This window comes from Engystomops pustulosus, chromosome 9, assembly GCF_040894005.1.
Source record: "Engystomops pustulosus chromosome 9, aEngPut4.maternal, whole genome shotgun sequence".
In the NCBI taxonomy this organism is placed as follows: Eukaryota; Metazoa; Chordata; class Amphibia; order Anura; family Leptodactylidae; genus Engystomops; species Engystomops pustulosus.
In genome coordinates, this window is record NC_092419.1 from 88,620,022 (window position 1) to 88,764,200 (window position 144,179).

Genomic DNA, 144,179 nt, shown 5'->3' on the forward strand with positions numbered 1-144,179 from the left:
CTGCTGTCGTCAAGAACCCGCCTCTCCTTACAAAACCTACACCCTAACCTACTATTACCCCATCCTCACAAGGAACTAACGTACTACTTGTATCCCTACTCCCTGAGATCACAAAAGTGGCCCTAATACATAAACAAGTAAGGTAGGGTGGGCGGGACAACTTTTTCTGGCCAAAAGATGGCCTCCCTTCCTGACACTGGCATATGAACCCCTCACAACTCCTCCCCTCTTAAAACCCCCCTATCACCTCACACTACTATCACCTCACATGGACGCCCTACACCTAGCTCCACTGGCTACGTGCTAACAGGCTGGAGGCATGAGTGTAGCATCCGGAGTGAATGATAAGTCTGGAGTAATCTCATAGACAGTGAATGAAGCAGCCGTCCATACGCTCACCTCATTTATTTCAATGATCACAAGTTCAACAATTTTGTAACATTTAGGTGAAAAGATGCCCAACAAGTTTGGATAATGCCATTTATAACTCTGAATTGTCCTATTTCCCTGTAAATGTTTATTGAAAAGTAGTGAATACACCGACAAATACATGATAAGTGATATTTTTTTCCCCTCTGGCATTTATAGCAACTCACCCAAAGTAGATGTCAATTTCTTTACAATTTTCCAGTAATAATAATTGAGAATGGAAAATGTAGCATTTCATAATTGTTTCTGTATTTCTGGGAATTCCAGGCATTCACCAAAATAGACATGCTAGGATCTGGTAGGAGACATGCTAGGAGTCTGGTCTGGTAGATGACATGGTAGGACACTGATCTGCTAGGAAACATGATAGGAGTCTGGTCTGGTAGGAGACATGATAGGAGTCTGATCAGGTAGGAGACATGATAGGAGTCTGATCAGGTAGGAGACATGATAGGACCCTGGTCTGGTAGATGGCACAATAAGAACCTGATCTAGTAGGAGACATGATAGGAGTCTGCTCTAGTAGGAGGGATGCTAGGACTCTGATCTTGTAGGAGGGATGCTAGGACCCTGATCTAGTAAGAGACATGCTAGGACCCTGATCTAGTAGGAGACATGCTAGGACCCTGATCTGGTAGGAGGCATGCTAGGACCCTGATCTAGTAGGAGGGGTGCTAGGACCCTGATCTGGTAGGAGGCATGCTAGGACCCTGATCTAGTAGGAGGGGTACTAGGACCCTGATCTGGTAGGATGGATGCTAGGACCCTGATCTGGTAGGAGGCATGCTAGGACTCTGATCTAGTAGGAGGGATGCTAGGACCCTGATCTGGTAGGAGACATGCTAGGACCCGGATCTGGTAGGAGACATGCTAGGACCCTGATCTAGTAGGAGGGGTGCTAGGACCCTGATCTAGTAGCATGGATGCTAGGACCCTGATCTGGTAGGAGACATGCTAGGACCCTGATCTAGTAGGAGGGATGCTAGGACCCTGATATAGTAGGAGGGATGCTAGGACCCTGATATAGTAGGAGGGATGCTAGGACCCTGATCTAGTAGGAGGGATGTTAGGACCCTGATCTAGTAGCAGGGATGCTAGGACCATGATCTGGTAGGAGACTTGAAATGAGTCTGATCTGGTAGAAGAACTGCTAGGAGTCTGGCCTGCTAGGTGACATGCTAAGAACCTGCTCTGCTAGGAGACATGATAGGAGTGTGATCAGGTAGGAGACATGCTAGGAGTCTGATCTGTTATGAGGGATGTACAGACCCTGATCTGGTAGGAGACATGAAAGGAGTCTGGTCTGGTAGGAGAAATGCTAGGAGATCAATCATGATAACAATTTCTCCTCTGTGGCTCTTAATCTTGTGATTCATTAGGATCCCAGTTATTAGATCCTAAACAATCTACAACTTATCCTCTAAACTATTGTCACTAGTAAATATCTCTTCATCGGGTACGGTACAGCATATAATATTATAATCTAATATGTTACTTAAAGCAGTAAATTATTCACGGTTTATTTGTGAAGTGTTAAAGTTTGGTTATCCTCTGACTGAGGAGATCTATGGTTGTGATACCCCCACCAGGTCTGTAAGGAATGGAAAAAGACCTAAATCCCTAAAACATCAGTCATTCCTGTTATCAGGGTGTCAAAGGTTGTCATTATTTTTTACCCAGACTCTCCTGACTTTTTGGCACTGAAATTTTCTTTCAATAGCAAAACTGTCATGTTATGGTTCATGTTTCAGATAAAGATATCCTTTAGGTAAGGCTAGTGTCAATGATAGCATGTTTAAGATACCTTTAACTGCTTTCCATCAAATGTTATAAAAGGCATTTGTCTTGAAGGGTCCATGGGGCACATTTACAAAGGGTCCGAATTGCATTTTTTCCCAACAGATTCGGAAAAATCAAGATATTAAAAAAAAAAAGTGTCGCGTGACACACACTTACATGCACCCGGAATGGGATGGTGAACTCCGGCGGACAACGGGCGCATGACCTTATTGAATCGCCGGAAGACCTGAATCCTCGTCGGAGAACGTGCCGCTGGATTGCGACAGGACCGGGTAAGTAAATGTGCCCCCAGTACAATTTTTTATATATGGCTGGGGATGGGTTTGAAAAATAATAAAGAGCTTATACTTATCTCTTTCCTCACTGTGGCACACTGTGGCACCGACCATTACTGCCCGTTTGCATACAGAGGTCGAAAGTGCCCTCCCGATACTAGTTTGGATAGGAATGTTGGCCTCTGTTTACAAATCGAGGTTATGGGCAGAGACGGGTAGAGCCACAGCTTAATCGGAGGTTGGAGGGAACCTTCTCAGCCTTATATAAACCCTTGGATAACCCCATTAAAGCTCCTGAGCAACAGTAGAAAATGTGGTACAGGTGTCGCCACGTAAAATTAAAATACCAGCCCCCTCTTATTTGACCCCCTCCAACTACTTCTACCTCTGCACCTCCATTACTCACCCCGTCGTCTACTAATATCCATGTATTAGCTAAGGGTTGTAAAGTGTCATGATGGTGTTGCTGTTAGGGGGGGTCTCTATATAGGTATAAATATGGAAGACATTTCATATCACACAACAGCTGGCAAATCTTCATGCAGCAAAGCATTGTAGTAGCCTACAGCACAACCGGCCATGACAATATGGGTATTGAAAGGAAAGTTAAAGTTCAAGAGAGACAGAAGGTCTGGAAGTACAACCCCAGGACAACCTTTGACACCCTCCAAAACTGGAATGACAGCATCTCATAGATTTATGTCATTTTCCATTACTTAAGGAATGTGCCTCCTAGACCTCATGGGGGCATCACAGCCCCGGACCAGACCTCAAGTAGGGGATAATAAAACACTGACACTTCTAATCCACAAACCTATGAAACTCCTTATAGACCCATTATTCTTCTTATCTACTTGCTATACCTCAATTAACCTCTTAACTCAAACCATCTCAGATATTTGTGACCTGTCCTCACTTGTGTAAGATTTTAGCTAAACACTAAGGCAACATTCACACGGACGTATGATTTCTCCAGTCCCGTATTTGCGGGCCGTATATATGTGACGTTTTTCATCCGTATGCAGCACATATGTAACCCATATTTTATACGTCCCCATAGACTTTTAGGGCATACGGAACTGAAATACGGGAGAAAATAGGACATGCTCTATATTTTTATACGGCCAGTATACGGTATGGTACGGAACAGAGTTAACAACGGCAATATAAATGGTCAGACGTATTGTCCATTGAAATGAATGTGGCCGTATGTAATCCGTAAAAAAACGGTAAGCTACTGATACAACCGTTTTCATACGTCCGTGTGAATGTAGCCTAAATGTTATCGTTTGGTGAGGATTTTTTTAAAATAATTTATTAGAGAAAAGCTTATACACAACCACAACTGCCAACAAACCACAACTGCCACGACTTTGAGTTAGTAGGATCTCTCGTATTACTCTGCATTATGTGAATATATATTATATATATATATATATATATATATATATACAAACATATATTAACAAATGGGTGGGGTCGAGTGTCTATAAAGTTTGACACTGTCCAATGAGGTTGCAGTTAGTTAGTAAAATCAACATGTTGGGAAAGTTGATGGGTTTCTTTTATATGAGATGTTGTTCCATGGACAATGGTGGGTGTATTACTAGGTATCCCGCTAGTGTTGACTCACACAGATCAGTCCAACCAGAAAAAAACATTTTTTTTGAACAAAACTGAGTGAGCTTTCTTTACAGACATGATAAGTGCAGCGTATGTTGTGAATGAGGAAGGGACATGACCCTTGACCAAATACCTCTGGTGGACCTTTGGTTCTCTCCAAAGGACAAAAAGATCCGGCTTTGGAATTTATTCACCTGATCACTTACACTGATATGTGTATCTGTTTAGCTCCAGAATGATCCCGTTTAATACCTTGGATCCTGTTTTTGTAAAAAGAGGCTTTTAAAAATATTCAAATGAGCCTCAGGGGCTCTGGGGGGTCCACCACTAAATTATGCATGCCCTCACTCTGTTCCCACCTTCCCCTGCCCCAAACCCAGGTAGGGAGCTAGTGCAGTAAGGTGGCTTTCTGCAAATCTCGCGCATGAGTGGCAGGATGTCCCCACACAGCCGGCTGTGCAGCAGCTTGCACAAGATTTTCCGAAAGCCAGTTATGTCACCGGCTCTCTGCCTGGGGTAGGGGCAGGGATAGGCTGCAAGGTCGGCTCCTGGTTTTAGTAGGCCCCTGAGCGACAGAGCATCAGTGGGCCCCTTTGCAGTGAACTCACTGGCGGCATTAAAAATTCAGAAACTAAAACAGTCTCCTGTTCCCTGGAATATTCCCTAGTTTATCATACCAAATTACCCCCTCGTTAATTTATATACAGCCTCCTCATGGTTATTTTACATACAGACCCCTCATGGTTATTTTATATACAGACCCATCATCGTTATTTTATATAAACCCTCCTGGATTCCTTACGTACAGCCTTATGTGGGCCCCCTCCAGTAGCTCTGGGCCCCCGGCACTTGCCCAGGTATGCCAAGTGCTGGCGCCAGCCCTGATAGGCTGGCACGAAGTGGAGTGGGGTTGTACATAATGTAGGCACAGCAGAGCCCAGAAGGCTTGGATGACGCCCCCAGATCCCCTCGGGCTCATCATAATATAATATATTCCATAATAAATTATTTTACAATATTGTGTAACAAATATTACATAATGGGGCACATTTACTTAACTGGTCCTGGGGCATTCCCCGATCCGGAGTGTCCAACGAGAATGCACTGTGCTGCGATTCACTTGCATCGTGCGCCCGATATCCTGCATGTGTCGCTGCCTGCTCAGGTCCCCCGGAGTTCACCTTCTTTTTCCCGGTGCATGTTAGTGCCTGGCTTGTGACACATTTTAAAGTTAAATCCCATGCTCTGTCCGAATCAGTTGGATCGTCCGATGGCCCGCCCCCTGATTTCTGTCGCATGAAAGCCGATGCCAATGCGCCAAAATCCAATTGCGACGCAACCCATTCTAAGTCCCTGTCCCAGCGGCACAATCCCCGTAAACTTTGGAAAACCCGATGGAAATGCGCCCACAGGACCTTTACTAAATAAGTCCCAATATTTTAAAAGCTTTATTTTACAAAAACAGGGGGATCCAATGCTATAAGAAAAAAACAGTTCCATTTTGGAGAGGAGCTAAAGTGATGTACATGTCAGTGTAAGTGGTCTACCATGGGTAAATCTGATGGTCCATTTCCTTTAAACTATTAGTCGTAGTCAGGATTTTTAATATTGTAGAACTTTCTCTTTTGAGTGTCTGATGAACTTGTTATGATGTCTGCTAGCCTGTACTCTTCACATCATCAAAAATACTTTGACTATGACAGGAGTAGTCATTCCTTCATTCAAGCTATTTGTGATAAATGTGCCTTTTAGTCATGTGTCTACTTATATGTCCTCATTGGAATATGTTTCACTTGTTTTTTATCTTTTAGCACCAGTGTTCTGGAATTGCCTTTTAGTCTATATATCCTCTATACAATGAATATCCCATACACCAGTGGTGGCGAACCTATGGCACGGGTGCCAGAGACGGCACTCAGAGCCCTTTCTGTGGGCACCCGGGCCATCGCCCCAGCACACCAGACAGGACCCAAAGAATCTTCCTGCAGTTCCAAGCAACATAAAAGATTCTTCTTTCAGTCTTATATTGTAGTGATACTTACTTCACTACTTGGGACTGTAGGAAGAGGGAGAATGTAGACAGGGCCAAATTATCTTTGGAGGACCCTCTGCTGGCCTCACGATTCTCTGAGTACAGAGGGACAATGGAAAAAGCTAAAATGATGCAGATGTTCCATCTTGTCCGCAGGAGGACAATATGATTGAAAGTTGTTGAGGAACAGGGAGCAATAGGTTACTGCTTTAATTTTTGGTTGGCACCTCGCAATAAATAAGGGGGGTTTTGGGTTGCAGTTTGGGCACTCGGCCTCTAAAAGGTTCGCCATCACTGCCATACACTATTCTCACCCAAATTGAAATTTTGGGTTGGACTACCAACCAACAATCTACGTAGTCAGAAGTTGATGACCAATTTACAAAAATGGACTAGGAAATAGAGAAAAGATGAAAAAGGAACATCCATTAGCCGTAGAATTTAATATCATAAGGTCATGGTGTATCAGCAAATGGTCCCAGGACAAAGACCGATTTGGCAAACTCTTTCAGCGCTGCAGTATCTGTGTGCGCTATATAAATAAAGAATTATTATTATTATTATTATTATTATTATTAGATCAGTGGTAGAGATAGTATAGCTTTATGTTGGTCTAGAAGTTTTGCTTCTGTACCATTGAGCCTGTCTATCCGTGAGCTATATTCTTTACCTGTAAAGTGTTTCTTTCTCATGTAACTTTCTTCCATGTCTAGTTGAAATACAATATGTTTATGTAACGATTAGAAAACCCTAAAGCAACTTCATGAATCCCCGATGAAACACGCGCAAGCTACCATATCTGTAAATCCTCTCTTAGTACTCAGAGAGTTACTTCTCTGTCTTACTCATCATCGTCTCATTCTCATCTCATACTTCCATCATGAAATGACATGTCGAGAATCCTTTGTTTTCAAAAACGGCTTCTACTCGACATCTCCAATACAGACTGACTCTGACAGGTTCAATCAGTCCTGTATATTTAACCGCTTGGTCCCAGACGTCCTGACAAGATTCCATTGTCTGGATGTTCCGTGAAATCCACATTTTTCTTACCTTCTAATCAGTTTTAAGGAGATGCTGACAGTCCTGCTTAGAGATACTTCTCCGCAGACCAGCCAGCTATAAAGAAAATTCCTGGATTTCCTGACGGCATGTGGTTTCGAGTGGAAACCAGACACATGTTATGTACTTTATCATATCCCTATAGAGCAGACACAAGTTTTTTTCTTTTTTTCCCCCCAGTTTAAAGAAAATCATTATGTTCTTAACAGGTGGGGACAAATTTAGTACATGAAAAAATACATGCTCTATGTCTCTGTCATGTGGTTGCGTTACTATCAATATTAGTTTGATTTTGGGGGGGTTTGGTGGAATATTCTAAAAGCAGAATCTCCACATTTTGACTATTTTGTATCTTATACATGAGCCACATCATATACCAGAACATGACACATTGATATAAATCCTCATCCACAAGAAGCCCCTAAGGCTGACCACACAGATATCCAGATTTTGTGACTGTGGCTCCAGACGTCTGACGCTCACACATCAAATAGTAGAATATCTGCTGATACAGGTAAAAGCTGAAGGAGCTTTCTGTGAGTTATAGACATAAGTATAGACCAAGAACATGTCACAAAGGGTGTATATTAGGTGCAAGAGATCTTGGGTGGTGAAGATACACTGAGCAAAATGTGAGAGGTAACTTGAAAGTTTAAGGTGCAACCACTTTAGAAGCACCAATTACAACCGCATAAACTTATCAGGGATTATGATTTCTTTGAGGTTTATATTGGTATTTCTCAAAATGAGTTCTAAAAATAAAGAATTTTGTAAATTCAGCAAGATAAAAATGAATAGGAATCTACTGATGACTGGGATCTATGATAACCACCAGCACAGTCATTTACAAACACTAGAGATGGGTCCTTCCTCAGGAATTCATGTCCAGATATGTTTATGATGTGATTCTGAACTTTTTCAGACAACGTTGTCTCGTCATAGTGTATTATGAAGTAATATACCCAATCTTTCCATGTGCAACATGTCAAAGGTTATGTTTTCCGATGTGAATCATAGAATCGTGTTGCAAACAACAAAATGTATTGTTAACCACATTGACAGTGGTCTCCGTAAGGAGAACTCTAACTTGCCGACCCTAGTCAAAAGCCTCTCACTCAGCCAAACCAGTCCCCTTGTCGAGACAGTGTTGTCAGACAATGAACTTTTGGGGAACGCACAGGACTGGTAAGTAAATGTGCCCTTATGTAGAATCTGCTCAGTACCCTACTGCTCTATAACACGCTGCCTGCAGATTGGACAGTATGTAGAATCTGCTCAGTACCCTACTGCTCTATAACATGCTGCCTGCAGATTGGACAGTATGTAGAATCTGCTCAGTACCCTACTGCTCTATAACACGCTGCCTGCAGATTGGACAGTTTGTAGAATCTGCTCAGTACCCTACTGCTCTATAACATGCTGCCTGCAGATTGGACAGTATGTAGAATCTGCTCAGTACCCTACTGCTCTATAACATGCTGCGTGCAGATTGGGTCTATGTAGAATCTGCTCAGTACCCTACTGCTCTATAACACGCTGCCTGCAGATTGGACAGTATGTAGAATCTGCTCAGTACCCTACTGCTCTATAACATGCTGCCTGCAGATTGGACAGTATGTAGAATCTGCTCAGTACCCTACTGCTCTATAACACGCTGCCTGCAGATTGGACAGTATGTAGAATATGCTCAGTACCCTACTGCTCTATAACATGCTGCGTGCAGATTGGGTCTATGTAGAATCTGCTCAGTACCCTTCTGCTCTATAACATGCTGCGTGCAGATTGGGTCTATGTAGAATCTGCTCAGTACCCTACTGCTCTATAACATGCTGCATGCAGATTGGGTCTATGTAGAATCTGCTCAGTACCCTACTGCGCTATAACATGCTGTCGACAGAGACACTTGTATAACATTCTCAGCCATTCTATATCTGCCTGCAGATAACACTGCATTTTAATGGTTAAATATCAGCTTTATCTGTTACTCTTCTCCATGGGTTTTGGAATAGAATTACAGCTCAGGACTTTTCTCCTGGATAAGTCTGAGCAAGAATAGGAGACACAGGCCGCGGATAAGATTGGAGCGCACCTAACATTTTTACTCAAATTGCTTTGTCTTCTTGCCGCTCACACTCTTTCTGACCTGTAATGTTGTGTGTATGTCCTTTTTTAAGTAATGGTGATAGTCAGATGGACGGAATAACAGCGGGAGCTGAGAAAGCAGATCTGAGCACAAGATATTTTGGGATTTCAATTGTCACAATCGTGGCCAAGTCTTGCTGATATAATACATTGTCAGGTCTTGTGAAGTAAATCCGTGCAGTGTAAATACTGAGCTGAGCGCCGGCACGCCTGCTCCAGAGAAAAACACGTCCTGCAGGGGGAACGCCGGAGCCAAAAGCGAATCATTACCTGGAGGACAATGCCAACAGCAGCAGGATTCACGGATTCAGTGGCTACGTCTTCTAACAGTCTGGTTACAATGTACTACTCACTGGTACCCAATAATTTGTGCAATACTTTGTCTGCCACATAAAAAGTTTACTTCTTAGTAAATTATAATAATTATTAATGTTTAGAAACTTTCCTTTACTGCTTTGCTGAAAATGATGGTTAGGTGGCAGCGATCTGGTTAATTACATTTTACGTCTGTAGTTCTTCTGAGATATATTTTTTTTTTACACACTGTTTTTACTAACCGTAAGTATCTCAGTCTGAGGGCTCTGTCACATCGCCGTTGGTGCTCAGCTTCATCCGCTGCGTTTTGTCTCTGTTGTGTCTCCGGTTTTCTTCTGTTTTGTCTCCTTTTAAAGTTCGCAAATCTACGGCTGCCCCTGACCAGGCATAGAAGATACCTGGGGAACTGTTTACGACTCTCGGAGACTTTTTGCGACTTTTAGTTTAAAAAGTCGCAAATTCACTACAGACCAAACGTCACATGTATCAATGAAGATAAAACCGTTAAGATCCATCTGACCAGCAGAAAAGCCAAGAAAAGTTTCAGAAAACAGACAGAAAAAGACAGAATTATGATGCATGTGCCCCATTCTATTGCCTTCTGGTAATCCACATCCGTGAAAAAATAGGAAATGTTTCATAATTGTGTCCACAGACAACAGATCAGTGAAAATACAAGCCAATGTGAAAACACCCATAGTAATCAATGGCTTTGTGAGGCATACGTGGAAAACACTGAACCACGGACGTGAAACCCAATGCCAATGTATCCTTGCACATGGCTTTGTGCTAGCACAGATCGGAAATAATGAAATAATAATAATCAAATAATAATATGTGACCCTATTAAAAGTAAAAATCTGACTGTATGTGACATCACTAGCTATGTGGACTGTACATCTGTATCCAAAAGCGGCACCAAATCTGGGCAACTTATACATGTTCAGTCCCATTTTAGGAGGGTTATTTTAAAGAGAGTAATTTTAAAGAGAGCCTGTTATTTCTCCTGGTGTGTCTGCTTTAGCACATACTTATATTCTTTTTTAAGGAACTAAAGAATCTTTTTATTGAATGTTGCTCCTCTTGAAAACCAGGGGCACTTACTCATAGTTTCGGGCACCTTCACTGTGGTAGTCTTCTTATATTTGTTATGTATTGCCCCCTTGTCTTGAAAGTCATCTTTTAAAATTATGCTAATGACCAAGAAAGACTAATTACCTGAGCCCCTCCCACCTTTGCTGTTATAATCTGAAGGAGCACTTCCTTCCCACTCAGCGGAGGGTGAGACAGAAATATGTTGCTGCAGTGTAACACAACCTGTGATGCCAGAGCACGGAGGGCTTCTGTAACACACACATAGCTTTTCAGGCTTTTTAGTATAATTTTAAAATTTTATGGATGCCATGTACAAAAAAATATAAGAAGATTACCACAGTTGCAGTGCTTGGATCTATGAGTATGTGTGCAGGGTCCATCATGATGGTGTGTCCCTTAATACTATGTACAATAAGAGAATAGAGCAGCACAGTGAAAATCGGATTCAAATCCGTGTGGGTGCAGGCCTCTAGGGGTCCAACTCACGATCCCAAGGTCCACAATCCAAAATCCAAAACAGGGAAGCAGCACTCCGTGAAAACTAGTGTTTATTTCACCAGTGGGAAAATACAACGTTTCAGCTATCTCAATGTAGCCATTTTCAACTATGATACTTGAAAATGGCTACATTGAGATAGCAAATGGCTACATTGAGATAACAAATGGCTACATTGAGATAACAAATGGCTACATTGAGATAACAAATGGCTACATTGAGATAGCTGAAACGTTGTATTTTCCCACTGGTGAAATAAACACTAGTTTTCACATAGTGCTGTTTCCCTGTTTTGGATTTTGGATTGTGTCCCTTAATACTGATACTGTCCAAAACACCTCATAGGCAAGGGCATTGGTAACACCCATTTGACAGTTTATTCATATATCTTCACGGAGGAAAGCAGAGAAACAGCACTTTCAGTTTAAAAGAAACCTACCACTTTAAAATTAGACTTATAACCCACAAATATCTTGCAACAGCTTAGGGTGAGCTGTTGTATTCCGGGAAAAAGTGTTTTTAGCGGTATATTCAAATCCCCCTTCGGTGCACCACGATATTGCTGTGCGCTCCATGCATGCGAACGTTCGTGCTCATTATTATGAGGTGCCGGAGAGCCGAGCTCTCAAGCACACTTGCGCATGCGCACCAACAATTTTTTGACGAGGACGGCTTCCATTGCGGCTGCGCAAACGACCGGGGCCTTGGACGGTCTCGCGCATAACGATATTGTGGTGTGCCAAAGGGAGATTTGAATATACCGCTAAAAACTATTTTTCTCGTAATACAGTGGTTTCTGCTACTATATGGTCCGGCAAGGTATTTGTGGGTTATAAGTCTGATTTTAAAGTGGTAGTTTTCCTTTAAAGTTAGGTTCACGTTTTGTTTCTAGCCCTCCTTTGTAAGGATACACAAAGAATAGGGCATGTTCTTCAGTTTGGCTCCCACCCTGAAAGCAGGAGGAGGAGTGAACATTGGCAACAGCCAGTGATTTGCCGCTACTTATTTTCTGGATGTCTCCCGAGTGGCCCTTGTATGGATGGTTACATCACTGGGGAAACACCCAGAGAGTACGCTCTGTGAAGGCCAGGGATGGATGGCATACATTTGCATCTTTTCCATATACTATTATAGCCTCTGTTTCTATCCTGTCTCTATCAGTCCTGTCCTACAAAAGTCTAGGGTCAGGCAGGACAGATTGTTCTCCTGCCTGACACTGCACTGTATCGTTCTCGAACAAACTAGTTCTAAGAGCCGGCTCTTGTTCGTGAACGACGGGAGCCAGCTTCAATCCGTGAGCCGACGGCTCACTAAACCCCGCCCCTGACCGGCTCACCACGCCCCCTTTAACCCGATATAATCAGGTTAAAAGTGGAGGGGTTATTGACTTGCCTACGGCGCCCTATTAAATATATATATATATATATATATATATATATATATATATATATATATAATAGGGAGCCGTTCAGGAGCCAGAAGAGCCAGTTCTTATAGTGAGCGGAGCCTAATGAGCCAGCTCATTAAAAAGAGCCATAATTCCCATCACTACTGCACTGAGCTCCTTTCTGCATCAGCCCCTCACCTTGCATTCCAAGCTCACACACTGACACACAGACTGATGAGCTCACACATAGACACAGACTTCCTGCCGGCAAGCAGCAGCCTGAGGAGAGTAAATCTACAAGCTACAGACAGATAAGATCTTTATCCAGGGGAGGGAGGCACCGCAGGGCTGACAGTGTATGTTATAGCTCAGATGTAGCAGAGCTGAGAATATCATGTGTTATATGCATCTCAAGGATCTCATAATCTCTGATCTGTCTTATCTCTCATTCTATGGGGGTCATTTACTAAGGGCCGATTCGCGTTTTCCCTACGTGTTACCCGAATATTTGTGGCGCATCGGCACTGGCATGCACGTGACGGAAATGGGGGGGCGTGGCCGAACAAAAACCCAACGGATTTGGAAAAACTGCCGCATTTAAAAAAAAAAAAAAAGTGTTGCGGGGCTCGCGCTTACCTTCACTGGGAATAGGCCGGTGTACTTCAGTGCATTCCGGGGAACTTCAGCGCAGCAGCGCCACCAGGTGGAAGTCGGAGGAACTGCCTTAATGAATCCCGGCCGGACCCGAATCCACCGCAGAGAACGCGCCGCTGGATCGCGAATGGACCGAGTAAGTAAAACTGCCCCAATATGTGTCAGAAACTAGTGAATGTTCAGAAGCTAAATGAAAGTGTATATAAACCTGTAAATTTACACTAATAATCTAACTACATTGTCAGCACACAGCACCTCACACAGCACTAGAGGGATCATGAAGTGTCTGCTTATAGAGGCTCCACCCACAATCTGAAATTTTACACTGACCGCCACTGAGTTATAGGAGCTAAAACAGCAATAAAACTTGTAAAGTAAGGGGTTAAAACATTATCTTTCTTGTGTAAACATCACTAGGGGATTGAAATTTGAGAATTTTTGTTGTGGGTTAACTCCTTTAAAGGTTTTGTGTGCCATTAGAATTTTTTATTCCCTAGAAACAGCTGCACATGGGTTGTATCTGGTATTGCAGTTTAACTCCATTGCAGTAAATGTGACTAAGTTGCAGTACCAGACCCAACCTGTGGTCAATTATGGCAGCATTAGTTTTTATCATTCCGCCTTTGAAAATTATAGCATCTCCATAGTTTCTCATTTATCAGACATCATGAAGTGAAGTCTTTCCTCGACAATTAATAAGTGAACTAATCCCAGCTCATAATTCACAGAACCCTTATCAGAAATCCTTAATCCGCAGGAATGCGTGCCATATTATATACTAATTTATAAAAGTTAGGAGCCCATGATATCGGTCAGTGATGAATGACTCAGGACTGGTATGTGATCATAGAGGTGAATAGGAAATATCATCTGTGTGGGACTATGTGTCTCAGCCTGTCCTGCTGTTAGTTCTATGGAAGCCAGATGGTAGCAATTTGCCTTGGCTATAGCCTAATCCTAATGAGTAGCCACATAAAACATTTTACACCAGAGATACCCACTCTGTAAACTGAGACACACTCTAATAGTCCAGCTTAAACTACTCCAAAGAAAACAATGTAACCTTATTCTACTGTACTCTAGATATTCCCAACGTGCGACAAAGGGATGAATAGTAGCTCCGACACTCCCCCAGCTCCTAAAAACCATCCATCTACAACAGATTGTAAGACAATGACATGAGTAAAAGAGGTAACAGACAGACAGACATGACATGAGCGGCAGTAAGAGCCCATCTGTCCTTGTGTTACAGTAGGAAGCCTACTGTATGGATTGTACATATGTAATAGCAATTAGGAGCTTAGGATACAATTCCTTTGCCAGTTCTATCCAAGAAACAGGCTGATGTGTTTAAAGGAGCCCGGAATATTAGAACTGTACATATTTATATCGTTTTTTTGTTTGTTTATTATGTTGTACATATTATTAGATCCTTACATTGTGTATTGTAGCTTTGAGTGATTGCTTGTGACGCAGTTTAGTGTTCTATCCAAGAAACAGGCTGATGTGTTTAAAGGAGCCCGGAATATTAGAACTGTACATATTTATATTGTTTTTTGTTTGTTTATTATGTTGTGCTTAATATTAGATCCTTACATTGTATATTGTAACTTTGAGTGGTTGTTTGTGACGCAGTGTAGTGTTCATGGTCTAAGTTTTTCATAGTAAAATTATGGCATCTAGAATATCACAATCATAGGAACAAAGGAATAAGAAAAGGAAGGGGGGGGGGGTCATTTATGAAAAAACACATGACAAACTTTCACAGATGCAAAATGCCTAAGAGATTTGATAAAATAAAATGTATTCCCGTTCCCCAGCTGAGTCATTTACATTTCTTAAATGAAACTTCATTTACCGTATCCTTACATGGTCAACGGCAAATACCTTTGGCATGTCTGTCCCACACTGGAAAGCTTAAGCAGCACCAAGTGGAAGCTGTTCCTTTAATAAAGAGAGGAAAGCCTGCCTTAAGGCATCCCATTACAAAGCAATGAGCGACGCACTAGGACTGGCAGCCTAACTATATAAAGCTGGAGCTGACTGCATGTGCTCAGCACTCAAGCCTCTTCCTACCAAGCATCTCACTCATTCAAGCACCTTACTCCTGTACCAAACTTTTAGCACCGCAGTAGGAGATACCCTGGGCTTCCTCCTGACTTCATCTAATGGCTAAGCTCTGCAGGACCTAATTTATCCCAATTTTCAAGGTAAGTCTTCCAGTTCATTCACATTATTGCATGTTTTTGAATGAAAATATTAATCATTTTAAATTTGAGTCGGAAACTGTTGAATTTTTTTTGGCAATATTTTCATTTTTTTCATTCATTTTCGCTCATGTTGTATGAACGATTCCCCATTCTTACGTGTCAATTATGGCAAATCATTTCTAATGAAAGAAACAAAGAATTCGGGAAAATTTAACCTGAAAGTTGCGCAGCTTGCTTTTTTTTTTGTTTTATACTGTTTTCTATTGTGATGTTGTATAATATCTACCTAGGACGTGTCTAAAGTTATCGTAGAAATAAGTTTAATTAAAACAGCTTGACTTAAAGATCCGGATGAGGAACATTATTCCGGAGTTGTATACTCAGTAGAAAGCCTTTTACTGAAACAGGAGGGTGGCACTAATGCCTGGCATTTAGATAAAAAGATCAGGCTCACTAGGGAGTGGAGGTTCTCAATGGCTTTGGCATAATTGGGTGTACATGAATGACATTTTCCAAATGAAATCCCTTTGCTCAGCGTCTCCGTCGCAGAACTTTTCATCCAGGTTTATGGGCTAGTCAGTACAAATATGGCTAATATGTTTTCCGCTTTAGATCATCTAAGTCAAGTCTTTAGAAGTTCATTGATGCTTTGTGCGGCTTTTCGAGCTGTCGGCTTGATATCGTCGAGCTCCATTCACTGACATGACACTTCAGAATGTGGTTTTGATGCTTTGTTCTGTGGGAATTATTATCTCGCCTCGGGGCACGTGGAGGAACCTCAGCGTTCTCAGGTAGATTTGGGAGGAAAACATTTCAGCTACTGTATATTAAGTAGTTTCAAACATGGAAACTCTGAAGTCAGAGAACTTGGAAGCAAGAATAACACTCCTGCTGAAATCAACTTTTCCCAGTAGGACAAAGTTTGATATTTTCTATGTTCAGAGTAGGGGAACTAGTCTTTGATGTCACGTGGAAGCTACAAAGCACAATGAAAACGTGTAGTAATAAGCTTCTACTAGTAGTAAGCAGTCACACTGAACATCACCGCAAGTTCTCTCATTCAAACTTATTTTTGGAATCCTCCCCTTGTGGTCCAGGACTCTGAGTGATTTGGGGTCACTGTTGCTTTTACTGTTAATAGCCGGCTGGTCACTGACCTGCATTCCCAATGTAGCACAATAACCTTCACCATTCCAAGTCAAGCATCTCGTCTAGTCATGACATCTGGGGCTTCATTGATACATTCTTCTTGCTAAGTTGTTATCTCTTAAAAAAAGTTTACCAATTTTTTTTTTTTGTGATTTAATGCCTACTGTCCCCTATTATTCTGAATGACAAACCTAATTTTGGTGTCCCTGTTCGATTTCTTTCCCAATTCAACTAATTCTGTCACTACTAGAAGTTTTTATTTAGCTCATAATAGTCAAGGAGGTGGTTACTTTTTATGTCTCAGTGTCCTGTATGAAGTAAAAGGTTACCGCCCCCTTGACTAATTCACATATGCTCTTCTCAGGTCATTTCTTTTGAACGGATTGATAGAATCAGTGTTTTCTACATTTTGAAGCTACATTTGACTATTGACTAATCTATTGCTGTGGGTATCATGTTGACTGGGTTAAGGCTGCAAATCCACCAAGAGCTACATCTGCATAGAGTTTGTATGTTTTCCCAGTGTTTTCTTTGGTTTTTCTTCTCATACCCCAAGGAGGTATGAAGTGTATAGTTATCACTGGGATAGTAAGTAATGACAATGTTGATAAAGTGCTGCAGTATATATGGGTGCTAAATAAGCAAAATTAAAGGAAATCTACCACCAGGATGAAGGATTGTAAACCATAGTAGTGTGTGTGTCCTGTGGTGGGATCTGCTCTTCTTTTATCTTCTTATGCCCTTGTTTTCACAGAAAAAGCTTTAAAAGGTAAGCATATGAGCCTGAGGGGCTCTGGGCTTCATAGCTGTTAATTGAGCCCTGAGCCCCTCAGGCAACTTTGCACAATTTTTAAAAGCCTTTTTTTGTAAAAACAAGGGCATAAGAAGCTAAAAGAAGATCAGATCCTGGCATAGGACACACACGCCAGCATGTAATTGAACTTTGCTTAAAATCCTTGATGCTGGTGGTAGATGTCCTTCATACTATATTTGGGGCAGTAAAGAATGGAGGCTGATGGTGTTATGAGTGGTGGTGAGCTGATGGTGTTATGAATGGTGTTATGAGTCAAAGTTAAGCCATTGTGGCTCAGAAAAGAAGAAATAGGCTTTAAAAATTAAGCATATGAGCCTGAGGGGCTCTGGGCTTCATAGCTGTTAATTGAGCACTGAGCCCCTCAGGCAACTTTGCATAATTTTTAAAAGCCTTTTTTTGTAAAAACAAGGGCATAAGAAGCTAAAAGAGAAGCAGATACTGCCACAGGACACACACACCAGTATGTCAGTGTGCTTGGTTCACAATCCTTCATCCTGGTGGTAGACTTCCTTTAATTTAACTTATTTAGCACCCATATAAACTGCAGCACTTTATCAACATTATAACTGAGCTTAGCTGTAAATCCTTGATCTGGGTGGTAGATGTCTTTCATAATATATTTGCGGCAGTCAAGAATGGAGGCTTATGGTGATATGAGTGGTGGTGAGCTGATGATGTTATGAATGGTGTTATGAGTCAAAAGTTAAGCCATGTTGGTTTAACAAAGAGTATGTAGATGGAGGGCTAAAGGAGCCTTCTAAATCTTGGACTCTGGAGTAGAAACTGGAAAAATAAACTTCCATCAAGTGTTAGGAACTTCAGAATAGTTTTCTTAATATAAAATGCTGAAATATTACATAAGGGTGTGGCTACTGAGCCATGGGCCTCAGGCGTGAAGTAAAAGAAGGAGGCAACAAAAAGTTACTCTACTTTGCTCAACGTGAATAAATCAAAGCTTCCCCTTCTCTGCAATCAGTTTGAAGTCTTAAGATGAAATGATCCAATTGTGTTGCAAGACTGACTCGTTGCGAAGGATATGCCAGGGAAGAGTAGCTTTAATAAGAGAAGGTAAGTGACCTCTACAAAAGTGTTAGTGGGTAGGTTTAGATAGAGATTGTTTCATGGGACCCCCATTCTATTGTAATATTGAGCATGGATCCAAAATCTGTGGTCCATTGTTGCAAAACTACAACTTTGTGCATGTTAGAGGTTGTAGTTTTGTAAGAGCCGGAGACTAGTGGTCTATAGTCTGGATCCTATTCACATATGGTGGTTTACAACTTGCTGATAGGAAATCAAGGCAGCCACAATTCTTTTACAATCTTCTGGGCTCTTTAAGCAATAACTTCATATTTTCTGTGATGAGTCTAATTACCAGATGTTCTCTTCAGATATACAATGAATTTATGAAATGTTGATGAAAGTGTTCTGAAAGTTTTGGGGACTTTTTGTGTAATGGGTTACAAGAAACATGTCCAGGGAACACTTACAGGAATCGGACATGAATGAGAAAAAAACTAGGACAACTTGTGACTCTGAAGTGATATAATACTTGTGTGTCATACTCACCACTGCTCTGTAGGACATTCATGTCCTGTCCATATTTCCATAGACAATACACAAACCCAACCATTTCTATATGACTTCTCTGCCTTTTCTTTGATCCATTGTTCCAAAACAAAGTGGAAACTGAAACATGTCCTATTGTGTCTATTTTTGTGACCAAATAAGTCAATGGACCCATAAAAAATGTTTTTTCCGTATTTTTTTTAAATATGGACAGACAAGTATACGAACATGATGAATGGTCAAAGTCAATTTTTCAAGAATCGACATGTAATGCAGACAATACAAGGACTGGTTGTGGGTGGGATTGCTGATGAGTGATTGACAGCTCTAGCCTTGGGTCTTTGCTTCAAAGCCTTAGATAGACAAGTCATGTCCAACGGTCACATGACTTTACTGGTTCTACCTGAAAGGTTGTATATGGCCACTGGAATTGGGCAATAAGACAGAGTATAGTAAATAGCTGGTCATTTGTACTTGCCTTTTTAGGAGTTTTCTAATTGTCTGAATAATACTAGAAGGGAAAGGGGTTGTTAAAGAAAGGGGAAAAGTCATACTTACCTCTCCAGGGAGCACGCCTTACCTCCACCGCTGGTTTAGTGACATTCCTTTGCTGAGCACATCCCAGGACACCGCGGTCACATGATGTTTATCCATATGGTACATGACCGCTGAGGCCAAAGATTGACATACAAGTAGAATATATGTGACATCAGCATTGTAGGAGCCCGGAGGCACTTCCATTAGAGGTGAGTATGTATTTTTTCCTTTTCTTCAAAAATTCTTGTCTCTCATTTAGTTTTTCCAAAAATGAATAACTTTCATAAACTATTAATAATTTACATTTGTCCTGACAGAATCCAACAATTCTTAGTTAAATATGAGCATGCAACACTATCATGATGTGCAATGCCACACATGATATATCTCTGATTTACAACGTGATATTCTTAAAGGAGTTGGACACTATTACAAAACTTTACCAGGGAAATGTATTTGCATATTTGCCAGATTCCCCTAGTGGAGTATTAATGGCTATACGTTTCCACACCTGCAAAGAGATTTAATTGGCAAAATCTCCACAAGGAGGACTCTTACTTCCCGGCCCTAGTTATTACCTTATGCACATCCCTTCGGTCATAACCACTCCCATGGGACATGCCAACTACATCCAAACACCCCACCAACCACTGATATGGGAGTGGCTATGACAGAAATGACCGCATCCATTGCTCCATCCACCAGAAGGCAGCATTTCCAGGTGCTTTTACACAAAATTTTCAAGGCTAAGTACTATATTGCTGACCCTGTTATGGTCTTGTATTTACCCTGGAAAAACTTAATGATACTGGCCAAGCCTTTTAGGACTTCACAAAAATCTGTGCTGTATAATTCCATTCATTAGTGGATTATAATACAGGTGGCTTGGGCAGTAGCCCATGACCCAAGCCTTCTAGGTGGCCCATGGCCACCCAAACTAACATCCCAATTTTATACTAAAGAGGACCTTCACCCATGAAATCCTTGTACATCCGTTACTGCTCTCAATACGCATGTACACAAGAGCCATTTCCACCACAGGTCCTGAAACCGCAGATTGAAAGTAGGTAGAAGGGACATACCCACCAGTCCCCAAGAAGCTTGATTCTATAATATTTGTACAGGGTCCTTGGCAGTCTCAACAATCCACCACTGAGTCCATTACAAACCTTATTAACAAAAATACTCATTTAAACTGCAAACTATACATACAGTAGATACTTCAAAGACCTGTCAGGCTGTCATCCTGTCCTTGAGGAGGCCCCATCACTGTAGACCTACCGATAGCGGCAGGGGCAGCAGAATAGCAGCGAGCGGTGGGGGGGTCCTCTTCTTTTGTTACATTATTTACCTTTATTATTTTCTGACATTCTAAGCTGTTCCAAAGAAATTTTAATCACTGAACAATCAAGACATTATCAAGATATTTCTTTTTCCCATGACATAGTACATTTGCTTTGTCATCGTACAACTACAGGGTGCGATTACTACAGGGCGTAACTTACTTGGGAGGTTTAGACACTACTATTAAAAAAAAAATGCTTTACAACATATTAACATTTTAAACTCCCCTTTCATTAATCTCCTAACACTCTCATCCACTTTACTACTGCCGGAGAGAACATTGCATAAGAATTAGGTTAGTCCCGCAAGTGTCTGCAAGTCGTGTCCCTAAGGCATGTAAAGCAGAATAGTAATGTTTGAACAGCTGATCCACCTTCCTTTTAAGAGCTTGTTTTGTAAGAGCAGTGAATACAGTAGCGCGGAGCTTTAGACGCTTAATCTTCCCTTATATATCCAATTTCTCTTTACTAAATTTGTCAGAAATCCCTTTGACACGGAAGACAAGTGTATATATGTTCTGCTCTGATGCCGAGTGACATTAAACGTGTTTGTACAGCCATTTACAGCTATAACGTCTGCCTGTATAGCCTGAAATAACCATTTCTGACATCCACTTGAAAGAAGAATGAACTTCTGGAAAAAAAGGGAATAAGCGGTGAATGGGAATTCTATTAAAATGAATCTGCCACTGGAAGCGAAGCAGCGAGCAAAAAATGGAAAGAGTCATCTGACAGACGAAGCTTAAATGCTTGGAAGGGAACACGATTTTCTGGGTGTGTGATGTCTTTGGCCTGGTAGCACCTTCCAGGAATGCTTCGTATTTCCCATGCCGTAAGCAGAAAGGATGCCCGTTATACCGATGCCCACATTGTTACAATTTCACACTTGGCCAGACGGACAGAACTACTGTACCTGATTCAACAGATTTTTTTCTCTTTGTAAGGGGAAGTCTGCTGTGTCCAAAAGCGTGTGTCTGATTCTACTTCAAATACTATTCTCTACATTTAGGACTGAAACAGGTTACACAAAGTAGGATTGTCCAGTTGGCCCTGATGGAGATGGTCCTGCTGAGCAGAGAGCGTTCACATTGGCAGAAGAATCGTAACTTTTCCTTGAATTTGAGTTCTTTCAGCTTCGTGTAGAAAAATGCTAAATCCACGGAAGAGCAGAAACGGGCAACAATAATGTAGTTTCTGGATAGTAATTAGCTGGTAGTATGTGGTAAACGGCTGGGAAGCACGGAGGGGCCTCTGCTGTGGCTAAGAAATGGAGCCCATGTTGGGGCTAGATGATGGAGGACAGAAATGTATCCAAAGTGTTGCAAAAAGTAAGGGCTCAGGCACCCAACAAGGTTTTGAGGATGTGTGAATGTATTTTATACACTTACCACATGTCCCCATTTACTTTTTATTGACTCACACAGAAGGCCATGGATTTAAAGGGAGCTGACTGTCCATACTGCTGTCAGGTCCTATTCCTTCTTGTATTGCGGGCCTGGGCTGTCCTTTACAAATGACAAAGGTGATGACACTAAGGACACAATCAATGGGTCCACAGGAATCCTTGATAAATGTGAATAGAATTTTGCTGTAAGATTGGTAAAATGTCCCCATTCTATAAGAAGACGGATTAAGCTACTTTAGTGCTTAGATTGTGGCTTTACCTTACCACTTAGAGATATGACCTAAGGAGCCAAAAAATGCTTCTACTTCACATTGATATCTACAAATTTAAACTGCAAAAAGTAGCAAAATAAAACATTCTATAGGTTTTTAAGTTGTTGTGTAATTGAATTGTGCATGGCCCCACTAATGTCAGTAGGTCCTTATGCAATCCCAATCTTGTTCTTGTTATACAAGGCAAGATCCTTTTTCTCAAGGTTAGTTCCTCTCCCGCTCTTTGAGGCACTCTTAGGTCCCTTGAAGACGGATGTATGCATAGATCTGCATACAGGAGAGAGGAGGGGTGAGCATTTCTCACCCTTCCTCTCTCCATTGAAAGGCAAGCACCGCCATGATGCCATGAGACAACATGTGCTCACCGCAACCGGGTGCCATAGATGTCAACGGGACCGTGAAACGGCCAAAATTTGTGTGCAAGGTGTCTTATAGTGATCCTGAGTCGGTATTATAATCATGAGCTGAATTCTGCTGACGTTAGAATAAGAGCTGAACAAATAAAGCAATGTAATAAAACAAAGTTTCCGATTATTGATAGAAACATTAGTTCTCGTACATGGCAGCACTCTTTAAAAAGAAGCTCCAATAACTTTATATATAAAGGGCAGTCAACATACCATAATGCTATTTCTTAACACTTTACATTCTGGAGTGATTAAGTTGAGTCCCATTTATCTGTAAATAGAACATTTATTTTAGATTGAAACCTGATTATGAAAATCTTCCTATACATAATCTACAGACAGGGCCCTGTGGAATGGTCTATCTGTCGGAGACATTCATTGGTATGCAGCCGTATCACTGACTATCACTCACATTTGACTTTGAAGTTGCAGAACTCCCAGAATAAAAATGCCTCACATAACCAGAATAGTGCAGAGTAAATTGACGAATGAAAAAGAGGTTTTAGACACCTACCTAAAACTCAGAATACTATGATAATGTCTCAAGAATATCAAATTCCAAGTGTAATATTTATCTGTGGTCCTACTTAGAAACATCCTGAGCCAGGAGATTAAAACTTAAGACAACTGTGAGGAGCATGTTCACACTGATGCTATCTACAGTACATGTGTGACATCTCACTGGGTGGTCTAAAAGAACAAATAAAGTGACAGAGTTTGTCTTTCTTCACTCTGGCCATAGATGGTGGGAAGTCCACCTGTGGCTAGTTAGACATCCTACCATTCCAAGACCTCCCTTTTCTCCATGACACAAATGTTACTGAAGCATAGAATTGTCTCCAGAAGAAAAATGGGTATTTTCCATCATCCGTGGAAACTTCCTCAGGCTATATTGAGCGCTTGATATCCCCCTGTATACATCCTGAATGCTCAGTATGTCTGCAGATGCAGGTGTGTGGGAATGAAGGGAATAAGCACTCATGCTTCATGTAAGAGGGACCTACATAGCAAACTAAAAGTTAAAGTGTTTTTTGGGGAATAAAATTTTAAATAAGGTTTCCGGGCTGAAAAAAACATAGAACACTGTAGGTTCTCAAAATGAAGTTGTTGAGTCCAGCACACAGTCTGCACACAATAAACCCGAAAATATAATGGGGAGCAGACCACTGGGTGTCTCGATTCTTTTCTTAGTGGACCGATCAGGTTACTAATTCTAGGTTGATTGCACTAACTTTCCAGCCACTTCTCCGAGAACTGAGATTTTCTATTATATGTTTCTCCGCAGACTTTATTATTTGTCTGCACTACACATTCTATACATACAGACAAGTACTATATAGGGAGACAGAGAAGATGCTGATGAGGTCTAAATAAACTTAAAGGAACATTCCTAAGATATCTTGAGACACAGGTTGAGTGGTCACTTATAATTAGTGAAATTACTTTGAGTGTTCCCATACTTACCTCCACTTGACTCTCCTATTATTACCAACATACTAAACAGCCCAATGATGGATGTATGACAACGTGTGTAGCTCCTATAGTTTTTCAAAAAGAAAAAATAGGTAGATGTACCTTGCCGTCTACTTCAGTTTTATGTAAATTTCATAAAAGATTTCTTTATCCCTGCTAGTTTGAAGCGTTATCCGTCCGCACCCCCCTTTGAATGTGCCATGGATGGTGGGGTGTTGTGGTGGTAGAATGATGTCGTGTGGGTCGGGGTTTGACAGGGCATTTAGTATAGTCTCCACCAGACTGTAGATAGAATCTCCACCAAGTCAGACCTGAAGGAGATCTCTTATGCCGGAGCCTCTTAGTAAATCTGGGTAATATCTGAAACACCGATCTTAATCAATTACTCCCAATCAGTGTTTATCAGGCTATGTTCCCATCTGCAGATTTCATTTACATTGTTTTTCTCCACTATGGTGAGGGCGGCAACGAAAAGTTAAGTTACCGGAACCATTATGTTAAATTCCGTCAGTGTCTATCGATACAAAGGGTGTTTCATTCTAAAATAATGATTATAAGTTTTCTTGGGTAAAAAAAATTTTTTGGGACTTAAAGGGACACCTCAGGCAAATCAGTTTTATGATCTGTGTATGAAATGTGAGTCTTGATAAATTTTCTAAAAGTTTTTTTTATAAAAGAGAAGTGTCCTCTAGGCAGCTCCCTTTACCCACCCAAATTGAATTGATTGACAGCTCTTACCTATTATCTTTCATTTTCTATTTGGTAAAGGGAGACACTTGTCAATCAGGTAAATACCAGACATGGAGAGGCCAGCGGGGAACCAACTTTATTCTCTACATTGACACCTGACACTGCAGACAGATTCCCTGTAAAGTGATTTTAGGTGTCTGTAAAAACACATTTCAGTGTCTGTATTTTATAGTCACTAACTAATCTAAGTTTAGTTTAACATTGGAACCACTAGTTGTAGCAGTATACCAGGAACCTTGAACACGACCGTATACAACCCATGTAAATGGTTGTAATGGTGGTAAATGCTTGTAAATGTAAATGGTTGTAATTGGTGACACAATCTCATGGGCTGTAGGAAGTAAAGTGAACAGGATTCCCGTACCGGAACTGTGTTAACTTCATATGGCGCATTTACATGGGCTGAACACGTTTATGTGCAAGAGCCCTCACACTAAGGCTAGATTCACACTGCCATTGCCCGCTGTACCGTAGCACGGCGGGCATACGGCAGCGCACGGGTAAAGGAGGTGAGCTCTGCTCACCCCTTCCCCTTTCCATAGGAACATATGGCGCACGGCGCCGTATGCCGTGAAAAAATAGTACATGTCCTGTAGGGCGCCATGTGCCCATTGCTGTCTAGGGGGGACGTATATCGGCCTTTATGTACGTCGGCCGTATATATGTCCGGCAGTGTGAATGTAGCCGAATACAGTAACTTGTTTTATTATGGTCAGATAAATCTAACCCTAACCTGATTATTTAAGATATGGCTTCTTTTTATTTAAAGGGGTTGGCCACTTTACCTCATGTTTTTGTAATGTGTGTGTGGTGGCAGGATATTAGGTAATTTACCAATATACATCTATTAGAAGTTCTGCTCTTCTTTCTTGATATGTAAAGTGAAGCCTCCTGTATTTTACCTCATCAGCCACAGATTCTTGTCCATAAAATGGCCGCAGATGGAGGGTCATGTGACTTCTATCTGTCTATGAGACAGGACCATGGCAATTCATCATGGACATTTAGAGATCACATGACCCTCCATCTGCGGCCATTTTATGAACAGGAATCTCTGGCTGATGAGGTAAATGACAGGAGGCTTCACTTCACTCACTTCAAGAAAGTGGAGCAGAACTTTTAATAGATGTATATTGGTAAATTACTCAATATCCATCCCCCGAAACTTACACAGAGCTTTAAGTGGGAGTTCTTTGATTTAACACGGAGGTTTAGACTATTAAAGCACATAGTAAAGTCTCATCTACTTCATTATGAGCCCAGTATTAGTAGAAACACGTTTTTTGCTGCCTACGGTGAATAAATTGTCACTGCGCAGTAAAGTGAAATTGAAATTCATATAAATTCAATAAATTATCATTGCATTCCAAACTAGAGCATCATTTCTTGAGATAAGTTTTTAGAACCATTTCAAATGAAAAGGATGCCAAATCGCAATTACTTAGAAATATGGATAATCAAATAGTGTGGGAGGGATACATCTGCCACATGAGCAAGTACAAATTTGCATACATATCTGTTAAGCTACATATGGTAGAAGAACAGCTAAATATATATTTATTGCTAATTCCAAGCTTAATATATCAAATTATACCCGGCTGTGTCTAGAATACTGGATTCCAAGTGCCCATTCTGTCATTTCAAAGCCAATACATCAGTCAAGATCCACTATGAAGAATTATTATAATTTTGCAAGGAACATGAAGAAAACATCTACACTCACTCTTCCACTCACATACTGCGGCATCCATTACCACCCAGCAATCTCTGGTTAGATCTCGCAGTCATAACTTCATGTAAATCATTAGGGTCATGGCTGCTACAGCCAATGTTCAGTTGTCATGTACCATATATTATGGCTTCACCACTAAAACCAATGATTGGCTGAAAGAGTCCCATGGATGTATGGCTTGTCACTGCTGAGGAAGGACATGTTTTGAAGAATTGTGCACACTCAAAAACATTGGTTTCATAAAATAGTTTCATAGTGGATAAGGATGGAAAAAGTTCCATCTATAAATCTTACAGCATTGATCCAGAGGAAAGCAAAATAAACTCCAACACGGCTGATGACATCTCTCCTCTAGGTGTAGAGGATGCCCCCTGTCTATGGCGACGGTAGAACCCCCTCTCCTCTAGGTGTAGAGGATGTCCGCTGTCTATGGTGATGGTAGAACCTCCTCTCCTCTAGGTGTAGAGGATGCCCCCTGTCTATGGCGATGGTAGAACCCCCTCTCCTCTAGGTGTAGAGGATGTCCGCTGTCTATGGTGATGGTAGAACCACCTCTCCTCTAGGTGTAGAGGATGCCCCCTGTCTATGGTGATGGTAGATCCTCCTCTCCTCTAGGTGTAGAGGAGGACCCCTGTCTATGGTGTTGGTAGAACCTCCTCCCTTCTAGGTGTAGAGGATGCCCCTTGTTTATGGTGATGGTAGAACCTTCTCTCCTCTAGGTGTAGAGGATGTCCCCTGCCTTTGGTGATGGTAGAACCTCCTCCCTTCTAGGTGTAGAGGATGCCCCCTGTCTATGGTGATGGTAGATCCTCCTATCCTCTTGGTGTAGAGAATGCCCCCTGTCTATGATGATGGTAGAATTGCATCCCCTCTAGGTGTAGATGATGCCCCCTGTCTATGGTGATGATAGAACCCCCTCTCCTCTAGGTGTAGAGGATGCCCCTTGTCTATGGTGATGATAGAACCTCTTCTCCTCTTGATGTAGAGGATGCTCTCTGTCTATGGTGATGGTATAGCTGCCTCTCCTCTTGGTGTAGAGGATGCCCCCTGTCTATGGTGATGGTAGAACCTCCTCTTCTCTAGGTGTAGAGGATGCCCCCTGTCTATGGTGATGGTAGAACCGCCTCTCCTCTAGGTGTAGGGGATGCCCCTTGTCTATGGTGATGGTAGAACCTCCTCTAGGTGTAGAGGATGCCCCCTGTCTATAATGATGGTAGAACCTCCTCTCCTCTAGGTGTAGAGGATGCCCCCTGTCTATGGTGATGGTAGAACCACCTCTCCTCTAGGGTGATATCTACCTCAGATTTACATCAAATCCACATGTGAAATGCAATTTTTTCTGTGTATTTTGATGCAGATTTTTACACTGAATATACATGCCATGTGGACATTCCTAAGGTTCAGTAGTGGATTATAATACAGGCGGTTTGGGCGATAGCCCAGGGCCCAAGCCTTCAAGGAGGCCCATGGCCACCCAAACCCCCCACCTCATTTTATACAGTGAAATCCTCCTACATCTGTTCCTGCTCTCAGTACACAAGAGCCTTTTTAGGACTTTTGAACGTCCTCCAAAGGTCCTAAAACCACAGATTGCAGACAGAAGGAATGCATCCTCCATTCTTCAAGAAGCTTGATTCTTGATTCTATAGGAAGCGAATTCCAGACTTGTAGGGGCTATAAAATTCATACAGCCAGGCCCCATGGCAGTCTTAATCCGGTTAGTCTCAGGTTTTTTAACAAAATGAATGAATGCTTACTGTATGTAGTTAGAAAAAAATCAGGGACGAGTATTTCATTTAAGTTGATTATTCCAGGGTTAAGGGTTATCACGGCTGCATATAACTGGACTGTCAACACATCATTTGAGATCCAGCATTGCAATGTAAATCACACCGAGCATATATATCATTAAAAAGAAGAAGTGGTAATCCCATTCAAGACATTCAATAAGACAGAAGCAAGGATCCGGGGATTGGTATTCCCAGCACATGCTCAAGTTTCTAAGAATAACAACTTATTTAGTCTGGTTCTTCCAAGAGGTTCTGCACAATACACACACCGCAAAGCAATAAAGACCACGCTCTTGTTAGAGAGTGTACTGCCTGAGGGTAGGGAGGTAATACACAAGGTTACCAACCTCTGGCGGTGAACCAGTCTGGCTGACTGTACTGGACATTGTATATATACTGTGCCCCCTCCCTTCTTATTACACTGGATGTAATGGCTAACAGATGTATTATATTGCTACTATTGACATAATAGTCACATTTATCTAAGCCATAGAAACCTTCACAAAGCCGTGGAAAACGACAAATCCTAATGTTTTTCTATGAATTTCTGGACTTTATAAAATTCTTCTGAAGAAATGGACCAACCTTCTACCTCAAAATGTGACTATACAAAATAGGTTAAAAGTATGGGGCTCATAAAGATAATGAATAGTACCCCAAAATTGAAGTAAAGTAGAAAACCCCAGTGGTTCCATGACTGTTGACACTTTTTTTAGCCTTTCTTTTCCTGTTGTGAGCAGTGTTTCTAAAGCTATTTTAAGCCTAGTATTTTTAAAACAGCTTACTTTCCACCCTCAATCACACCACATGTGACAACATACCCTAAGATTGGCTGTACAAAAATTATTCCAAAAATGTGTCTGTATTTTATCCTGATGATTTTCCATGCAACTTTTACTCATTGAAGATGTTTATTAGCACATCATTCAGTCCGAGCACTACCCAATGAAGACATTGACATTACTCAGGGTAGGATAAGAAGCTACTTATGTGCAAAGGGCACTGGGATACAGCTTGATTTAGATTTTATACTTTTCAATGTTTTAGAAGAAAATACATCCAGATTTTGCCACCTTAAGATGAATTTGCCAATAAATATTTTTCAGTATGTGTAGATGTTCTTAAAGGAAATCTAACATCAATATTAGGCATGATAAACCCCTATGACTGTGGTTATCTTTTTATATTTGTTATCCGTGGCCTCCTTCCTTCTCAAAAATCAACTTTTAAAATTATTTTAATGAGCCACCTAAAGGGGTGATACCAAAGCCCCTCTCTGCTGTGTTTTCACAGGCTGTTAAACTTTTTTCCTCGGCCTGAAGTAATCTCACTACAGCAGAGGAAGCTTCAGCACACAGTGGGGTGGGGAATTGTGATTCCAAGTATGTGAATCTGCAGCACAGAGGGGCTCTGGTAACGCCTCCCTCATCCCTTTTGGGCCATTAGCATCATTTTAAAAGTTGATTTCAGAAGGAAGGAGGCCATGGATAACAAATATAAGAAGATTACCATAGCCACAGTGCCGGGATCTATGGGTAAGTGTCCCTTTATCATGCTTGATTTTGATGGTAGATTTCCTTTAACACATGGAATGGATAATACAGACTCCAATCATGACTTTCACATCTTTATCAAATTATGTTTCCCTTCACTACATTAATACATAAAATAATGAATACTCTATGCATGCGGAGCTTGTACGGCTTCTGAGGTTATAACTATGACACTACAATTACTTTTTATGAAGCTCCAGAGGTCTGGTCGTAAAATTGTATTTACGACCTTTCCCATTACGCTGTGACAGTTCTGTACACATAGAGTAGTTAATGCTTATCATTAAACATCAAAGTGTCTACATCCAGGTCTTTAACTGATTAGGACCGAAACATTTTTGCTAATTTGTCCTACATAATCTAAAAGATGAAAAAAAAAAAAAGTAAAATAAAAACTAGAAAGAAAAGTAATATTCCTCTTTTACTGCTGATGTGGTGACTTCTCATCCAATTCCTTTCTGCTGTAGACGGCAGATTTCTTGGTAAACCACAGCGAGTAGTAACGGACTGCACAGATGGAAAACGGCTCGGAAAAAAGGAAATGATGCTTCCTTAGCCGTCGGTTTTGGGAGCCGGCACAAATTCTTCAATAACTTTTTACACATCATTCTCACCTCCTCTGAAACGAGTTATTAGGAATAGGTGGACATTGCGCCGGTCAGGAAATCCAAGGCCGATTATTAAGATTTGATGAATTCTTAGAGGTCAATGTCAGGCGGCTGCTGTCTGATGTGTAAGGCAGTATATTTAGTATTTCTGTCACTTGCTTACTATCTTTGGCACTCCGTCCTGGTGGTTGGTGAAATAAAACTCCGGCGTGTTGTGTAGGTGGATATTAAGTAATAAGGCTCGCTATGTCTGTGCCACAAAGATATTTATATAGAGTTTTACTCATGGAAAAAGCTTACTGTTTTCCCTACCATATACACCCACATAATTTAGTAGTATATCTTTGAACTTGGGAGGAAACTTGAGCGCCTGGCTGCGAACACACAGATATTATATAAATGATGTGTAACTAGTACCCTGTTAGGGGTATAAGCCACTGTCATACATCAGTAGTATAAAGACAGCAATATCAGGTTTATTGGGTCAAATTGCCCATTTCTAGAAGAAACTTAAAGGGGTTGGCCTCATATTTTTTGTAAGTGTAGGGGGTATTAGGTAATTTATCAATATACATGTGCTAAAAGTTCTGCACAGTTTTATTGATATGTAAAGTGAAGCCTCCTGTCTGTTACCTCATCAGCCAGACACTCCTGTCCATAACATGGCTGCAGATGGAGGGTCATGTGATCTCTTATCTGTCTATGAACAACCACTCTGCCATGTCTTTAATCTTATATTCATGAATACAATCATAAGGTCCTGACAGGGCAGTTGTTCATGGCCAGATAGAGATCACATGACCCTCCATCTGCAGCCATTTTATGGTCAGGAATGTCTGACAGATGAGGTAAAAGAAACGGGAGGCTTCACTTTACATATCAAGAAAGCAGCAGAACTATTAATAGTATATTGGTAAATCTGAGGTAAATTAGCCAGCCTACTGTTATGGCTTTTTAATAGAGTGTGTGACAAAAGCTTCTGACAAAATCTGCATGGCAAATGTCAACCTGTCTTTAAATGGCTTCACGTTTACAAAGGCACAATGATTCACGAGTTTCTGTCCTGTGAGCCCTGTCAGTGGGCTGCTGACTGGCTTGTTCATTGAACTTGGTTCTCTTACCTCTGTGAGTAAGCATTACATGTACACACTTCACTTTAGGCAACAACAAATTATTGTGGCCACCACAGAATAGTTTAGGTTGCAGGGCCTAAAGAGAGAATATACATGCCCTACAGTCTACAGAAAGATAGATAGATAGATAGATATGAGATAGATAGGATATAGATAGATAGTTAGGAGATAGATAGATAGATAGATAGATATGACATAGATGGTAGATAGATAGATAGATAGATAGATAGATAGATAGATAGATAGATGATAGATACCTTATATACTAGAGTATAAGCCTAGTTTTTCAGCACAAAAAATGTGCTGAAAAGCCCAAACTCGGCTTATACTCGAGTCAAAAAAATAAATATATCTAAACTCACCTTTCCGGTGACCCCTGTATATCTTCTGTGCGATCTGTCCGGCAGCGGCGGCAGGCTATATACACTGGGGCAGGGGCTGGCTGGCTATATACACTGGGGCAGGGGCTGGCTATATACACTGGGGCAGGGGCTGGCTGGCTATATACACTGGGGCAGGGGCTGGCTGGCTATATACACTGGGGCAGGGGCTGGCTAGCTATATACACTGGGGCAGGGGCTGGCTGGCTATATACACTGGGGCAGGGGCTGACTGGCTATATACACTGGGGCAGGGGCTGGCTGGCTATATACACTGGGGCAGGGGCTGGCTGGCTATATACACTGGGGCAGGGGTTGGCTGGCTATATACACTGGGGCAGGGGCTGGCTAGCTATATACACTGGGGCAGGGGCTGGCTGGCTATATACACTGGGGCAGGGGCTGACTGGCTATATACACTGGGGCAGGGGCTGGCTGGCTATATACACTGGGGCAGGGGCTGGCTGGCTATATACACTGGGGCAGAGCCTGGCTGGCTTTATACTGGGGAGGCTGTGACCAATGCATTTCCCACCCTCGGCTTATACTCGAGTCAATAGGTTTTCCTGGTATTTTGTGGTAAAATTAGGGGCCTCGGCTTATACTCGGGTCGGCTTATACTCGAGTATATACGGTAGATAGATAGATAGATAGATAGGAGATAGATGATAGATAGATAGATAGATAGATGCTGAAGGTGGAATGAACACCAAGTTTGTTTTTCACTATCTTGGAGTGCTGCCGTTTTCTTTATTGGATATTTATTGGGCTCTGACTGGTGAGAGTTAAGGATAGCACCCGTTACTATCGTTTATTAGGACTGTGCTGCTTTTTTTCTACTTTTAGATAGATATATAGATAGATATAGATATAAGAGAGATAGATAGATAGATAGATAGATAGATAGATAGATAGATAGATAGATAGATAGATATGAGATAGATAGATAGAGTAAACGAAAGGTAAGCAGATGTTGTACTCCTAAACATGGAATAAAATCACCTTTTTTGCCTTTTGACATCTGACATCTTGGAGTGCTGCTTACCTTTCGTGTAGTTTACCTGGAGGATCTGGAGCCGATCTTAGTGAGCCTGCACCCACCTCTCCCTTATTGCCGTGTGCTGTTTCTACTAGTAGATAGATAGATACATAGATATGGGATACATAGATAGATAAAATGCATATAACCCACTGGGTAGAACAAAGGTGAGCTGTCAGCCATCGTTATCCGTTTCAGCTTTTACTATGGAAGCCAGATGGTCAGATGTTTGTTAGGAAATCTATCTTCCTTGTTGGAAAAGACAGCAGCTTGAAATGTCATTACTCTGGAGGGGAAGTCCAGCAGGAGGTTAGGTAAATTGGGAACATACTTTGTTTTTACCTCCTCGGTCTTTATTTCATGCAAATGTCGATGGCTTGTATAAATCTATTCTGTGATATTAAAAGCAATTAGCATGTACTGAAACATCTCAGTGCCCCCAGGCCATTACAGGAAGTGATAGATCCTAATTTAATCAACCCCCTACTGCATCAATTATTGCCTCAGCTGATTGTTTTCTGAAATATCATTCTATTGCCGGGGCGTGCAGCTCATCATTTATGTAAAGCTGCGGAAAAAATCCCGGAACGGTTTTAACAAACAGAGATGTCTTCTGTAGCGTCTGATTATTAGATCTGGAAAGAATTATATTCGGAGACATCGGAAGGGGTGACTGGGTGCAGTATAATATGACTCCGGCCAAAGACCTTCTTAGCATAGTGGTCATGTATCAAACTCTGTCCTCTCCAAGTCATCCTGTCCTTGACAACATTGGGGCAGATTTATCAAGCTGTCTGAAAGTCAGAATATTTCTAGTTGCCCATGGCAACCAATCACAGCTCAGCTTTCATTTTACCAGTGCTCATGAATATTTTAAAGGGGAGCTGTGATTGGTTGCCATGGGCAACTAGAAATATTCTGATATTCAGACAGCTTGATAAATCTGCCCCATTGTGTGACATAAAATTCTATGGATTTCTTCATTCTTTTCCTGTTACCCACAAGTTCACCGTAACAATGGAAGTTATTATGTAGAAGGTTGTATGGAGATGGTGAACTTGAGAGACTTATTATTCCCAGTTTACCATAAGTGTCATTGTGTGCATCCTACAAGTATTGTAATACACGTTCATTGACAAGTGACTACACCACACTCTATGTGGCCTACGTAGACGATGGGGCAGATTCTCCATCGTGTTCTCCGTCGAGGGTTCGGGTCTTCCGGCGATTCACTAAGGTAGTGCGCCTGATGTCCACCAGGTGTCGCTGCTGCGCTGAAGTCCGCCAGAGTTCGCTGGAGTTCTATGGACGGGACACAAAGGGAGGAGGTGGAAAGTAAACCTGTGAAGAGAAGTGAATTATTAATCGATGAGAGTGATGCTCCCCAGAGCCTCTCAGATTAATTTGCATAACTTTAAAAGTCTTGTTTTAGTCAAAGCCATAAAAATGAAATAGAAGACCAGAGCTAGACCAAGTGGGTAATGAGCAACATGGAAGTGTCCTGCTCGTAGATTTACTTTAACTAAAAGGGTAGTCATGATCCAAGACAATCACTTTTATAAAGTATCCTGGGCTGGAGTGCACCATCCATGAGGCAAGTTGAGCCTCTTGCAACAGTCGGCACCACCCTTAGAAACATGATGGGCAGCCTGAAAGGTGCAGGCACCTGCTATGAAGCTGGACCTGACACCATGGTTGTGACAAGCTGAATGGAAAACTTACTAAAAAAAATAACCTGATATATTACTTTTGATGAGGCGGAAGTTGCGCAATTCTTTATTACTCGCCCCAGGCAGCAGAGCGTTTAGGTACCTCCCTAACCTTGGGACTATAAGCCAATCACCCCAAGTCCTACTCTTCTTATCCATGCCAAACATGGCCTCTAAGCACTTCTCTGCTGTGTAAATGTGATATTTCATTACATTCCAATAAATATGATACATTGTTGGCCCCAGTCTTCTGCAAACGGTGAAGCTCCGCAGAGCCAGTCTCTGTTCTGGCTCGTAAAGCAGCGAACTTTCCTCTATGAGGTCCATATATCCTAGTAGGGCTTATAAAGAAGGTATGTCTTCTTAGGGTCCTGAGGCCGACAAAGAATCAAATACTGAAAATTAAGTTGCATAGAAAGAGGCTACATTGTTCCATATATGTAGATGTTCCAGGGCTGAAGCTTTCTTTTAGCAAACTTATTAGTGATATCACAATTTCCATAGGATAGAATGGAAACCTTCTGCATTAACTTACTGCTTGTATGTAGAGAATCACCTTGTAAAAGGAAGATTTAGCTCTACTAAACGTCTATTAAGTAGTTAAAATCAATCAGTTTCATACGTTCTGGCTTTACTGATGTCGGGGGAGGTAAGACAAAAATGCAGCAAATCGGCTGCTAACCAGCTCCCTGGGGGAAATTGGATTTTTTGATTCTGTTCATCGCAATTCAGTTAATTCCCTGGATCAAGCACCTCAGTTATGGTATTTACTGATTATAACCACAGACGCAATTTCCTGGAAGAATAGATTTTCATCCTTTTTGTCTTTTAATCCATTCTCTGAATTTGCACACACCACATCCCATGCTTAGGGAATGCCAGCACATGAAACTGAAATGTATTCAGTAGAAAATTATAGCTCATCTTACTCTGCATTACTTCCATTATTACATAAATAATATCTTTTTTATCATACAATAAGCTTACTGTAGGCAAAAAGTTATTGGCTGTGTTTTTCATTTAGTGAATTTACACAATTATTCACTAAATTGCTAAATATTATGTACATAACGAGCTGAGTAACTTTGTAAATACATTACATTACTTATCTTTCACTAAACCTCCAGAGCTGAACTCCTAATTCTGCGGTCAATAAGCTTATCATCTAATGCTCCTCAAGCAGTTTAGTTAAGCTCCAAGAAGTTAGGCTTAAAGCTAGATAGTCATGGACCTAATGATCGAGCAGTATGTTTATTATACTTCCCAGAATGCACATCTCCAGAGAGAGGTCTGTGTATTTATCATTCAATATTAACTGAGATTATTGGGAGATTTCAGCCCTGATGCTATGAATTCAGTTCCGGATTTTGGCAGTGACTGATTCAAACGAATGTCCCCTGGTAATAATCTCTGTTACTTAAAAGTGAATAGGAATAATCCTGCATGACATGAGAGGACCCTACTTGTTGGATACGGTTTGACGTCGTTAGCCGTTCCTTTACGACGACCAAGAATTTAGATCACTGCCTAAAGTTGATCACAAATTTTTGGCAAAACACTTTCTTGCCCTCAGTTCTTTGCCCATGACATTCCTCATATGCATGGGAGGTTCAATAGGAAGAGGAGAATAAAAAACCTGCCAACCTCATCAATACCTTTATCACTAATATCTGCTGTCAAGAAAGAGTTGAGTTCTAGTGTCAAACCAGAATATTATAGGCTCTCCCTCTGTTGACCACAAAGAAATACATAATACATAGCTTCTAAGTTAAATTGTTTCCAGCTGGACCCCTGGGACCCATTACTGTGGGACCTCTAGAGGATCTTCTAGAACTCTGATGGGCCATGTCAACCTTGCGTCAACCCAATACATACACCAGATTATTGATCGAGTCTGCAGAAAATGGCACAATCGTCCAATATTCATACAATGTTTATGGTCATCTATAAAACTCTAAGACGAAAATTAAGACCCTGGCCACTTGCCCTGTCAGCCTTTCTATAGTTTTGTACCCGGTAATACCTGGCCGTTATTTATGTTCCGTTTACTGACCACAAAATGTAATCTATCACAATTCTGTGGAACTGATCTTAGATTCACATAGAACGTAGGGGGACATTAATCATAGTCAGTTAGACTGTTTTGAGCGTCTTTTAACGCTAAAATCTGGCGCATCTCGTTAATTAGGCGCATTTATGCGCCATTTCTGGCGCACGGCAAAGTTCGGCACGTAGTGGTTTTGAGTCCCTGCGCCTTATCTGACATAGTGAGTGCGTCCTAAACAGATGTTTGCACGGGATCTATCACAAAAGTGCGCCTAAAAAGGCACAAAATAGGCGCAGAAAATGCACCTGCTCTGAGCAGGTGTACTTTAAAAAAACTTCCCTTTTCATTACTAAAAACATACATTTTAGGTTCCCAAATGAAGAATAACCTCTATGCAACATGGAAAATACTTCGGAGCAGTTTTAAAATGTAAAATTTCTCCAGTAACGACTTCATCATTGTCTATGGGATCATCTCTGGGAGTGATTATTGTCTTATTGTACAGATCTGAGAATATTATCAGTCTCTATTTCATGTAAATTACAATAAAAAGGGAAAAGACTCATTTCAGCAAGAATTTTTTTTTTTTTTTTTTTACATCTCTGTCACATTTAGTCCCTGCATTTGCATCATAATGATATTTTTTTGGTGCAGAGATGAAGCCCTGAACGTTCTGTCACATTTTCTCAGTCTCCTTTCATTATTGCTCACAAATGAGATCTAACAATTGCGCCAAATTTGGCGCTAATTTAGGCGCAAATAAATGGGACATGCGACAAATCCAAAGTGCATTTACTAAGCCAGAACCAGATCCATCATAGATCAGGAGCCAAAAAGAAGAGCAAACCAGGCGCAAAAACAGGCGAACCTGAGACCCACTATGATTAATGTCCCCCTATATGTTTATTTCATGAGCTTTTAAAATTAGGTTTAAACACACTACAACAACCCGGTTATTTACTAAGTCTTAGGAAATCTACCATCAAAATCCATCATGATAAACCGGGGACACTTACTCATCGATTCAGGCACCGGAACTGTGGTAATCTTCATATATTTGTCATCCATGGCCTCTTTCATAAAACAATTCCTACCAAACTATAATCGAGAAAAGTTTTTGGTACAAAAAAATTCCAAAAACAGAAAAGAATCCCTCGCTCCGAACGCCATATGTTTCCAATGATAGGAGTACAAAGGATACAAACAATAAATTCCTAAAATTTCAGCTAATCAATCCCGGTCAGAAGGTTTCATTATTGAGTAAACGCCAGGGCGAGTTAAAGAGTTTACTGATCATTAGGGCAAAATCCCTTTCACCTGCCTGAATTGTCTTGTTATTTATTATGTATACAAAGAGTTCAAGGATCCATCTCATGTTACATTATTACCCTTATTGAAAAGAAATACCAGGCAGGAATACCGGCGCTTTGTGTATGGTGAAGATTGCTGTGATAACAGATGGAATTCAGTATGCTCAGGTGTAAAATGAAAGGATGAGCTTTTATCAATGTATTGGTGGGATAGAGGCTCATACCCATCATGGAGGTCATTGACCTTGAAGTACATTGCATGACGAAGGAGAAACCCATCAAGAACTCTTGATGTTTTTAATCAGGTCAGTTCTGTGGCATAAAAAAAATCACAAAAATTTCCAATGGCCTGACCGATTTACTACAATTTAAGCCACAAAAAATTGGAAGGTGCCTTATTTAAACGTACCCAACTATACCTCTTCTAAAGGCCCCTTTGGTTCCAGACATGGTAATCTATACTCTGTTGTGCTTTTAGTTCCTTCAGTCTGAAGGTGATGACCTCACTCACACATGACAGCTAGGTCAATCCCTAGCCTCAGACATGACCCCTAAGACTGAAGGTTAGCTCAGATATCACTCTACATCTGTGAGGACATAGTATCAGAGGACAGAGACCTGTCACTAGAGCCAAGTATAGTGTCTCCAAAGAAGTAATTCTACATATATCTTTTAAACAAGTGCACCCTCAGAAAACTGAAAAAAAAAACCCTTGTGGAAAACTGGCAGCCAAAAATGCACTGAATTTAATCAGAAGTCCACATCTTTATAAGTTTGATGTAAACAAAAGAAGTACCTCCATCCCAACAAGACCATAACAAGTTCAATGATTTATTCCAAAATAATAAAAAAATGTACAAGCAATACAAAAATAGGCCGCCATTGATGTGTTTCAAATACATTATTCATCCTTAGTTATATTTGAGAATTTTTGAACATTTTTTATCGTTTTGGAATAAGGCATCAGACTTTTTGTGGTCTCGCTGGAGGAATTTCTTTTATTTGCTTTACCTTTGTGGATTGCCACCGTTGTTTTTCCTCCCTTCTGTAGATCAAGGTTCCAGCCACCTCATTTAGTCTGTGGATAGCAGTGTCCGGGATTCGACACCTGTGTTTTGTTTTTCTTCAATTTGATATATCTTACTTTAAAACAAAGTGTCCCAATGCTCTGACCCCCAAGGATGAGGTAGAATGTGCAGGAGAACCTTTTAGAAACTTCCCAATAGCAGCACAAGAGGGGAAATAAAGTATACATAGTAACTGGTAATAACTACCAAGGGCGTGGACTAGCCAAGACCTCCAGCCATAGGCATCTTTTTTTGTCTCTTAGTGTCCTTATTGGGTAAGAAGGAAAGACTCATTACTCAACTCCATAAAACCCTTTACCTTTGTGGCCACCACCCAGGGTTTTCTGTTGCTCTCAATTTTTGCATCATTATCAACTGCACAGCCAATCACATTTTGTAGCAGTGACTAGTATCAGCCAGGTTTTATGGGTGTTCAGATGGTACCAGAAAGTGCAGACCAGTGGAAGTCCAGAAAGTGTCTAAGTTTAAAACTGGTAAGATTTTAAAGTTATAAATAAAGATGAGCAGATTCAAACTTTCTGTTTAGGTTCAGGCTCGGGTGCATCCTGCGCGACTTGGACATATTGCCGGATTGGTGGTCAATTATCCAATCCGGTAAATTGATGCCCTTGGCCAACTAGCCGTGGCAGTAATTGGTCACACAGATACCTCTGGACAATCATAGCCATGGCTAGTTGGCCAGGGGTGTCAATTTGCCAGATTGGCTGTTTGGCGGCCAATCCGGGAATATGTCTGGGTCAAGCAAAACACACCCAAACCCTGAACCTGAATGGAAAGTTCAGATCTGTTGATCTCTAGTTAGAAAGATTTCATTTTCTTAAAGATTTCTTTATATATTATTCCCATAAAAAAATCCCTTTTAATCTTAACTAAGGTAAAGCTTTTTAGTCCAGACTGCATCCCGCTAATGCTTACTCTCTGCAGGTTATATTAGAATCACAGACCGAAGATTGAAAGAGTGAGAAAATAGTGTTATGATGACTGTTTCCTGGCTCCTATGTGTATTAGATGAAATAAATTTGCCTAAAGCAGACATAAATACAAAGGTGTTCCAAACAATGGAGACAGTAAGATCTGGAGACCGGAATAGAAAATAGAGCCATGTTCTCCATATACAGGTGTTTATATAAAATGCTTTCAGTAGATTCCCTTCCATGTAAATGTATGCATGGTATGTGGGAGCCAAGAATAACCTCATTGAAGTATATGAACTATTAGAAATATGAGCCAGGCGTATTATTGTCATTAATTCTCAATGAATGTAGCCATTGTCGAGGCATGAAGCCCAACGGGATCTCCCAGGTTCACTGAAACATAACAGAATCCAACCTTTTATCTACAAGTCACTGTTTTTTCTTTGTAAATGTTTTAGAACGTTTTTGGAATTTTCATCTATTATTTCCTCTCTTTATATATCCTTATTTTTCATTGTTTTTTTTTTCTTTAGAATTTCGTGGGAGAGAAAACAGACAAAGAAGGATACAACTGCTACTTCAAAGGAAAATCACAAAAATTAACATTGAATAAGGACGCAACCATGGGGTATCCCATACAGGTGTTTGCCTGTCTCCTGTTAATGCTGAGTTCTGAAGTGAACTGTGGACTTATAAGAAAAGTTATCCGACACAAAAGAGACGCTGGCTTAAACGTCACCTTGCCTGAGGACAACCAGCCAGTAGTGTTTAACCATGTATACAATATCAAAGTGCCAATGGGTTCCCTATGCTCTGTTGACCTTGACCCTATAGGAACGGCAGAAAACGAAGTGAAGCCACAGACGGAACTTCAGAAAAATTATCAAGAAACCACTTTAACAGGAGAAAACCAGATAGTTTTTACACATCGCATCAATATTCCCAGACGTGCTTGTGGATGTGCGGCAGCTCCAGATATTAAGGATCTTCTAAGCAGACTGGAGGAGCTGGAAGGCCTTGTGTCATCTCTGCGAGAGCAATGTACCACCGGGGCTGGGTGCTGCTCTAATACACAGACTGCTGAAGGTGAGAATTCATACGTTCATAGAAATTACAACCTATAACTCATAAAGAAGTAATCCAGAGGAAAGCCAAAATTGAAAAAAAAATGTAGAAGGCTGGTGCCTATTGCTCCATACAGGAAAAAATTCTCACCAAATCCTTCACTCTTTATTTCAATGATTGAATGGCAGCCATATGAGCATCAACAGATTGTCTTATAATAAGTTAAGGGTGAACACGTCTGTAATTAATAATCAAACACAGTAAGCCAATTACATAGATTACGCATTTTAGCATGCATATGTTCCCAACGTTTATTTTGAACACAGGTTTTTATAAGCCAGAAAAGTCCAAAAGTGTGTCTATGAGCCTCAATGCAGTCAGTTCTTTACTTTAAAATGTAATATCACTGCGAAACAAGTGAGTGTCCAGTAAGTGTCCATAAAGTTTATCGAGTGCAGTCACAACCAGGAGTGCAGAGGCAGCAGTCACAACCAGGGGTCCAGAGGCAGCAGTCACAACCAGGGGTCCAGAGGCAGCAGTCACAACTAGAGGTTCAGAGGCAGCAGTCACAACCAGATGGGCAGAGGAAGCCGTCTCAACCGGAAGTACAGAGATAGTATTCACAACCATATGTGCAGAGGTAACAATCACAACTATAGGTGCAAAGGTCACAGTCACAACCAAAAGTGCAGAGATAGTAGTCAAAACCAGATGGTCAGAAGTAGCAGTCACAACCAGAGGTAAAAAAATATCAGTCACAACCAGATGTGCAGAGGTAGCAATCACAACCAAAGGTGCAGAGATAGCATTCACAACCAGAGGTGTAGAGTTAGCAGTCACAGAGGTGTAGAGTTAGAAGTCACAAACAGGATTACAGAGGTAGCATTGAAAACCAGAGGGGAAGAGATAGCAGTCACCAGATGTGCAGAGGTTTCCGTCACCACCAAAACATGGGCAGCATGGTGGCTTAGTGGTTACGGCATTGCAGCGCTGGGGACTTGGGTTTAAGTCAACATCTGCAAAGAGTTTGTATGTTTTCTCCGTGTTTGTGTGGGTTTCCTCCGGTTTCCTCCAACACTCAAAAACATACTGCTAGGTTGATTAGATTGTGAGCCTCATGGGGACAGGGACCGATTTGGCAAACTCTGTGCAGTGCTGCGTAATCTGTGTGCACTATAAAGGAATAATATAATATAGGAATTAATTATTAAACCCTCCATTCAAAGATGTTCAATGGTCACATTTCACCTCGGTATGAAGGCTAAGATTTCTTTACTACTTTGGCTACCATAGCTTTTATTTTTTATGATTTTTATGCTACCACATAGGGCTGCCTCATCTCTGGTGGCTTCTCTTTTAAGTGGTGAAACTCTTATAACAGTTGTCCCATTACTTTATTGCATGTTTCCCTATAGACTTGTCTGTAATTAAAATCCTGCTGAACATCCCGGATTCCTCACACGCACGTGGTTGTTTTGTAATAAGGACAGAGGGGCTTAGCCCTTCTTGTAAAGTCTTATAATTACATGTCTACTATTGACTTTTCTTTATACTTCTCACTAAACTTGAGCCATTAGAAGCAACCGCAAAGAATGGAAAAAATCTATCAGCTAATAACATTGTTCCTTAAAGTAAAGAGAATTGAAACAATAATTGGGAATGAGGTTTTCACGAGGTGGCACACTTCTACAGTCCAACTATTTCAAAATGTGACACTGCTTGGATATGAAGAATAATTTCCATTTTTCCAAAAGTTTTTCTGTAAACATTATTTTATATTGGCTACATCAATTGTAAAATAGTATAAAAATAAAAATATGCAAAACATTGGGACATAAGAGCAAGTAAAATAACATGGACCAATGAATACCGGTAATTCCCTGGCATAAGTTTAAAGGGAACCTGCCACTGTGATAAGGCCAAAAAGCTGAGCAGATTGTACATAGTGGGGCAAATTTACTTACCTGGTCCTGTCACAATCCCCAATTCTGAAGCTTGTGCGCCCAAGTTCCTGCATCCGTCGCTTCCCCACCGAGGTCCGCCGGAGTTCGCCTTCTTCTTCCCGGTGCTTGTAAGTGCATGTCTTGCGACACAATTCGAAATGTTAAATCCCGCGTGTAGTCAGAATCCATCGTTGTCCGACTGCCCGCCCCTGATTTGTGTCGCGTGCAAGCCACCGGCTATGCACCAAAATCAGATCGCGTGCGCCAAAATTCCCTTGTTAAATGCGGCACAAAACGGAAATCGTCGGGAAACTCAACGAAAATGTACTCTGCGGACCCTTAGTAAATGAGCCCCAATGTCCTATCTGCAGGCAGCATATTATAGAGCCGGATGAGCTGAGCAGATTGCATATAGTATCCTTTCTGCGGGCAGCATGTTATGGAGCAGGAGGTGCTGAGCAGATTGTGCATAGTGTCCTATCCGCATGTGGCATTTTATAGAGCAGGAAGAGATGAACAGATTATAAATAGCATGGTATGTTTTTCAGACTTTACAGTATACCAATACATAAATATACATCCTGATACTGTATAGCCTTTGCAGCCTGTACTTAGACACTAGGAAAATGTTGACTCAGTCTATACTATATCTTACTGAAGAATAATATTAATATTTTAATAATTGTAATATATTTATCTTTACAGGTAAAGTGGAAACCAAGCCTTACTGCAATGGACATGGAAACTACAGCACTGAGACCTGTGGCTGTATCTGTGAACCTGGGTGGAAGGGACCCAATTGTACCGAGGCTGAGTGTCCAGGAAACTGCAACAACAGGGGGACATGTGTGGATGGGAAATGTGTTTGCTTCCCTGAATACACCGGAGAGGACTGTGGTGAACTAGCCTGCCTGAATGACTGTAATGACCAAGGAAAATGTGTCAACGGAGTCTGTGTTTGCTTTGAAGGCTTTGCTGGAGACGACTGTAGTGAAGAGGTTTGCCCCATTCCTTGCAGTGAACATGGCAAGTGTGTCAATGGCCGATGTGTGTGTGAGGAGAACTTTATTGGCGAGGACTGTAGCGAACCCCTCTGCCCAAACAATTGCAACAACCGTGGCCGCTGCGTGGATAATGAGTGTGTATGTGATGAGCCTTACACCGGAGAGGACTGCAGCGAGCTCATCTGTCCCAACGACTGCTTTGACCGTGGTCGTTGTATAAATGGAGTCTGTTACTGTGATGAAGGGTTCACCGGTGAGGACTGTGGTGAATTAGCCTGTCCAAACAACTGCAATGATAAAGGCAAATGTGTCAACGGACTATGCGTTTGCGATGAAGGATTCACCGGCGATGACTGCAGTGAACTGAGCTGTCCAAACAATTGCAACAATCAGGGACGTTGCGTAAATGGAGTGTGCGTGTGCAAAGAAGAGTTCATGGGAGAGGATTGCGGAGAACTGAGGTGTCCAAATGACTGCAACAACAGAGGTCGTTGTGTAAATGGACAGTGTGTCTGTGATGACGGATTTATGGGCCTGGACTGCGGTGAACTGAGGTGCCCCAATGATTGTAACAACAAAGGGCGTTGCGTAAATGGGCAATGCATCTGTGATGAAGGATTCATGGGCCTGGACTGTGGTGAACTGAGGTGCCCCAATGATTGTAACAACAAAGGTCGTTGCGTAAATGGGCAATGCGTCTGCGATGAAGGATTCATGGGCCACGACTGCGGTGAATTGAGGTGCCCCAATGACTGTAACAACCAAGGGCGCTGCGTTAATGGGCAATGTGTGTGTGATGAGGGATTCATGGGATTCGACTGCAATGAACTAAGATGCCCCAACGACTGTAACAACAAGGGCCGCTGTGTTGACGGTCAGTGCATATGCGATGATGGGTTTATGGGAGAAGATTGCTCAGAACTAAGATGTCCTAATGACTGCAACCACCGAGGACGCTGCGTAAATGGACAGTGTATTTGCGACAATTTATTTATGGGCGATGATTGTGGTGAACTTCGCTGCCCTGATGATTGTAACGACAGAGGACAATGTATTGATGGGCAGTGTGTGTGCAATGAAGGATTCACCGGCGACAACTGTGGTGAGCTGACCTGCTTCAACGACTGCCACAACCAAGGCCGTTGTGTCAATGGACAGTGCGTTTGTGATGAAGGTTTTCTCGGAGAGTTCTGCTCTGAAGGTAAAGTATATCCTACTATATATCAATTTCTGTACAATAATCCTCATCTTTTTACCCACTTTTTCCCCTTCAAAGGTTTTGTAAATTAGCTTTTTTAGTTAATATGCACACACTTCACGCTAAACTGGAAAGCAGAAATTTCACACTAAGCTGTTAGCGCTTGTTGAGTGGATCATATTATGCTTTTGCCTCATTTCCATTTAAACAGTGATGATAAAAATCTCTGAACCATGGCGTGCACACCTGGATCTAGCCTTGCTGGGGTCTAACCAATTTACACATTTCATATTGAATTGCAGTGTGACACATCTGTTTTCATTTTCCTCAAGCCTGTGGAGCTTTATATGATTTTACAGTTGTAGTTGAATCGGGGATAAATTTACAGGATAAATGCAGCATGTCACATGAAACAAATATATATCCCCCCACTGCTGGATATATAATAAGTGATATATGGCTTGTATAGAGAAACCCAGAGTCCCATCAAGAAGCTTGAAAGCTCCTTTTCCATCCACCTCCTTAGTACAGAGTCTACAGGACAGCACAAAAGTCCTCATGCACACAGCCATAAATTGGGGCCTTGAGCTAACAGCAAAAAACGGCAGCTTATTTATGGCCCCCACAGATCTCTATTGTGCATAATTAAGATTGGGAAAGCACTGTGCATGTACAGTGTCTCGGCACACCGTAAACATGCCGAGCAACCCACCACAAATTGTAGATAAGGTCCTTACCCTGTTCTGATTTGCGGAGCGGTCACTCATATCCACATGCGCTAAACGGGCCACAAACAGGAGATCACCTTCTTCTGTGTACGACCCATAAACTGTAAGACCATAGTCCAAGAATGGACCTCTCACCTTTCATGTCTCTTTTTGTAATTTTTGTATTGCCCATGCTATAAAAATTCTGGATAACTCATATCTTTAGTGTTCCTCTGTTAGAAATGTATATGAAAATTTATACCTGGAAGTTACCAATTAGGGGTTTGTCCATATAAAGGCCAATCAGTGATGACTAGTGTTGAGCGGAATTTTGGTGCCCCAATTTTGGGGAAGATCATGGGAAGACATTAGAGTCATAACAGGATTGTCGAAGGATATGCCGTTGGTGGCGGCACATACAGACGCAGTAGTGAATGCAACTGTCAACTTTTCCAGTGGCACTTAAAGAGTTAATTGGTTAAGGTCCGAGTTCGGTACCCAAACATGATTTTTAAAATTCAGATTCAGGTCAATTTTAATGGCTCTGCTCATCAATAGTGATGCCAGTATCAGGCTAGTAAGAAATTTGCCCCTTTTATAGGCAAATTGTAATGCCCAGTTGTCCATTTATTGAAATATTTTTGGGAGAATAATAGAAGAAGGCAAAACACAGAGATAAAAGTTCCAAGATCAATAATTTGGAGGAAATACAACAATCTGCTAAAAAAAAAAAACAGAACTGATGGAATAATTGGAAGAAATAAATATAATTTTTGCCTCGCAGCGTAGTCTGGGTTTGGGTTTTGGAAGTAATCTGTTTGGAGACTGCATATTCAGGCAGGGATCCTTTGGGCATGTTGGTTTCCTGTTTATGTGTTTTTGCAGTGTTAGGAAATCAGATGTAAATGTCTCTGGGTCGGAGATCGCTGGGAACGAATCAATTGGCCACACAATGTTTTGAGAAATTTGTCAACAGTGTATATGTAAAAAATAAAAAATGGAGAAAAGCACATATTTTAGTGCAGAAACAAATATTTGAAACCTTTTTGACTGCCTCAAGTTATGCTATGGACTACACTAAAATGTATTTTGGATTTCAGTAAATTCTGCCAATTATTATTGAACTTTTATGTTGTCTTCAGATATTATTTTTAGAGAAACCTGGTAAATTTTAAAAGATTTTCAACTAAAGTGTAACTCTTATTTTTTTATAATCCAACAGTTTCACCCCCAGAAGATTTAGTTGTGACAGATGTAACCACTAAAACCATGAACCTTGAATGGGCCAACAAAATCAAAGTCACTCAATACCTCATTACTTATGTTCCCACAAGCCCTGGTGGCTTAGAGTTTGACTTCCGAGTCCCCGGTGACCAAACAACAGCTACTATTAGAGAACTTGAGCCTGGAGTAGAATACTTTGTCCGTGTATATGCCATCTTAAGGGACCAGAAGAGTATCCCAGTGAGCGCTAGAGTTGCTACACGTAAGTACAATTTCAGTGGCAGTATATTTTGGCAACCCCTCAATAAATAAAGAACAGGTTTAACATTTGTATTCTCGCTTTAGACCTGCCTTCCACCGACGATCTCAGATTTAAAACTGTGAAGGAAACTTCTGTTGACGTGGAGTGGGACCCTCTAGATATTTCCTTTGATACATGGAGACTTATCTTCCAAAACATTGTAAGAGATTTACCTGTTTACAATATTTCTACTTTATAATAATTAATATAACAGCAGTTAATTAATCTTGATATATGTCAACTGAAAAATGGTGCATTAACTAAGACAGGTGTACAGAAGACATGCACATAAGTCCTTTTCTAATCAACAGTTTGCTCCGGGATATTTTCTTAATACAGGTTTGTTCTTAAGTTGAATTTGTATGTAAGTCGAAACTGTGTATTTTATAATTGATGCTCCAGACAAAAATGTTTTTGCCCCAGTGACAATTGGAGTTTCAAAATTTTTTGCTGTAATGGGACCAAGGATTATCAATAAATCTTCATTACAGACACCTTACAAGTGATCATTGCAGCCTGGGACTATAGTAACATCCAGAGAGCTTCACCGTCTTTAACTAGGGGTCATCTGTAAGTCGGGTGTCCTTAAGTAAGATACCGCCTGTACTGCCGTTCTAGCTTCATTTCAAAATTAAAGGAAATCAATCATCAAATTTGGACGAAATATACCAGCATCACTTACGTATCCATTTGAGCACCATGATTAGGGATTTATCGTTATATCTTTTAATAAGGTCTTCCTTTATAATAAACCAAATAAACAAGTTAAAAAATCATGTAAATGTGCCAGAAGTGCTTCAGCAGGCATCACCAGAGCCCCTCCATGCTCCAGCTTCACAGGCTAATACACACCCCCAGAGCACTTCTTTCTCCTATGTAGCTTCACAATTAGCCGAAGATGGTTCAAAATCTTGGGCATGCGCTGTAGATCGAGAGGTACCCGAGACTTGTATAGGAAAAAGAGGGATGTAAGAAGTCCTCCGGAAGGTGGCATTAGCCTGGGAAGCTGAAACCTGAAGGAGCTATGATGACAAGCCACAAAGCACTTCGGGCTCATTTACATATTTTTAGAACTTGAGTTTTTTTTTTTTTTTTTTTTATGAAAGAGGTCATAAATAAAGAAGATAAAGACAGAACCCAGAAGACAGAATATAATCACGGTGGACACACAAAAATAATACCAAAGTGTTTTTTTCATTGAGAGCTTCTTCATTTACCTGTTATAAGTATCAGAAAAATAACCCCTTTATTCCAAATGTTTCAAATTGCTGATTGGGATCTAATTGTTTTGTAGACTGAGATCTTTAACAAATTTACTTGATATGTTTTACAACATTATTTTTTACAGAAGAAACAAAATGGAGAGATCAGCACCAGCCTGGAAAGTTCTGTCACATCTTTTGAGCAGCAAGGACTTGCCCCAGGAGAGACTTACGAAGTCTCCATACAGGTGGTGAAGAACAATACGCTAGGACCTGCGTTGACCAAGCTCACTACTACAAGTAATGTAGACATAGCTTACCATTTGTCTTTGAATTTTCTTTGACTTGGAATGATTTGGAGAGCTAAAAAATCAGTTTTTAATTGAGGATTAGAAATTTTGGAAATAGAATGAAAGGCACCGATGTACGGGAATATCATCTTCTGACTCCTTTTTCAACTTCAATATTTAATTACCGTAACTAAGTTGCTTCTGCCGATTACTTGGTTAGGCATTTAGATGTTCTAATATGTCTCTAGGCCTCTACTATACCTCCATATCTGTTTTCCATTATACAAAGGCATTCCATATGAACTGTCCATGACTTTGGAACCATTAATCAAGAGGTGGAGCATCATGCAACAGTCTTGATTTCTCACCAGCTGGCTCACGTCACACATAATCAATAATTTCAGGTTAACATCAAATGGTTGTTTGGTAAGGTCCACCAATGCAATTTAGCTGGTCACTAGATATAGCAGATACCATAGTAGAACAGTCAGACTGGACTGCAGAAACCCCTAATGAACATAAAAGGGTGAGGGGGTCTCTTGTCCCACATCTAAATGGCGTGTTGCCGTTTCTTTCAGTGCTTTGGGCCTGCTGTAGATAACAGAGCAACAACATACTAGACTGTTGCAGTTAATCCTATTGTAAGGAGGGGAATTGTTGTGACTGTTAAAGCTTTGCTACACTGAGACTGAGACAGATATTCTTTTTCTCCTGATTCTGGGAACCTGTCATCACAAAAGGCATTTTTCATGACAGGTTCCAATACTGCATTTATTCCTTAAAAGGCTTGTCCAAGAGTTCAAAAAAATTAGGAGCTGGGCTGGGGCAGGCTTTAAAAAAAAAAAACGTGTACTCACCTCCTCCATCACTCCTGTAAACAAACTATACTGTAATAGGGGGCTTCTGATACTTGGCCAGTCGGATCAGACGGACCATTGGCGGGACATCAGGAGTGACAGAGAAGGTGAGTACACATTTATTTTTTTTAAATGCCTGCCCCAGCCTGGCTTCTAATTTTTTCAAGCTCTCAGACAACCCCTTTAATAGTGATCTTCTTTTTGTTAGTTCATGAAGCTTTTTAATTCCCCAGAATCCATATTTTTATTTTACCTGACTCCTTGTCAGATTCTTCAGCTAAGTCCCAAGGGAAGGGGCATTTCAGAGCCTTACTTTCCTCTGTCCCCTCATATCCTACCTCCCATTAGCGTTGGACCTTTGTAAGCCTGCCCCTCTCACCCCCTCCTACATCCTCTGTTTCCTACTGCCTCCACTGGATGAAGTTGTCTCATCATGGCAAGCAGGGAGTGAGTCTCCATTCTACAGTGAGCAAACATCATCAGAGGGATGGAGGAGCGATACGATGTGGGAGGAGTTGAAAAGAGAGGAGCAATGCTGATGGGGGTATGTAATGGAGCAGAGGAACGTTGGGATTTGAAATTCTCCCTGGGACTTAAATGAAGAATCTGGCAAGGAGTCAGGTAAGAATGGATTCTGAGGCAGAATAAGCAGAATACTATTAAGGAATAAATGTACTATTTGGAACCTGTCATCACTGAAAAATGCCTTTCGTGATGACAGGTTCGCTATAAGATTTTTGTAATAAAATATAATGTATCAGGACCAACTTATACAGATACATTCTACCACTTTCATTTTCTTGAGAGCATTTATACCAAAACTACCTGAGTATCAGCAGTATAGTAGTATGCCATCCAATCACCGTACAACAATCCATACAGTCGTAGAGATCTTAACAACTATGCATGGGAAAATGTATCTGTGAATGTGACTAGATGACTTTTCTCACTGAATCAGCATTAGGTCATAAAAAGACAAGAATGAATAGAAAATCTATGATGCCACCCAAGAAATCTTTCTTCCCACATCTTGTCTGACCAGTGGTCTCAGTGACAAAGACCTCAGTGTTAGGACCATAGGCCAGAATGGAAGCAAAAACACATGACTATAAGCACTAACAGAGAGAGTGCTGAATACTTAAGTCAAGCCAGCTGCTTCGTCACACAATGTAAAAATATCAATCATACCCGGTTTCTCCTGGTGTAGGACACATTCCATATAATCAGACTAAACACGAACATGTCTGTTCCCCCACAGTTACAGAGGCTTGTGAATGAAAATGAAGACCATAAATCAATAACTGTTTAGGACGAGTAAGAGCAGAGGTGGGGGAAAACACATAAATGGTGCCTGGAAAATCCATCAAATTTTATGGGACAATTTTCGAAACTCTTTGCCTTCACTTCGTGTGCACAGTCCATAGAATCACCATAGGGCTGTGGTACATAAACAAATGCAGGTTTACTATAAAGGCTTTCCATCAAAATCCTCTTTTTATGGGACAGAGACCAATCGTTTCACTAATACATGTTCAAATTCTCCCATATTGACATTGTAAAAGCTCAGTTTAAGTTATTTATATGTTTAACTTCTTTTTATATTATTATCATTATTATCACTTTACTATAATGATTACTTTCTAAATGTTATTTTATAAGCCTCTTTAAATTATCCATTGCCCTACAAGCATCCCAGAACTTATTTTTTGATCCATAGCAGTCATAGGTGAACCCATTCCGGTTCAGGTTCGCCGAGTTTGGCCAAACCTTGAACAAAATTTCGGTTCAGGTACCCGAACTCCAAAACCGACTGTTAAAACACACAATTGGTGCCGGCTTAGCTGGGAATGGGTCCACACATCATTAGTTAACACCTGCAATCAGTGCTGGTAGGTGGCAGTTGTTAACCCTTTAAATGCCACCAGATTGTCGCTCCCCATGACGCCTCCAGGAAAATGCCTGTGGGGTCAACAACCACAAGCAAGCACCGATCGTGGGTGTTACTGGTGGGGCTGACCACAATTACCAAACTAGAACATCTAGCTGAAGTCCTCTCAACCCAAATCTTTAGGATAGGTTATTAATATCTGAAATGGGGTGGACTCCAATTCATTTTCCCAGTCATCTAGCATCCATTCTATCCATGGCCTGTTTTTAGTTCTACACCGTTCAACAAAAATAGGCTCAACTTCAAGCACAAGCACCAAGCACGGTGCCAACCAATGTACGGTGCTTGAAAACCTACAGCAATTTTCTACAAACAACAGTCTCTTATAACAGCAAATCATGGCAATCTGATATTAATCACTATGTTTTATTGATCACTAAGGACACATGATCAATAAGAAATCCTGGAATGTCCCTTTGACAACATTTTGATTTGCTGCTTGAATCATGGTTCCTGCTTTTCACATTAATAAAGAAGATGAATGAGAGATGTAGCTTTTCTCCCCCAATGTTCCTGAAATACACATTCATGAAGTCGAAATGTGAGCACTAGGCATTCAAGTGACAAATCAGATTTGCAAAACAAACAATTCAAGCCAATGGCATCACATCAAAATCCGATTTCATTCAAAAAGTGGCAATTGCTAAATCAACTTATTCATGGGCTTATGTTACATACATGTAAACCTCTGGATGATTAAACATAGACCACATTTGGTCAGACCTTATTATTTTTGTGAATTTCACCACATTTAATAAAAATTTCATTGTTTGTTGTAGGACTTGATGCCCCAAGTGAAGTTGATGTAAAGGACGTCACAGATACATCTGCCTTGATAACATGGGCTAAACCTTTGGCTGAGATCGATGGCGTTTCTCTGACTTACGGAACAGGAAATGAGCCCAGGACTACGGTGGAGCTTTCTGAAGATGAAACCCAGTATGCCATGAATGACCTAAGACCAGATACAGAGTATGAGGTTATCTTAATATCTCGAAGAGGAGAAATGACCAGTTCTCCAATATCAGAAACCTTCACAACAGGTAATAAAATCCATACTTATTCAACGGGTCACTTGACAAGTGATACAAAGTGTCCTCCAGCATTGACCCCCAACTATGCGTTATTATTGGCGGGGACTTGGAAGCAAACCATATTCATGTAAACACTGGATGAGGGTCAATTGAACCGCACTTCAGCTAGACATGCCTGCCATCTAATGTGCCAAGTGTTGTGAATATGGAAATGATTCCAATAAAGCAAATATCAACGCTTGATCTTCTTATTTTCAGGAGAGACAAGTGACCACTAAGGGTGTCTCTTAAGTCCCTTACAAATGCATGCTGTGGAAGGTGTGGGAAATAAGTTTCCAGAAAGGGAAAACATTTACTCTTAGCTACATTGTAAGGCAGCCCACTTAACATCAAGAATGACTTTCAAGAAGCCTAATGACATGATGCAGGACTAAAGCCAAACCAGTATATCTATTCCAAAAGAAGTCTTTGCATCTCTTCAGTACAGTGTAGGGAACTGGTTTACCTGAGTGTGAGGCTGAGTGGGTTGGGAAGCAAAAGCTCTCCTTACAGAGACTTTGCCAATTATGGTGCCTTGTAAGCATGAGGAGACTTATAGCAATTGATGCTCAACTGAGGAAATGTGGGAAATATGCAATAAAGTTTTCCTGGATGGGATAAGAAACAGCTAGACCAGTTCCTTACACTGTACTAACGAGGTGCAAATACATCGAAACAGCGCTGTCTACAGTTGTCAAGGAGGCCTTAATTGGCAAGTTCTCGACAAGGAGAACTCTTGCTAGGTGTGCACACATATAAAGAAATCCTAACTTAACCTTTATATGTGTTATTGAAATTGTATGACCAGCTTAGGTGTTCAAGATCCCTGCAGCACCATCACAGGAAATATTATACATAGCTTCATACTATCCAATCAGTCCTCCAGAAGAGAGATAGCAAGATTCTGCTTTCCATTCTGGACCTCCTTTTATTAGCTCGAGATTCAGTAAAATAATATTTTAAAAAGGAATTTTATAAACTCGCAAACCCTTTAAGTTTATGCTTTGACACTATACAAATAGTTCTAGAATGTGCAGCCAAATAGTCCATTTAGTGGTCTAACCTTTTATTATGTCATTCGCTTTATACAGATTTAGATACACCTAAAAACTTAAGGAAAGTGGCACAAACTGACAGCACTATTACTCTGGAATGGAAGAACACCTTGGCCAACATTGACTTCTACAGGATCAAATTTGCACCACTCTCAGGAGGAGACCACGAAGAAATAACTGTACCCAGGAGTAACCAGGCTACGACTAAAGCTACCCTTACAGGTCAGCAAGGATTCATATTGTGATTTATTCATCCAGATGACCGTCTTTATCACTTTCAAGTCATCTATGTCTCTTTGTGATTTCTAGGGTTGAAACCAGGAACTGAATATGGCATAGGACTAACTGCGGTAAAACAAGACAAAGAAAGTGCCCCTGCTACCATTAATGCAGCAACTGGTAAGGATACATTCACACCTCAGTTTGTACATATGTTCAGTGTGTACGCCAGGAAAATTGTATTGAGTGTATCCATAGACGTATAGAGGTCATTGGAGCTGAGTAGAGGCCATTGGAATCTACCTTGCATCCATCCCCAGGCCTCCGCTGAGCATATATATATGTCGGTCAGCAGGAGGGAGAAACAGCACTTCATATACCACTGTGTGGGGATACTGTGGGATACATCCTAACCCTCCGTTGTAACGAATCAGGAATCCTCTTGATGTATCCTTACAAAGGAGAGGGAATAAAATGCAGCGTGAACCCAGCCTGAGTTACAAGCAACTGAAAAAATGACAAATTTTCCCACAGGTATTGGAAGTAAGAATTGATCAGCTCCATATTCTTTTTTTCAGACTTGGATGCCCCCAAGGATCTTGAGGTCACTGGTGCTACTGAGACGACCCTTAACGTACGATGGGTAAAACCTGTAGCAAAGTTTGATCGTTACCGCCTTGTTTACGTCAGCAGTGGTGACTCTGAGAATGGAGCCCAGGTTAACGGAGATGCCAATTCCTATGAAATCACTGGGCTGGAGCCTGGTAAAGAATACACCATCACATTGGTTGCAGAGAAAGGCAGATACAAGAGCAAACCGGCAACTGTAGTTGGACGTACTGGTAAGTTCCTTGAAATCCGCTAATTCTCCTTTGTGGTGATCCTGGAAGGGAAAATTAGAATAGTTGTGTCTCTGATCACATTTGTTCGTGCCGAGATGTTTGAAGATCTTGTTCGTCCATGCTTATGACTAAACAAAATGTGTCTTTTTCTTTTATCCAACAAGTCCCTATATTCAATTGACTTGAATTTCTAATCCACAGATTTTCTTTTTAACTTTTACCTTCTTTGTGCAGAACATAAATGTGACATCTACAGACAAAGGATAATAAACCCCGGCTTCTTTTTATCTTGCTTTTTATCTTTTAATCTGAATTTTAATTTACAGATGATGTTACAAATTTCTCAATTCTTTAAAGTGTCACTCCATGTTTTTTTGCTGCTTTCTCTTGTATTTGTGAAGTCGCTTAACTCATCATTGCCAACAGATGTCACAACCGCTGTAAAGTGTAGGGGGATATATGTTCATATACTAGCATAGTGCGTATTGTCTAATACCAAAGCAAATGGTGTCATGCACCTATTAATGCTTAACTTCATTCATAGCTGAAATTGATTGATAGTAAAAAAAAGGTTAAACAAGAAAATTTTAAAGGGGATTTACCTAGAACGTTACAATAGGGGGATAACAAGATGATCAGTGAAGATAGGGGGCTTGTTCTCACTGGTGGGTGGAGTGGCAGGGTAAGCGTGCTGGCTTCCACTCCCTTCATTAGAAATTGCTATGGTATCTTCAGAACTTACAGTAAATCAGATTGCTGGGGAATTGTCAATGTCGGACTGCTTGTCAATGTCCGAACTGATGAGTAAAGGAAGCAAGTTCTTCCAGTTGCTTAAACCATTAGTGTGAATGGGATCCCCGTTCTCCGGATTGCTGGGGGTATCATTCTCATGGTCATTTGGGGTCCCATCTCTCTGACCCTTACCAATCAGCTTGTTATCCCCCTATGCTTTGGATAGGAGATAACTTGCCAAATTAGTAAAATGCCTTTAACACTATATGACCTCATTCTGACTGCAGGACTCAAACTCTCATAGACTCTCCTGAACCAATCCATAGAGTAATAATTGGGTCACCACATCTCAATTGTTGGGATCTATTGAGTCAATCTAATTTCATAAATGTGTTCGGTTATGGGTATTGATCCCGGACCCCCACCAGCCAGCACCAGGTGTTAACTGTTTCCAATAGGGTCATCAAAATTGCAAAACATTGTGCCACTGGCATGCTATCGCTGGCCTGTGCAGTCCCAGCAATTTAAATGGCAACTCTAAGGAAGTACAAAAAATAACAAATAATCGGAGCAGCACTTGCAGCAAATAATGGCTGCAGCCCTTCTGGAAGTTTGACCAAACAGTGTTGTCACTCAGATCAATAAAATACGATGAAGCGGCTCTCCTCAAGAAAAGTGTTTTTTAATCCACCAGTTTTCCAGACATGCAACGGTTTACTTTCTCAAATCTATTGATAATACCTTCATTGAGAAGGAGAAAAGGTCTGAACACTGGGGGAATAAAAACACTTTGCTTGAGGAGCGTTGCTTTATCGTATTTTATAGATATGGGCTACTCTAAAGAGTTAATGGCCCGGGAGACCCCAATCTGCAAAGACCGGGTTCGAGTCTGCAGAACACTACACTTGACCATTGCAGCCGATCTGACACTACTGTTATTTTTTATTGTTCTGCTTGGACCGAGCAGAAAAACTGAAATACGGGGTGAACCCAAAATTTTCTATAAAAGAGAAAATATTGCATTGGGCACCACTCACATATTCTTGTCCTATTTAGAGTAGAAACCCAATACAGTTGGTTACTGCAAAACATTTTCCATGCCAGAATTTTCATTGTAAAGTCATACCGTGACTCCTTTTCGTCCCCTTCACAGCCAAGTGTCAATATAAATAAAATCAATATTACCATTGGAAATGTTGGTTTGTTCAGTTTTAAGGATCACGCTGAGATTTCCCAACAATTGAACATAAGGAAATACTATGAAGGCAAAGGCTGGTTTAGCGATTTCATCTCTTTCATCTGGTTTTGATGCATTCATGATGTGAGACAAATACTGACTATCCAAATCAAACAGAGCCGATCATCCATCCATCCTTGTTCCAGGAACATGCCCTGGGGTTCAGGTCCTAGGAGAGTCGCTGCTCTGTGCAATAAAGTGGAAAAAAGTGATTAAGACTTAAAGACAGTCTTAACAAGTTAAAGTATGAAGCAATCCTTTGTGTTTAGGGAAGACGATCTTAAATTTTATTCTAGCATGGGAATTCCAGCTGAGTTAGTTTGAATACAATACTGGTATTCATGATCTAACGGAATTTGTTCATAAAAGTGTAGGTTTATTTATTCATAAGATCATATAATTCTTCCTTATGCGAGAAAAAGCAACAGGAGCTAAGAAATAGGAGAAACCGCAATACAGAATGGAATTAACAATCTGCAGTATTTACTTTTCTTTTATTGGATTTTCTTTTTCTTTAGCGGTATTTACAGTATTTTACTTGAAAATCGTAACATTATGTTCCTTTACAGAAAAAATATCTTGTAATAAATGTATTAAAATTATTCATGCTATTAATCCAAGTGCATTCAGATTTAGGTCTCGTTCAGATGGGGAGTCTGCGCCCCCTTATAATAGTCCATATTCCTTATTTAAGATCCACGCCCTTGTGGTTCTACTGAACTTGGTTAACCTCTAAAATATAGACTTGATATGTTAAAGGGGTTGGCCCATTGGCGTATTTAAGTTATCCGCCATCCACAGGATAGAAAATAACAAGGTGATCCATGAGGATCCGACTTCTGGGACCCTTGCCAATCTTGAAAGTGGGGCACCCGTGATTTGGAGAATGGGCGTCCTGTTCTCACTAGTGGGTGAAGCGGCAGGATGAGAATGTTCCCTCCAGCTCCAGTCAGTTTTATGGGAATGACAGAAAAATCAAACCAATCCAATAGACAGTGAATGGAGGGGCAGGACACATGTTCGTCCTTAGTGAGAGTGGGATCACGGAGTGGTCCGGTTCTTGTGATCGGTGGAGCTATCCACCCTCACCCATTACCTAGTCATCCTTTATCCTAATGAGATTACTTAAATACTTGAGAGAAACCCTTTAAAGGGTTTTAATGGGCACAAACTATTTAATACTTTTTTACAGTATAGGTGATTAGTATGGGATTGGTGGTAGTGAGACCACTGCTACGCCTGTCCATCATCAGTAACTTCTGTGCCGCTAAAATAGCTGCAAGAAGACAACTCCATCCTTACTATAGTGCTAGACCAGGCTTACTGCAGGCTCAGATTTCATTGAAGGGAGTCTACAGCATGCTTGGATGGAGCTGTCTGCTTTAGGCATCTAGCCTAGATGTTCTCCACTGATCTTTGGTCACCTCTAGGTAGGTCATTAACATGTTTTCATTGTAGGTACTATAATGTATTCTCAACGCTGATGTTAAAAAGTTTTACTAAATAATTTTGGAGATTATATGTTCACCTTCACAAAATTCTCTTGCTAACAATAGTATATTTTCATATTCAGAGGTACCTCTGGAGCTGGGCAATCTATTGGTGTCCCACGTAAACTGGGACTCCTTCAAACTCACATGGGCAGCTCCAGAAAAGAACTATGAGAAATTTGTGATTCAGGTTCAGGACACTGAAGATGATGAAAATACCAAAACCATTATGGTCCCTGGAGAACTCCGATCTTTGGAAGTGCCGGATCTGAATCCGGCCTCAAAATATATAATCACGCTGTATGGTGTGATTCAGGGATCTAATACTAAGCCTCTCTTTGGAGAAGCTATCACAGGTACCTAGGAATGTTTCATTATGATCATGCCACCACTGCTCCATCAGCTGCCCACAATCCATGTTGCCATATCTCATATGCCTGTTCCATCGGCTTCATCCACTCTGCTGCTTTTCTTTTAGGGTATTCGTTGCAGAAATTTTGTTCCATTCCTCTGATAGGAGTTGCTTTGACAGCAAGCACATTGATTTCTGGAAGCCTCCTTGAGGTGTATGGGACAGTTTCAGAAATTTCTGCAACAAATATGTCCCACGTGACCAAACCTTCACAGGGATCACATTGGGCATATTACAAGCTTCTTTAGAACATCTAAAAGGGGTTTTGTCCATGGCTTCTAAAATGAGAAACCTGTCGTACTCAAACACAAGCACTGTAGTTTCTTCACTTCCTCCCACCTTGACATAGCAGATTAGTCCAATACAGTTGAATGAGACGAAGTTGCATGATGGGTATGGGACAAATGAACACATCTCTACTGGCCTAGAATTATAAAGTGGCTTAATCATATTCAGTACAAAATTGTTGGATGACAGACCCACTCTATGATCATCTATTCCTATTAGCGATGAGCGGACCCGAAACCGCAATGTTCAGATCCATGCCAAACATTGAGGGCTCGTTCGTCCCTGATGTTCGGATTCTGGTGCGGCTCAACCAACCAACCTCCATTTATCACCCTCAATCAGTGCCAGCACCCTGTTCAGCCATTTTCCTGGAGGTCATTGCTCCCTGTTGATGTCACAAAGAGTAGCACCAACAGTTAACACCCACAATCGGTGCCTTCACCATTCGTTGGTGTTAAATAGTGAAGGTTCAGGTTCTGTTCCCAAACATAATATTGAGGTTCCAAACCCCATTCTCATTGGGTCCACTCATCACTAACCCTAATGAAACTGGACAACCCCTTTTTATATAAAACCCTGTGTCAGCCATGATGCATGACCACAATGGCCAGGAGTGTGAATGGAGTATCAATTCAGCATATTCATTGCTATCCATTCAAAGTCTATTGGACTGGTGGCTAAGCTGAGTTCAGAACTTGGCAATTTTCTTCAGTCTAATAGGCTAAATACCTTTTCCTTATGGCTCATCTGTTGCTTATCATTTGCAAAGCAGCTTGATACAAATATGGCCGTCGCTTCTTCATTCATCAGCTTTTTTTCATTTGTGCTTATGGCTTTACAGTGCATGATCCAATACATAGTTGCAAGCATGCAAAACGTGGGCAGTTGAAGGCTGGGATGATCCCCTTCCACCCACTGTGGCTTCCGGCTAAAAAGCTGAAGGACGCTAGACTTCTGCTTTCTCCTTCTGGCGGGGATGTGTCCTGCTGAACAAGCATCCTTGTGGGTATTGCTGGATCAGTCTTTAATAACTGAATTACATTTTTCCCTGCTCAGAAAACAAGCCAGAAGTAGACAACTTGTCCATCAGCAATGTTACACCCAAGAGCTTTGATTTGTCCTGGACAACAACACAAGATGATTTTGATGGATTTGTTATAGAAATCGTTGATACAGAAAGGTTATTGGAGCCAGTGAAATTTAATGTCTCTGGCGATCTCAGGAATACTCCTATCTCAGGGTTATTACCCAACACTGATTACACCATCTACCTCTATGGCATTGTCCGCGGCCAACCGACAAAATCTATTACCACTTCAACCTCTACAGGTACTGGACTTCCAGCCATCATCGGATCTACCTCTTATTTATTACAGTGTATCTTGCTTTCAGCTTGTTAGATGTGCGAGTGTTGTATGTCCTGTCTTGTGATTATGTATGTCATTGTCTATATACATCTAGGATTCACAGAATCTTCAACACTGGTCACACTTTCAGTTTTTGACTACATCAAGGAAACATCAAGTTGTCGCTAAAATATTCAAGCAGTTTTTGACATTTCCTAAGCTAACTAGCAGGTGGTATAAAGCTGATAATGTGACAGGTTTATCCAGGGCTGGATTTAGGGTGGTGGGGGCCACCAATGAATTTTTTTTTTTTTTTAATAAAAAGTAAAAATAAGAGTTTTTCAGCCTTTTTCAGACAAGAAAGCTGCTGCAGAACCTCTACATGCATACCTCAGTTGCTTCAGAACATCACAATACACACATTAGAAGCTTCAGAACATCACAATACACACATCAAATGCTTCAGAACATCACAATACACATCCCAGCTGCTCCACAACCACTTCATACACAATTCATCTGCTACATAACTCAGCATTATTGATGGACACCGATATTTCTGTCCCTGAAGTTGGAGTGGAGGCAGACAGGATGGTGGGGGCCAGTGGCTCGCGCTCCAGGTGCCCTGCCTATACCATTCACCATAACACACTACACATTTCAAGACTGTCTTTCCGATTTCCAATTTCTGACATACTATATCTGCCTCAGTGAGTTACCTATACAAGGCACTAATACTAGGCATACATGTTATAGAGAAGATGGAGCTTCAAATTTATTACAAAAGTTCCAGTTTGGTGTCTGCTGCTCTATAACATGCTGGTGGCACATACATATTTTCATCCTGTTCAGTTAGTACTGTACGTTGTTTGTCCTTGTGTCTGAATGTTTAATGCAATGCTTTGTATTGTAAATGAGGAACTGGGAATATGAGATTATTTATTCTCTTGTTGAATTGAATATTCTAAGTAATATATTGACTTATTTCTATATTAGTCTATGTATTTCTGTCCACACATAGTCATATTGGATGGAGATAATATGCTATACTCATTTATTCATCACATGATCAAGAAAATAGTCAAAAGGGTCAATTGAAGGCCATTGATGTACTTGATTGAGTACTTTTTTTAAAATAAAAAAACTAAAGGATTATGTCTGAAAGGGAACCTTGGAGAAGAACTTGACCCAATAAGACACTACCATTATGTTATGATGCTGATTAATACCTTGCAGATTATGTCTCTTTCATGGCCCGGTACGGTGTAATCATCCAGAAAATGTACTTTGAATTGAAATGTAAATAGGTCATATAAGTTAATGGGGTGTTCTGAAGTCAAGCTCTCCCCACCTCTGAATACCCTATCTGAACAGCACTTCAGGAAAGCCAGTTATAATGTTCCTTGAAACAGGAACATCATTTACAATGAAGGTGAGGTGAGGAGAGCTTGACTGCAGTGTTAAACTCACCCTCTCCATGGCTTTATACATACAATTTACATCTCACTTTAAAGTTTTTTTACATATATATACGGCTTAAGTCGGGGCCAGTGCTTGTACTTTATAATGTAGATCTTTAGCTGTATGATTACATAATGGTAGTGGATTATTAAGTCTGCTGACAGGTTCCCTTTAAATATTTTCATATTACTTCCTCTTTACAATGTGTTTGTGCTACATTTCGGTGAGGCTGTGATATATTGTATTTTCAGGCAGAGGACATCCCATTGGATCTTCAGTATTCCTATTACTCTTGCCGTTTCTCTTTTAGCTTGCCTCTCAGCATATTATCAGAAGATCGGTACGAGTCCTTTACTAACAATACTGTTCAATTTCCTTCTTCCTTCCATGATATTTTTCTTTCCAGAGACGGAACCTGAAGTTGGAAACCTCAAGGTTTCCAAAATTACCCCAAACAGTTTCCATCTGTCCTGGACAGCTGACGAGAACGGTTTTGACAACTTTATCATTAAAATGCAAGATGACAAAATGCAGTTTGAGCCAATTACACTAACAGTGCCAGGCAGCGAGCGATCCACAGTTGTCACAGGACTAAGAGATGGCACTGAATATGAAATTGACCTGCATGGCGTCTCTAGTGGTCAGCACTCTCCTCCAATTACAGGAGAGGCAACAACAGGTATTTGACCTTAGTAACATGAGAGTTACAGCACTGCGGATAGGAAGCAGAAACTATCAACAGCTTTCTTTTTCCCCAATGTTATACATTTTTGTAAAGTGAAGAGTTAGATATATTGATGTATACAGTATTTGCATAGTTTGTTGAAGTGTTTAAAGATATATTAAGTTATAGTCAAATAAGGGGTGATTTGTTGTAGGCCGGGGCAGGTTAAGACTAGTATGGGTCCTGGCTTGTGAAAATTATGCGCCCCTTCAAGTCTAATTTTTGAATGGTTTGACATTTACTACCATCATACAGTACCAGAACAAAGCTTCTTGGGAAAGGAGTGAGGTCCCTTCTGTTTCCTTCTAGTTCTGCAGTTTGAGAACCTTACACTCATGTATGAAGCTTTCTGGGCTTTCTCTATCATCTCTGTAGGGTAGTACTAAATTTGGTGGGTGGTTTGGGTCGCCAAAACGCCCATTTTAAAAGCCACTGCTAGTTGCAAGGTTGTTTCCAGCAGGTCCATGGAGTTTTACGTGGAACATTTTAGATTAATAGGGAGGTCAAAACTTTTTCTGCATGTACATTCACTTATTTACATTAAGACAAAGTATCCATCACATAATAGAGTAGGTTGAGGTAAAGATTAAACATTGTCCGATTTGTTTCCACCAATCCATGTATACCAAAATTTAAAGGGATCCTGTCATCTTTAAAATGAGCCCAAATTACTCAATCTATGCTGATCCAGTTAGTAGAACTGCTATATCATTAGCAGAACTTTGTGTATGTATAAAAAAAAATGGCTGCTCCCTGGACACCAAAGCCACTCCTACAATTAAAGGAGATTTCTCGCTCTTACACAATTTTTTTATACTGATGACCTTTCTATAGGATGGGTCATTATTTTCTAATTTGTAGAGGTCCAAAACCTGAGATTGAGTCTGGAAGCAGAAGGCTCCAGTGTTTGATAGGACCTGCTTCTGACTGTATGCAAATGCGCTTGAAGAGCTCCAGGCTCCATAGGCGTTAATGGAGCCTAGAGCCCCTCACTCTCATTTGCATACATTCTTTCATCCTGGTGGTAGATGTCCTTTAAACAATGAATCAGTCTGCTCAGTTCCTCTTGCTCTATAAAACGCTACCTGCAAACTGAACTGACTTTATAACATGATGGGTTCCCTTTAAATTATAAGTTTATGTCCTAAAATTCATTTTACGTTAAAAGAAGAAATATCCTAGATGGATGGATGGACAGGCTTTAATCCCAGTTCCCATGAACCACGTCAAACATATTTTAGTGAAGCTGTAGAATACTTGAGTAAAATGACCCTTGAAGATGTCACTTGTTAGTCTGTTGCCTTGACAGAACAAAGTAACACTAAGCAGAAAAGCGCGGAAAGAACGTCATATTAAATGATGAACGCGTTGTACGTGGAATAATATTAGCGAGTGCCTAATGTTTATATCATTGGTAGAACAAGGCCAAATAATTTCTCACCAAGAGAAGCTACAGATGTGAGCGAGTCCTTCATTTCTTTGCTATAAATGGCAAAAGTGAGTTAGATGCAATATGAGGTAAACACAGTCAATTGCCTGGATATAAACATCTGCCTTCTGCTGGCTGGAAAGAGTAAGAATAGAAATAACGTCTTGTAATAGGCAGCCAGAAGACATACCAGTAGCTAGTAGGGCTCACTAGAAGCTGGGTGTAATCTGCTGGATATACCATATACAGTAGTCCACACGTTTCTTTATTACGTATTGGCTTGTAAAATGTTAGCAGCACATAAAAAGTTTACTGTTTCAGAAAAAAGTAGTTTGGCTCTTGGGACCCGTGAAAGAAGTCGCCTGACCCTACAAATATTTACCCTAAGTTGGTAATAAGTGACCAAGTGAATGGAGCCCCATATAGCAAAATTTTATGGGAGGCTTTCTCACTAAAATCCATTGTGACAGAATCCATTGTGACAAACCAGGGACACTTACTCATGTATCATAGTTTCAGGTAGGCAAATTGTCTTTTTTTTTGCGTCTTTTCTCGTTTAAGCGACTATTTTTTGCGACTTTTCTAGTTTTAGCGACTTTTTTTTGCAACTTTTGTTAGTGCTCTTCAAGTGCACCTCGGTCTGCACCTTTTGCAGTGTGCCTCATGTATCTTAACTTTCCAGATGTTCCGTGCGTCTTTTCACCTTTTTTGCGACTTTTTAGCGACTTTTTAGGTGCAAATCTGCACCTGGTCCGGGGCAGGTGCAAAGGAAGTTTTTTTTTCTTTTTCATGGACCCAATTTTATCATGTAAATTGGAATTATTTCACATGCTTTAACTGTTTAACATTTTGCACAGTAACCTCTTTTGTCAAAATTCTCAAATTTTAGTTTTTTTTTTTTTACTTCTAAGGGTGAGGTCACACGTAGCGGTTTAATTACGTTTTTAATGCATTTTGAAACTAATTACAACAGCTGAGGAGAGGTGATTTGCCTGATTTCATTACTCTAGTAATCTTCTTCTATTTTTACACATGGCCTCCTTCATTCTAAAATCAACTTTTAAACTTATGCTAATGAGCCAGAGAGGCTACACTAGCTCCTCCGTGTAGTAGCTTCAAAGGCTTTTAGTGTGAAGGAGCACTCCCGATCATCCAATGTTTCATAGTTTAGTTTCATAGTTTATACGGATGAAAAAAGGCACATGTCCATCAAGTTCAACCAAGGAAGGGAAGGGATTGGATGAGGAATCAGACCATCTGATCAGACCATCTAGACCCTTCTATGTGTACTCACTGCTTCCAAAATGACAGGAAGTGCCGGGGGAGGGTGAGACTGAGACTTGCTTCTGCACAGTGTAACAACAGTTTGTAAAGCCAAAGCATAGGGGGGCAGGTTAGCCCTTCAGACTCATTAGCATAATTTTAAAAGTTGAAGGAAGGAGGCCATTAACAACAAATATAAGAGGATTACTAAAGTCACACTTCCTGGATCTATGAGTAAGTGTCCCTGGTTTATTATGCTTGATTTTGATGGAAATCAGGATCATGGATTGTAAACCAAGCATACTTACATACTGGTGTGTGTCAGGATCCACGCTCCTTATACTTTTTTCTTCACAAAAAAAGGTTTTAACATTTATGCAGATAAACCTGTGTGGCCCCAGGCTCCACAGATGTTAATTAAGCCTGTAGCTCCTGGGGTTCATTTGCATAATGTTTAAATATTTTTTTAGGAAAACAAGGGCATAAGAAGCAAGAGTGTATTCTGAAAGAGGGTACATACACCAGTATGTCAGTGTGATTGGTTTACAATGCTTGATCTTGGTGGTAGATTTTTTAAGCTCAGAAGGAGGTCTATTCGAATATCCAGTGGCCCAGTAGGATTGTCTATATTAAAAGAGGTTGACCATACATTTTAGTTAGCTATTTGGTGGATGGGTGTTCTTCTTGGTCTAGTCTGACTCCCCATTCATACATATAGACAATGAAGCATGTTTGGAGAAGAGATATGAGACCCCATATGGTGGTGGTTTACCTCAACTCAGATCAAAAGGTTACAGCTTGTTAAATTCCAAAAGCCCCCAACATCTGCTAATGGTAATCCCCCCCAACCAACACACTTTCCCCTCACATACATATAAGATAGTCCTTACAAAATTGCCAAGTTGGGCTAAAATTATTGTGTATGGTCAACTTCAAAACTAAATAGATTATCCTCAGCTATCAAATGCTGGATGTGGCTCCCTATTTATAGGGAGCAGTGTCTGTTGCTAGACACATGGCAAACTGGACACTTTCTAGTTAGAGTTTCCATGATATAGTCACTAGGAGTGACTAAGTCTCTCAAGTAGCAGGACTCTAGGGTGTTACTTTAAAGTTAGACTTCATCAGTCCCCAACTGTTTATTATTAAAAAATGTAATTTAGAAAATGCATTTACTCATTTATTCCAAGATGGAAGAAAAGTTAATGTAACAGTATTGTCATCACTTCCTAACAGAGCGAGCCTCAAGGGTTACTGGTGGCCGCCATTGTCAACATAAAGGCTTATTGTTCCAAGGGTCTTAAAATGCTTTACATTTCCTCCAAGTTAGCAACTAAAGACACTAATGGTATTCTCAAACAGGAATGGGAAGATAACAGAATTGTCTCAGCCCATAAATTTTCAACCAAGTAAATAAAAACATGCAGACGTGGCTAAAGAAATTCTGAAGGGCTTGGGGTCGCAAGGACCATGTGGGAGGGAGCAGGGACCATGTGGTCATATGACCTACTCAATCATTTTACTGTCTTATTAAAAAGATATACCGTATATACTCGAGTATAAGCCAACCCAATTATAAGCCGAGGCCCCTAATTTTATGAAAAAAAACCTGGTATTTCTTTACTCAAGTGTAAGCTGTGTTTGGGTTTTCAGCACATTTTGTTTGTGCTGAAAAACTAGGCTTATATACGAGTATGTATGGTAGTTTTAACAAAATCATTTACTAAATTAAGCCAGATGAACTTATAGAGGATCCCATGTATATGATAGATATCAAATTTATGATGGTTCTTCATTTCTAGAAGCCAGGTTAATAATTTATTACCACATTAAAAAGATGTTATGGTGAGCAAAAGAAAAAGAAATTGATGATAATAATAGGTTTACTTAACCAATGTCTCGTTTACTGCACCATAGCTAATAGCTCCCGATACTGTTGTCTGCTAGGACTTGGATCTCTATGCCATTGGTGGTTGGCACTAGAATACTGTATAATCAAAGCACTCCAAATGATATAACTTCTTAAGTCAGGGAATTCCTGCTGCTATGTGGGGGGGGGGGGGGGGGTATGTAACCGTCATAGCAACAGGAAAATTGGAAATGATTGGTCATCCCTTCAAGGAATTCAAATTTTAAACACTATTTGAGGCCCTATTCTTTATTTATCTTTACCGATGGACACGGTAATAATGTAGATCTATTCTAAGGAAGAAACAGCATTTGAATGCCTCTACTTAAGTAGTTAAATAGTTAGTAAGGTTGAAAAAAGACACATGTCTATCAAGTTAAAGGAATATGATTGGATGGGGAAGGGATGTAAGGGATTGTTCAAGGAGTTGGGATTTAAAGGAAATCATCAGAATGGAGGATAAACCAGTGTCAATTAGGTTTAGATCTGGACTGTGAGATTCTGTGACAGTGTGTATATAGCTGCTCCATGCACTGTTTCGCTCAAAAAACTTCTAAAATTATGTTTGCAAGGCTGAGGAGCTCCAGGGGCATCGCCAGTGCCTCTATGGGCTCTGGCATCATTCCCTAATACATACCCTTACTTCTAACCGGCCTATGTCCTCTTCTGAACCTACCTCGGCTCTTTCCAAATACTACACATGTGCGGTTATATGAAGATTGCACAGTCTGCTTCAGAGATACAACTATGTGTCACCTCCTCTTGCTGGATTTGGTGAGAAGGTAAAAAGGAGGGAGGAAGCGGCTTTAGTCTGTAGTGCCACAGCTCTGGTGATGGCCCCCAAGAGCACTTCTGCCTCATTTACATATTTATTACAGAAAGCCTACCACCACGGATCTACCTATTAATGTAGATCCGGTGGTAGGTGCCTCTAATGTATGTAGGGATCGTTTTAAATCTTTAAGTGTGGTAATATGCTAATTTACCAAAGAGGCTACTGGGGCGTGGAGCAGCCAGAGCTGAGGCTGTAGCCACCTTGATCCTCCTACCCACACTCGTCCATGAAGCCGGCTCTGGCTTCGGACCCGAGACCCCGCAGCTGGCGGCCTGCTTCGCGGATGAGGGCGCGCGGCTTCTAGCAGCTGCGCGTTGAAGATATCTGGGTAGGAGGATCAAGGAGTCTACTGTAGCCCACGGCTATTGTAGCTCTGGCTACTCCACGCTACAGTAGCCTCTTTGGTAAATTAACATATTATCTCAATTAAAGATTAAAAAAGATAAAGGGGACTAAAGGATTAGCCCTTAAAAGGGCTATCCTTACATTCATTAGAGGCACCTATCACCGGATCTACCTTAATAGGTAGATCGGTGGTGGTAGGTATCCTTTAAAGTTCTTTTTTGAGCTAAACGACACATGAAGTAGCTATATAGAGACAGTTACAGGATCTCAGTGCCCAAATCTACACATAGGAAGATGATAGATTTCCTATAAAGAGAAAGCAAAACCTGGAAAATAGCACAATATCTATATAGAGGATGGAGACCAGTAGGGGACTGGGTAGTGTCAGAATGGGATCGGTACGGTATGTCTTCTGTTATATTTTAGAACGTGCTAAGCCGTTTTCCACACATTTTTTCCAAGCTGGACAACCATTTAACGGCAGCAGTTAAAGTCTTGAGTTCTACATATGTTTTTACACGCTATTCATTGCTTGTTCGAGGAAAAAAAAGCAAGAATTTAGGCACTTGGACAATTGGCTGGAAATATGTGGACAGAAATCACTTATATGACTGTGAGAATGACTGACAGCACAAATTCTTACCCGATTCGTTCCAAGCATGTTTTTATGTGCTCATTTGCTTCCATCTCATTGGATACTATTAGAATTTTTCTTGAATTTGGAAAAGCATTGAAGAACGCATGTAACCGTACCGTATAAAGCGTCACGTGGCTTTGCATGGCTCGTATTTTTCTATTTTTCATTTGTAGGGTGGCTACAAATATGTATGTATATGCCCCTAGCTGTATATACATGAGTGTATGATCTCTTTGTCGCAGCATACATCACATCTCTGGAAATCTTCCCAAGCTCTTCCTCGCTTTGTTCTGGAGTCTTAAGCGCTTGTAACATACAATCTCTCTCCACAGGTGGCTGTATAACTATCACTCTCCAGCAGCTGGATACCAGTCACATATAATTAAATGTGTTTTTTTTTTCTCTTTATTTCCTTTCTTTTGACTATCTATGCTGAAAATCATCTCTGCACAACCCGATGGTTCTGTAGCCGCAAAGCACTTTGATAACAGGAATTGGGAAAACAAAAGATTATTTCATTCTGTCTATTAGTGCCAGGCCGCTAACGCTACGTGTCTGCTTTAATCATGTTTTCTCCTTTGTCTACGTGATTTTACATAAAGGTTTTAAATTGCAGATTAGTGACCTCAGATTGTTAAGGATTATTATTTAAAGGAAAAAAAAAAAGATAAATTAAAGGGTTGGTCCAGTCACAACAAGTTAGCCCCTATCCACAGTGGTGGAACATTTGTGGATCACCAGACTGGGGGTATGTTCTATCCCTATTGTACTCCTAATGGCCAGAGCAATCATCTTCATCAGTTCTATAGACAGTACAGGCGGTCCCCTACTTAATAACACCCAACTTACAGACGACCCCTAGTTACAAACGGACCCCTGGATGTTGGTAATTTACTGTACTTTAGCCTTGGGCTACAATAAACAGCTATAACACTTATCAAATGTGTCTGCAATGAAGCTTTATTGTTAATCCTGATTCTTATAACAACCGAACATTTTTAAAATCCTATTGTCACAGAGACCAAAAAAATTTTGACTGGTGTTCCAATAATAAAGTATACAGTTCCGACTTACATACAAATTCCACTTAAGAACAACCTTAAGAACCTATCCTGTATGTAACCCAGGGACTGCCTGTATATGGAACCGCAGAGCACATGCCCAACCAGCTGCTCTATTCTTTTGGGGTACAACAGACCCCCATTCTTGTGAACTGTGGGGATTCCACTAAGAAGACACCCACCAATCAGAAAGTAAGCCTTAGTTTGTGGACAGTGGATTACGTGTTGTGACTGGAAAACCCCTTTAAATAATTTTACTCACCCGCAAAGATAAATACACTTGATCCTCCATATATGGATGTAATAAGGGAAATTATTATGTGTCACATCCACAGCTAATTTTGCCAATCTGCTGCAAGGTCTCCTAGCACTGGCCCTCCTGCACTCATACATTGGGAAATGTGCTACCCTATGAGGTCATACACACATCTGTGTTTCCTTAACTCAACTTTACCTTTAACTTTACCTTAAATAAAGTGTTTTACTTCAGAATCAGATGCTAGTACTAGATGCTAGTATAATGATGAAGTAAAAGACTATGAGGCTTAACTTTACCTATCAAGAAAGCAGAGGAGAACTATTAATAGATGTATACAGGTAAATTACCTAATATCCTGCCCCCCCACACACACTTACACACATATTACAAAAAAAAAAAAACAGGAAAAGATGCCATCCCCTTTAAATATCTGTCCTAATGACACAAGAATTTGACCTCTAAATAATTATGGGACATCATATAATGTGCTCCAGATTATAGTGAATTTATTGGGCAGAGTCTTCTCCCCCATAGCTCACAATGGTCCCTGATATGTTTTTTTTTTTTTAAATGGCAAACTGGATGCCTAAAAAGTTTCCCAACGAGTGCCCCTAAATTGCTCCTACTTTGCATCCTTTGCGCGCCATTTTCTGGCAGGCATGGTGAGACAGATTGCCCTCATTGTGTGGCACTAGTCTATGTTTTATTTCTTAAAAGTCATTTGAACATCCCGGTAGCATCTGGTGGGAGCCATGAGGTTATTGATGAGTGCAGACACTTCAGACAACAATGCTGTAACTGATATAGGCCTTAGTCTCCCAGTTGATTTATGCCGTCGCCTACTCATGCCAGGGTGCCCTCCCACTGAGACGCTTGGCATTTAGTAATAAATAACATGAAGAGTGCCCTATTCTGGTGTCTTCTGGCTTTTTGATGCTTCAGCAGTAAATAAATAGGACGATAATTCTCCTAAATTTATAACATTTCCACCTCCCTCCGTACACTCGGAATAGTCGAGCGTCATTGTCTCCGGGATTTCTCTAAAAATGTGTCTTTCTCTTTCGCTCATCTCTCCTTTTTTTTCTTGTCCTGGCACTAACCTGCAAAGATTTGGAGCTTTTAAATATCTTTTGTATGTTTCACTGTTGACTACTTCTTTCCAAATCAATTTGACCCCTTCTGTAACACTGGCAGTTCTCCATCAAACCTTTTAATGTGGCTTGTTTGGGTTTGTCGGCCATTACTAATGGACTTTTCTTGTGTGGGCTATTTATCCAGATTAAAAAAAAAAAATCTGTCTTCTCCCTTTTTGCGAAAGACTCATCAAAAGGCAGATTAAAGAAAGCTGCAGAATATCTAGCGGAACCGAGAACAAATTGCTGTGGACAGATATTAAACAAATATATTCGAGTTTGGGCTGCTGTTAGGGCCGAGGGCTTTGGATTCTGCATACTAACTACTAAACAGATAAAGATAGTGGGGATTTCTTTTGTGCTTTCTGTAAACTGTAGTGGTTGGTCCAAAATTTCGAAGATATAACTAAGTGGAAATTATCTCTATTCTGGGATAATGGTTATAGTCATAGAATGAAAATCTCACCAAATCCTCTTTATAAACTAAGAATATTGCGGTGACTGTTGCATAATAAAGCAAGAAAAACTGCCTTGTTAACCTCTTAAACATTTACTTATCCTGCCGAACCTTAAAAATAATAAAAATAAAAAAAAGAAATATCATTATATCTATTAAAGGGAGCTTATCACACAATTTGACCCCATTAAACTACCAGCCACCCCATTCAGATAGGGTATGAAATGTCCTTTCTATAACTCTCTCTTTTATGTGAAATCTCACCTGTTTACCTATAAAAATATCTCCTCTAAAGTTATGTAATATTGAGCAGAGAAGAGTCATATTTGCCTGAGATGAGTTAAGTTTGGGGGGTTCAGGGGTAGTGTTATTTCAGATGCACCTATCTCCGGTTCTGTATACCTAGAGAAAAGAATCTCATCTTTCAGAGCACATCAGGCTTCTGGTTCTGTGATGTGCAGAACCCAGAGACACAGCCAGTTAAAGTTGGGAATTGGATTTTTAGCTCTGATTTTTAACTGTATGGGGCTCATTTACTAAGAACTGTGCGGGCGTACTTTCCGGTTTTGCGCCGAATTCCGCTGGGATTTTGGAGCACGCGATCGGATTTTGGCGCAATCGCGCCGGCCTTCACGCAACATAAATCGGGGGTGTGGCCGTCGGACAACCGGACTGATTCGGAAAAAACGTGGAATTTAAAAAGTGAAATGTGTTGCAAGATCAAGCACTTACATGCACCGGGAAGAAGCAGGTGAACTCCGTTGGACCTCGGCGCAGCAGCGACACCTACTGAATATCGGGCGCACGACCTTAGTGAATCCCGGCAAAACCCAAATCCACGTCAGACAACCTGCCGCGGGATCGCGACAGGACCGGGTAAGAAAATGAGCCCCATTGTCTTCAACGTTTGCTCATCCATTTCTATTCCAATGAATCCCTTCCTCATCCAATCCCTCTGCTACATTGTTTGAACATATTAAAGATAAAAATCTGTATGAGCTACAAAACCAGAGATACAGGCAGTTACATACATAGGTCATATTGTTGAAAAAACTCTTCCCTTGATTGGTTGAACTTGATGGATATATGTCTTTTTTCAATTGTATTAACTATGTAACCATGTATGTCACTGCCTGTATCTCTGGTTATGCAGCTCACACAGATTCTTATCTTTAGTATGATACCAAAATCATGTATTTAGGTACTACAGCAGCAAAGATATGAGCATTTGAATTAACACTCCCAAAAAGGCAAAATATGACTCTTCTCAGCTCATTCTTACATGCCTATTATAAGTAAATGGGAGATATTTCTCATAAGTGGGACTTCTAGAAAGGACATTTCATACCCCACTTGAGAGTTTATTTAAGTACAAAGGAAAATCGGTAAAAAAGAAATATAACCACAGATTAAAACACAATACACTCATTCTCTAAAAGGTTCGCCATCATTGATCTAAGGGGTAACCCTTCTTGTAGCACAGGCCGTCAATGTTAGATTACTGGAGATCTGATTTTTGACCAGGTTGCAGGGTGGCGTACACACTATTTTAATTTGTCCTATTGAAGTGATGCCATGGCTGACCAGGTTGCAGGGTGGCGTACACAGTATTTTCTTTGTCCTATTGAAGTGATGCCATGGCTGACCAGGTTGCAGGGTGGCGTACACACTATTTTTCTATGTCCTATTGAAGTGATGCCATGGCTGACCAGGTTGCAGGGTGGCGTACACACTATTTTTCTTTGTCCTATTGAAGTGATGCCATGGCTGACCTGGTTGCAGGGTGGCGTACACACTATTTTTCTATATCCTATTGAAGTGATGCCATGGCTGACCAGGTTGCAGGGTGGCGTACACACTATTTTTCTATATCCTATTGAAGTGATGCCATGGCTGACCAGGTTGCAGGGTGGCGTACACACTATTTTTCTATGTCCTATTGAAGTGATGCCATGGCTGACCAGGTTGCAGGGAGGCGTACACACTATTTTTCTGTGTCCTATTGAAGTGATGCCATAGCTGACCAGGTTGCAGGGTGGCAAACACACTATTTTTCTATGTCCTATTGAAGTGATGCCATGGCTGACCAGGTTGCAGGGTGGCGTACACACTATTTTAATTTGTCCTATTGAAGTGATGCCATGGCTGACCAGGTTGCAGGGTGGCGTACACACTATTTTTCTTTGTCCTATTGAAGTGATGCCATAGCTGACCAGGTTGCAGGGTGGCGTACACACTATTTTTCTTTGTCCTATTGAAGTGATGCCATAGCTGACCAGGTTGCAGGGTGGCGTACACACTATTTTTCTTTGTCCTATTGAAGTGATGTCATAGCTGACCAGGTTGCAGGGTGGCAAACACACTATTTTTCTATGTCCTATTGAAGTGATGCCATGGCTGACCAGGTTGTAGGGTGGCGTACACACTATTTTAATTTGTCCTATTGAAGTGATGCCATGGCTGACCAGGTTGCAGGGTGGCGTACACACTATTTTCTTTGTCCTATTGAAGTGATGCCATGGCTGACCAGGTTGCAGGGTGGCGTACACACTATTTTTCTTTGTCCTATTGAAGTGATGCCATGGCTGACCAGGTTGCAGGGTGGCGTACACACTATTTTTCTTTGTCCTATTGAAGTGATGCCATAGCTGACCAGGTTGCAGGGTGGCGTACACACTATTTTTCTATGTCCTATTGAAGTGATGCCATGGCTGACCAGGTTGCAGGGTGGCGTACACACTATTTTTCTATGTCCTATTGAAGTGATGCCATGGCTGCCGAGAGCTAATATCGCTGTTACTAGCAGTGTCGGACTGGCCCACCAGAGTACCAGAGGATCCTCCGGTGGGCCCTGGCTCACCCCAATACTGAACCCCAGAAGTTCATAAAAAAACAACACAATTTGAAGGCTGCTAGAGTATATTTCCTGGGGGATAATGAAGAGTGGGACCCGGATTTATTTTCTCTGGTGGGCCTAAGGAAACCCAGTCCGACGCTGGTTACTAGGCATGGGCTATCAATATTACAGGACAGAGTAACCCTTTTATCTCTATATCTTCTATATATTTACAATTTGCATGTAAATATATGATGTTAATGACAGTAATCAGACTATTGCACTTCTCTCACATATCACATATCCTGTAGGACTAATACATTGTGTGTGTTAATATTCTGCTCATGACTCTATGACTTCTCCTAAACCTGAATAAATCTCATGTCTGTGGAACAGCTTAGCAATGCTGAATATATCACACCCTCCAAATGAAGACGTATTAAATGGTCAAATCTTATGAAATATTTATGGGACATTAGCCAACACAGCTACTCCAGTCTAGTAAACATTATTATGCCAATTTTGTCCAATATTATGCAGAGCACAGAACCATATGTCATGTAATTATTAGTCATTAGGAGAAGGTGGGAAGCAGAAGATTTCAGAACATTCCAGAACTGCCCCAGGGAGGCTTAACTATCAGCACTAAGTAGCTCTTCTTATGTCTCCGCAGCCCTGGGGTCTCCAAAAGGACTTTCTTTCGCTGACATTACTGAGAACTCTGCTAAAGTCATCTGGCTAGCACCGAAGATCCGCGTGACCAAATTCCTGATCACTTATATTCCTGTGGCCGGAGGTAAAATATTGTAGATAAAGTCAAATTAAAAACAGTTCAAACGTATATTTGTATGTAGGGGGTTACTATGATAACACCTTTAGTCCTATCTGTGTCAGGATGTTATAGAGCAGAAGTGGTTGAACAGATTGTACATAGTGTCCTATCTGCAGGTAGTATGTTATAGAGCAGGAGGAGCTGAGCAGATTGTACATAGTGTCCTATCTGCAGGTAGTATGTTATAGAGCAGGAGGAGCTGAGAAGATTGTATATAGTGTCCTATCTGCAGGCAGCATGTTATAGAGCAGGAGGAGGTGAGCAGGTTGTACATAGAGTCCTATCTACAGACAATATGTTATAGAGCAGGAGGAGCTGAGCAGATTGTATTAAGTGTCTTATCTGCAGGCAGCACGTTATAGAGCAGGAGGAGCTGTGTAGATTGTATTAAGTGTCTTATCTGCAGGCAGCACGTTATATAGCAGAAGTGGCTTAGAAGATTGTACATAAACAGAATGCTATAGAGCAGTGATGGCGAACCTATGGCACGGGTGCCAGAGGCGGCACTCGGAGCCCTCTCTGTGGGCACCCAGGCCATCACCAGAGAGGACTCCAGGTTTCTTTCTGCAGTCCCAGAGAGCCCAGGGCTTGCTGTGTACAGAGCTATTTTAAAGTGACAGGACTACCTGGGACTACTGGATTTATCATTGTAGCTCCTGCTCTGGCCTTGACAGTTCTTTCTGTCTAGGGGATCCTTGAGGGAAGCTACAATGATCATCCAATTTCTCCTATTTTCTGCTTTATTGGGGTCCTCAGTGAGCTGAATGGCACTTTGTGATAAATAAGTGGGTCTTGGTTGTAGTTTGGGCACTCGGTCTCTAAAAGGTTCGCCATCACTGCTATAGAGCAGGAGCTGAGCAGATTGTATATAGTGCCTATCTAGTATGTTATATAGCAGAAGTAGCTGAGAAGATGGTACATAGTATCCTATCTGCAGGCAGAATGCTATAGAGCAGGTGAAGCTGAACAGATTGAACATAGTATCCTGTCTGCAGGCAATATGTTACATAGCAGATGTGGTCGAGCACATTGCATATAATGTCCTACCTGCAGGCAATATGTTATAGAGCAGGAGGAGCTGTGCAGATTCTACCTAGTGCCCTACCTGCAGGCAGTATGTTGTATAGCGAAGTGGCTTAGCAGATTGTATATTGTGTACTAGTTGCAGGTAGCATGTTATACAGCAGGAGGAGCAGAGCAGATTCTGCAGGCAGTTTTTTCCAGATACTTATACTATATTTTCATGATAAACCTGTTACATTTTAGGTCCCAGCAACACGGTGGAAGTGGATGGTTCTAGAACCACAACTACTTTGGTGAACCTCCTGCCTGGTGTTGAATACCGAGTAAGTCTTGTATCTGTTAAAGGCAGTGAAGAAAGTGCACCAGCCTCTGACACCCTGACAACAGGTATGTATGCTACCATGTGGTGCCCATATACAGGGTCGGCTCCAGGTTACAGAAGGCCCCTCAGTGACAGAGCCTCACGGGGCCTCTTTGCAGTGCTCTCACATGGCGCCATTAAAAATTCAGAAACTAAAACGAGTCTCCTCTTCCCTAAAATATTACCAATCAGCGCCCTCTTTATTTTATATAAAGCCCCACTCACCCCATGGATTCCTTATGTACAGCCTTATGTGCCCCCCCCAGCAGCTCTGGGCCCCAGTATTTGCCCAGGTATGCCCAGTGCTGGCGCCGGCCCTGCCCATACACTTTATATATTATCAATACTCATCAGTGTCATGATGTCTTCCCTGTCCATACTGCTTATTATGATATATTGATGTCCGTTATAGTGAATGGCATCTATACAAATCCCATTCCATTATATTGTATACTTTCCAAAGTGTCATCGATCCACATCTTCAAAGGTCTCTTGAGCAGAGTAAAGGTTTCCATTTACAACAATAGACTGCAGACAGGGACAGTGCAAAATCAATCTGCGGATCATTACAGTCTGTGTCTGCTGGACATTTTGGAAATTTAGTCTGTTTGGTGATCTCTGCATAGCTAAGAAAAGCGAAATGATTATTATTTTAACATTAATATCCACTAGGAGGCAGAACGGTGTGGTCTGAGGGAAAGAGAAGGGGATAGGACCTTAGGTGGGCATGGGGTCTGTCATGTGACAAGGAGGAGACAGCAAATGGGAGGCTGTATGGTATGAGAGGCTCAATACAGAAGACCATTGCAATGCTTAGGTCCCACCCATCGGCAATTAAAGGGGTTGGCCAATAAATTAAAGTATTTGGTAATGTGTGTGTAAGTGTGGAGGGGGGGGGGCAGAATATTATGTAATTTACCGATATACATCTATTATTAGTTTAATAAGACCCATTAGTCAAAAAAAGGAAAGTTATGCGTTGTTTAAAACAATTATCTTTATTTCATTACTTCTCAGTTTTAAGTGATGAAATAAACATAATTGTTTTAAACAACACATAACTTTTCTTTTTTTGACTAATGGGTCTTAGTGAGGCCATTTCTTGGCCTTTTTTGTGATTATCCCTGATGGTGGCCCCATCTATATCCAATTACAACCATTACAATAATTAATGAAAAGAGAAGGATCGTCAGGAAGTATCTAGTGGATAATCTAAGAAGACATCTGATCATCTCAAGTTTTAACAGTTTTCTTCTTATCATGAAATACGTCCTAAAAAGTATTTTAGACAATTGCTATTTCTGTTATAGCGCTCGACAGTCCATCAGGTCTAAGGGCCATTAATGTCACCGATTCTGAAGCCCTGGCACTGTGGAAACCATCATTGGCATCTGTGGATAGTTATGTTCTCTCCTACTCGGCAAAGAATGGTAAGGACCCTTCATTTTCTTACTCAAGATCCCTTTGTTTCATTACTTTTTCCAATTTACTATGATTTGCCATTTCTTCTCCTTGCGGCAGCTCCGGCAGTAGAGGTTACAGTCTCAGGGAACACTGTGGAAAATGATATCATCGGGCTTCAGCCGGCTACTGAATACGTATTGAGGATATACGCTGTTAGAGGAGCACTTAGAAGTCGGGAAATCTCCACTATATTCACTACAGGTATAGTGAAGCTGCAATTACATGTATATGAAGGTCTAGCATAGGGTTTACAGCTGAAAGCTCTCCAGGTAATGTAGATAGTGAATACATCTGTCCCGAGAAGAAGTAATAATATAAATGCTAATGCTAGGTAGGTGTACCAACGCTCTTTATCCGGCATCAAGATGAAAAGGATTATCTATTGTCTAACGGCAGAAGCGAGCTTATACTTGTCACCCAGATCTTGACACCGCGGCTGAGCTCAAGGGCTGCACTCACATAAATTGTAGATGCATAAAACCAGGTGTCACTGACAAAGGTCTGAAGACTAGAAGGTAAAGAATAAAATCATCACTGTCTGACAGATGGCGCTGGGGAAACCTGCAATTCTTTTCTTTCAGACTCAAATGTTGATCTCCAATGTTTGCCTAGATACATATACCGGTAATTATTAATAGCCGTCAGATTAGAAGCCGTAACAAAATAAACAGATACTTAAAGGAGAAAAAGCAACGGCTTGAATGGACATGATCCATCAATATATTTAGCCTTCTGATGTGAGAGCCTGGAGTCTGTCTGTACAGTATGAGTCATTCACACGACCGTTGGGGGAGGTATATACATCCCTCATTGGCCGGCAATGGGTGCACGGAACTGTACGGTGCTTGTCCTATCTTTCCCCGTATTACAGCACAAGCAGCGCTCACCCCTTCTCCTCTCCAGTGCCGCTCATAATAATATATGCACATACGGCATTGAAAAGTTCTTCAAAAAAGATTAGTTTTTAACCCACATTTCCCTCTCAAGAGGCTTTTAGATCTGCTTGTTTTCATAGGGGACAGGGGGCAATTATCACATGCCGGCTTTCATGCACCAGCATATAATGAAGTCCCCGCCCCTAAAGCGCCGATGGATACATGGCCTGACATCATCGGTGGGACGGCTGTGCAGGTGACGCAACAGAATAATGGGGGAGATTTATTAATCTCCCCACTACCCTATTTACTACCCCCCGATTTGTGTCACATGAAAGTCGGCGTGATTGCACCAAAATCCGATTGCATGTGCCAAAAACCCCTGTTAAATGTGACAGAAATAGTCGGGAAACCCGAAGGAAATGAGGTCCGCGGACCCTTAGTAAATGTGCCCCATTAAATTTTCCTAAGATGTGTAACTTTTTGTAGTAGTCTAAATTTCTATAACATCTATAAACCTCAAAGCCAGGGAAGAAAACCAGAATTGGGACCTGGTACCAATGGCCATGATGAGGGGCCTTAGAAGGGGGAGTCTTCTCATTGAACCTTCTACAACCCGGTCAGGTATCACTGTACCAGGTCCAAGTTTGGGAATCTGACCTTAAAAACTGAAATAGGGTTCAATATAATCCTATGAATGAGGCCCACATTAAAAAAAATATGGTACTTAGAATTTGGACTGAATCAAATCTGACAATTGAAATAAATTTTGGGAAATGTCCTTATCACTATACTGAATTTTGAAGTTCTCCTAAACCCATATAAAGACAAGCCATTTGTACATTTTTTTGTAATAAATCTCTACAGGAAAAACTGAAAATTCTCTTTTGGGTTCACAGCCTTGGATGCCCCAAGAGATTTGGCAGCAAGTGAAATTCAGTCAGAATCTGCTTTGATTACATGGAGACCACCAAGATCAATCATCACAGGTTTCTTACTCATCTATGAGTCTGTGGACGGAACAGTCAAGGTAATCGCAACCTACTTCAATCACAGTCATAAATCCAACATGCCCAACCCTTCAATCTCTTGCACTCAGGGCAGGAAAGCCACCAGAGGTGTCTTGTTTCCATTTCCTAAATATGGCAATTTGAAGATGGGTAGGCAGAGGAATTAAGAGTAATAGTCGTCAGCTGAAAGCTATCTATAATCTATGGCCGCTATTATCCTTCTGAAAGGAATTTCTTTGATAAGGTCACCAAGCACTCATTCCAAGGTCAGCATGTCAACTCCATGTCCCATAGCCGAATCTTCATCTTCATAGCAGAAGCTGCACAGTTCTTTTGTTCTTAGTTGATGTCCAGCTGTTTCAAGGATAGTTGGGTCATTTAATGATACTGGTTCTGACGTAGAATATGTCTTATAGTCCAGACTTGCTTATATAATTACTTATTAGTACTTAGAGCTAAAATCACCCAGAATTCCTTGCTGGCTTTATGTCTCTATAGATTTTACACTGTGATAGATCTACACCAGGTAATGTAGTAATATCCTATAGCAGTACAGGTCTTACCTTTGTCTTTATGAGATATTCTGATGTTTGGGAATGATCCACAAGCTCTGGGCTGTGGATGTAGCTGTCATGTTGTTTCAATATCTATATTAAAAAATCCTAAAGTTTTTACAAGGGTTGCAGACAACCTGGGATGGGACCTTCGCTCTAAGGGTGGTGGCACAGGAGGCGTTTTTAGTCCGCTTTTAGGCTACATTCACAGTGCCGCATGGGGGATGTATATATGGCCGATATACGTCCCCCATAGACTACAATGGCCACACGGCGCCCCCTGTGGGAGCGGTATGGTGCAGCACACATGCGGAACCGTACCGCTCTGTACCCGGGAAAAAGATTGGACATGTCCTATCTTTTGCCGTATTACGGCGCCATGCGCCATACATCCTTATGGAGAGGGTCGGCGGTCAGCAGCACTCATCTCCTCCTCTCCCCGCGCGCTGCCGTGTGCCCGCCGTGCTATGGTACGACGGGCAACGGCAGTGTGCATGTAGCCTAAGTCCGGTTTTCCCGATTATCTAAATTAAAAACTAACAAAAACGGAAGAACGCAAAAAGGCATGCGTTTTTTAACAGACTGAAAACACAAGGCTAAAAAAAGGACTAAAAACTGGTTCAAAACGCCACGTGTTCCACCACCCTAAGGGTCTTTTGCAGGAGCATGATTGGACTCCAGAGCAGATAAGTTCTTACTCTCTGTTATCTCTCTATTGGCATCTCTGTTCTTTGCTCCTTTATGTTCTTTAGGGCTTTAGTTACAAGATAAAGAAAAGGCAAAAATATGTCTGGTTTTATGGAAATGTGCTTGAGGCCACAAGACCAAAATGAAATATGACCATTAAATTACACAAGAAAGGACAAGTAACATTCTTAGAATGTGCCAGTTCCTTTTTGTAATGGGGAAATATGTGTATGATTCTTCTGGGTATGGCCAGACAGTGCGGCAACAGTGGGCTACCATCCCCCACCACTCATAGTAGCCAAATACAACATGAGATAGTACCTTCAGTACAGAGAATGTGACCATATCCTTATGTTAAAATAATAGTGTTCAGTAATCAGAAGCACAACTAGAGTATTATTTATATCTTTATAAATTGATGACTTGATAAGGATTATTTATTCAACCACTGGAGTCTCCACTAATATTGGGAATAAATACACAGTACAACACAAGCCAATAGAGCTGCATACATAGATAGATACATAGGGGTACATATACCACGGCTTATACACCTATTGTAGAAGCCCACAAATAATTGCATTTACTTATGGATGGCAGTAGAGTAGGTTGGAGCAAGGGGGAACTGCACACTACCCATAGATACTGTAGATAGATAGATAGATAGATAGATAGATATGAGATAGATAGATAGATATGAGATAGATAGATAGATATGAGATAGATAGATAGATATGAGATAGATAGATAGATATGAGATAGATAGATAGATAGATAGATAGATACATACGAAAAATTGATACATATAGATAGACAGAATAGATTGATAAAATACTATACTGTATATAGATAGATAGATACTATGGAAAGAAAGAATGAAAGAAAATACAAGGATTACAATCTTTGAGAAGCTAATTGCAGCCTGACCTGGTATACAAGCACCATAACACACCATTTCAACCATATTAGAAGGATAATTTAGAAACACTGAAAGGTTAATATGCAAAACATTTTAATTACAAAGTAATTATGAGTGAGAGATGAGAATGAGCCTCTGTCATGGCCACTTAATCATTTGCCTTTTGATCGCTCCTTTTTCAAACTGCAGTGATCTCCTGAATTGTATGTGATAATAACCCAGTAATTAAAATGGTAAAGGAGTAAATGTGTTGTGAATATTTAAGATAACCATGTATATGGCCATATAGTAGGGGATAGCCCTGAAGATAACCATTTATATGGCCATGTAGTAGGGGATAGCCCTGAAGATAACCATTTATATGGCCATATAGTAGGGGATAGCCCTGAAGATAACCATTTATATGGCCATGTAGTAGGGGATAGCCCTGAAGATAACCATTTATATGGCCATGTAGTAGGGGATAGCCCTGAAGATAACCATTTATATGGCCATGTAGTAGGGGATAGCCCTGAAGATAACCATGTATATGGCCATGTAGTAGGGGATAGCCCTGAAGATAACCATGTATATGGCCATGTAGTAGGGCAGTGATGGCTAACCTATGGCACTGGTGCCAGAAGTGGCACTCGGAGCCCTTTCTGTGGGCACTCAGGCCATCACCAGAGATGACTCCAGGTATCTTCCTGCAGTCCCAGACAGCACAAGACTTGCTGTGCAAAGAGGTATTTTAAAGTGACAGCTCTACCTGGGACTATTTTCTGCTATATTGGTGCCTGAGGGTGCTGGTATCAATGAAAACTGTGACAGTGAAGGGAGTATAAATCACAAATTAAATTTCTGTGTTGGCACTTTGCGATAAATAAGTGGGTCTTTGTTGATGTTTGGGCACTCGGTCTCTAAAAGGTTTGCCATCACTGTAGTAGGGGATAGCCCTGAAGATAACCATAAATTAGAAACACTCAATAAACACATACCAGGCTGGGTTTATTCAAGGCCTTTATTTTACAGCATTTGTGTTATTCTTCTTGTACACATACATGGTAATTATGAAAAGTCCTGATGGATAATGTATCCATAGTTAGAGGAAAATACAGTATGAATGCCATTTACACAACCTGATATATTAGTAATGATTTTCAGACAGGACACAGTTTGTGTCGTTAATCTAACTATGTAGCCGTAATGAGAATCGAAATGACTCCTGACATCCTTCCAAAGAAAAGAATTACAGGCAGTCCCCGGGTTACATACAAGATAGGGACTGTAGGTTTGTTCTTGAGTTGAATTTGTATGTAAGTCGGAACTGTATATTTTATCATTGTAATCCCAGCCAGAATTTTTTTGGTCTCTGTGACAATTGGATTTCAAAAGTGTTGGGTTGTCATAAGAATCAATATTAACACTAAAGCTTCATTACAGGCACCATTGATAACTGTTATAGCTGTTTATTGTAGCCTGGGGCTAAAGTACAATAAATTACCAATATCCAGAGGTCCGTTTGTAACTAGGGGTCGTATGTAAGTCGAGTGTTCTTAAGTAGGGGACCGCCTGTATTAGCAGCGCCAACCACAGAAATGGTGCAGTACAGAAATTAAGATTTGAGCAATACCAGACAAAATCTGTAATCGCCCCATTTGTATTTCATAGTTAATGTTCTCCGTTGGCCTTAAAGGGAATCTGTAAAATTCTGCAGTTCTAGCTCTAGACAGGAGGAGCTGAGCCCACTGCTACATAATGTTATGTGAAATTATTAGGTACCGTCTATGTATATTTATGTGCTTCCTGATCAGTTTTTGGAAGTGGCTTTATGGGGATGCTGGGTGCTTCACCCCCTTACTGATCTGATATTAATGACCTATCCTTTGATGGACTCTCAATATTTTGTCTGGAAAACTGCTTTAAAGGGGTTAGCCACTTCTTAATGTGTGTGTATGTTTGGGGGGCAGGATATTAGGGAATTTCCCAATATACATCTATTAACCCCTTAAGGACGCAGGGTTTTTCGGCTCATTTCTCGCTCTCCAACTTCAAAAATCCATAACTTTTTCATTTTTACGTGTACAGACCTGTGTGAGGGCTTAACAAATTTTACTTTCCCGTAATGTTATTTATTTTAACATGCCGTGTACTGCGAAGCTGAAAAAAAATTCCATATGTGGAAAAATTTAAAAAAACGTGCGTCACGTTCTTGTGGGCTCAGTTTTTACGACTTTCACTCCAAATAACACGCCTAATTTATTCTTTGGTTCGGTGCGATCGCGGTGATACCAAATTTATATAGGTTTTATTGTGTTTTAATACATTTTCAAAAATTAAACGAATGTGTACAAAAAAGAAAAAAAAAATTTTGCCATTTTCTGACGCTAATAACTTTTTCATACTTTGGCGCACGGAGATGTGTGAGAGGTCATTTTTTTGCGAAATGAGGCGACGTTTTCATTGCTACCATTTTGAGGTCTGTGCGACATTTTGATCATTTTTTATTTCATTTTTTATGTTATGTAAAAAGGTGTAAAAGTCGCATTTCGGACATTTGGGCGCCATTTCCCGCCTTGGAGGTCACCGCCGCCTGTAACCGTTTTTATATTTTGATAGATCGGGCATTTTGGGACGCGGCAATACCTAATATGTTTGTGATTTTTACTGTTTATTATGTTTTATATCCGTTCTAGGGAAAGGGGGGTGATTTGAACTTTTAATATTTTATTAATTTTTTTTATTTTTTAAACTTTTTTTTTTCTTTTTTTTTTCACTATCTTTTAGACCATCTAGGGTACATTAACCCTAGATGGTCAGATCGCTGCTACCATATACTACAATACTTCTGTATTGCAATATATGGCATTTTTTCAGCACATTCATTACAATGAGCCACTGGCTCATTGTAACGAATCTGCAGCTGCCATATAGCCTCGTGTCAAAAGAAGACACGAGGCTACCATGGCAACCGATCGCCGCCCCCCCGATGACGTTCGGGGGCGTGGCAATCGAAAAAAAGATGGCGGCGCCCACGTACCGTCGTCTTTTGAATGCCGGCGGCAACGGGGGGGTTAATAGCCGCGATCGGTGCTAGCACCGACCGCGGTTATTAGTGGTGGGGGTTTTATGCATTATGCAAAAACCCCCACCTTTGTATGAAGAGGACTCAGCCCGTGAGCCCTCTTCATACATCCCTTATACCTCTGCGCCGTAGAGCTACGGCGCAGAGCGTTAAGGGGTTAATAGTTCTGCTCCACTTACTTGTAATGTAAAGTGAAGCCTCCTGTCCTTTACCTCATCAGCCAGACATTTCTGTCCATGAAATGGCTGCAGAAGGGGGGTCATGTGATCTCTATCTGGCCATGAGCAATTGCCCTGCCAGGACCTTATGATAGGAGTCATGATTAAAAGATCAAGGTCCTGGCAGGTCGATTGTTCATGGACATTTAGAGATCACATGACCCTTGATCTGCAGCCATGTTATGGATAGGAGTGTCTGGCTGATGAGGTAAAAGACATGAGGCTTCGGTGCAGAACATTTAACCGATGTATAGTGGTAATTTACCTAATATCCTGCCCCCACACTTACACACACTTCACACACAAAAACAGGAGGTAAAATGGCCAACCATTTTAACCTAATGTTAGCACAGAATGAATCATGGTCTATAAACAATATGTTCACACTAGTTCCATGTCATAGTAGTATGAGAATAACATGTTCAGAATTATCTTACATTTTTTTGGTCTTTCTCATTGTAGGAAGTAGCTTTGGGACCAGACGCCACCTCTTACAGATTGCTAGATCTCAGTCCCTCTTCGGAATACACAGTGAGGCTCCAGGCATTAAATGGCGACTTCAAGAGCAAATTCATCCAAACTATATTCACAACAAGTAAGGATATCAGTGTTTAATCATCTTCATCTTTCATGACTTTGTTTTTTTTTTTTTAAATAGTTCATGAATGTTACTGTTTTGGGGTTTATGCGGTACAAAATCCAAAATATTGGGGTTCATTGATCATAATCCGTCTTTTTTCCATATGACGAGTCTATTACTAGATACAATGGGGCACATTTACTAAGGATCCGCACACTGCATTTCCGTCGAGTTTCCCGACTATTTCCAATTAGAGCCGCATTTAACAGGGGTTTTTGGTGCACTCGATCCAATTTTGGCACAATCGAGCTGACTTACGTGCAACACAAATCGGGGGGTGGGGGGGGGCGGATTGGTCAGACGATCCGACTGATTGGGACTGATTCTGAGCCTGGTACAGATTGTGTATTGGAACCCAATAACTTTAAAGGTGTTGGCCACTAATATAAAACTTTACCAGGGTAAGCTTAAGACCGTAATAAGGTCACCCATATTACACCTTAGTTGTTTGGTAGCTGATGTATCTCCATGTCTCTCCACCCACTTATATGGGGAGGGGGTTATGGTGGAAGGGGAGTGCAGACACTAGTGAGTGCATGGCCTCCTCCAACAACTGGAAGCCAGCAGGACACTGGATGCCACATGAAGTCCTGCTGGCAGGGGGTCACTTATCCGCGACTACTGGGGAAATTTACCAGGGTAAATATAAGTCATTAATAGGATCACCCATAATATTTGGTAAAGTTTCTCAGTACCTGATGTATCTGCATGTGCCTCCTACCATTGGTATGGGAGCACAGATAGTATTGAGTGTACCGCCATGATATCACAGGAAATCCTGCCGTCAGGCGGTCACTTACCCATGACTACTGGGAAAATTTACCAGGGTAAGTATCACATGGGTGGCCATATTAGGGTCCTATACGTACTGTGGTATCGTTTTTTTTAAGTAACATTGGCAACATTGGATGGGAACCCACAATAAGATAGCGACTGTTTATGTAGCAATTATGTGAGGCCTGTTATTAATTTAGCCTCAATCTTTGTCTGAAAATAGAAATGTATACCAATTCCCTTATTTCTATAACTTATGCCACTTCCCATCATAAATGGTCATAAGTCTTTCGACCCATGAGATGCCACACTTGAAATAAAGTTGCACAATTTTGTACCAAGATGGCGTGCTGCAGAATTTGCTTCTTGATGTCAGAAAAGTGGCATAAATTGATGAGTAAATTTCTCCAATTGTATTTGACCTGAATCAAGAAACCGGTGGATTTTTATCCGAAAGGTAGACAGAGCTGATCGATATAATAAGTGTGGCTAAATTATTTTGCCTTAAAAGCATAACACAAAAAAAATATATAAGTCGTCCTGCTGACAGATCAACACGGCAAGAGCTGTTCCAGCTTCCGCCTCTCTAAATGTCAAGGCTGCATTAAAAGCTTTTCCACCTCCACCTCCTCCGAGCTGAAAAATCAAACCTTTTTCTAAAGAAAAATGTGTACTGCAATGACAGCTGTGATTTACCAATCATTTACCTGTAGACTCCTTTATCCATAAAGCATATTTTACACATATTTTACTGCATATTTATATCCGTAAGAGCTACTATGCCACCGTAATGGGGGAATGTGATCTTTTTGGCACATCGGTCTTTTGGCACATTGATCTTGTAAATAGTTACATACATGATTGGCTAAAATATATACAAAGTCCTATAACTTTGTGTTGTCTGACCTAAGTATGACCCTAAGGGTGCCTAACGTCTCCAGTTATTGAACGGAAAGTCATTCGCATTTGAAAGGAAACATGTGCTTGGAAGGAGTCGAGTGCAGGGAGAGAAGCCAGACTAGTAAGTGCTGGAAGCAGGAGATGTACTACAAAGGGCTGAAGATTAAACAAAGAATGTTTTTGGGCTACTTACCTCGCACTGGCTGGCTGTCAACTGAACAGGATGTGCTCCCAGTGCAGGTGGTTACATTGCACCAAAATCTAAAGCAGGCACATTTTTCTTTTTTAGTCAATCCTGGACAAGAACAACCAAAATTTTCTGATAGGAAGAAAAAATTTTTGGCTAAAGTTATAGAACAGGACTTATGGAATCGGCAGAGGTGCTTTATTCCCCATAGCAAATTATTATTGGCTTTGTTCGGTTTGTGGTCGCACACAGAAGCTGCAGACTCTCGATTCTTTCCTTTCTTACGGCTTACCGAATTTATAGCGGCTATCATCTCTGCCATGTTACAACTGGAATCCCTTTGTTTTCCATCACATATGAATTAGATTTTCTGAATGAGACATTGGAGCCAGAGGAAAAGAAAGGATTTAAGAAATTGAATATCTTGTGATCAAAATTCCTAATGCTTAATAATAGTAACCTTACCGAGAAATGTATTTTATTGTTTATATACATAAGATTAGAGTTATTCAACGTGGAAGGGTTAGGGCAGACTTCAAAGGAAATCTACCGCCAGGATGAAGGATTGGACACCAAGCACACTGACGTACTGGTGTGTGCTGCCTCTGGCAGGATTTGCTCTTCTTTTAGTTTCTTATGCCCTGATTTTGACAAAAAAGGCTTTTAAAATTATGCAAATTAGCCTGAGGGGCTCCAGACTCCATAGGTGTTAATGGAGACTTGAGCCCCTACATGATTTTTTAATGCCTTTTTTTCTTACAAACTGGGGCATAGGAGGCTTAAAGAAGAGCAGATCCTGCCTGAGGAAAGATATCTTACAAAATGACAGTGCAAAGTTGTCTTATTATAGACTGGAACATTGGAAAGCGCCTATTTGGCATTTAAGAATGGGGCATCCTTTAATTAAACTAGAAATCCTCAGCTCTACAAAGATTTAACCCTTTCTTCCTTTCTTTCTCTTCTAGCTGGACTTCTGTACACCTTCCCTAGAGACTGTTCTCAAGCCATTCTGAATGGAGAGACAGAATCCGGAATGTACACTATTTATGTAAATGGTGACCAGGCACAACCCGTGGAAGTATTCTGTGACATGAATGTGGATGGAGGAGGATGGATTGTAAGTATCCACTATTACTAAAACCTGCTGTACATTTACAAGGCCAAACAACAGAAAACAGACCGGTTGAAATTGATCCTCTTAATGTTTTCTATTGTAATTCTGCTATTATGGTTCCCACTCGGGAATATCATTGGCCATTTAAATGGCTTTGAGTTTATGAGGTTTGGATAATAATACCATTAGATAAGAATACAAATCACTGATGGATCTTCTCTGTGACCCAATGTGTGGTCTAATCATGACATTCATGAGCCATCCTCATGATAGGGGTAATGTATCATCATTGGGTGCTTCATGCTCCCATGATGCGTCTAATATGCCAAGAAGTTCTGGCCTCTTGGTATATCAGGTGCATGATTGTGAAATTGGATGAATTATATGTCAGCACCTGCCTGGAATTCTGCTATAGCATTTAGAAGGAAAGCAAATACCATAGTGTACCTGTCCCATCCCGGCCCTCCATCCCCACTCCCTGCCCATTTAGCGTTAAAGGAATCCTGCCATCAGAAATCTACCTATTAAGGTAGATCTGATCGTAGGTTGCTAGTAACGATCTAAACCCTAATCTAGCTTTAGTGAATACTAAAATACTTTGTACACTAAACTTTATCTAGCTAGTATACTAATTATTGACAGAGGCTACTGGGATGTAGAATAGCCTCTTCGGGTTGTGGGAGCAAAGTCTACTCCACTCCCCAGTAGTGTCCTGAATGCCCTCAGCGCGCACCCTCACTCTTCTGTTCTGGTGCAGCTCCTTAGGTGCTCTGAGCATGCCCAGAGCACTGACAGGTTATGTGCTCGTGCTCGGAAACCGAAGGTAATGCCTATGCACAGAGCAGTGATGGAGCCTATTCTTCCTTTCTTTCTTCCCTCCATCTTCTCCTTCTAAATTTCCCTCCCTTCCTTCTTTTACTTTTATTGCTCCATGTCTTCTATATAATCCATATCACTGATGAATTTACCACGTTACAATCTTCCTCTTGAAGGTTGCTTCTTGCCTAACTGTTGGAGTGAAGAGAGTAACACCTGCAAATCTTATATAACTCATCTCATAGAATAATAACAAAAGAACAAAAAAATTACACCAAATGATATTATTTTATTCAAGATTTTCCAGGTAAACATATTTATGAGGATTTCCCGTGCCTACTGCAGACACAACATATATTCCAGAATACTTATAGCAGAATATACATGAAATAAATTATTAAAAAGGATTAAAATAATAAGAGGTTATTCTTAGGGTAAATTGTCACGGTTCCATTCAGGGAACTCTGAACCCAATGATCTGTTCCGGACTTCTGGGTTTCAGCCGACCTGTTACCGATTCAACTTCAGATCGGCTTAGAGAACGACCGTAGCCTGATAGCCCTCATACTATAGGTCAGATATGGGGGACTTTTCTAGTTTTTATGTTTAAGAATTAGAAGTCATAGAACTCTTATCCTAATTACTCAATAACATGTCCCTATAGTACACAGGCACAGGCACATCTATTATCTACTAGAGTAGTATAACACCTGTTGTAGAAACCAGAGGTATGGGGATTCTTAGAAAAATGCTGAAAATTTGTCCAGCACTATAATGGCCGGCTCACATGTCAGACTAAGCTTATAGGATGCATGTCATACATGCCTGGCCTGAAAGGTAGTAAAATCATACGCTGACATTTCACAAGCAAAGTCAGATGTGATAGTGTCTGCAAATACATGAAGATACAGTACTTAAAGAATGTCTCCCATCAGATATACTGATAGTGGAGTCTTATAACCTACCTGATCATAGCTTTTTCGTCTTTATTACAATGTTTTTAATTGAATCCTAGAACAGGGCCATAAAAATATGTATACGAGTCTGAGGCAGTCAGGCCTACATCATCTGTGCTCCTCCTGGCTCTGAGGGCATTTATTCATACCTTTATTGTTAGTATAGCTGGGTCTCGCCCTACGATCATTCAGACCGCCAGTGACATCAGCTGGAAGTCTTAAGATTCTTGCGCTTGTGCAACTGCATGACCCCGTGCAAGTAATGTCCGATCAAGATTTTCACACTTCCGGCTGATAATTCCATTATTTCTATAGCGCACACAGATTACGCAGCGCTGCACAGAGCGTGCCAAATCAGTCCCTGTCCCCAATGAGGCTCATAATCGAATCAACCTACCAGTATGTTTTGGAGTGTGGGAAGAAACTCACGAAAACACGGAGAGAACATACAAACTCTGTATTTTGACCCTGGGACTTGAATCCAGGTCCCCAGCTCAGCAATGCTGTAGTGCTAACCACTAAGCCACTGTGCTGCTGTCTGAATGATCACAGGGCAGGACTCATCTATATTAACAATAAAGGGGGCATGAATAAATTATCATCCCAGAGCCAGGAGGTACTCAGATGATGTAAGCCTCCGGCTCATTTACATATTTTATAAAAGTTGTTTTACAAAAATGGCCCTGTTCTAGGATTTATTAAAAACTTTGCAATAATAACAAAGAAGAAAAAGCTATGAATAGGTACATTATAAGACTCCACCATCAGTAATCTATTATCTACCTATTTTCCAACTATCTATCCATCCGTCTGACTGTTCATCTGATATCTATATATTCATCTACCTACTTACCCACAGTATCTATCTATCTATTTTATATCTATCTATCTGTCTATCTATCTATTGTATATCTATCTGTCTATATCTATCTATCTATCTATCTATCTATCTATCTATCTATCTATCTATCTATCTATCTATCTATCTATCTATTTTATATCTATCTGTCTATCTATCTGTCTATATCTATCTGTCTATCTATCTATCTATCTATCTATCTATCTATCTATCTATCTGTCTATATCTATCTATCTATCTTATATCTATGTGTCTATCTATCTGTCTATATCTATCTATCTTATATCTATCTGTCTATCTATCTGTCTATATCTATCTGTCTATATCTATCTGTCTATCTATCTATCTATCTATCTATCTATCTATCTATCTATCTATCTATCTATCTATCTATCTATCTATCTATTTTATATCTATCTGTCTATATCTATCTATCTATCTATCTATCTACCTGTCTATCTATCTATCTATCTGTCTGTCTATCCTTACTTAAACTTACATTAATATCTCCTTACATTACTGTTCTTCCTAATGTAATGCAGCATGTGGTCAGCAGCTGGGAAACTTAGAAAGTAATGAAAACTTCAAAGAATGAAAATCCATAATTAAACCAAGCAAATTCATGCTTATCTCTGACACTTCCCTGGGCAGCCATCAGCTTAACTGACTCCAGGTGACTATTCATGACAATATCAGAATATTATAAAATTACATCATCCAATGCAGATTTGATTGGGAAATTTCTGTTTCTGAAGATCTATTGACAATCAGTAAATCTTGTGATGTCCATTTGCTGGGACTGTAGTGATCAGTAGTAATCTAAGAGCGAGTTTGGAAGCAAGTTTTGCTCTAGCGCCTCCAGAGGAGATTTGAAGAATTACACAGTGTCAATGAGCCAAACGTGTTTTATATGAATATACTATTCAGACATCTCCTAAGTTTCGATTTCACATTTTGACACAGAAAACTTCTATTTAAAGGCAAAGTATCTTGGATCTTCTCTTTTAAACTGAGTTTAATCTATCTTTATTATCTGCAAGTATCTGCTGATGGGACTATGGGGGGGGGGGGGGGGAATAGTCACAATTCCTGCGCACATGCCAAAAATTACAGCTTAAAAAACACATCCAACTCATATATTTATATGTAGAACTTGTACAAAGTGCAATTTGGAAAATTCAATAGTTAAAAAAAAAAATTGTCTCACAGTATTTTGTTCAACCCTGCAGGTGTTTTTGAGAAGAACTGATGGCTCTGAAGACTTCTACAAAAATTGGAGAACTTACAGTGCTGGATTTGGAGATCCCAAAAATGAATTTTTCTTAGGTAAGTAAGCCAATCCAAACACTGATATTTTTCTATCTGTGTCCAATAAATAAAAGGGAAACTATAAAAGAATTTGAAGTGAGAAATAATTCATATGACGGGAGATTAGTATAAAAATAATGCCATAGTTTATGCAGATTTTGTCTAAATATTGATGCAGTTTATGCATTTTAATGAGAATCAAAAAATTTGTAAAAGCTAAAAATGCATAAAGAACACAGGGGGAATTTATCACTGCTTCTACACCAGTTTCTGACGTAGAAAATTCTGAAATAATCACAATTTCTTGCACTGCAAGACATGGCGGTTCATATTGTGGCTACGCCAAATCCACGCCGGGGGGGGAAACCACGGCTCTTATCATACATCGCTGCATGAGCGCCATCATATGATAAATCCCCTCCAATGTGTTCAGTAAAATGAAGTGTTGAAACAAAGTTCACCTAAAAAGCATACTGTATATACTTGAGTATAAGCCGACCCAAGTATAAGCCAAAGCCCCTAATTTTATCACAAAAACCTGGGAAAACCTATTGACTCGAGTATAAGCCGAGGGTGGGAAATGCATTGGTCACAGCCTCCCCAGTATATAGCCTGCCGGACCTTGCATATTAGTATATAGCCAGCACCTGTCCCCACTATATACCCTGCCAGCTCATATCCCCCAGTATATAGCCACCCCCCTGCCCCGGTATATAGCCAGCCCTCTGCGCCAGTATATAGCCAGCAGCGGGGGAAGCCAGAAAGGTGAGTTTTGATATATTTTTTTACTCAAGTATAAGCCGAGTTTGGGTTTTCAGCACATTTTTTGTGCTGAAAAACTAGGCTTATACTCGAGTATATATGGTATTTTATCTACGTCAGTATAAAACCATAATAAAAAGTATCACTACAAGGCTTAAAGGACACCTGTCATCAGGTCTGTGTCACTAGTCCTGTCACCTCTTCCTGTTGGAGCAGCTCACAAGGATCCATCACAGCCTTTATCTAGTTATTTCATACATTAATCATTGTAAAATCATCTTTTCTTTATCATATAAATGAGGCTGGTCACATGGTCAGAGGCAGTGATGTCACCCCTGTGCCCCCTCCCCTCTCCTCCCCCTGCTCATGTCTGTGTGTAATGTATAGTAAAGCATTGCTGGTGTGTGTGCTGCATCTGCTGACATGCTGCATCCTCCTAATATACAGGTGAGAGACACAGACATCAGCTACACATGAATCTGACATGTTCTGCTGTAACATGGCTGCCTGGAGCTGCTGTATCTCTCCTATACACACACACATGCACACACAGGCTGCAGTGGGCTTGGCCACCAGCACCAGGAAGCACATCATTATACAGCCTCACATCATTACACAGGCTGTCAGTCATGCACTGGGGGTGTGGCTGTGCCTCCCACTCATGAATAGAGTGGACAGCTTGAATATGCTAATGCTTCATTGGACATTTCACAGGTCATTTGCATACAGCTTTAGGACCTCATTGCTTAGGTTTACAGGCATGTAGAGGGACAATGAAGGGATAGAGGCAATGCTCTCTAATGGTAGTTTATGAAAATATATTTAGTTTAGGGGGGTTATTTTGCATGACGGGTTCTCTTTAATGTCAAAAGAATATTTATGTTGCTAGTTATCTCACAACACATTTATATGGGGTTTTTGTTGTGTGTTCACTTGAATATGGTATATAATATATACTATTCTTAGTATTATGCATTGCAATATTAATGTAAGAGCTTTAAAATGTTTTTGTGTACCAGCTCCATTTATTACAGAATTAAAGAATATATAGAGCGACTTATTTATTGAAATGTCAGTTATTTTTGTACATTGCAGTCTACTGGGTGGTCCTATAACACATTACTTACATCCTTACATGTTTATTAGACTATGTATAATCTACTCAGCTGCTCCCGCTCTATAACATGCTGCCTGCAGCAAGAACACTAAGTACAATCTACTTGGCTCCTTCTGCTCTATAACATGCTGCCTGCAGCTAGAACACTTTGTACAATCTACTTGTCTCTTTCTGCTCTATAACATGCTGCCTGCAGCTAGAACACTATGTACAATCTACTTGGCTCCTTCTACTCTATAACTTGCTGCCTGCAGCTAGAACACTATTTACAATCTGCTCAGCTCATCCTGCTCTAAAGCATGTTGCCTGCAGATAGGACACTGTTTACAATCTGCTCAGCTCATCCTGCTCTAAAGCATGTTGCCTGCAGATAGGACACTATTTACAATCTGCTCAGCTCATCCTGCTCTAAAGCATGTTGCCTGCAGATAGGACACTATGTACAATCTGCTTGGCCCCTCCTGCTCTATACCTTGCTGCCTACAGATAGGACACTATGTACAATAAGCTCATCCCCTCCAGTTCTATTAAATGCTGCCTGCAGATAGGAAACTATGCACAATCTTCTCAGTTCCTCCTGCTCTATAACATGCTGCCAGCAGATAGGACACTATGTACAATCTGTTCAGCTCTTTCTGCTCTATAACATGCTGCCTGCAGATAGGACACTACGTAGAATCTATTCCTCCTGCTCTATAACATGCTGCCCGATAATACAAGGGCATGTTTAACGGTTCCCTTTAAAGCCTCTTTTCATTCTGAAACATAAAAAAAACATCTAAAACATGTATAAAACAAATTACACCACCTACTTGTCTTCACTTATTACTGTTCAAATGTGAACCATGGAGTAATTCAGGATCTACAACACAAAGACATACATTAGAGCTGCGGGGTTCTAGTACTGAGCACAAAATAACAGCTTAGTATAGTATGGATTTTTTTTTTTTCTAGTTTGAAATGTGCTATTTTGTTGAACAGTATCAGGCAAGCAATTAACTTCAGCAGCAGCAAATGATGTTTTGTGGGGGGAAAAAAAAACAACAGAAAAAAAAACAAGTCATTATTTCCCTGCCATTATCGTACAGAACAGTAATAACGCCAGATTATCCCGTTAAATTGATTCATTCTGTTCAAATTATTTTTAAAAAAAAAAAAAAAAAGCAAAATGAAAGCCAATTTAACAGCTAAAAACAAGAATTACATGCACTAACACACAGTTAAGAAATCATTAGCAAAGCTCATGGGTTATGAATAATGTTCTAAACCAGTAACTGTTTAACAGGCGGAGAGAGGAAAAAAAAATCATTATTGACAATTTTTTCTTGCATGTCATTGACTTCACATGGTCTCCAGATACCTGCACTGCTGACCAGTGACTAATCCAGTTATTATTGTAGTAATATCGCTCCGTAAGATGGAAACCTGCCATCAAAATCCATTATGATAAACCAGGGACACTTACTCATAGATCCAGGCACCGTGACTGTGGTAATCCTCTTCCTTCCTTCTAAAAATCAACTTTTAAAATGATGAGACTGAAGAGATCCTGGGGGTGTTACCACAGATTCTCTATGCTGCAGCTTCACAGACTGTTACACTGTGCAGGCACCCTTCCCTCTCCCTCTGCCTGCAGTAATATCACGGTGTAATATCATGTGATCTAGCACACAGTGCGAGGGAGGAAGTGCTCCTGCACAGTGTAATAGCCTGTAAAGCTGAAGCACGGAGAGGCTCTGATAACACCCTCAAAAGGCCTTCAGCTCAAAGATATAAAAATAAAAGTTGATTTTAGTATGAAAATGGCAATGGATAACAAATATCACAATGCCTGGATCTATGAGTAAGTGTCCCTGGTTTATCATGATGGATTTTGATTGTAGATTTCTTTTAAAGGGGTTTTCCCACAAATTAAAGTTAGGCCCTATCCACAGGATAGGGCCTAATTTGCTGATCATTGGGGGTCTCAGCGCTGAGACCCCCACAGATCACGAGAACGAGGGACCTGTTGGACCCCTTGTCGCTCTGTCAGACAAATGGAGCAGACGGTCACTCATGACCGTTCTGCCCCATTAATCTCTATAGAGCTGACGGAGATCGCCAAGCGCTGCACTGAGCAATTTACACCAGCTCCATAGAGATTAATGGAGCCGAACGGTCATGAGCAGCCGTCTGTTCCATTAGTCTGACAGAGCCCGACGGACCACTCATTTTCGCAATCTGCGGGGGTCTCAGCACTGAGACCCCCACTGATCAGCAAGTTAGGCTCTATCCAGTGGATAAGGCCTAACTTTAATTTGTGGGAAAACCCCTTTAAAGTAGTATGCAGTTTACCAAACTCTTCAGGTGCCACTTATTGTGTGAAAAACAAAGAAACAAAAAAAAAAAGGATTAAAAAAATCATGCTTCTCCCTTCAGGCCCTGCACCATGAATGATACAATGAATAAGCTTTGACTGGAGTGTTCCTTTAAGCCCAGTTCACATTTTTGGCTAACGCAAGCCAAAAAAAATCTATTGGAATGCGCATAGTACTTATGATATAATGATTTTTGTGATGAAAGTCTGAATGCAAGTCTGAACTGGGGCTAACAGAACTTTCAGAACAGAATTTTCTAAACTACTTGTAAGAGTTTCCGATGAAAAACCCTGGTTATTAATGTAAGATTCCCCCCCCCCCTCCCGTTCCTTACACATAGGTGTTTAGATGGCAGCTATATCTCCTGACTCCCTCATACACGTAGGCAATTGGCTTAACAAATGGATCAGGGAGTTGAACTCCAACTTGCCGAATTCTTGTAGCCCATCAGGGGATGTTATACACCATAGATGGTCGACCAACCTAAAAATTGGAAGATGCCGGTAATTTTCATCTGTTGTGAATGGGGGCTTAAATCTCATCTAGGATTTATCTGATAGAACCAACGGTCTACGATATTGTTAAAATTAAAGGAACTGAGCTGCAATACCGGAGGCAACCAATGAGTGGTGCTACTTCTAAAACTGTTATGTTCAAACCCAATGTTATAGTCCTGGAAAACCATTTTAAATAATAAGAAACTGTGTGCTTTATTCAGAGAAATTAAAAAGATTGTGTATTCTTAATATATCCGATGACTAAAGTAAAAATCTATCATTTATAGGTCTGGAGAATTTGCACAAAATTACATCCCAGGGACAGTATGAGCTGCGCGTTGACCTGAGAGATCTGGGTGAAACTGCCTATGCTGTTTACGATAAATTTGGAGTTGGCGATTCCAGGAGTCGTTACAGGCTTAAGGTTGATGGGTACTCTGGTACAGCAGGTAGGTGTTCATTCGATTTACATCATATATAACATAACTTATCCTATATAGCATGATTAGATTTGTTATAATGCAGATTGCAGATGTCTTCTTTGGGGGCCTTTGGGGGTCACTAAGGATGTCATTTTTATCTGGTGACAAGTTCCAGTAGCCTATGCTATGCTGATTTTATGCCTATGTCTATGTCAGCATTCTGAATCATTTCAGTAGCTTTTATATAAGTTTATTTCACATTACCTGGCTCCCTGCTAACAGTGTGTGGTGAGTCCAGGGATGGGGAGGAGAGGAAGCTGCAGCAATCTACGTGGCTGTTTGTTCTCCTCAAGCATTCTTCCTCTACTCCACAACATCCCCCACCCTCCCTTCGTTCTCAATGCATGTGACAGGATGAGGGTGAAGGAGAGTGAACTGAGAAAGGCACACACAGGCTGCAGCTGACACCCCCCAGGGACTCACCACATGCTGCTGGCAGGGAGCCTGGTAAAATGAAATAAAATTTATAAAGTACTGATATGATTCAGAATGCTGACAAAGGCATAGGCTATTGGAACCTTTCACCTGCTACAATTGACATTCCTGGTGACTCATTCACTTTAAGTGAAACTTCTTCACCCCATATATCCACCTTACAGAAATTTCTATTGATAATACAATAAATCTTTTGTTGGGATTCCAAGGCTTCAAAGGGTTAATTCCATTAATGGGAAAATGGTGGAATAGACGACGACAGATGGCAACTCAAGCCATCAATTCCTGTTAAAATAAATGGAGATGTTTCTATGAACTTTTTCAGCCGCTATTACTTTATCTCTACAGCACATATTCTGGTGGCGCTTATAATGGGCACATGTTTGAGTAAGCTGAGCTATTAATCATATTTATTCATCGCTTCCAGTATAACATGGGTTTAACACATACACACTCATTTTTTACCTACTGTAATTAGATATTTAATTACCTGCTCAATTATCATTAAGAAGATATTGTTCAATACAAATGTGATGGAAATAGTACATTTTTTATTTAAAATGCTCCAAAAAACTTTAACAGGGTAAGTGTGCAACCCTTATAGGGTCACCCATAGTATGCTTCCCTGTTAAAGTTGTGCCAGGAGACGTGAGTCACGTGACACCCTGATAAGAGTTACTTCCTGTGATGTCCCATGTCCTGCTGCTTTGTATTCATAGGAATTTGTCCTGCTGCTGGCTTCTAACAGATGGATGCATTACCATTTGCATGCCCCCCTCCTTTATAATTACTCCCATACTTCCATATCAGTTGTTGGAGTATCCTCCAAAGGACATCTGCGCCTCCAATCACTGATATTGGAGGGGTTATGATGGAGAAGGCCTCCTTCATCCACCAGAAGTCACAGGAAGTCCTTAGCCCTGCTGTTCGGTGGATCACTTAACCTGGGGCTCCTGGCAAATTTTACAATGTTGAGTATAATATGGGTGGCCCTATTAGGGTCTAAACTTTCTCAGTTAACATTTAGTATAAGTGGCAAACACATTTAATTGGGTTGACTAAGGGTGTTTTCAACACCTGAAACGCGCAGGCCAGTATCCTACTGTATTTGCAAGGTGATGCTTGGAATTTTATACTTTTAACTTCTGACAAAATGTCGAAAAAAAAAGTGATTGGAAACAGAAAAAAATTCCTCAGTGCTGGAGTGAATCGTTTTTTTCTTATAACTAGCATAAAAACAGGCCATGAAGTCCCATAATACGGTGTCCAAAAAACATAATTACAGCCATGACTCCCATTCACTTCTAGGTTGACTCTTACTGATCAGACCATTAGCTTACAGAAATGCTGGCAATGATAATTTTAGAACAACCCCCTCTATAAGAAAATGTTTGTTCTGGTATCTATGAACACCCGTAGATGATGACTGGTTACATCCCTTCCATCCTTTACCATTCTAGGAGATTCAATGACTTACCACAATGGACGTCCATTTTCCACATTTGACAAGGACAACGATTCTGCCATCACCAACTGTGCTCTGTCTTATAAAGGAGCTTTCTGGTACAAGAATTGTCACAGAGTAAACCTCATGGGCAGATACGGGGACAGCAGCCACAGTCAGGTAAGTCAGAAGCTTTTCAATATGTGATTTCTTATAAGTCTTTAATATGGCCTTGGCTTGGCTTACATCCTAGGTCAAGTTGCAAGGCTTATTCCATAAACTTCTTAACTAAAGAAGCATGCAGTACATGACACAGTTGTAAATGTTGGCATCATTATAGGGAAATATGCAAATATGCCTCTTTTAGCTGCTTTGAAAAGCAGCCCCCTCAACACCATGCATGACTTACAAGACGCCTAAGAACATGATTGGCATTGCCAGGCATGGAGATACTCAAAGGTCCAAGCCACGACCTGTGGGGCAGAGTTACAATCAAGTGCTGGCCCTCTATATTGGTATTGACAATATGTATTCCACATACATATAAATAAAGAGATGTGTTCTTTGTATTATCTGTAATAACATACTTTGGTTTATTTCTTCTAGGGAGTCAACTGGTTCCATTGGAAGGGTCATGAACACTCCCTCGAGTTTGCAGAAATGAAAATAAGGCCTGCCAGTTTCAGAAATCTTGAAGGAAGACGAAAGAGATCATAAAGACTAATATATTATAATAAAGAATAGAAGAAAAGGTGGGGAGACTGACGTCAATAGCAAATTACACCAGCCAGTCTACACCTCCTCCTATAAAACTTAACCCCCCCCCCCCACCCCCCCCCCAAAAAAAGAAGTGTCTTAAAGAAATACCGCAGTGTCTTAAGTATGTCATTGCTTCAAGGTGTTTTGTGGTCTATACAACACCAAAGACTTTGTGATGCAGCTAAGCATGCTTATAGCATCCCCCCTCTAATGATACAGAAAAAGGGAAAAATGGGAGGGAACATTCACAGGAAGAATGAAAACACAAAATATGAAATGTACAGTGGTAGACTAGAAATTGTCACATGTCAGACAAAGCTATTGTTTAATATTTTGTCATAAGTAAATTGTTTTATTTGGTGGGTTGGGCGGCTTTTATATTAAAAAAATACATGACACTATAAAATGTATCAAAACAAAAAAAAAATCGTGAGGGTTGGAAATTTTACAGTATTTTTTGAAAAAAAAATGTGATCTGGAAAATTTTGGGTAATAAATCTGAAGTGGACCCCTTGTGATCATGATTTTATTTTCAATTGGGGCTGTGCAGGATTACAGGAGGAAAAAACTGCATTTTTTTGATCCCCAACAGCAGTGCCGCATACAGGTTGTATGTAGTATTGCAGTCAGTTCTGTTTACTTAAAAGGAGTCGAGTTATGATACCAGATACAACCCATACACATTTTCTAGAAGAATGTAGCCATGTTTTATAATCATGTACTCATCTGTTCTCGTCCTGTGACAGCTCATTCATACTTTAAAAAAAAAACCCTTTATGTTGGGATGTTTCAGTTTTTTCTGCTGGATACAAATTGTTTTATTCCAGATAGTGGCCCATTTTCTTTCCTAAAACCTCCAGATGGTTTCTCTTAGTAGCAGTTGCCACTATTTATAAAGAGGATATTATATATGCTACAATAATTGGTGGTTATGGTGCAGGTTCACTTTTGCACATTATTTTTACATTTTATATGAATGCGTACTTGAAATAGTCACTAGTATCAAACTCCTGTTAAATGGAACCTGTCATCAGGACTTCATATGCTTACCTAATAAGTTGTTCCCATTAGCTTTTCAATATTGATTTCCAATCTACTTTTATAATCAATGTTACTGGTTTTACTAACTGAATCCTCAGAGCTACTTTGAAGGCAGCCCCCTTAGTTTTCCTTTTCTCACCCTGGAAAAAATATGTGTATTTTTTATAAATCTAAATACAATGATGGGTCTTTGTGTGAACCCTTGCTCCCAACCTTTGCTCCACTTAAACTAGTAATACTGGTTACACTAACTGGTTCCTCAAAGCTACTTTGAAGGCAGCCCCCTTAACATCAAGCATAACTTGATGTTAAGGGGTCTGCCTTCAAGATTGCTTTGAGGAAAAGTTTTTCTTTTCCCACCCTGGAAAAAATGTGCATTTTTATAATTGTAATTACATTGATGGGTCTTTGTATGAACCCTTGTTCCCAGCCTTTGCCCCACTTAAACCAATAGTATGAGTTGTAGTAGTAGTACATTTTCCTCCATCCAATAATTGCACAGTGCCTGATCTAAAGACTGCAAAAATACATAGCTTACTGCCTACCACATAAGTAAAGTGGAGCAAATCACATATTTTTCATGGATTATACATAAACTGTAAAAAGATGTACAAATGTGAACCTACAGTAACTAAAGCAAGCAAGCAACGGCTACAAATTTCCATATTGAAAATTAAAGAAAATTCTAATTATAGCAGAATTCAACATATTAGAAACTAGATGAAGCATCAAGAGACCAACGCAGCAAACTTGTTTTCATCTACCTTGCTCCAGTGTTAAATGTATCTAATCTAGAAGCTTTCATAAAAACATTTTTGTCTTACTGCTTAATGTTTAGATAATGAAGAATGTATTAAATATGATTTAATGTAATTTCTGCTACTTTGGCAGAGACACGTTGTCAGCCATGACCTGTACATACAGTACAAAACAGAAAAGTCAAACTTTGGATAAAAGCAATCATGCTAAATGCACTGTAATTTGCAATAATGTATATAATTTTACGTGACAAATTTTTTTTTCCATAGTTGTAATGTGATTTTTTGAGAAGTTAAATATAAACTTGGCAGAACTGGCTATTATGTCACCCTTCAGACCGAAGTAGGGGAGGCAGAGTTTCCTCAATGGTGTATGATCAATTCCCTGCAATGTTTTCAGTTAAACCTTAACTAAACTTTTAAAGGAAATCAACCAATAAACATAGAAATACTCACCCCCCTTCCTCTTCATCTTGATCCTGGCAATGTCCATCACTAGTCTTGACATGCCGGGATAATCTAGAAAAGAAAATTATGAGTAGCAGCACGGAGTGCAGGGATGAGATGTCCAGCGCTCCGGGCTGCTAATTATGCTCCTAAATCATCCAGTGAAATATGCTATACTAGCCTTATGTCTAAGTACTAGACTTTAGATACACTGCTCACTGAAGGAGAAAGGAGCAGAAAAAGCTGAGTGGCTGCTTTGCTTGATGAAGAATATGCATAACTTGCTCTATTTATTTGTAAAATGTAAAAATTGTCCCGCTTAAAAATATGAAGGGAATTTTTCACTTACAATCAATCCCTCTCACATTCAAAGTCTAAACCCAAAGGCTGATTTAACCATAATGCAACCCATGTAATTTCTTGGCACCCCTGGAGATAAGAGGTTCCTCACACAGTGGTGGGAACTGGGTAGAAGCAGGACCCTAACCAACATCTTTCCTGTGTGCTTCAAACAATAGAGAAATAAACTCTCTACTTTCCCATTTGGAGTTGAGCTACATAACATAGGGTCCCCCAGACATAACCTTACTTACGGCTATAGACATGCTGATTCTACCCCTGCTTGGCAAGACACCTGCTACCTCACACCTCCAACATGTATGAGAAAATTGATTACATTTTAAGACCTTCCACTACAATGTGATCACAAATGACCTTGACCATGGACCGATTCTAGCCTAAACGTACTTCAATTTTAACGCCCAACCATATTGAATGGCCTTTTAAACCAGATCCAGATCATTGCAACTCCTCCTTGGCTCCTTGGTTCCTACCCTGTTCAAAGTAGTTCCTTTAGCAGATCATTTAGCAGATCACCAGAAGAATGTTAACTATAGAAAAATATTTTTTAAAAATTCATTGTCCGAAGTGTTGACTTTTTTTGTACTGTATATATAGGAATGTTACAAGAGCAATAACTCCTTCAAGCACAAAAAACATAAAAATACAAGAGATTCTATAATTTTTTCTCCGCAGCAGGATTGCGTGACAGCATGCTATGATTTTTTTTTTATATCTATGTAATTTTATAAAAATTGGTCGAATAATATATTAGTGTAAATATCAATACTCAGACAGATGCCTGTCTGCCTTTAACAATAAAAAAGCTATTAATACAAGCGCCCATGTGCCAACCAGATAGTGCCAACTACTTCTATTCCTAAAATCCTCTGAGAACGAACCAAGTGTCCCTCAGCATTATGTTCCATAACCTTTAATTAAGAAAAATAAAATAAAAATTGTACATTAATCCCTGAGTTTGTTTTTTGTTCCATTTTGTAAAATTCAAAATATTTTGTGTGGTTTCTCATCGGCGCAGATTGTAAACTAACTCTAAAGACGTATCTTCTACCCGGGTACCATTCACATTTGTCACATAGTTACTAAACGTTACCGTGCTCCCATTATTATCTGATACTAGTTGTTTCAGTTACCTGCGTCTCCTTGATGCTTTGAGGATCTTTGTCTTCTCAGTCTCCGATCATCTTTGCAGGAATGTATGTAAGCATTGAGGGGTCCAATATTTTCAGCAGAAGGCTGTAACATCAAGGTAAGTTCTCAGGTTCCCGGCTAGTGAAATACCCTAGAGAATGAAAGGAAAACTACAGTGCTGTGGATACCACTAGGATGACAGGTGATGGGCCGTGGCAACGTGGAATCCTATCCAAGGGCATCGTTAGAATTTTTCTCTCTTTTGATATTTTTCTCCCAGTCATCTCTTACAAGCAGGAGGTAGGGAGAACAGCTAAATGTTCTCTCTTAAAGAAATACAACAAACATACTGCACACAGCATCGTTAATGTGAGTCCAACTACTTTAAGATATGTGATCCAAAATATTTGTGGAAACAAACAGTAAGGCGATGTACAAAATACAATTGCAAACAATTGATCGATTCAATAACTGTTGGTTCAATAAATACGTTTACAACAAGTTATAGCGGCTCAAAAATACTGAAGATATGTCATAAATATTGAACATGATAATAGCCCTTTATGTAGAGGACGACTAGACCACAATTTTGCTGTGGTTCACAGTCTTTTTTTGTTATGCCCCAACCAGCTGATCTGAAGTCACACTAATGAACTCAGGCTGTACAATGGTAATGTACAGTATATGTAACTTATCTGGAAAAACATAGCTCGTATCTCAGCATTGTATGCAGGGATGGATCAAGTTGGGGCCTTTTTGGTGCAAAATCTGGTGGAGGCCCCCACTTAATGTAGCCCAGACTGGGTATACATTTAACATCCTTGTTATAGGCAGTGCACGCTTTAGTAATTCCATACACGCACATGCAAGTAATTCCATACCTAAAATGGAGCTGTTGGAGATCAAAGCCAGGGTGAGGCACTAGTGCTCTGAGAGAACCAATCATGATCTGTCCTTTGCCCCTGTGCATCTTTGGGAGGGATGCACAATGGTGGATCCTACAAGTGGCACATGCACCCTCCTTCTGCCATTGCTGCTGGTGGGGGCTCCCTTAGGAGTAAGTTGGTAGAGGCCCTGGGGTGTGCGCCACGGGAGCCCTCCCCATAATCTGGCCCTGACTGTATGTACTATTTATCTTGATAAAGCATTATGTTTCCATTAAGTATTCAGCATTAGGATATAATATGCAGCGTTTATCACAGAGAAATGAAAGTGTTATTCCTCACATTGTGTAAGATGACGGGGTGCAGTGAACGTTACAATCTTTCATCATAACAGTAATGGTAAATGGACGATAGTGAAAGACTGTGGAGACTAGAACATTTTGGGTAGATCTATGTCTCTCAGGCCATGCTGTGCTATTATTCTGTAGTAAACACAGTGGACCATTGAGTCAGCATTTTATCCTCTCCTGTCCAATTTCCTCCAGTCCTGCCTTTTAATTAAACAGTGCACATGACAATGAAGCGGGGGGTGGAATAAATAAGACCAGTGATCACACCGCGTTATAATTGCTTTTATTGGTGATAGCCAAGAAACGAGAATCGTCAATGTAAATCAGCCTGTTAGTAATAGAGGATTAGTGGTAGGCAAACATGAAAGCAAACACTGAGGGTTACTACGCAGCAGGGGGTGCGATCTTACACAATATCTGTATGGAGGTCTGTCTCCCACAAAGTGAATATAGGACACACAACTGTGCATAAAATTATCATCAAACATTGTACGATGTATCATTTATGTCCCGAATTAAAATGCATTACAGTCACTTGGCTAAGAGTCTAGTAAGGTGTAGGGGAGGTGCAATATTTTACATGTCTCTATAATTCATCTCCCTGTGTTGTGCATACCTTGGCTTTCCTGGGGCAAAGATTATGGTTGCTGCCCTAGGCATGTACTGAATGGCTTGTTGTGGTCCTCACTCATGCACCTTTGTACTTTTCTCAGTGAAACAATGCAAAGTTTAAAGGGATCATCCAAAACTTCTGAGAATAAAGTAAAAAAAAAATTAAAAAGAAAAATAAGCCATGATGCCAGTAGTGTGGTACTTCACTGCAGCAGTCACATAACAGCTACTTGTTAATAAATATGGGGGAAGAGGGGCTTATTAACTAGGGGGGTGGTTCAGGGAGTTTGTGTTGTTTTAACACATTTTTTACTTTCTTTTTATTTTGTTAGTAGTTTGATTAGCATACTAGAGGATCCTTTGGAAGCCCAAGATGGAACAAAAGGACACCGGGAATCCATCAAAAGAGAGCCCAATGTAAAGGGCACTTTTTTCCCCAGGTTGACTAAATGCTAGGTTGTATTAAAGGGATATTCTGGGGATATGAACCCTAGCCAGGGACACTTATCTATGGCTGAGATGGTTGGGAGGCTTCTAAAGTCAGTGCTGCAGCTTCACTTGCTGTTACAATGAGCAGGGTAGGTCTCTCCATACCTATGCACTTCTTGCTGCTGCTGGATTGCACAAGGTAGAGGGAGGCAGGAGAGACATGTTCTTCTCATTGTAACAGTCTGTGAATCTGCAGCACTGAGGGGCTCTGATAATGCCCCATAGCCCTTCAGTCTCATTAGCTAATACAAAAAAAAAAATGATTTTTAGAAGGAAGGAGGCCATGGATAACAAATATAAGTAGATTGCCACAGTCACGATGCCTGGCCTGGGTCTATGACTGGTTTATCATTATACTTTGATGGTAAATTTCCTTTAAAGAGGTTTAGGGACCAACTTGCTGATCAGTGGGGTCTCAATGCTGAGACCCCCACAGATCACAAAAATAAGGGGTCCGTCAGACTAATGGAGCAGACAGCTGTGCATGACCGTTCTGTTCCATTAATCTCTATGGAGCTGACGGAGATTAGAAGCTCAACTTGCTTCATAGCTGGTGCACACCTTGGAGCCATTGACCACAGAGATCAGAGATGAAACGAGTCCCCCTTCCAGAGCCTCCTTAAATCCAGGGGCATAGTACAGCCACATCTTCTACATTCTCAGGATCAGTACTTAGATCAGATCATATGGTTGCCACATGCCATTAACTATCATTAATGGCTAATTCTCCTAACATTGTTTCATGACATATTCCAAATGTTCGTCTTTGGATTTTCTTTACCGAACTCAATATTTGACCTCGAAATTACTTGAGATGTAATGTAAATGCACATCATATCTTTACCACTAGGTGGCAGTGCTGAAAGCCGTGTGGATGAAGGTACATGGTGTTCTGTGCCGCAGTACAAGCTCCGTGTGGTTAGACATCACGACGAGCACGGATCACCGGCGTCGTGTACGATATTAAACATTCATAATTCCCCAAATGTTATGAAGCCTGTTATCAGATACACAGAATGTGACAGAATCCTGATGTGTGAAGAGACAACTTGACACGCTGTACATCTTTATATGAAATCTCATTGTAAGATAAAGGAGGAAAGAAGTTACATTTACAAATCTAATCCAGACTCGGCAAGTAAGGGCTCGATTCCATCTGATTCGACATCACAAATGTACTCCTGCGCTTTACGAGAGAGCCCGGAGCTGGTGGCGCACAGTCAAGGTCTCGCGTTTCATTTTTAATGACTGTTAAATCGTGCTCGCCTTCTAGAAGATGTGAGAGCGATGGCAGATAGACAAGCGAGGGAGTGCAAGGACATGTAGTAGGGTCTGTGACGTTCATCATGAATAGAGTGTCAGGGCGGCAGTGAATGCTGACACGCTGCTGTAATTGGAGGTGGGAGACGGCAGAGGGATGGGAGATTTTCTGGAAATTAATAGGAGTCCGTATGATCTTTCTAAAGCAGGACAAACTATTAACAGAAATCTACCATTTGTTTTTATGCTTTATGAACCAAACATACCTTGAGAATGTGATAGCTACACTGATGCAGAAACATATCTTGTTTCCCTGATCCGAGTGGTTTTGCTCAAAAAACAAGTATGAAATTCAGGACCTTGGGAAAGCTGTGTGCTGCTGGCTGCCCTATATAAACACATTACACTGAGCTTCCTGAACTGTCCAGACAGGACTAATCAACCTGAGCTGGAGGACTCATACACAGCAACTGGAGAATGATGCAGTAATTGATTACTTCTACCTGTCAGGGACAGCACAGTAATTACATCATTCTCTGGAGCAGTGCATAATCAGGGTAAGAGGAGAAGCGCCGAGCAGCCACAGGAGCAACAGAGCTTCGTTATCATCATTTTATAATTGTTTTTTCAGCGATCCACTCAGTTCAGGGATTAAACAAGATATGTGTCTGCATCAGCATAGCTACGGAATTCTCAAGGTATGTTTGCGTTATAATGCATAACAGCAAATGGTCATGGGCCCCGGGGCGGACATCCAAACCACTTATATTATTATCCACTGTTTGTTTGTCTAGATATGAAATAAATAAAGATTAAATTGAGACCGTTCAATTATTTGTTCCCAAGGGAGTGAAGTCTCTGCCATAGAGTTTGTCAGTGGGTTAGTCATTGCTCCCTATTTAGAATACATGCACCCTTGGCAGAACAGAGGGTGCATATGCACACAGGTGAGAAGGAATAGTTGTTGGCAGAATTTTATATCACTAGCATTCCTAGCATTCAAGAGCTTTAAGTTTTTCATTTTTTTCATCAAAATAACACTCATGAGAGCTGAGGAATTAAATTGGATATAGAGGCTAGAAGCCAGGGGTTGTCCATTTCTTTTCTTAAGTTGCCTCTGTGCCTTTACTGTCCTGTACATAATCCATGAATGTTCCTCAAGTCATTAGGGTGAGGGAGTAAGAGAGTAAGAGAGTCTTATAGCCATGAATGCTCCACTAGGGGGATTCTGGGAAAATATGCAAAGTTTCCTTACAAGGTAGTTAAAAGAGGCGTGGTTTTCCTTATCCCACCCTGGAAAACTTTCATTGTGCAATCCTGGTTTTCTAATGCTTTCAGAGCCTGCATCCTTCTTTATTTATTTGCCTGGAGATGGAACATCACCCCGGTCCTCCCTCCCTTCACAGCAGGACTCATCCCTCGCCCCCTTCCTTTTCCCTGGATTAGTCAGTATGCAGCTTCCAGGAAGTAGATATCGGATTGTGTCAGTAGTGAGGAGTGAGTGGCAGCACATAGATCTGTGTGTGCAGAGAGGAGAGGGCAGCATGCAGACTACGGGGGAAGACTGCAGCTTTCAGTGGGGGCACAGACACATGGACATACTGTATAAATTGGCATAAGAGAATTTTAGCAGCACTAAAGGTTCCTAATAGCACAGAGGCCTTCATAATCCTTAAATGGAAGAAGTTTGGGAAGACCACAATCCTTCCTCGACTTGGCCGACCAGCCAAACTAAGCAATCGTGGGAGAAGAGCCTTGCTGACAGAGGTAAGAAGAACCATAAGATCACTGTGGCTAAGCTGCAAAGATGCAGAAGGGAGATGGGAAAAAGTTCCACAAAGTCACCTATCACTGCAGCCTCCAGCAGAAGCGAGTGTGACAACAGAAGCCTCTCCTCATTGCAAGACATATGAAAGCCGCATACACTGTGCAAAAATAACACATAAGGGACCCCCAGACTATGAGAAATAAGATTTTCCTGTCTGATGAGATGAAGATTGAACTTTTTGGTGTTAATTCTAAGCGGTATGTGTGGAGAAAACCAGGCACTGCTCATCACCTGCCAAATACAACCCCCACAGTGACACATGGTGGTGGTGGCAGCATCATGATATGGGGGCAGAGACAGGACCACTCAGGCCCAACGCCAGCACCCAGCCATCCCGGGCAAGTGCTGGAGAGGCTCACTCAGGCCCCCTGGATCAATTGTACCAGTGTCGCTTCAAGACAATCACTATCCGGCTTGATGACTTTTCTGCCTCTATGCTGCGCTCCCAAGCAGAATCCAAAACTCACCTTTCCTCGTACCCCCGAAGAGGTGCACCGTACTGTATGCAGCGGCTCTGCAGGCGGCGCACATCATGACGTCATCAGATCACGTGTACTGGCTACAGAGCCGGCGCGAACGGCGGGCACATGCGGAAGAAAGAAGGCAGCTGCAGGCACTGCTCCGGGGGAATGAGGAAAGGTGAGTTATTTTTCCTTCCCGTAGGGGCGGCAGTGTAGCTGGAGGGGGAGCGGAAGGGGGGGCAGTGTAGCTGGAGGGGGAGGGGGGCTGTGTGTCCACAGAGAGAGGGGTGTCAGTATGTCCACAGGGAGAGGAGAGGTAGTGTTTCTACAGGGGGAGGCAGTATATCTATAGGAGTGGCAGTGTGTCTACGGGAGGGGGGCAGTGTGTCCACAGGAGGGGGGGCAGTGTGTCCACAGGAGGTGGATGGGCAGTGTGTCCACAGGGGAAGGAGGGAGAGCAGTTTGTCCACAGGGGAAGGGGGGGGCAGTGTGTCCACAGGGGGAGGAAGGGGGGCAGTGTGTCCACAGGGGGATGAGGGGGGGCAGTGTGTCTACAGGGGGAGGGAGGCAGTGTGTCTACAGGGGGAGGGAGGCAGTGTGTCTACAGGGAGAAGGGGGCAGTGTGTCTACAGGGAGAAGGGGGCAGTGTGTCTACAGGGGGAGGGGGGCAGTGTGTCTACAGGGAGAAGGGGGAAGTGTGTCTACAGGGAGAAGGGGGCAGTGTGTCTACAGGGGGAGGGGGGCAGTGTGTCTACAGGGAGAAGGGGGCAATGTGTCTACAGGGGGAGGGAGGCAGTGTGTCTACAGGGGGAGGGGGGCAGTGTGGCTACCGGAGGGCGACTCACAAAGGGGCCCTCTAAGGCTCTGTCGCCCAGGGCCCACTAAAAGCTGGAGCCGGCCCTGGGACCACTGGTTCTAATTGAAGGAACAATTAATGCGGCCAAGTACATTGTAGATAGAAACCTCTTCCAGATGCTCTGGACCTCAGACTGGGCCGAAGGTTCACCTTCCAACAAGACAATGACCCTAAGCACACAGCTAAAATAACAAAGCAGAGACTTCAGAACATCTCTGTGACCATTCCTGACTGGCCCAGCCAGAGCCCGAACCTAAACTCAATTGGGCATCTCTGGAGAGACTTGAAAATGTCTTCCACCAACGTTCACCATCCAACCTGAGGGAACTGGAGAGGATCTGCAAGGAAGAGGCAGAGGATCCCCAAATCCTGGTGTGAGAAACTTGTTGTATCTTCCCAAGAAGAGTCATCTCTATACCAGCTCCAAAGCTGCTTCTACTCAATACTGAGGCTGAATACTTATCACCGTGTGATATTCCAGTTTTTCTTCTATAATAAATTAGCAAAAATATCTGTATTTCAGTTTTGTTTTACTGTCAAGATGGGGGCACAGTGCACATTAATGAGCAAACAAAGAACTTTTTTGATCTTAATATTTGGTGGCAATGAAACAAAGAGTGGAAAATTTAGAGTGGTCTGAATCCTTTCCGTACCCACTGTATATTTAGCGTTCCTGATGGTGTATATTTTGCGTTCTTATAGTAAATGATTTGTTTCCCGATTATCCGGTATTTGTGAACATTAACCCGAGCTGCTTGTGTTTTCTATAGTAGAGTCGGCATGTAGTATGACGTCCCAGAAGTGTCTGAATAGAACGCGAGGACTAATGGCGCACATCACAGCAGAGGTTCCTTACTATACGGCGCGGAATGACCTTACATTCAATTACTAGCACTCACCCTCCCCATACTAAATACCTGAGGTGCGGAGCTGCTTTTCAAATTGTGAAGGGTCATCATGGGTTTAGCAGCGAAGGTCTCATGAATAGCAGCCGCGCTAATATATTCATTCAATGTATACACAACGCGCACCTGCATAAAGAGAGCGGCGTCTGAAAGCAGAGAGAGCACTCGCTCGGAATAATTTACCAACATCAAGAATTAGGAAATGATATACTGTAAAGCCATTTACATACACATGGGGCAAATACATTACAAAGCAATGACCGGAAATAACCCGAATGGACAGACGAGACAGATCGTCCGCTCTTTATCCCCCCAGACTGACTCAGACATTGTGCATTTTTATATCGCCATTGATGTGAATGTATTCGAGCTGCATCCTGCTGCTTTATGGTGCATAAACAGCCCCAGCAAATGTCAGGAGAATTGCGCTTTTCCCGTAGTGTATGAGCCTGTCACCGGGAAGTAATGCCGCCAGGAGCTTTTAGCATATAAATGGTTAAATGCACTGATGGTTCGGATTATTACTTGTACAGATCAAATGATGGATCGTAAGCAACCAAGTCCTTTTATGAGTGCGGCCTCCAGCTGTTATGGTACGATGGGAGTAGTAGTACTATGTAGCAGCCCTGGAGAGTTATTTAATCATAGCGGGGGTAATTCACTTACCCGCTCCTGTCGCGATCCAGCGGCGCGTTCTCAGGCGAGGATTCGGGTCTTCCGGCGATTCACTAAGGTCGTGCGCCCGATGTCCATCAGGTGTCGCTGCTGCGCCAAGGTCCGCCGAGGTCCGCCGGAGTTCACCAACCTATCCCCGGTGCATGTGAGTGATAGATTTTGCGACACTATTCGGTTTTTAATTTCCATGGTTTTTCAGAATCCGTCAGCCACGCCCCCTGATTTTCGTCGCATGCAACCCGGCACCGGTGCACCGAAATCCGATCGCGTGTGCCAAAATCCCGGGGCTGCGGAGCCCTTAGTAAATCACCCCCAGTGTGTGTCATAGTAGCAGCAGAACTGTGATTTATAACTCATTTCTATTACAGGATTGTAGTTTCTCCGAGTGCACTGGATATGTGTCCTCACCCTGTTGTGCTCTTAGCTCTCTGAAATGAGTTTCTCCACAGCCCCCGCCCCCCCCCCCCCCTCTGCTCTGCGTAAAACCCATAGAGGGCTCTCATTTGGATACGTCAGCAGTCACTCAGAGCTGAAAAACTCTACAAGGGGAAGGGCTTTGGAACCACTTCATGGGGCACATGTATCATAAATTTGGCTTTGTCCATCTGTTTTGGGGACTTTTCTTGGCTTTTCTGCTAACCAGATGGATCTAACCCTTTTTTCCTTTTTGATACATGTGGTGACTGGTATTTAAAAAACATGTGGCAAAAAGTCCCTATCAGTTCCAAGCTCATTTCTATGCCTAATCAGGGGCAGCAGTAGATTAGCACCAACATTTGTGACTTTTATGCATCTTTTTAACCCCTTAATGACCTGACCCTTTTTTGTTTTTTCATTTCCATTTTTCTCTCCCCACCTTCAAAAATCTATAGCTTTTTAGAATTTTCATGTATAGAGGTTTATGACTGCTTGTTTTCTGCATAACAAATTGCACTTCATAGTGATGGTATTGAATATTCCATGCCTTGTATTGGGAAGCGGGAAAAAAATTCCAAGTGCCGTCAAAATGGTAAAAACACGCATTTGCGCAGTTTTCTGGTGAGCTTGGATTTTACGGTTTTCACTGTGCTCCCTGAATGACATGTCTACTTTATTCTTTGGGTCGGTACTATCACGGGGAAACCAAATTTATATAGGTTTTATAATGTTTTCATACATTTACAAAAATTAAAACCTCCTGTACAAATTTTTATTTTTTTTTTATTTTTCTGGTGCTTTATCATACTTATGTGTACAGAGCTGTGGGCGGTGTTATTTTTTTTGCAACTTTTGATGAAATTTTTAATGCTACCATTTGTAGGACTGTGCAACCTTTTGATCACTTTTTATTAATTTTTTAATATTTTTCAAAATGGCAAAAAAGTGCCATTTTCGACTTTGGGTGCTATTTTCCATTAAGGGGTCACACACAGTGAAAATGGTTATTACCGTATATACTCGAGTATAAGCCGACCCGAGTATAAGCCGAGGCCCCTAATTTTACCACAAAATACTGGGAAAACCTATTGACTCGAGTATAAGCCAAGGGTGGGAAATGCATTGGTCACAGCCCCCCCCAGTATATAGCCTGCCAGCCCCAGCCCCAGTGTATATAGCCAGCCAGCCCCTGCCCCAGTGTATATAGCCAGCCAGCCCCTGCCCCAGTGTATATAGCCAGCCAGCCCCTGCCCCAGTGTATATAGCCAGCCAGACCCTGCCCCAGTGTATATAGCCTGCCAGCCCCTGCCCCAGTGTATATAGCCTGCCAGCCCCTGCCCCAGTGTATATAGCCTGTCAGCCCCTGCCCCAGTGTATATAGCCTGCCAGCCCCTGCCCCAGTGTATATAGCCTGCCAGCCCCTGCCCCAGTGTATATAGCCTGCCAGCCCCTGCCCCAGTGTATATAGCCTGCCAGCCCCTGCCCCAGTGTATATAGCCTGCAAGCCCCTGCCGGACAGATCGCACAGAAGATATACAGGGGTCGCCGGAAAAGTGAGTTTAGATATATTTATTTTTTTGACTCAAGTATAAGCCGAGTTTGGGTTTTTCAGCACATTTTTTGTGCTGAAAAACTAGGCTTATACTCGAGTATATAAGGTATATTTTGTTAGATCCGGCATTTTCGGACGTGACAATACCTAATGTGTTTTACCTTATGATTTTTACTGTTTATTTTATATTTTATATCAGTTGTAGGGAAAGGGGGGTGATTTGAATTTTTAGGATTTTTTTATTATTATTTTTTTTTCCTTTTTTTAATTTTTAGTTTCACTATTTTTCAGGCCCTCTAGGGTAATTTAACCCTAGGTTGTCTGATCAATCCAACCATATACTGCGATACCACAGTATGGCAGTATATGGCGATTTGGCGCCTCAATTATTAAAATGTGTAAATCGCACATTGCTATGAATGGGATAAAAAGAGACAGTTCTCATGGCGACCACTCCCCGATGAGATCACGGGGAGCAACGATTATCACCAAGATGGTGGCGCCCTTGACCGTTAGCCCTCTCCATGCACCGGGACCCAAAGCATTAAAGAAGCATTTTTCACATCTGGATTCAGGTGATAACTCATGGATCCCTCTGGAAAACTAGACAATGGCAAACTTTGAAGGGAGACTGTTTCAGGCACAACAGAAAGTTGCAAATGAGAACAAGCGCCATGAAAAGTCTCAAAAATAAAAAAAAATTGTTAAAATCACAGCTTCAAAAAATGGCCGTTACATTCATTCCTATGCACTGAGCTCCCCCTAGTGGTGGCTGAAAAATGTCAGTTTTATTCAGAGATGTATAGAAGATAATAATCCATGTACTTATGCTAAATAAGCACCATATCTATCAGTAAAATAGTATAAATAGTATAAATATATATATAAATATATATATATATATATATATATATATATATATATATATATATATGCATTGCACACTGTATATACTACTGCTTTACTCTGTGATCACATCACCATCACACAGCTTACCGTACATTGAATACATTTCCATTATATTATTCACTAATGTTCGTATCAATATCACGAAGACAGCCACAAGACAATGGTCATACATCATGCCCTAGATAACTCCTAATGCACATATAAGTCTAGGTGACGTTGTTTTTTAACAGTCCAGGTTTTTTTTTTACTATTCCTAATACAGTGATTTATAACATTTTGAAGTTATATTTCAGCCTGTGAGCTAATAGATGGACACCATTATTACAAGAAACAGTGAAAAATCAGTAAAGGAGCCTCTACTATATAGTTAATAGATGCTAATTGAAGAGGTACCAATAGGGGGCCTTATAATCTAAAAATTAGACATAGAAAAAGCCATCAGATACATCATTATTACAGTTGTACAGAACATAGAAATTCTGAAGTGAAGATGATTATATCATGATTATTTATCATTTTATTTATTATTAGCCTCTTGAGGACACAGTGGTTTTTTGGGGATGAAGGGCAGCATGGTGGCTCAGTGGTTAGCATTACAGCTTTGCAGTGCTGCGAACCTGCGTTCAAGTCTCAGGGTCAACATCTGCAAAACATTTTTTTGCCTCAGTGACAAGTTTTTTTGCTTTAATGGGACCAAGAATTATCAATAAAGGTTCATTACAGATACCTTACAGCTGATCATTACAGTCTGGGACTATAGTAACATCCAGAGAACTTCACCAGAGGTCACAGTGGGCAGAGGGGTCCAACTTTTACTAGGGGTCATTTGTAAGTCAGGTGCCCTTAAGTAGGGGGCCGCTTGTATCCCTATCCCTATAAAGGTAGATCGGATGGTAGGTGCATCTATTGGACATAAGGATAGCCCTTGTAAGGGTTAATCCTATTGTCCCTGCAATCTTTTTAAAACTTTTATTTCCCTAATATGCAGATTTTGTAAAGAAGCTACAGGGGCGTGGAGTAGCCGGAGCTGAGGTTACACGGCACAGCTACTCCACGCCCCAGTAGCCTCTTTGATCCTCCTAGCAGAAATCTTCGCCGCGCAGCTATGAGGAGCTGCGCGGCCTCATCCGCGAAGCCTGCCATCTGTGCACACGCAGAACTGCAGGCCCGCGGCTGCACAGTCACAGCTCCGAAGCCGTAGTAACTGCGCATTTGCAGATGGCAGGATTCTCGGAGGAGGCCGCGCAGCTATGAGGAGCTTTCTGGTAGGAGGTTCAAAGAGGCTACTGGGGCGTTGAGTAGCCGCGCCGGGTACTCTCAGCTCCTGCTACTCCACGCCCCTGTAGCTTCTTTACAAAATCTGCATATTAGGAAAATAAAAGTTTTAAAAAGATTGCAGGGACATGAGGATTAGCCCTTAAATGGGCAATCCTCATGTCCAATAGACGCACCTACCACCCGATCTACCTTTATAGGTATATCCGTGGTGGTAGGTTTCCTTTAAGATATTGCACAAAAAAAATAAGTTATGGCTCTTAGACCAATAAGTATGATAATAAGATAAAAATCCACCTGTTATTAAAGGGGTTGGTCGCTTTACCTCATGTCTTTTATAATGTGTGTGTAAGTGCGGGGGGAAGTGCAACACCCCTGCCGATACAAGGCAGAGGGGTTGTTGCGAATACGTCCCAATATGTAGTTTGCAACCTGTGTGGAGTCTGATCAACCCCACAGCTGGTCACTACACAACAGGGAGAATCACTATAACCGTCTCTCCCTCATCATTTCTTGCCAACACCACCTGCTGGAGACCTGCCAGGCTGTAGGACAGCCCTCTGGTCCCCATACCAAGCACCGTGACACTAGCGTGCACAGGCCGCAACCACCAGCCACTCCAGTATTCTGGGCCCCGGCTGACTCCAGGCCCTGAGAAAAAAAGGCTAGGCCCCGGTGGGGGATGTTACAGAAGGATATTGGGTAATTTACTAAAATACACCAATTAATGATTCTGCTCTGCTTTATTGATAGCAGATTTTCCTGACCATAAAATGGCGCTGGCTATAGCTGAAGTAACTGTTTGCCGTAGATTTCAAATCCGATGCGCTAGTGCAGTGCCGTAATTGCTAAGAGGCCGGCATTGGGTGCTCCAATTGCTTCTGCCGCGTAAAGCACTAAACCATGTAAAATTAAAGTAGAAATTAGAATACAAAAATGAATGGCGACTGGTTTATATGAACAGACCCTTAGAAGAACTAGAGCACATGACTGATACACGTAGCGGAAATTGGAGCAGTGTAAGTCGGAGACTTAGTGCTCTCCTTGATGCAGATCTGTGTATTGTGTACCGTTGCTTTGCATTGGGCTTTGTTTGCTCTCTCCCTTGAAATGTACAGGCCAGGAAAGGTCGATGTACTGTAGGAAGAAAGGTATGGAGCAGCTTTATGTATCTTCAAGGTTAGTTTTACATTCAGCGAAATGTCAGAGAGGGAGATAACTCAAAAGACCTTTTTCTGAAAAATGTTTAAATAGGATTTATGGGACTTTCATTCCTTTTTATTGATCACAGAATGGTTCCTTTGAGGTCTAGTACGAGTGCAAAGGTCAGCCATCTTTGTTGGTAGTACATTGTATAGAAGTAGAAGCACACTGTAACTTGTAGCTCATGGGTCTCCCTCTCATCATAGCCCCTGCCTACTATGTGCTTTGTATAATATTAGTAGTATTGGGCTACACACAATACAGCCAGTCCATACAAAGGAGTCTTAGGGTACCATTAAAAACTATGAGGGAGATTTAACAGAAGTGTCTGAGGTAAAACTGCTCTAGTTGCCCACAGAAACCAATCAGAGCTGAGCTTTCATTTTATAAATAAATTCTGAGATCCGATTGGTTGCCATGAGCAACTAGAACAGTTCTGCTCTCAGACACTTCTGATGATACATGTTTTAATGTATCAATACAACAATATTATATACTAGGGGAAAATCTGTGAATTTGGGTAAGTACCGTATATTCCGGCGTATAAGACGACTTTTGAAGACAGAAAAATCTTCTGTCTTGTCTGGGGTCGTCTTATACGCCGGTAATCCCGACCGCCCGCCGTGTATTCACGGCGGCGGTCGGATTGCGCTGCATGGAGAGGGCTCACGGGCTGAGCCCTCTCCATAGCCAGTAAGTCTTTGTTGCATATTGCAGCAAAGGCTTACCGGTAACACCCGCGATCGGTGCTAGCACCGATCGCGGGTGTTTTCACAGCGATGGCTGCCGGCAAAGCTGCCGGCAGCCTCAAAAAGATGGCGGCGCATGGGCGCATACTCACCCTCCGGTGGCCCCGATGTCTGCGCGGCTCGTCTTCAGTCTTCCGCGCCGTCTTCTTTCTTCTGCTGGGCGCCGCCATGTTTTCCCCGGGGCGGCGCCTAGTATGACGTCAGCAGCGGCGCGTCATACTAGGCGCCTGCCGGGGAAGATCAATGGCGGCGCCCAGCAGAAGAAAGAAGACGGCGCGGAACACTGAAGACGAGCCGCGCGGACATCGGGGAGCAGCGCAGCACATCGGGCCACCGGAGGGTGAGTATGTAAGTTTTATTTTTTTTTAATGCTGGGCTGGGCTGTGCTGTATACTACTGGGGGCTGTGCTGTATACTACTGGGGGCTGTGCTGTATACTACTGGGGGCTGTGCTGTATACTACTGGGGGCTATGCTGTATACTACTGGGGGCTGTGCTGTATACTACTGGGGGCTGTGCTGTATACTACTAGGGGCAGTGCTGTATACTACTGGGGGCTGTGCTGTATACTACTGGGGGCTGTGCTGTATACTACTGGAGGCGGTGCTGTATACTACTGGAGGCGGTGCTGTATACTACTGGGGGCTGTGCTGTATACTACTGGGGGCTGTGCTGTATACTACTGGGGGTGGTGCTGTATATTACTGGGGGCTGTGCTGTATACTACTGGGGGCGGTGCTGTATACTACTGGGGGCTGTGCTGTATACTACTGGGGGCAGTGCTGTATACTACTGGGGGCTGTGCTGTAATGGTAATGTTGTTGTTGTATGCCTTATGTTTATGAGCGACAGTTTTCCTGCTATATACCTGTATGTCATAAGAATTTAAATTAAAAAAAGGACCATGTTAAATTCAAATCTGTTTTTTCTTTAAATTTTTACCGGTGTTTTGTATGCGTTGGAAAAGGGGTAGTCTTATACGGCGAATATAACTTAAACTCTATATTTTAAACAGGAAAGTAGGGGGGTCGTCTTATACACCAGGTTGTCTTATACGCCGGAATAATTGGCTTAGTGATAGAAAACAGAGGGTGGTCATTAATGGCACATTCTCGGATTGGGTTGAGGTTACCAGTGAAGTACCACAGGGGTCAGTATAGGGGCCACTTCTTTTTTTAATGACCTTGTAGTGGGTTTACACAGTAAAGTTTCAATATTTGCAGATGATACTAAGTGGTGTAAAGTAATAAATACTGAGGTTGATAGTTTAGCATTTTGTGGAAGCTTGAGGAGTGGGCAGAGAAATAGTTGATGAGGTTTAATGTAGATAAATGTAAAGTTATGCACTTGGGCCATGGAAACAAAAAGTATAATTATCTTCTAAACAGTCAATTACTTGGTAAAACTGGAGCTGAAAAGGACTTGGGGGTATTGGTAGATGGTAAACTTAATTTTAGTGACCAGAGCCAGGAGGCTGCTGCTAAAGCAAATAAAATTATGGTATGTATCAAGAGAGGAATAGATTCTCATGATAAAGACATAGTTTTGCCCTTATACAAATCCCTGGTCAGACCACACATGGAATATTGTGTACAGTTTTGGGCACCAGTGTATAAAAAGGATATAGTAGAGCTGGAACGGGTGCAGAGGAGAGCAACCAGGATTATTAGGGGAATGGGGGGATTAGAATACAATGACAGATTACAAAATTTGGGATTATTCAGTTTAGAAAAAAGAGGACTGAGGGGAGACCTCATTACAATGTACAAATACCTGAACGGACAGTACAAGGATCTCTCCAAAGATCTTTTTATACCTAGTCCTGTGACAAGGACAAGGGGGCATCCTCTACGCCTAGAGGAGAGGCAATTTTACCATCAACATAGACAGGGGGCATCCTCTACACCTAGAGGAGAGGCGATTTTACCATCAACATAGACAAAGGTTCTTTACTGTAAGAGCAGTGAGACTGTGGAACTCTCTGCCGCAGGAGGTTGTAATGGCGGACTCTATGTACATGTTCAAGAGAGGCCTGGATGACTTTCTGGAGAGAAAAAATATCACGGGTTATGGGGATAAAACATTTATTTAATTCGTAAAGGTTGGACTTGATGGACTTGCGTCTTTTTTCAGCCTTATATACTATGATACTATGATTGTCTCTGACTGTCTCTTCCAGTGACTGTCTCTGACTGTCTCTTTTAGTGACTGTCTGTTTTAGTGACTCTCTTACCGTCTCTGTTAAATCTCCCCCTATCTCTGTATCCCTATCCATCTTACTTCACGCATGAGCTGTCTTATACTCATCACCAATAGTAACCAATCGAAGCTCATATTAATGACCTGTGACAGAACAGCAACCAATCACGGCTCAGCTTCTAACTGCCATAGCAGCAGCAGACAATGGCTCCTGCGTATGGTGGTTAATAAGTGGATTTTGAAAAGCTCAAAACCTAGTCTATGACATTTTCTGAGTCACATAGAGCGGCTGTGCAAAATTTGGTGATTGTAAACGTGACGGTACAGATTCCTTTAGCGGACATACATACATACATACATACATACATACACATACACTTAGCTTTATATATTAGCTGAGCAGATGGATAACCAAAGGCTTTGTGTACAAGACTCCCTTGTAAGTAAAGGTGGATATGACTTTGGGAAGGAGGGACCTACAACTTCAGCATTTTGGGCTGTTGTATTGACTTAAAGGGGTTGTCCTGTTTCAGCAAATAAATGTTATTCTTTCTAAAATGAAAGTTTATGCAATTTTTCAAGAAACTTTCTGTTTCGACTCTTCAAGGTGATCTAAATCTCTGATTGTTGTCATTCTACAGAAAGCTTTTATGTTAACTACAAGTGGATAACAATCTGTCTATGGTCATGTTAGGTTGCACAGCTGCACGACTTACACTAATAAGAGCTGTGTGACATAAGGAGGTGTGCACCTGTGTGACATCATGTGACCATGGTGAGATTTCTATGCACATGAAGTTAACAAGCAGGGCAGCAAGCAGAGATCTAGAAAACTGTGAGGAATTGATGCAGAAAGTACATTGGAAAATTGTATAACTTTTCACTATACATACCGTATTTTTCGAACTATAACATTCTCCTTACTAAAAGACCCCAGATTTAGTCTTCCAAAAAAGGAAAAAATATATTTTACACCAATTAAAATATCCCTGTTGGTCACACAACAGAACAGCACACACAACCCTGCTACATCCAGTTATGTACACACATAGCACTGCTACATCCATACATTTACACAAATAGTGCTGCTACATACATACATTTACACGCACAGCTTAGCTCTACACAAAAACATAAACAGAAAAAAGAACACACTTATCACTGCTATGCACACACATAGGGACACACTGGGCAATGCTACACATAATGGACACTGCTACATACAGGGGCTCTGCTATACACACACCTAAGGAAAACACTGGACACTGCTATACACACACATAGGCACACACTCAGTAATGCTACACGCAGTGGGCGCTGCTACATACACGGGGCTCTGCTATACACACACACACTGACTGGGAACTGCTATACACAGAAACACACACACACAGCTCTGCTATACCCACACACACCTAAGGAAAATACTGGACACTGCTATACACACACATAGGGACACACTGGGCAATGCTACACAAAATGGACACTGCTTCACACAGGGGCCCTGCTATACACACACCTAAGGAAAAAACTGGACACTGCTATACACACACACACCTAAGGAAAACACTGGACACTGCTATACACACACATAGGGACACACTGGGCAATGCTACACACAATGGACACTGCTACACACAGGCGCTCTGCTATACACATACCTAAGGAAAAAACTGGACACTGCTATACACACACATAGGGACACACTCAGTAATGCTACACGCAGTGGGCACTGCTACATACACGGGGCTCTGCTATACACACACACACTGACTGGGCACTGCTATACACAGAAACACACACACAGCTCTGCTATACAAACACACCTAAGGAAAATACTGGACACTGCTATACACACACATAGGGACACACTGGGCAATGCTACACAAAATGGACACTGCTTCACACAGGGGCTCTGCTATACACACACCTAAGGAAAAAACTGGACACTGCTATACACACACACACCTAAGGAAAACACTGGACACTGCTATACACACACATAGGGACACACTGGGCAATGCTACACACAATGGACACTGCTACACAGAGGCGCTCTGCTATACACACACCTAAGGAAAAAACTGGACACTGCTATACACACACATAGGGACACACTCAGTAATGCTACACGCAGTGGGCACTGCTACATACACGGGGCTCTGCTATACACACACACACACTGACTGGGCACTGCTATACACAGAAACACGCACACAGCTCTGCTATACACACACACCTAAGGAAAACACTGGACACTGCTATACACACACATAGGGACACACTCAGTAATGCTACACGCAGTGGGCGCTGCTACATACACGGGGCTCTGCTATACACACACACACACTGACTGGGCACTGCTATACACAGAAACACACATACAGCTCTGCTATACACACACACACACCTAAGGAAAATACTGGACACTGCTATACACACACTTAGGGACACACTGGGAAATGCTATACACAATGGACACTGCTTCACACAGGGGCTCTGCTATACACACACACACACTGAAAGGGCACTGCTATACACTGAAACACACACACCGCTCTGCTATACACACACACACCTAAGGAAAACACTGGGCACTGCTATACACAGAAACACTCTCACACACAAACCACCCCTCCTCTTCTTCTTACCCTGCCACAGTCTTTAACCCCTTAACGATGCATGGTGTATTACTACACCACACGTTGGCTGCAGGTTTTTGGAGAGGGCTCCTGGGCTGAACCCTCTCCATAGTTGGTGAGCATTGTCTGCATATTGCAGCAAACACCCACCAGCAACACACGCGATCGGCGACGCCATGATGGCCAAGATCGTTGCGCCCTGTGACATCATTCGTTGCTTTGACAGCCTCCAGACAAAGACGCAAGGCTGTCTAATTTTACACCATTTATTACAATGGTAAATGTCTATATACTGCCATAATGTAGTATGGCAGTATTTGGAAGGATCAATCTGACAAGCTAACTAACCCCTTACTGACTGGTGATACTAGTACGTCACGCGTCGACTGTGGGTCAATGGAGAGGACTCATGAGTCATGGGTATGGATAAGTTATTAGCGCCAGAACATGTCAAAATGATTTTTTTTTGTACAGGAGGTTTTAATTTTTGTAAATGTATTATAAAATCTATATAAATTTGGTATTCCCTTGATCGCACTGACCCAAAAAATAAAGTAATTAAGATGCACAGTGAAAGCCGTAAAATCCAAGCCCACAAGAAAATGATGAAAATGTATTTTTTCATCAATTTCACTGCATTTGGATTTTTTTTCCCATTTCCCAGTACACGGCATGGAATATTAAATACTGTCACTATGAAGAACAATTTGTCATGCAGAAAACAAGCCATCATCTAGCTCTTTACATGGAAAAATAAAAAGTTATGGAATGTTGAAGGTGGGGAGAGAATAATGAAAACACAAAAATGAAAAAGGGCCTCGGCATTAAGGGGTTAACCGCGCTCTCTGCCCCATCAGCAGCATGAGAACCTTGAGTGATGTAGGAAGCATGTGATCAATCAGGAACTTTTAGGCAAGCTTTTCCTTGCTAAACACTGCATCTTATAATCCGAAATAATTTATTTGCTGAAATGGGAACACCCCTTTGGGCATGACGACCCTTAAAGAACAAAGAGTATTCTGCGTCCGTTGTGGTACTGTGAGAAGAGTGGGGCTTGCTTTTGGCTGGCCAAATATGGTCACGGCTTTGATAAAATACTATACCAATACAAAAATCTAGATAAAAATGTATATATTTTTATTTGAATAGTAAAAAAATATGTAGAAAAAGGAAATTAAATTGATGTAATTGTTAGATAAAAAAATATGCTTTATTTTCTGTTGCAGCTTTAATTTTGGGGTGGACAAGTCAGATGTAGAGATGAGCGAACATACTCGTCCGAGCTTGATGCTCGATCGAGCATTAGCGTACTCGTAACTGCTCGTTGCTCGGACGAGTATTTCGCCCGCTCGAGAAAATGGCAGCTCCCGCCGTTTTGCTTTTTGGCGGCCAGAAACAGAGCCAATCACAAGCCAGGAGACTCTGCACTCCACCCAGCATGACGTGGTACCCTTACACGTCGATAGCAGTGGTTGGCTGGCCAGATCAGGTGACCCTGGGATAGACTAGCCGCTGCCCGCGCTGCTCGGATCATTCTCTGTCTGGATGCCGCTAGGGAGAGAGCTGCTGCTGGTCAGGGAAAGCGTTAGGGTGTTCTATTAGCTTACTGTTAGGCAGGAGTGATTCTACAACAGCCCTTCTTAGGGCTACAATAACGTTATCCTTATTTTTTTATTTGCTTGTGGCTGGGCTTGCTGGCACTAGTAGTGTGGTAGTAGTACCATATTGTGAGGAATTAGCAGGGGGACTTGCTACCGTTGTGTTTAGCTCTTAGTGACACACATATCCACCTCAAACACCAAAGTGGGAAAATTTATTAGGGGTTTGATTTCAATTAGGCACAGTCTGCCAGTTTCTTTTTATTTTACGTTTATTTTTTTCATAACTCAGCGTCATCTCATCTGGCATAGTAGTGTGCTTTAATACTTGGCTAGAAAATAGCCATAGGAGAATCCAAACGGCTTACTTACGCCTACAGTAGCGTTATATATATTTGATTTCTGGTTGATCTGCTGGTGGCTGTAGTTGTTGCAGTGCATCTACTAGCAAATTGTGAGCAATTTGGAGTGAGACTTGCGACCACTGTGTTTTGCGCTTAGTGACGCACATATCCATCGCAAAGACCGAAGTGGGAAAATTTATTAGGGCCCGGGGTTGGATTTCAATTAGGCACAGTCTGCCATTTCCTTTTTTATTTTACGTTTATTTTTTTCATAACTCAGCGTCATCTCATCTGGCATAGTAGTGTGCTTTCATACTTGGCTAGAAAATAGCCATAAGAGAATCCAAACGGCTTACTTACGCCTACAGTAGCGTTATATATATTTGATTTCTGGTTGATCTGCTGGTGGCTGTAGTTGTTGCAGTGCATCTACTAGCAAATTGTGAGCAATTTGGAGTGAGACTTGCGACCACTGTGTTTTGCGCTTAGTGACGCACATATCCATCGCAAAGACCGAAGTGGGAAAATTTATTAGGGCCCGGGGTTGGATTTCAATTAGGCACAGTCTGCCATTTCCTTTTTTATTTTACGTTTATTTTTTTCATAACTCAGCGTCATCTCATCTGGCATAGTAGTGTGCTTTAATACTTGGCTAGAAAATAGCCATAGGAGAATCCAAACGGCTTACTTACGCCTACAGTAGCGTTATATATATTTGATTTCTGGTTGATCTGCTGGTGGCTGTAGTTGTTACAGTGCATCTACTAGCAAATTGTGAGCAATTTGGAGTGAGACTTGCGACCACTGTGTTTTGCGCTTAGTGACGCACATATCCATCGCAAAGACCGAAGTGGGAAAATTTATTAGGGCCCGGGGTTGGATTTCAATTAGGCACAGTCTGCCATTTCCTTTTTTATTTTACGTTTATTTTTTTCATAACTCAGTGTCATCTCATCTGGCATAGCAGTGTGCTTTCATACTTGGCTAGAAAAAAGCCATAGCAATAGGATAGCATCGTTTGGTTTTAAAAACTAAAAAACACACACAAAAAAAAAAAAAAACACAAAAAAAAGGTAAAAAAAAATTAAAGTTATAACTCTCATTTTCAAAATGTTTAACCCGAGGGCTAGGGGTAGAGGACGAGGGCGGGGACGTGGGCGTCCAACTACTGCAGGGGTCAGAGGCCATGGTCCTGGGCGGGGTGAGACACCACCTGCTGATGAGGGAGCAGGGGAAAGCCGCAGAGCTACACTCCCTAGGTTCATGTCTGAAGTTACTGGGACTCGTGGTAGAGCACTGTTGAGGCCAGAACAGTGCGAACAGGTGATGTCGTGGATTGCCGACAATGCTTCGAGCAATTTGTCCACCAGTCAGTCTTCCACGCAGTCCACCCATGTCACCGAAATCGCCACTCCTCCAGCTCCTGCACCTCAGCCTCCTCCCCCCCAGTCTGCCCCCTCCCAGCAAAATTTGCCATTTGAACCGGCATACTCTGAGGAACTGTTTTTTGGACCCTTCCCACAGTCACAAACCACTTGTCCGGTTGCTGCTGAGCAATTTTCCGATGCCCAGGTTTTCCACCAGTCACAGTCTGTGGGTGATGATGACCTTCTTGACGTAGTGGAAGAAGTGTGTAAAGAGGTGTCCGACGATGAGGAGACACGGTTGTCAGACAGTGGGGAAGTTGTTGTCAGGGCAGGAAGTCCGAGGGGGGAGCAGACTGAGGGATCGGAGGATGATGAGGTGACAGACCCAAGCTGGGTTGAGAGGCCGGGTGAACACAGTGCTTCTGAGACGGAGGAGAGTCCTCGACCAGAACAGGTTGGAAGAGGCAGTGGTGGGGCCAGACGGAGAGGCAGGGCCAGAGCTGGTGCATCAGCGCCAAATGTGTCAACTAGTGAATATCCCGTGGCGAGGGCTCCTGCGGCGAGGGCTAGATTTTCAGAAGTCTGGAGGTTCTTTAAGGAAACACCGGATGACCGACGGACTGTGGTGTGCCACATTTGCCAAACCAGGATCAGCAGGGGTTCCACCACTACTAGCTTAACTACCACCAGTATGCGCAGGCATATGAATGCTAAACACCCCACTCAGTGGCAACAAGCGCGTTCACCTCCGGCCGTGCACACCACTGCTCCTTCCCCTGTGTCAGCTGATAGTCAGCCCCCTGCCCAGGACCCTGCCACAAAAACCCCATCGTCGCCTCCACGATCCTCCACAGCATCCACCAGCGTTCAGCTCTCCATACCCCAGACGCTGGAGCGGAAACGCAAATATAGTGCAACCCACCCGCACGCCCAAGCCCTTAATGTGCACATCTCCAGATTGCTAAGCCTGGAGATGCTGCCCTATAGGCTAGTAGAGACCGAGGCCTTTCGCAGCCTCATGGCGGCGGCCGCCCCTCGGTATTCGGTCCCCAGCCGCCACTACTTTTCCCGATGTGCCGTCCCAGCCCTGCACCAGCACGTGTCAGACAACATAATCCGTGCCCTGACCAACGCCGTTTCTGACAAGGTCCACCTGACCACGGACACAAGGTCCACCTCCTCCTCCGAACGACCATTCGTGGGCATGGCGCCATCAGTCGGTAGCTCTAGGCACAGCAGCAGTGCAGTCGCTAAGCGACAGCAGGCGGTGCTGAAACTGCTGAGCCTAGGCGATAAAAGGCACACCGCCCAAGAACTATTACAGGGCATCACGGCGCAGACTGATCTGTGGCTGGCACTGCTGAACCTGAAGCCAGGCATGGTTGTGTGTGACAACGGCCGTAACCTGGTGGCGGCTCTGCAACTCGGCAGACTGACACATGTGCCATGCCTGGCCCATGTGTTAAATCTGATAGTTCAGCGTTTCCTCAAGACATACCCCAATCTGTCTGATTTGCTCACGAAGGTGCGCCGCATCTGTGCGCATTTCAGGAAGTCCAGCACAGATGCTGCCACTCTCAGGGCAGCGCCGCCTCCAACTGCCCGCTCACCGACTGTTGTGCGACGTGCCCACGAGGTGGAATTCAACACTGACCATGTTATCCAGAGTTTACCAGCAGCGCCGAGCGATTGTAGACTGCCAGATGTCAACTTCCACCAGAACTGGTAGTCAGGTCAGTCAGCTTCCTCAAGTCTACAATGAGGAGTGGACGTGGATGTCTGATATCTGTCAGGTGCTGAGTAACTTTGAGGAGTCAACACAGATGGTCAGTGGCGATGCCGCCATCATCAGCCTCACCATCCCGCTGCTTGGCCTGTTGAAAAACTCTCTGGTCAGCATGAAGTCGGAAGCTTTGCGTTCCTCACAAGAGACGGGGGAAGAAGATTCCCTTGTTGATAGCCAAAGCACCCTTAGGTCTGTTTCTCAGCGCATATCGGAGGAGGTGGAGGAGGATGAGGAGGAAGAGGAGGAGAATGTTGGCGAGACACAAGAGGGGACCATTGTTGAGTCCTTCACTGTTGAGCGTGTATGGGCAGAAGAAGAGGAGTTGGAGGAGGAGGAAATGGACAGTCAGGCCAGTGAGGGGAGTGAATTCTTACGCGTTGGTACTCTGGCGCATATGGCAGATTTCATGCTAGGCTGCCTATCCCGTGACCCTCGCGTTCAAAGAATTTATTCCAGCACCGATTACTGGGTGTTCACTCTCCTGGACCCACGGTACAAGCAAAATCTTTCCACTCTCATCCCTGGAGAGGAAAGGGGTGTGAGAATGCATGAATACCAGCAGGCCCTGGTGCACAAGCTGAAACAGTATTTCCCTTCTGACAGCGCTAGCGGCAGAGTGCGTAGTTCTGCGGGACAAGTAGCGAGGGAGAGTAGGCGAGCAGGCAGCTTGTCCAGCACTGGCAAGGGTACGCTTTACAAGGCTTTTGCCAGCTTTATGTCACCCCAGCAAGACACTGTCACCTGTCCCCAGTCTCGGCAGAGTAGGGCTGATCTTTACAGAAAGATGGTGAGGGAGTACGTAGCTGACCATACCATCGTCCTAAATGATCACACAGCTCCCTACAACTACTGGGTTTCAAAGCTGGACATGTGGCACGAACTGGCGCTGTACGCCTTGGAGGTTCTTGCCTGCCCTGCCGCTAGCGTCTTGTCCGAGCGGGTTTTCAGTGCAGCTGGTGGCATCATCACCGATAAGCGTACACGCCTGTCGACTGACAGCGCTGACAGGCTGACGCTTATCAAGATGAATAAAGCCTGGATTTCTCCTAATTTCCAATCTCCACCAGGTGAAGGAAGCTCAACCTGAATAATTTATCCACTCCTCCTCCTCCTCATTTTCCTCCTTCTCCTCCTCTTTGTACAGTAAAGCAGAGGAAACTGGCTATTTTTTTACAGGGCCCACTGGCTCTAGCTATAGTACTTTATGCATTTAATTTTTATGGAGGGCCACCGACCCGGTCCTCTGTTTTAAGCAATTTTTGGGAGTGCCACATACAGGCACTCAATCTATTCAATTTTTCTGGAGGGCCACCTACCTGCTCCTCTGGTTTGAAAACTTTTTTGGACTGCCACATACAGGCACTCAATCTATTCCATTTTTATGGAGGGCCACCTACCTGCTCCTCTGGTTTGAAAACTTTTTTGGACTGCCACATACAGGCACTCAATCTATTCCATTTTTATGGAGGGCCACCTACCTTCTCCTCTGGTTTGAAAACTTTTTTGGACTGCCACATACAGACACTCAATCTATTCCATTTTTATGGAGGGCCACCTACCTGCTCCTCTGGTTTGAAAACTTTTTTGGACTGCCACATACAGGCACTCAATCTATTCCATTTTTATGGAGGGCCACCTACCTGCTCCTCTGGTTTGAAAACTTTTTTGGACTGCCACATACAGGCACTATCCAAATTGAATTGTCTCCATAGCAGCCTCCACACGTTGTCTCCATTGCTACCTCCAAAAGTCGTCCATATAGCTGCCTCCATACATCGTCCCTTTATCAAACGAGGTGTGTCCGGCTGAAATTTGGGTTGTTTTCATGGATTCCACATCAAAGTTGTTAACTTTGTCGCCACCCTGCTGTGTTATCCACAAAATACACTGGCAAACTTTTACCATTTAGGGATATTATTTCAGCGCTTCTTGCGCATCTGTTTACATTCCCCTCACCCGCCATATCCTAAACTTATAAGAACGCTACTACACTTGATCTTATACAAAAGGTTCTTAGAAGTGCTGTTTGGGGAGTAGCCTAGAGACAGGGGCTTGGATTGGCGAAAGCTCGCCTGGCAGCGGAGCGCCAGCTCCATGCCAAGAACCAACTAACATAGTTTTAACTGCAGCACCTTTAATCTACTACTAGTTCACTGCCTCCATACATGGCCGCCTTATCAAACGTGCTGTGTCAGGCAGAATTTTGGGTTGTTTTCATGGCTTCCACAACAAACTTGTTAACTTTGTCACCACCCTGCTGTGTAATCCTCAAAATATACTGGCAAACTTTTACCATTTACGGATATTATTTCAGAGCTTCTTGCGCATCTGTTTACATTCCCCTCACCCGCCATATTCCAAACTTATAAGAACGCTACTACACTTAACTTGGTGCAGGCTGGGACCGAGTCTGACCCTGGGGCTGGTCATATACTGCCGACGCAGAGGATTGCGGGGCCTACCTCGGTCCAGGTGTTTCAGGCCTACTATGCCTCCTCCTCCTCCCACCCCTCCTCCACCTCCTCCTCCTCCTCCGAATTACCATCCGTGGGCATGGCGCCATCAGTCGGTAGCTCTAGGCACAGCAGCAGTGCCGTCGCTAAGCGACAGCAGGCGGTGCTCAAACTGCTGAGCCTAGGTGATAAAAGGCACACCGCCCAAGAGCTATTACAGGGCATTCCGCATCAAACTTGTTAACTTTGTCGCCACCGTGCTGTGTAAGCCACAAAATATACTGGAAAACTTTTTTCATTTACGGATATTATTTCAGCGCTTCTTGCGCAGATGTTTACATTCCCCTCACCCGCCATATCCCAAACTTATAAGAACGCTACTACACTTGATCTTATACAAAAGGTTCTTAGAAGTGCTGTTTGGGGAGTAGCCTAGAGACAGGGGCTTGGATTGGCAAAAGCTCGCCTGGCAGCGGAGCGCCAGCTCCATGCCAAGATCCAACTAACATTGTTTTAACTGCAGCACCTTTAATCTACTACTAGTTCACTGCCTCCATACATGGTCCCCTTATCAAACGAGCTGTGTCAGGCAGAATTTTGGGTTGTTTTCATGGCTTCCATGTTAACTTTGTCGCCACCCTGCTGTGTAATCCACAAAATATACTGGCAAACTTTTATCATGTACCGATATTATTTGAGCGCTTCTTGCTCACCTCCTTTGGTTCCTCTCTGCCACCCATTGGTTTGAAGCCTGAGTCCATTTAGGGTATGTTGCCATGCCACTCTCTAGCCTGCCGCTGCTGCCGCTGCCTCTGCATGCCGTCCCCTATAGTGTCAGGGTCAATTATTGGATGTTTTAGATGCTATCTAGCCTCATTCGGTCACTCTGTCATGGCCATGCTGTTGCCCATAATTTTGGCATAATGGTGCGATTAAGCAGCCTCAGAGGCATCCATGCATGCTGCCCCTGCTGTTTCCTGTCCATTTCCGTGGTGTTTCCATCCTTTTCTGAGGTTCCCAGGTGTTTGGCCAAGCTTCCCTGTGCAGAGCCTTGGTCCCCTTGAAAAATGCTCGAGTCTCCCATTGACTGCAATGGGGCTCGTTACTCGAAACGAGCACTCGAGCATCGGGAAAAGTTCGTCTCGAATAACGAGTACCCGAGCATTTTAGTGCTCGCTCATCTCTAGTCAGATGGAATTTGGCGGTGGACCAATTTTAATTAATGTTAATCCTCATGGTGGTGAATAGGTTGATCCCAGTGCAGGCGAGGTGGTGAAGCACGGGAGTGAGGATTTTAACTAAGGTAATTTTTTTTCCCTTAAAGGGGTTGTTCGGGATTAGAACAAAGGTTGATATATGACTGGGGAGTATTTAAAGGAAACCTGCCACCACGGATTTACCTATTAAGGTAGATTGGGTGGTAGGTGCCTCAATTGTACTTGAGGATATCCCTTTGAGGTCTAATCCTCACGTCCCATGTATCCCGTGCGTGGAGTAGCAGGAGCTGAGGCTACACGGCACGGCTACTCCACGCCCCAGAAGCCTCTTTGAGCCTCATCCAGATATCTTCGACGTGCAGCAACGAGTAGCTGCACGCCCTCGTCCGCAAAGCCGGAGTTCTGCACATTCAGAGTAGTGACAATGCAATCGCGGGCCTGCATTCTGTGCATGCGCAGAACGCTGGCTTCGCGGACCAGGGCACGCAGCTACTCGTTGCTGCACGTCGAAGATATCTGGAGGAGGCTCAAAGAGGCTTCTGGTGCATGGAGTAGCTGCGTGTAGCCTCAGCTCTGGCTACTCCACACCCCAGTAGCCTCTTTAGAAAATTAGCATATTAGGGGAATAAAACACACCACTAACAGCCGCAGTTGGAGCTGGCACCAATCGCAGGTGTTAACCCCCTAAATGGATTTAATCCTGATGGTGCACCACCATCTTGGAATCGATCGCCACCCCCTGTGATGTCATCGTGGTGGGGGGGCAGTGGTTACTATGACAGACTGTGTTCTTACAAAGCTGTCTGATTTGCACAATGTAATAAATGATGTGGCAAATTGCCATATACTGCCATACAGTAATCTCAACGTTGCATGGGCACCACCATCGCAAATCCTAGCTTATCCATCAGAAGCGCAGCCGGCGGGGCAGTGGTCCGGCATGGGGATCGGAAACCGCCCTTGCTGCAGACATCAAATTTTTTAGAGGTGAATAGTCTCTGGTTTTACTTACTTCTATGCCAGATAGGAACTGGCATATAAATAAGAAGCAATGCAGCCACACGCCAGGTACATTAAGAAGCCTAAGTTTTTTTGATATGTCTATATGTATATAGACATCATACATACAGTATTTACATACCATACATCATTTACACACACATACAGCACATTCTCACATGGGGTCGGTACATGCACAGAAGTGCCCGGGCAGCATAAAATTAATAAGCCATGCTCCTTACTCCTCTCCGATGTGGGGGGTTGTATGAAGAGTGGAGGTGTTTGATGAACTGCGAGTTACAATCACATATAAATACACTCATGTGGATATACACACACATACAGTGCCATATGCAACATACTCACAGTGTATACAGAAACCATATACACATCACAGATACTGCATATTACATATTATGCTGGACATGTGCAGTACAATATAGATATATTGGTGCACATCCTTCATTCTTTAGTGTCAGGTTGGATGACGGGGCCCCCTGACACTGCAGGCCCCATAGCGGCTGCTATGGCTGCTACCGCTATAGTTACGCCCCTGACTGTTGGGCCTGCTAATCATTGGGCACAGAGAAGAGATAGATGAAAGGACAGGCTCGCGGCCCGGGCAGCATAGAGTTAATAAACAACACTGCCACTTCTCCTCTCCGCCGGGCGGTTGCGCCGTCCATAGCGCTGGATCGGCAAGCCCCGTAGAAGCTGTAGCTGTAGTTACGCCCTGGTTGTGCTCCACTATCATAAATGGATTTAAGGACAGGTTTGACCTGGTCTAACTAGGTATCTGTCCCCTAGGAGCGTGTTCTTCTCTGGTGGGCTCATGGTAGTCTAATCTGACCTGGTTAATCAGAACAAAGGTATCACAAGCCTACAAAATGGATGTAAAGAAGCAAATAACTGTAAATGATGGAAAATAACATAATGCTATAGGAATCATTCAGGGGGAATTGAAAACCAAAGCAAAAATCCCTCTCTTTCATATCCATGAATATCCCGGACAGTTTTGTAGGTTATGATGTCCGCTACTCACTCATGATACTTGACTTTATCACTGATAACAGACAGGCAGCGCTATTATGCAGCACTTTATCTGCAGTCATTTTTATAGCTCAATGAAGCAGGAAGACAAGTGGTTGTGAAGAAGTATCTGTCATCTGAATTACGTTTATATGGGCCGTGATTATGATCTCTTTCTCTGATAATAAATTATTCCACAAACTATTGCAAATTAGCTGGAATAGCTATAAGCTATAAGTGATGTTGTACTATGTTAGGTAAGGATGGTGTTCGGTTTTGTGTATGATTGTGTATCTATTTTAGATTTTAAATTGTCATAAATAATAATAATAATAACAATTACATTAATAATATGTCCAAATGTTACTGTGTGCTTACAGTTAGTATTTTTCAATTTTTTTTGTATTTTTATCCTTCAGCCTTCTTGATACAGGAACTTTCAGGGGTATAGTTTAGGTCAATATTAGTGTTGGGGCATTATTTTAAAACAACTTTGAGTACCACTGCTTTTGATGGTTTCATTAGTTACCTTTGTCATAAAATTTTCAAAAAATCATGGATAAAATGGTCCTGTTAGACTAAACCCTCTTCCTAGTTATGCCTGCCTAAATGAGTGGTCCACCTAATGCTGTAGGTAGAAAACTGGTGGACATTCCCTTCTTGCTCCAAAGAGGGAACACGGAGACAGAGACAATACAAATACAAACGATACAAAAGAAGGTTAGTAGAACAAGAGGACAATGAAGTACAAAATCAATAGACAATCGGATAGTCAAGAATACAAGCAAAAGGTAAAAGATACCATAATACAGAATGACAGCATACCACCGCTAGCTTACTAAGCACAAAATTATAGCAGGCAAAGAGTAATAGTCCAAAAAAACATTTATGAGATGCCAGTATGACTGTTACACAATGACTTCCTGTGCTTGTCATAATTTCTAACAATATTTTCTTCCCCTGACAACCCTTAAACCAATCCATCATAGTTCTGACTTTAAGATAATTCGTATTTGTTAAAAACAAATATACAGGAAGCTAAAATAGTACAAAACTATTTCCTGTTTGTGAGTATAATAAAAAAAAGCAGCAAAAATTAACTGCATCAAACCACGATTGAAAGGACACCAATGACAAAGCAGGTACCTCAGACCAAAAATATTCATAGCGCCATCAAATTTTTCATACCTATAAACTGATGTACTAGATAAAAGTTCCCCTTATGAGTCACCGTGTATCCAAGATCACCTACATGAGTTAGATAGAGGTGGCTTGGGAAATACCCAATGTATGATGTAGAGAAACAGGGATTTTTTTTAGTGTACCAGAGGTAGGTTCTTGTAGAGATCTGGTAATTCCAGACATAGTAAAGCTGACACCACAGAAAAGACTGTATTTTAGTTGGAAGATGTAAAAGACACAGTTCTCTTTACGTTTTGTGGCCACCGACTTTGTTATATAACTTATAGGAGAAAAAAAATCAACTTTTTCCAATCACCAAACATTCACTTATATAAGTATATTAGTCACATTGGGGCTCATTTACTAAGGGTATGAACACAGCACTTTTGTCGGGTTTCCCGAATATTTCCAATTTGCGCCGAATTACCCTGGGATTTTGGCGCACGCGATCGGATTGTGGGGCATTGGCGCCAGCTTGCATGTGTCAGAAATCGGGGGGCGTGGCCGTCGGACAACCCGTCGGATTCAGAAAAACCGCAGAATTTAAAAAAGAATTTGTGTCGCAAGATCAGCACTTACATGCACTGGGACGAAGAAGGTGAACTCCGGCGGCCCTCAGCGCAGCACCGGCACCTGCTGGATTTCGGGCTCACGACCTTAGTGAATCCCGGCAGACCCGAATCAGAGTCGGACAACCTGCCGCCGGATTGCGACTGGACCGGGTAAGTAAATGTGCCCCAGTTAGTCACATTTTGCCTTCCTGTATCAAAGATGGCGGAAAAACTGAAATCTTAGAGAACCCAATAAGGTGACCATAGCAGTCTATTGAGAGGTAAGGGTGGAGGAGAGACAGGTAGACACAGGCTACCGGAGCCAATAACAGGTTTTATATCCCACCCTAAAGTGCTTTATGACATAATCATTAGTACTTTTCTGCTTTATTAGTCCCTGACGTAAGGACAACAGAATTACAAACGATTCCTGGTTACAAACAGACCTCAGGATGCAGATAATTTACCTTTAGACCCATATTCTGCTGATAATAGAAACTTTAGACCCATAAAGATAAAATGTGAAGCAGAGAAGTTCTTCATGTTCCCATGAAAACCCCAAATTTGGAAAATCCATTTGTCACGGTCTCTACACATACAGAATATACTTGTTCAGACTTGCATACAAATTCAACTTAAAAGAAATCTACCATGAGGAATCACCTTATTGTGGTAGATCCTGTGGTCTATTCCTCCTTCTGTCCTCAGCCCTATACAGGCAGTCCCCGGGTTACGTACAAGATAGGGTCTGGAGGTTTGTTCTTAAGTTGAATTTGTATGCAAGTCGAAACTGTATACTTTATCATTGTAGATCCAGACAAAACATTTTTTGCCCCAGTGACAATTGGAGTTTAAACATTTTTTGCTCTAATGGGACCAAGGATTATCAATAAAGCTTCATTACAGACACCTTACAGCTGATCATTGTAGTCTGGGACTATAGTAAAGCTTCCAGAGACTTCACCAGAGGTCAGAGGGGTCTGTCTGTAACTATGGGTTGTCTGTAAGTCGGGTGTCCTTAAGTAGGGGACCATCTGTACTGTCCTTGTGTAATTATTATATATTGGCAAACTTCATAAAATCTTTATCTTAGTTACTTGCTTATGGTTAGCATTACAGCCTTGCAGTGCTGGGGACCAGGGTTCAAGTCCCAGGGTAAACATCTGCAGAGAGTTTGTATGTTCTCTCCGTGGTTGCGAGGGTTTCCTCCAGGTTCTCCGGTTTCCTCCCACACTCCATACCATACTGGTAGGTTGATTAGGTTGTGAGGCCCAAAGGGGACATGGACCAATTTGTCATGCTTTGTGCAGCGCTGTGTAACCTGTGTGCACTATATAAATAAGGGAATTATTATTATGATTATTGTCAACAGAGGCTACCAGGGCGAGTACTAGCCCGTCCGGGCTGTGGGAGTTAAAGTTACTCCACATCCCAGCAGCCTCTGCTGCACTTTGCTCGTCCTAGTCACAGGCAAGGTAGAAAAGTAGGGCGAGGAGGCTGTGAGGGACAGATAGACATTACAGATTACAGCCCTTACTAATCCAATCCCTTCACTTTCCTTCCTTGGTTGAACTTGATGGATATGTGTATGTAAGTCACTGAGGCTGAACTTCAGCGGATTCACTTATCACTAATTGTGAGACATCACGGGTCGGGTCAAACTTATTTGTTCTCTGCTCACTACTCTGTTACCAGGCACAATAGTCATCCATGGGGACGGATATCTGGCCACACAATTTATATTTGTTTATAACCATTCGTGTTCATGGAGATTTTTAGTGACTTTTTGGTCGCATTGGGTCATTTGTGCGATTTTTTAGCATCTTTATCCAGCAGTGAGATGGAATTTATTGTATCAGCAATCCTCGTTTGCTCTTAATTTGTCTTTGTATTTCTCCTGCTTCCAGATGTATGCGTTTTGTTTAACATTGATTTTCGCCCAAAAGGCCGCAAATTATTGTGCAAAGACACTCCAGTGTAGGGAAGACAATTGTGCAAGAATTTGCCCCTAATAAGTCCCAAAAATTACCTACATTTGACAAAGATAAATAGGGAGCAAAAAAGAAGCAAGAAAAGGGCACAAATCACAGAGAAACAAAATGAAAATGTGATAAATGACCCCCAATGTATATTTGGGTATATTTATCAAGGCTTATATGCCAGTTTTTTCCCCTTACCCTACCTTCCATTTTTATCCCTTATGACACCCATGTCTAGCGGTGGAGAGAGTTGGAACTGGCGCAGGCTATAGCACAATTCTATGCCTGCTGGATCTAGCATTGAACTTCCCTGCTTCCCTGCATGTGGACCGCCAAATACATCCGGAGGCCGGAAGAGTGTGGAAGGTGGCTTTCACACCACCACCGTGCACCAGTGTATGATCAACATAGGAAGAACTGGACCGCACATCCACACATCATACAATAATCTATGATACAATAATCTATTGCCCCCATTGCCTCCCTATGTATTGCATGGCATCTGCTGCTTCTATGGTGCAGACACGGGGCCTGGAGCATTGGGGGCTATGCAGTGGCGTAACTAGGAGAGGCAGGGCCCCATAGCAGGCTACTGAATGGGACCCCCCTTCCCACACCATACATTGTATACATACACATACAGCATATATACATCACATATATGTACAATGTGCAGCATAATACGTATATAATGGTGCACATCCTCCACTTTTTAGTTTGTCAGGTCAGATGATGGGGCCCCTGAAGCTGTGGGCCCCATAGCAGCTGCTTGTTTCCTGCTGGTGCCATGCTGCAGCGGTGGTGGGTGCCATGTGTTGCCACACATAATAGCATAGGGACCCACTACAAAGTGGGTTTATACAATTTTATCAAAATATAACTAAGAACCTCGAGTTTGTTTTGAAAATGTAGCCTAGCGGCAATCGTTGCATAGTGTGTGGATGTGCGGTCCAGTTCTTTTTACTATGCCACCCCCCCCCCCCATTATTTCTTATGGTCTGTATTTATATAGCGCACACAGATTATGCGGTGCTGCACAAAGCATGACAAATTGGAAATATTTAATTGTTCCAATATTGAATATGCATTTCCATCCATATACCACATCAGTTCCTATATCACAGTGCTCCTTATTACTCTCTAATAAGACTAAACATGTAACTTACAGTCTTCTAAATTCTAGGTAATAAAATTCTAATTGACATTGACTACTATAAGCCTCTGATAGTTCCTGCCTCACTGTATTATGGAAATCTGAATTCATGTGCATATATTTGTCTGGGCTTAACATAATCTCTCTCTCTCAGAAAGAATAGGAATCAAAGTTAATCACATACATTTATTCTAATCTCTAAAAGGTATAAATACTCAAAACTATCTTCTGCATAGGAGAAAATTATTATCTAAAAATTGTGTAAAAAGTGGAAAAGTCTTTAAAAATAAAGTAAAAAATGAATTTAATGAACTCTAAATTGTAATTTGATCTGAATTTCTCATACAATTTGATTCTGAATGGTACCAAAGTTCAGAGACTTGGAGATCGCGGAGGGCACAACTTTTTGCCTAGTCTTGCAGAATTTCTGCTGAGACGTGGAGGCTCTCAAAAGTAGTCACCCTTCTGGAGCTTGGTGGAACAGGTCTTCCTGGTGTTAAATAGAGCTCTAGTTAGCATGAGGCATGTGGGACCCTTCCTAAAGGACTGTAAGCCAGAGCCGGTCTCTCTAGACCACACCAGGGCTTTAGGATTGTGGCTACTTTTTTGAGAGGCACCAGTCTGGGCAAAATTTCAAACCAAGACTGGGAAAAAGCACCAAGCTAGTTGGAAAGGGTTCCTGGAGCATGGATAGGACTTCCATGACTCCCTGGTCATTCCATAGAGCCCCAAAATTGCCTTATTTCTCTTTCCAAATCCATGTTCAGGGTCCCTGAGCATGGACCAGGAAAGAGAAATGGGCCAAGTTTGGATATGTGTTGTCCTAACCATGATGATGTTGAGTAGTGTCTCTGTAATTCTTCTGTGCTGTATAAGCAATGCTTCCAGGGAACAAAACCACAATTTTCTCTTGATTGACTTGTGCCTTAGCACATGTACGCGTTTCCTTTTCCGACTTTATACAAATATTGGCCTCAATACAGACAGATGATAAAATCTAAAAAATCTAAAAAAATTCAAAAAATTATTTAAAAAACACTTTGTAAAAGGTCTTCAGCCAGTGTTATTAACAAGAAGTCCCCAAACAGAGCCCCAAACTCAACATCAGCCAAAGCAACAAGAAGGCAACATGAAGGCACTGAAGTCTGTATCCAGAGTAGATATGGGATTTGTTCTACAAGAATTCACGCTGTATGATGTCAAAGGATGGTCACAGATATGAAACCATCATAACTCTACAAAACTTTTCCACATCTGCATAAAATTACTGAGCTCTGCATACAATAAAAAGAGGACATATATATAAAAACACTGACTCTTTGTGATGCTTTTATGCATTATAAATACTGATTTTACTAGTATTTTTTATATTCAACCTTCTAATCCACCGTGAGAAAAATGCATTACAAATGTTTGTTATTGTACCTGTGATTCTTCCGTTTTGGCTCCTTGGGTAACCTATGAAACACCCAACAAATGTAACACTAAAAGAGTTTGCAAAGTTGAAAAGGATGTAGACAGATTGAATAGACCACTAAACACATTTCCCCCAGTATCTGTCTCTCCACTAGTTCCGATATTACTAATCGTCTTTACTTCTTTTACCGCCCACGTTGAATTTGGTTTCTAATTTTAATGTGACTATTCTCAATCCTTTGACAAAGGTAAAAAGAATGTTTTCTTGGGCAAATGGTAAATTTCTACATTTTCCAACCATTAAAGTTATTATTGATTAAAATAAAGAAATAAAGACCAGTTGGGACAAGTCCTTCCCAGAAATGTCTATGATAAAGACACTGTGGGAGGGGGGTTATTTGTGTGCTGGCATATACAGGTGCTCCCCTACTTAAGGACACCCAACTTACAGCCCTCTGCCCACTGTGACTCTCTGGTGAAGCTCTCTGGATGCTTTACTGTAGTCCTAGACCTCAATGATCAGCTGTAAAGTGTCTGTAATGAAGCTTTATTGACAATCCTTGGTCCCATAAAAGCAAAAAATTTTGAAACCCCAATTGTCACTGGGGCAAAAAAAAATTTGTCTGGATCTACAATTATAAAATATACAGTTTCGACTTACATACAAATTCAACTTAAGAACAAACCCTATCCTGTGCGTAACCCTGGGACTGCCTGTATTTGAAGCCCATCCCTTCGGTGCTGTTGGATACATCAAGATTCTTAGGCCTCACGATGAGTCTGGCAGAAAACCACGTGAACACTCGAGGTGTATTCTCACCCTTGGGGCAGGAACACCACATGCCTGCCCACTCTGCCATATGCCAAGGCCCATTTGTCCCCTCCATACGCAATTACTGATGTTTTGATAGTAATTACAATTGTTCCAGGGCTTATGTCAGTCCACCTATGACTCACTGTAAGCAAAATATTGTATATTGTACAATGGGTATAATTTATTGAATGACACATCTGAACATTCTCCTCGCTGGTACTCTGCACGCTGGATATACTAACATCCCTTCTTTTTTGATGCACGTTGGTCCTGACTGCTGTGGATTGCGCACCAGCGTATGTATGGAGTAACCCAAAGAGCTGGTTTGTTTGGATTATATCTGCCAGAATAAAATCAGATGTAGATTTCAATTATAGTCTCTGGCAGTTTTCCAGTAGAGACTTTAGAAAATATGGCAGGCATTTACACCTCTGGCCACCCTTACCCACCCCACAGCCCCAAAATGTCTTATTTTTTATGCATGCCTGAATGTTACATCCCCAATATATACAACCCCCCCCCCCCTCAAAAACTGTGAAAAAAAACTCTCAATTTTTCTGTATGCAGAAAAATTGGAATAGTGTGAATACAGAGGTCAAATGTTATAATGATGGAAATTTGTGTGCAAGAGCATTCTCTTACTAATGCATCTATGGCTGGGTTAAAGGGGTATTCCCACAATGACAAGATTCTTATATGTGCTCTAGAAAATAACATATTCTCTAATTCACAGTTATTATTACAATACAGACGGTCCCCTACTTAAGGACACCCGACTTACAGACAACCCATAGTTACAGACGGACCCCTCTGCCCACTGTGACCTCTGGTGAAGCTCTCTGGATGCTTTACTATAGTCCCAGACTGCAATGATCAGCTGTAAGGTGTCTGTAATGAAGCTTTATTGATAATTCTTGGTCCAATTACACCAAAAATTTTGAAACTCCAATTGTCACTGGGGCAAAAGAAAAAAAATTGTATAAAACTTCCATTATAAAATATACAGTTTCGACTTACATACAAATTCAACTTAAGAACAAACCTCCAGACCCTATCTTGTATGTAACCCGGGGACTGCCTGTACATGATTTCACAGATATAATTTGCAACCTTTGTCTATCAGTCCTGGTGTTTACAATTTTGGTTGACCCTGGATAGAACCATAAACCTTTAGACTATGGTCAGATTCTTCTCATGAATAGCTTCTCTTGTCTGCACGCTGCAGTGCTTTCTGCTTCCTTCCCCTCCCACCTGCATTAGAAGGCCAGCTCAGATACAGACACTTCCTGACAACAACAGCAGTGTGCAGAGAAAGGCTAAACCATATATAGGAAGGCATATGGCATATATGACTTTGTGTGTGTTATGGGCAAGTTAGGAGAGCTGAGAGTATCATTGTGTTTCATATCCATCTCGTGGATCTCATCTATTATCTCTGATCTGTCTCATCTCTCTTTTTCTATGTGTCGGATACTAGTAGAATGTTCAGAAGCTAAATAAAAGTGTAGATAAACCTTGTACCCTGCTAATCTAAGCACATTGTCAGCTTA

The 144,179-nt window shown here is 41.6% G+C and overlaps 1 protein-coding gene across 3 annotated transcripts; it reads left to right on the plus strand.

The window, feature by feature from the left end:
- Nucleotides 1-15,293: 15,293 nt before the first annotated feature.
- Nucleotides 15,294-101,805, plus strand: TNC (tenascin C). Of its 3 annotated transcripts, XM_072125058.1 has the most exons (24): nucleotides 15,294-15,520; nucleotides 41,076-41,628; nucleotides 44,256-45,755; nucleotides 47,682-47,945; nucleotides 48,029-48,144; nucleotides 49,333-49,486; nucleotides 53,061-53,324; nucleotides 54,446-54,631; nucleotides 54,719-54,808; nucleotides 55,207-55,470; nucleotides 59,013-59,285; nucleotides 60,686-60,958; nucleotides 62,843-63,115; nucleotides 75,998-76,120; nucleotides 77,423-77,566; nucleotides 78,851-78,970; nucleotides 79,062-79,205; nucleotides 80,779-80,909; nucleotides 86,794-86,926; nucleotides 89,798-89,949; nucleotides 93,807-93,903; nucleotides 98,906-99,067; nucleotides 100,996-101,159; nucleotides 101,586-101,805. In XM_072125058.1, exons 2-24 carry the CDS (start codon nucleotides 41,166-41,168, stop codon nucleotides 101,694-101,696), a joined length of 5,601 nt encoding a protein of 1,866 aa, XP_071981159.1. In that variant the 5' UTR covers nucleotides 15,294-15,520; nucleotides 41,076-41,165; the 3' UTR covers nucleotides 101,697-101,805. The 3 variants fall into 3 exon arrangements, with proteins under 3 accessions (XP_071981159.1, XP_071981161.1, XP_071981162.1); XM_072125060.1 differs by lacking the exons at nucleotides 59,013-59,285; nucleotides 60,686-60,958 and having other exon boundaries at nucleotides 15,295-15,520; XM_072125061.1 differs by lacking the exons at nucleotides 59,013-59,285; nucleotides 60,686-60,958; nucleotides 62,843-63,115 and having other exon boundaries at nucleotides 15,297-15,520.
- Nucleotides 101,806-144,179: the final 42,374 nt, after the last annotated feature.

Bases quoted from the DNA above. Each gene is read 5' to 3' on its own strand.
- TNC (XM_072125058.1), top strand. From the start codon at position 41,166: ATGGGGTATCCCATACAGGTGTTTGCCTGTCTCCTGTTAATGCTGAGT. The intron at 41,629-44,255 runs GTGAGAATTCAT...TTATCTTTACAG, and splicing joins TAATACACAGACTGCTGAAG to GTAAAGTGGAAACCAAGCCT. The intron at 53,325-54,445 runs GTAATAAAATCC...CGCTTTATACAG, and splicing joins ATCAGAAACCTTCACAACAG to ATTTAGATACACCTAAAAAC.